Below are 116584 nucleotides of genomic sequence, written 5' to 3' on the forward strand. Positions count from 1 at the left end.
ATGGGGCACTGGACCATCCCTAGTCACTTCCAGCCAATGATATGTGAGAGCAAGCATGGGGGAGGAACAGAGAGCGGAGGGGCGCCTTAGCATTAGGATCAGCCATATTCCCAAGGTCAAGTGAGGGTCAACAGACAACATCAGGGGTCCCAGGGGTTAGCTTGGTGTTTGATCCTCAGTAGACCTTTGCCCCTCTGTTCCTTTCCACCACCTTGGCAAGTTCATCCCCGCGTGGTACCCTGAGCAGGCTCAAGCTCCTGATCCAGTGTCTTCCCATCCACCCACGGCAATCATGTTATCTGTTTAACTATGGCCCCCGTACGCCCTCCGTCCTCACCGGGTGTGGACTCCTAGAGTCTTCCTCAACCTCACTGACACTGGTCTTAGTGCTGGTGGCCCCAACAGCCCCGCTGGCCTGAACGGGCTGCCCCTGCCTTCTGAGACCACCCACTACATGTCCATGCAGTTAAGACTCTTATAGCCCACTCCTTGGACCCCAGAGCCCTTGGGGTGGCAGTAGGACATCATGGGGGTTGGGAGCACAGGCTGCTCAGCTACACAGACCCAGGTTTGTTCCCAGTTCTGCCCCTCCCTGGCCATGGGTCCTTGGGGACCCACAGTGCCAGTTCAGCAGCATCATGCTGAAAGCAGTTTGTTGGTGGCTCTGGGGACAGCCAGCAAAGAGTTAAGGTGGTTCCAGCCCCTCCAAAGTCCACGTGACTCTGAGTTGTTGAGCCTGCAGGTCTGCGGTGGACGCTCTTCTTCAGATTCATTTTTTGCTAGTGGCTCATGGAAAGTTTGGCTCCTTGAGCTCCAGGCCACTCCCTCTGGGGCCAAGGCTGACGCTAGTCCTGCCCTGGAAAGGCGTCCAGGGCCACCCGCCCACCGTCCCTCGGATCCTCGGCCAGCATCTCCTTGCTCGTCTCCGCCTGACTTCCTGTTGCCTGACCTTCTCCCCAGGACGGATCAGCAGCCGGCCCCCTCTGGCCACATGGAGGCCCCCCAGCACCCCATCCAGGATCACTTTTTATTTCAGGGAAAGAAGCCTTTTCCCACTAAAGTCCACAGCATCTGGAGCTGCATCCCTTCAAAAATCGCAGAGGGCAGGCACCAAGGCAGACGTGGACACCACAGGTCAGAGCCCAGTCTTGGCTCCACCGCTCAAGGCTGTGACCCAGCTGAATTTCTACTTCACCTCTCTAAACCCAGTGTCTTCAGATGCAAAGTGGAGAGAATAGCTTTCCCCTGGCAGGGGATCAGATGAGATAATATAGATGCTCAATGCATATTTTTTTTAAAAAATGATGAGTGCTTAGTGTGAAACATAACATGTAGAAACCTTCACGAGCCTGCAGTCTCTTGTACGGGTAAAGAAACTGGGGCCCAGCTCCTGCCTCCAACCACCCAGGGAGAAGGAGGGCAGAGGTGGTGTGCCTGGAGCCCAAACCCGGCCAAGATGGAGGCCCAGGGCTTGTAGGCACCTTTCTGTTCCACGGCAAGGTGCGTGGGAGGCTGGGCCTCAGTGTACCCATCCGTAAAATGAGTGGATTGGACAGAAGCTGTGTGTCCCACGGAGGTGCCTCGGGGGAAAGCCGTGGGCAGGAGAGAGCTCTGTGCCTCCACCTGGGCAAGTCAACCTTCTGCTAGAGATCGTGCCATGGACAGCTGCAGGGAGGAGCAGAGCCCACCTCTTTGAAGCAGGATTCGGGGATTGGTTTTTCTTGCAGGATGGAGTTAATAATTAGGAGCACTGTGGTTTCTCCACGGAGCCCGGATGCCCTGCCAGACCAGTGGGAGGTGGGGGATGCGGGAGGTCGTGGGACAGCAATAAAACTCTCCGGGTCGCAAGCCTTGTTTTGACCTTGACTCAACGGACCCAAGGTCAGGGCCTCAGCCGCGGGGCTTGGAGGGTGGGGGGCATTAGGTGGCTCAGGAGTCAGAGGCGGCAGGGGAGGGGCCGATGGTCAATATTGACCTAGCTGAGTCAGGAGAGCGGGATGGGGAAAGGGGAAGCAGGAAGGCTGGGGCGGGGCTCGCCAACAACTGGACCTTCCAGCTCCCAGTGTGTCTGTGGGAACTAGGGAAGGGGGTGCTCGATGCAGTATTCCCAAACTGGGTGCTTACTAAAACTACAGCTGCCTGGACCCCTGCCCAGCCCTGATGTATCCTATCCTCTGAGGGTGGGGCCAGAAACATCTGTATTTTTAGCAGACTCCCTAGGTGCCTCTGCGGCAGCTAGCCCAGTTCCCACATTTGGAGACCACAGGTTCAAACCCGCCATGGTAATTAGGAAACTGAGGTCCAGAAAGGGAAAATAACTCACCCGAGGTCACATGGTGGGAGGAGAATGATGATAATCCCCCCTTTTTCTTGGGGGAAGAAATAGTCTACCTCTAGATAGTTCTGTCCACCCCTCGCTGTGGCCCAGGGTCCAGGAAGGGATGACGGGGCCAGTCTGCCCAGAGGGAAGTGGCCTCTGAGACCATGGCAGGCCCAGATGGAGAAGTGAGGGTGGGGCTCTTCTGGGATGAAGGATAAGGACAGGCGGCCATTCCCACAGGACCGGACCTGCCCAGCCTTGCCCTGTGCAAACACTCCCAGCACCTGCTGAGGATGTTTCTAAAAGAGTTATCACGGCCCCTGTCTGGGAACGGCCGTCTCCACTGCTGGGGACCCAGCCTGGAAAGGCACGCCCACGGCACAGGACATGCGGGCACACTTGGCCTTCCGACACTTCTGGGCTGCCTCAGCCTCCTCCCCACCCCCTTCCCCCCCACCCCTACCTGACTCACTGTTCTGGGCCTCAGACTTTGCCTCCTCTCTCCACCCATATCTCAACCTGTTGAGCGTCTGCACAAATCCTCCCCAGAACCCCCAGCTCCTACCATGCTCTTCCCGTTCCTTCTTCTGGATCCCTCACACTTTGCACCTCCAGGTCCAGCCCCCATCCCAGTCTGCCCTGAACTCTGGTTCTCTGCGTGGCTCTCACTGTCTGGGGAGGTGTCAGGGGTTCCTAGGAGCAGCAGACAGGTCTCGCTCATCTCTGGGTGCTCCTTGGAGCCTGGCGGCCGCAGCATATCCTGATCGGTGTACAGAGCAGCTACGACTCTGAATCTCACCTTCCCTCATGCCATGGGCCATCTTGGGCAGGTTCCTTTACCCTCTGCACTACAGGCTCCTGTTCACGGAACGAAGAGATAAGTCGCGCCCAGTGGAGGGGTGAGAGCACACATAAGGGAGGTGGGACATGCCTGGCACTCGGCGTTCCTGCAGAGGCGGGCGCATGGCTCAAGTCCCTGCAGCATCCGGTCCTTCATTCTGGCAGCACATCTGCCAGGGGTCTACCCCATGCTAGAGCGACAACACCTGCCGCGTATGGCCTGAGCACGGACAAGATGCTGTCCCGCCTCCAGGGAGCACCTAGGTGTGCAGATGCTTGCTTAGGTGACCTCAACCAGAGGGCTATGTGAGGTGGGTAGAGAGGCTGTGGAAGACCACGGAAGGACTGAAGCCAGAGTGTGTTGGGAGGGAGGGGGAGACGCCCCAGAGAAGACACCAGAGCTGTGCCCCGAGAGTCAGGAGGTGTTGAGCTGAACAAAAGAATGAGGGGGAAACCAGCCCTCGGCAGGGGGTTTTGAAGTAAATGGCCAGTGAGGAGGTGGAGAGTACGGGTGTAGACAACCGAAACACGAGGCAACAGCTGGAAGGGACGGAGGGCCAAAGACAGAAGGGTTCCTGAGAATCCGTCACTATTTGTTGGCCGTCCAGAGACAGAGAAACACAGGCCAGAGCACAGGAGGCCCTGGAGAGAACGCTCCAAAGCCCTGGCTATGTTGCAAGAAGCCTCTTTGCCTCTGAGTCTCATTTTCACTTTCAGAATAGAACTGGGACAAGAGATGTGGTGGAAGATTTGTGAACTATAAAGAATCATGCTCCTTCATAGTTAGGTGGAGTTGGTGCTGTTTGAGAGTTAAAGGTTACCTCTTGAGGTCAACGGGGAGCTCCCAGAGCACAGCAACCCTGCAGGGCCCAGGACCTTCTGTAACCTGCTCCTGTGCTGCCACCTGCTGGCAAGAGTCTGCAATGGCAGCCCAAGCCTCAAGCCCTTCCTGCCACCCAGGAGGGAGACCCAGGACCTGAAGGTGGAACTGGGAGTTCTGTCACTAAGGTTGCAGGCTCTGGGGCAAGAGTGTAAACAGAAGCACCCAGGTCTCTCTGCAACCCACGCACTTTCCCTTTTAAACGTTGGCCGCTGCTCTCACTGCGAAGGTCCTTATGTGTGTGCAAGGAGCAAATGCCCCAAAGACGCGCCTGTGGACATTCCACACCACAGCAGCGAGGATAGTTCCAGAAAGTGGCTGGTGTAGGAATTCAGGAACCCCAGGACACCATGGTCAAGGGGCATGAGGGCTCCAGAAGGCACATCCCTCCTGGTCCTGTGGAATCCAGGCCTCTTAGGGGGCATAGCTTAGAGCAACCAACTCATCTGGTTTGCTTAGGACTGTTCCAGGTTTAGCATTGAAAGTTCTATGCCAGAAAACAGGGATGGTTGGTCACCCTGTTGTGGTCTGAGGAGGGCCAAATCCTCTGCATCCCCACCCCGGCTCGGCCTGAGCAGCCTCTAATTGGCCGGTGGAGCCTCCATGCCATCCTTCTCTCCTGCCCCACGCACTTGGTCCACAGATAGTTTGTGGGTAAAAACACCCTCCTCTCCTTACCCCATTTTCCAAATCAGTCTCTAGGGGCTCTGGGGCCTAGGAGCTTATCTGTGAGGTTGGGCTGAGGGAAGAAAAATGCGTGGGGAAGGACCTCTTCTGGAACAACCTTCTCCTTATACAAGGAAACCGAGGCCTGGAGATGAGCCTTGCCCCAGGCCTCTGCGGGAGACTTTGCTGTTGGCTATTTGTGGCAACCCCTTTGCTCTTGTTAAGGGCCCCCCATGTGCCTGAGAAGCCAGCTCCATCCGTGGCTTTAAGGTTGGGGTATGTGGTCCAGGCATAATCCCACAGTGATTGGCTCAGCCTTGAGCATGTGACCAAGTTGGTCCAATTAGAATGAAGACCTAACTAGGCTTTGATTTTTTGCAACTGGGAAAATCTGGAACAGAAAACAAAAACCTCTCAGTGTGTGCTTGACCAAGACAGAGAGACAGGGAGTGCACAGAAGTTTGTAGCTATTTATTGCACTGAAAACACCAGGAATAAAACAGACGCCCCTTCTTCCCCCCTCCCCCCGAATAGCAGAAAGTTTGAGCAGTGGTCATTCATGTTCACAGCCACATATTTTTTAAAAAAGAAAAGAAAGAAAAGAAAGAACTGAAACAAAACCCCGAACAAATAGTAACGAAGAAACCAGCACGGGGAGTCTGGCGAACACATCCCCCCAGAGGGTCTCCCTTGAAGGGAGACAGGAGGCCACGGTCAGGGTTAATGCCTCAGTGGGCATGAACCCAGGAGAATACTTTCCTGTAAACGTGTTTGCATGCTGGAGCCTAGGTCTTGTCTTAGGTCTGGTTTTTTTTTGTTTTTGTTTTTTTTTAACATCTATAGGATGTTTTGAGGGAGCACAGAGTTTGACTGTCTGGTGGGGGTGGGCTCTGGGCTGCTTTGTTTGCCAGTCTCCCCTGCTTGATGCCTCAGGAGCGTGTCTGTGCCCTGTGGTCCACACCAGCTGTGCCCACCTGCAGGCATGGCCTTGGCAGTGGGGCCATCTCAGCCTGGGGTAAGGCCCTGTCTCCACTTCCCTGGCACTTAGAGAGGGACACAGTGGACAGGACATGTGTCAGCAAACGAAAGGCAAGGCTTCAGTGTCCTCCAGCTCAGTTTCCTCTGGCGAGAAACCAAGGGCCAGAGCGGGGACAGGTCTTGACTGGGGTCACACAGGAAGTCTGATCGGAGCTGGGAATGGAATCCCACTAACCCTCAAAGCACAGCTCTTGCCCCTGCACTCCACTGCTCATAAGCAGTTGACAGGCACCAAAGAGGAGAATGAGGGTCAGGCAGGAGAGGGGAGGGGACTGGCCAGGCCCAGAATGGAACAGGAGTCCAGCCAGTGACTCAGTGACTAACTCTGTCATTTCTCACAGGTATATTTGGCTTCACCTCACCATCCCATTTGACACCCCCATCAGCCCTGCAACGTAAGCTAGGCAGTAATAGTTAACCCCTTTAGCTGATGGGGAAATCAAGGCTAAAGAAGGGACCGGAGTTGGCCTTGGTAATCGCAGCATCCCCTGGTGAAGGCCACGCCCTCACTTTTGGCTCGGGGATGGCTGTGGGAGCTGACAGCTCACCGAGAGGCAGGCGGCTTTGCTGCTGGGACCCGGGGATCACTGGACCTTACTGGGAAGCCCTCTGAGCTTGGGGCAGGCCAAGTGCCCACCCCTGGGCCTCGGCAGCAGAGTCTCTGCCAAGGTTAGAGGCCAGTGATCGACCAGTTTGGAGACCAGGGGGCCTTGGCAGCCTCTTTCCTGGCCCGTAGTCCCCGGCCTGCCTACCTCACCTGTCCCCAGGGACAGAAGCAGCTGAGAGAAGAGCCCAGCGGACAGCTCATGATCAGGGAAAACTCAGAACGATCTGAATCAAACATTCACATCAGTCCTGCTCCACGCACCACCCAGGACTCCCCGGAGGGGGTTCAGGGGAACCAGTGCCTCCTCCAAATCCCTGGGGAGTGGCTCTTCCTCCCCTAAAATCCTCCAGAGGGGACAGTATTTCATGCTGGCGAAACACGGCCACACAGAGGCCAAAAGCACAGAGAGGCAGCAACATATTTCCGAGTCGGACACTGAGAATACAACCTCTATTTTTTTTTTTTTGTCCAAAACATGTAGATTGGTTTTGCTGAGTGTTTTTTCTTCTTTTCTTTTTTTTTCAACATACTTACTGCATATAAAGTCATGCAAAGAAAACAGTGCAGACAGTAGGTCCTAGTGGACGTGCCAAGGCGTTCCACGTCAGAGTCGATCCCGGGGGAAAGGGCAAGAGAGAGGAGAAAAAAGAGGGAAGGAACGATGCGAGCCCACAGCCGCAGGACGAGGCGTGAAGAGTCGACATTCCAGCACTCTGCTTGGACCAGCAGACACTGAGGGGGTGGGCGATGAAGACACATGCTCATGAACACCCCCGCCCAGAGATGGGTGGGGGTCTTGGGGGTGGCACACAGATGGGGTGGGATGAAATCCTGGAAAATGTGGTAGTAAGGGCCCCATTTGGGAGGCAAGCTAAGAAAAATCCAGATTTTTCCATCCCGACAACCTCCCCTCCTCTCTCTGCCTTGATTTACTATTTCTTATCAGCATTAGCATCTGATTCAGTCCTGAAAGGAACCTTGGGACCAGAATGACAGAGAGGCTCTTCCTTCTGGGCCTGAGTCCACCTCAGTCCCAGGTAACCACAGGTGACTAAGTCCATCTCAGAGATGGCATTAAAAAAAAAAAAAAAAATGTAGAACAGAAAAAAATATCCCTCACCCCTCTTCCCACCTCCCTTTCCAACCCAACCCAACCCTCCTCACAATAATCGAGAGGTCTAGTTATTACATAAATATCCATTAACGCGAAATCCATTTACGAAACACACAGAAGTTTGGCTATAAAAAGGCATGCGGTCCAAGTAGAAGGAATACCTAAACATTGCTTTCTTTTGTCCCCAAAAAGCAATCAGATTCTCTCCCTCAGATGTGACGAAGCTGGAATTCTCTGGGCCTGATGGAAGGGTGGAATGGGCAGTTAGTGTTGGAGGTAAACATCGGAGAAGGAAGAAGGAAAAACGTGGGGGCACCCTGAGAGGATCTTGCTCCCCACACTGAGGGAGGAGGGTCAGGCGGAGACCCAGGGGGCAGGACAGGATGGGAGAAGAGTTAGGGAGGCAGTCTGCGGCCGGAGGCTCCTGGCGTTGGCTCCTCTCTCTCCTGCAGGGGAGGTTGGCTCAGGGGACTGAGGGTTCATCTGCTCTTCCCTGGGGGACCCCCAGAAGAGGAGCGATCAGGGAGAGAGTTGGGTGATGACACATTCCTTCTGACTCCACCCCACCTTCTCCCCAGCCCCTGGTGAACACACGGCCGGGCAAACGGCCAGGGCACCCAGGCCCGAGGAAGCCCCACTTTGGCAGGGGAGAGAGAGAGTGACAGGTGGCAGGCGGGGAGATGTGGTCGTTTGCTCTGAAGACGTGATGGCTTTTGTGAACGGGCGGGTTTTCTTGATGCAGGTATGAAGGTGATGGTGATGGTGGTGGTAGTGGGGTGGCGTGATTGAGGGAATTCCAGCAAAATCCAAGTGGGAGAACCAGCAGCCACATTCCACGGACGGAGAGTAGATCTCTGCGGTACAGCGCCCCCAGCTGGACCTTCAACTGTAAGACAGGGCGTGTGTGGTAGGTAAGGAGGGCACCCCGTTTTCCTTGGGCAACCACTCTGCCCCACCTCCTTAGATGGAGTTCAGGCTGCCGCCTAGGAGTCCCCCGGGACCTTCAGGCCTGGTCCCCTGCCTGTGGGCCTCCTGCCCCTGCTCCAAAGCCTTCCAGCATCCAGGTTCCCCAACGTGTCCCCGCTCCAGACCGACACCACCCCATTCATTTAGACTGTCTTAATGATGGCAGGAAGGAGGGGCTCTTACTGGGGCAGGACGGAGGGCGCCCCAGATCTGTGGAAGTGGACAATCTGCCATTTGCCGTCCCGGCGGTGCCAGACGCGGGTCTCCTCCGACTGGGCGGTGCGGGGGATGCCGCCGGCGTCCAGGTACTGCGTGATGCGGATGTAGGCTATGCAGGCCGACTCGTCGCCCATCAGGTGGATGTGGGGGTTCAGGATGGTGGTGTGCACAGGTTTGCTGTTCCGGGACCACACTGCAGGCGGGAACGGGAAGGGGAAGAGGAGATGCAACCTAGTGGCCTCCTGCCTCACTGCCTTCACTTCCCCAGCTCCCAGCGACCCTCCCAGCGGACACCCCTCCGCCTGCCTCATTTCCGGAGGCGGGGTCTCTGAGACGGGGTTCAGCTACCTGGGAGTCAAGGCAGAACTTCCAGATGACTAGATCATATCCCAGCTCGGATACAATGGATTTCGGACATACCGAATTCTTCAAGTGCAGAGGAATAGAACTTTAGAATCAATGTTCAGACACATGGAAACATAGGACTAAGATGATTATAGAATCAGATGACTTTATACCAGAGTCGCAAACCCAGATCGCTAGAGGCCAGGCAAGAACATAAACGAGGGCTGACCTGAGTGTAAGACGCTAAATGACAACTGACCTTTTGCCTCTGGGTCAAGGAGACATAGAGAGTGGTAGAGATGGTGAAGAGCACACTGTGTCTCATCTACAGAGGGCGCTCTATACACCTTCCCGGGTGGTTGTTGTGAGTAAAGTGGGACCCATGTTGCCACACCTTCTAATTTTTCAAGAAAATCTAGAAATTTGGAAATGCCTCATTTTTAATTATTGGCATCTAGTTCAAATTTAAAACATCATGCAGGCCACATGAAACATATGTGTAGTAAAGATATGGCCTGTGGGCCCCTCATTTGCTACATCTACTCTCAACATGTTAGAATTCTGAGAACTTGGGGAGTATTAACATGGTAGAATCTTAGAATCCTGGAATGTGAGGATGGTATTGGTGATGCGGGAGGTCATAGAGTTTTCCGGCGTTGGGGAGAAATGCATTGCTCTTGTCATCAGGACAGAATCGACAAAAATGCCTGAAACCAGCTCTCTCTGTGTGAAATATAGCCACTATTATTATTATTATCAATTATTAATTATTTTGATTGTAAAAACTCAACTTTTTCAGCAAGATAAAAAATAAAAGCACAGAAAGACAACCCAGGGAGGAATGGGACCTTGGGCTCCAAGCATCCTTTCTGCCTTTCCTTGGTGGAGCCCAGATGTAGGTCCGAATCCCTCAGAGAAACTCATCTCCACCCTTAGTGACGCTAGTTCAAGAGTCTGTAATATTAAAAAGCCCCATCCCTTCCCCACCCTCTAATCCTGATGCCAGTCAAGTTTGTGAGCCACTGATTTCCTGAACAAATCTAAAATAGCTTCCCTTCCCCTAAGACTGCAGAAAACTTTCAGTAGTATCCACCCCCTAATATTATAATCACACTGTACTCAGGCCTTGAATAAAGGACTCAAAATCATTGCGTCTTAGATATGGAGACTAATAGACTTTTACAATTCTGGGCTCTCAGAGAGAATGCAGACTCAGAGGTCTGAGGTCACCCAATGGCCTTCCTACAAAATGCAAGGAGGCTTCAGTACGCATCCTCGTAGCATCGGGGCTGGAGGTCTTCAAGACCATCTAGTTCAAGGTATCCATTTAGCAGATTTGGAAAATGAGGTCCAGAGAAGCAGTGTGACTGTCTCAAGTTGGGCCAGTTTCTGAAAGAAATGCAGTAGAACCTAAAAGAAGTCCGTCTCCGGATGGGACCGAATTCGAATGATCTAGAATAATCCCAGAAGGGACAAAGAGTTTAGCATCATTGAGGGCACTGGGCCATACTGTTGTTGCTGAAAGCTGGGGTCCCGAAGGGTTTTCATAAAGAAATGACCACACTAGCATGGTGTCCCTTGAACAGACTGCAGGCTTCCAACATCCACCCTCCTGGGTAGCATGGGAGAAAGGGGCAGGTCCTCCAGCAGGAAAAAGCAGGCAGGAGAGTGGAACTTTGCCCAGGGCAGGCAGTTACTCTAGGTCTTACTCTCATGGGTCCTTTGATGTGACCAGATGTTCAAACCTAGAGTCTAGGGGGCCGGTGCTATGATAGGGTGACCTGCCCGGACACAGGCTAAGGGCTAGCATGTCCTTTTCTCTGTGTTCTTTTCCCTTTTGCCATCCCTGAGCCCTTAGAGCCAGCTCAGCCCGGTCTCTGCCCTGCTCTGACCAGTGGAGAGATGGCCGCAGTGATCAGCCAGGGAGCTCTAGGGTGATGGAGACTGTCGCGCATCCAACCACCTCACATGAGAATTTAACCTCCGTTGCTAGCCTTGGAGAATCAGTTTGATTTATCAAGGAAAAACACAATTTCCTTCTTCACAGCTTTTTGGGGGTGCTCTTGAGCCCCTGTACTCTATAAGATTCAGTTAGACTGGGCGCAGGCAGGAGAGGAATGTCCAGCTGGGGGCCACTAACACGCAGATGAAAGGGGGTGCACAGGGAAGGACAGGGCTGGGGTCTGTCACCGACTTTCTGGGTTCCACTGGGCAAATCATTTCCCCACTCTGGGCCTCAGTTTCCCCTTGTGTGTGATGAAGAATTAGACTAGATTCTACTTCGGTCACCTAAATACCACCTTTACTTTAATCATCTACAAGAGCTACCTGTATTTACTTCATTAAAATATTTCCTTATGTCAATTCACTTTATTAATTTATACAAATTTATTTTTTAAAACTTTCTAGCACCATCATTAATGAACAGAATAAAATTTTAATAGTGAGTCCAGTGAAATGAATCCGAGCTCCACACTCTTGCGTGCGTGGGTTCTGGGCCCGAGACTGCTCTGCCTTTGATAAAGAGAGAAATTAGAAAGTGTTCAGAGCTGTTCAAGACAGACTGGCCTCTGACTGAGCCTTTCCCCTTGTTAGGCCAGACAGATTGCAAGAGAACTTAGAAAGGGACCAACTTTCTCACTGTGAAAACCAATGCAGTTTTGAGAGGTGCTTCCATGCACTGGCAATCATTTAGTGCAGCCTTCCCTTTGGGGGACCCTGGATATGCCACCTCTCAGGGCCTTCCTCCAAGTCCTGAGCCGATGATCCTAAATTGCGTGTGCTTTGGTTCGTCCCTGTCTGACCCCTGGCCAAGGTGAGACACAGACACAGGCAGAAAGCAGCCTAGGTCAGGCCCAGCTTCAGCCTCCAACAGCCCCCAGTTGCAAAGCTGCCAAGTCTCCCCTGCAAAGGAGAGGCCCAGAAAGGACAGACACACGGACAGAGACCTAGACAAACAGGCAGGGCACAGCAGTGTGAGCTCGGGGCCTTTCCTCTTCCCTAGACAGCCTGCCCACAGAGGGCACTTATGTAACAACCCATGAGCCAGCTTGTGACCAGCTGGGCAGCTGGGGGGGCCCCAGGTGTGCAGATGAAAGTAACCTGGGCTTGTGCCCCTCTGGGAAGGCTCCCTTATCTGTAAAGTGGAGATAAATGCCCTCCCCAGCCCTCCCAGGGTCATGGGCAGGAGACAGCTGAGACGGCTCATCGCGCTTATCCCAAGTCCCCATCTCGGCCACGTAGGGGCAGGGGTGGTGGGCAGCTGGCAGTCTAACAGGCCAGAATTAGGAGAGGGAATCGAGATGGTACCAACCCCTGTCCACACAGAATCTTCCTCTTCGCTGGCTCCTGAGCTGCCCCGGGGGTGCTGCCTGTCACCCTGCTGTGCCATCCGGCAGGACACTAAACGAGAGCAGACAACAGGCCCCCCAGACAGATGGAATTGCTCACGGTTTTCAAAATAGAATCGATGGAAGTCCAGGCCCTCGACCAGGTTCCCCAGGGCCTCAGGTTCAAAGGCCGTCATCCCGGGGTCACACATCTTCCTGGGGGGAGGAAGTCAGAGGAAAGAGGGGCTGGGGTGGCCTCTTGGAACCACCCTTTAATCCAGGGGCCTGGACCCGAGGAGGGTGAGCCTGTGAAACTAAATGATTGCACCCGTCTCAGGATCAGCGAGGTTGCTGAATGGGGAGCAGCTTGCAAACTGCACAGTGTGTGGCATCGCTGCCTGGTTGGTGCCATTTAGAACTGGGACAGCCGGGTCCAGGTCCTGGTTCTGCCATTTACCCAGCAGGTGGCTTGACCTCTCCCAGCAAGGGCACCACAAATGTACTGCGGCCTCGTGCACTGCATGAGGCGCCAGCGGGGACAGTCCAGCCTGGATACCGACTACTCTCCAAATTGCATACCATCCCCGCCTCCAGTCCAGGGCAGCACAACCCCGGGGTCTTTTTCTAATTTGTCTTCCTAGAGAAGAGACCTTTTCCTTCACATTAAAGTGACTTCTCTTCACCAAGTAGCTATGTCCCTAGAGGGGGTGCATTTTGCTCCTTCAAACAAAGGTGCCCTATTGTTAGCAGCAGCCCTCACTGGGAGCCTCGGTTTCCTCTTCTGCAAGATGAAGAAAACAGCATTCCACAAAGCAATGCCTGGGGAAAGGTGCGCAGGGCAACTGTGTGTTTTCAACGCAGTGCTCTCGTCCAGATCTCAGTCTTCTGAGAGACCCTGACAGCCAGGTGGGGAAGGGAAAAACAATCTCTGGGGTCTTTTGTAGCACAACGTGGACCCCCATGACAATGACAATGAAGCCAGGGACAGGAAGTACCCTAGGACAAGCAAAGATTCCAACCTGGAGAGGAACTAGAGACACTGGAAGAAGTGTCAGGTCCAGCATTTTCTGAGCTGGACATCATGGTGAGTGCAGGGTGCTCTGTCCCTGTTCTGCCCTGACTGTCCTGTCATTGTGACCCCAGACAACTCACTTCTTCACTCAGGACCTCAAATTCTCCAGATGAGTCAACCAGGGCCTGCGGAGCTGTGCTCAGACCATACAAGATGCTCAAGACCCTTCCAGCAGCAGAATCTTCTAAGGCTGGGAGTATGAGCTCCGAGTATCTGGGAGACTGGGGAAGTGTCTCTCTAGGAGGTCTCTGAGCGTCCCTGCCTCCGAAGGGACTCCAAGACCATCTGCTCCTACTCCATTGTACATGGAGTAGGGAAACCAAATCTCATGAGACAAAGGGGCTTATCCATGGTTACACAGGGCCAGACTCAGGTCACCACGGGCCCCGGAGGTCCTTGCAAAGGGTTAGGACCTAGAGTAGGCTACAAATGCCAGAAGAAGTGACATCCTGAGGTGGGGGGCGGGCAGGGAAGTCCCCAGAAATGGCACTGGAATCCACAGGAGCCACCTCTCTTTTCCTTTTCCCTGGCCATGTCTTACCAGAGCCACTCTCAGGCTCTCCCATGGCTGACTTAACTCTTCTGGGGCCAGCTGCACAACCCATTTAACAACATATTTCCATGCTTTTATGCAACACCCAGTGCACACCCCTGGTGCACACAGTCACAAATGTGCATGCGTGGACAAGTGCATGCACACACATGTACATGCGGCCTCAGTCTCATACCTACGCCTTCCAAGGTCCTTGTTCCTCCAGAGATAACCAGTAGATTTCTGGAGATTTACACCTGCTGCTGCTAAACCCTCCCACAGTGGCCTGCCAAGCCTTTGGGAGACAAACTTCAGCTCCTGGACACAGTAGAGACCAGGAACAGGCTGCCCAAAAAGCAAACCCCAGCCAGGCTGTCCCTACCTCACCTGAACCCAACAGGCAAGAGTCATTCTGCCTTTGTTGGCAGTTTTGGTCCACCAAAAAGCATATGTGGGGGCTCAGGCCCAGGCCTTGTCAGCCATGGCAGAGAGATTGAGGCTTTGGCCCAGAACCCTTCATCAGCCAGCTGAGAACAGGTTGAGGGCCAGACCAGGAAGGGTGTGGGTGACCACCAGGGGGCGCTCCAGCTCAGCCTTTGCACACAACCGCCCCTCCAATGGCTGGTCCAGGTGTGCTGGGGATGTTGCGTGTGACCTGCTTCATTTTGTTATTTTTGTGCACTCTGCCTTATTCCCCAGAGGATGTCAGATTCCATTTGGGAGTTCTTTTGCTCACTCCAGCTCACTGGAGGTGCATATCCTCTGGATTCCTTCCCTTTCCTGCCCAGCTGAGGTCAGAGGTCTGAGCAGGTCCAGGGCAAGGACCCAGGCCCATGTGGCAAGACTGTTGAGGGGCCTGCCTCCCTTCCCTCCTTTCCAGCTCCTCTCATGAGGACGCCCGTGCTGTGCTGGAAAGCACCCCCTTTCCTTGGGGAAGCAAAAGAGTCTTGTTGGAGTTCCTTCTGGGGAATGAGAAATGAGAAGGATGGGGAGGAGCAGGACTGAGATATAGAGCAGCATCGCAAACGGAAAGCTCAATAAAGGCAAAAGGTCTGAATGCAAATCAGAAATATGAGTTCATTCTGACTCACGGCACATGCAGAGTGACTGAGGGCCAGAGACGGGCATCCCCAAAGTCAGCCATCAGTTCCCCCCGAACAACAATCCAGTCAGGACATGCAGGATGGACCCAGCTGACTCACGTGTAGGACTCAAAATCTCCATTGCTTATGGCTTCAATCAGCTGCTCTGTCACTTTTATAATTTCCTGTTTCCGCACTGTAAGGCAGGAGGGGGACACAGAAATAGTAGCAGTCGTGATAGTAACGAAGAACCAACGACCTTTTCCTGAGTCCTCGTCATGGGCCAGACCCTGTCCCGAGACCTGAGGGCCTCGTGTAGATTTGCCCTCACAGTGCCCCTGGAAGGTAGGTATTGTTACTCCCGTTTCACAGAAGAAACTGAGACCCCGGAAGATTTTTTAAAAAGTATGAAACCTCCCTCAAAAGACAGAACCAGTGTCTTAGTTGGCAGCCTTTGCGTCCGAAAGCATTCGGATTCTAGGCCTGATTTAAAACCAGGTCTTGACTCCAAAATAAGCTTCCCTATCACCTTGCTCTGCCCCCTGAATCGAAACGAAGTTAACTGTGGTGGCTGTCACTAGCAGCCACAAACTAGGGCCTCCCCACGGCCCAAACTGGGGCTGCTAAGGAAGGTCTTAGGGCTTCTTTCCCATAAGTCTGAATGAGCTTTTTGCTCCATTTGCGCGTCTGTAGGAATCAGGCACCAAGATTTTCAGAACTTTCTAGGCCTAATGAATCTCAGTTGTTGAGACCTGGCTTCTCCTGCTGCCACTGAAACATCACGAACTTCTGCTATCTTTCTGGCAAAGGGTCAGATGTCGCTTTTCTTATTCGATGTATGATGTTCTGAGCCCCAGTTTTCCCATCTGTAAAATGCAGACACCATCACCTCTCTTTCATTCAGGGCCAAATATACCGTGTAAAGAACCCAGGCTTCTGTACCAGACAGGTTTCCTCTAAATTCTAGCCCAGGTCCTCATAGGCTGGGCAACTGTGGGCCACAAAGTTGCCTCCTGGTCTGTCAGATGAGATGACAGTGCCCCTCCGGGGGTTGGTATGAGTGTAGAATGAGATGATGTGCACGAAGCACTTGGACCAAAGCCTGGCGAACAGTGGGTACCATATCCTGCATCCTCTCACACAGTCTCACAGACACCCTGGGAGGTGGACAGAGCCAGTTTCCCCCACCTGACACCTGAGGAGACTAAGCCTCGGTGATGAAGGAATTTGAAGCCAGGTGTCCTGGCTCCCAGCAGGACAGTCCTACAAGAAGCCTCACTCGGCTTCCCAGGAGCAGGCCCTCCTCATCTCCGCCCAAGGCTCAAGCTTAGCTCCAAATCTGGTCAGTTCACTGGCCTCCAGAGAAGCCTCAGGTGAGACGGATGGACACAAAGCCCATTTCTGAGTCTGAGAACATGGGAGAAAGACCATGCTTGGCTGAGGCCCTGTCCCTGCCCCTTTCCTCAGCACTGCCCATGCCATCCCACCCCATCTCACATAGAGCGGCTCACCTGAGGACACAGAGGACACAGAGTCACCGAACATTCAGGTTGGCAGAACTCCTGGAGACCAGGGACTCAGCCTCCTTATCAAACTATTGGGGGCCCAGTAAGGGGTTGTGACTTGCCCAAGGACACAGAGCGCATAGGGTGCAGAGATTGGCTCCCAACCCAGGGCTTTTCTCAGAGGACCCCAGCGCCCCAACATGCTCCCTGATGTTTTGGGTCCTGAGCTTATCTATTTCCCACGTCAAATACAAGCTTCATGGAGGCTAGGCCAGGACGCCCCTTGGCCCTCTGGATCCCCGGAGCCTGGAACAGGCCTGCCCAACAGGCACTCAATATTGAACGAATGAGTGTGCCAGGCATCATGCTATGTGCTCAGCCTCTGGAACCTCAAAGCCTCACAGCACAACTTCATGAGCAAACCAGAGGTGAAGGAAGTTAAACAGTCTGCACCGGACCAACCGCCCAATCAGCGTTTGCAGCTCCAAAGTCCACCACACTCTCCCCAACATCGCATGCCCCTCAGGGCAAGGGCCCTGCCCAACACGGCTCTTAGCACATGGTGGGCACTCAGCAAACATAACAATTATCCTCTTCAATGTCAGTCACCACAGTGAGTGATGAATTCTTTGTCTCTTAATTCTGCTAAGGGAATGAGTCTATCTGAGACCATGAGCTCTGCCAGGTCACTCTGGGAGCTTGCCTGGGGCTAGAGATGAGGTGCCATGAGTGAATGAATGAATGAACGAGTGGATGGCATCAATCCAGGGTCTGGGGCTGCTGTCTTTGCCCTGTTCCCTGGAATTTCCCAGTCACCTGGTAGCCTCTTTCCCTAGGAGCCCAGAGCCCAGCCTCCTGGTCAGTTCTTGTCTCCTTCATGGAAACTGGAGACTGAGGATGGGAAGAAACCCATCCCTGCCAGGACACACCTCATTCCAGCCTCTCCTACAAGGAGTCAAGGGGACGAACCAGAGCAAGTCCATGGGCTTATGGCGAGCCATGGGACCCGTGCCACCTCTCTTGCCTTCTCAGCTGGGACTTTAAGAATTCTTCCAGCGTGACATTTTATGAGCCTGTGCTTAACGCCCTGTCTCCTGTGGCTACTTCTCAGAGAGGCCAGCAAAGTAGTCCAGGATGTGGATCCTTAGCCACTCTCCCTGAGTGTGGGTCCTGGCTCTGCTACTTAATAACTGTGTGACCTTGGGCAAGGGACTTCCCCATGCCTCAGTTTCCCCATATGTATAATGGAGCTTACTAATAGTACTTATCTCATAGGGTGGTTCTGAAGATTAAGTGAGTTAAGAATATATTGATAGAAATGGCTAATACATATATAGTCCTCACAAAAAACTGGTTACTGTTCCAAGCCCTTTATATCAACTCATTTATGTAAACAATGACATATTATGTAAAGCACTTAGACCAGTGCCTGACACTCCGTAAGTGAGAGCTGTGATTACTATCAACTGCAAGTCTCTGAGTTGGAGGTTCCTCCTGAGGACGGCCTCTAACCTTAGCTAAGGATGCTTCCCAGCAGCCTAATATGTGATGGTTTGGTCTTAGTTTAAACTTTGGGGCTTGCAGCCTGCCGGACAACCCGCTGCACTATTGGACAGCTCTCACCATGGGCATCTGCCTCCTTCTTCTTTCAAGTTGAGATCTGTCCCCCTGAAAGTCCCTAGTTATAGTTCTAGTCCCTTTCCGCCTTCTGGAGGCCCGCAATGAGTGCCTGCTCCCTGACTGGTCTTCTCTTCTCAGGGCTGAAGGCCTCCAGGATGTTGTTTGCGGGATCTGACTCAAGCTGGCCATCTACTCGTCAAGGGTCTCTGAGCTATCTGGATGCCTCTCTGAGTATAAGCACACAATTCTAGATATGGCTTGGATATTACAGAATATCAGGTCTGGGCTACCCCCTCCCCATTCTGAACACTATACTTCTATTAATGCAGCCTGAGACAGTGAGTAACTTGGCTGTGACTCCAGCCACTCCATTCACCAAGTACGCTAATAGTAGAAGCTTAGTGGGCAGGAATCTCTACAAGCTTCATTCTCTGAGACAGAATCTTAATCTCCTTAAATTTGAAGAAATTCACTCTAGTTCTGGGCCCCTCAGCAATCTCATTGCTGTGTGAGGGATTCATCTAGCAGCTTCTCAGTAGCAACCTGTGGCATTTCTCATTTTCCAGGTGTTCACCCAGACAGTCCAGGAGAGCTCCCTACAGATGGGCAAGCTGAGGCCCCAGAGAGGTTAAGTCACTCTCTCAAGGTCACACAGCATGCTGAGGCTGAGATGGGATCAGCGTTTCTGACCAATATTTCCCAGAATGTCTCTGCTGAGATCCTGAGGCAGCCCTTTGGGTTGGAGAGGAAATTACTTTTCATGGAGCTGACCAGGAGGAGGTAGGGGCATGCGGAAGAAGCCTGGCAGAGCTCAGTGATGCTCAGAGGGTGAGAGGCCTGTGCATGAAGCCTGAGGGCTCTGAAATATTAATGTCCTTTCTTTGCTCAGGGGAAAATGTTCCCCGGAGGATGACATTTCTAATTAACTTTAATGTTAGGTCAGAACCCACCCCACCAGCTGCTATTCTCACTTAGGAAGAAGACTTAACAAATTAACACCAGAAAATGGTTTTCTAAAAATCTTCTCTGAGGCCTGAAGAAGCTGAGGGAGGCACAGGGTTCCTCTTTTCTGACAAACAGGGGAAAAGCTCCGGGCTGAGCCAGCATCCTTTCCATCAGACATGGCCTTTGAAAGGTAGGGAAACTGAGGCAGGGAACAGGGTCCCAGTTCTGCCATTGGTAACCTGGAAGTGCCCTTTCTCCTCTCTGGGCCTCAGCTTCCCTATATATATAAAAGGGGCCTAGGTGAACCAAAATTGAAGACTTCACAAATGTTCCCATTCTATTCTCTCTAAAGCAGAGAACTATGATTGAAAATGTAGGGCCTCAGGGAAGCAACCCCGAGCCATCACCCCAGGTGGAAAATGTCTTTGGCAGCTCACATTTTATATTAATAGCGCGTACAAATTTTGCATTCTCTTCCAAATATTTCTGTCTGTTTAATATATAAATATTTGCCTTAAAATAATCTTTGAGTATGATTGATGTTCCAAAAATGTCATGTGGCTTCCTGTCAACCACAAGCTCTAGCTGAAAAAAAAATTAAGATTTATTAAACGATTACTATGTGCCAAACACTGTATAAGTACTTTATAAGCAGCCTCTCATTTCATCTGCACGGCAATCCTCTGAGGTGGGAACTACTATCATCACCTCTTCACTGTTAAGGAAACCGAAGCTCAGAGAGGTTGCGTAAGTTGTCCAAGGTCACCCAGCAAATGGACCCCAGTGAAAAAGCACAGAGCCAGCTCACCTCCACATCCCCGTCTGCTCTGAGACCAGGATTATGAGGTCACAAAGAGTCTCCTCAAAATTCAAATCTTACCATCAGAACAGCGAGCCTCAAATTTGGGGATTGTCTTAGAAACGCCGTGTCTCAGCCCAAGATAGACTTATAGAATCAGAATTCACAGGGCCCGCCAGGAAATCAGTTAGAAAATCATACTTGAGGGACTTAGAATGCTGACTAGACCCTAACAGGGGCTTCTTCTTCAAGACAATGTATTTTTAAAAGTTGTCACTACTGCAGTCGTAGAAGACTAGTTTGCTCTAGTGCCAGGCTGTGACGATAGTGGCCACGCCCCCTTTTCCCAGCTGGGAAATGACCAGAAAGCAACATACACAGGGTGGGGCTGATTTTCCAGGGCAATCTAGCCGTCAAGAGGCGGTCATGGCGCTTAGCATGTCAAAACTGCCTTAAAATCTGATGCAATTGAGCAAAAATATCAACACCATATAAAATGCTCTTTTCCCCATCATTGTATTCTTTTAGAGGCAAATTAAACTCCTGAAAAATCTCTAAACTGGTACAGCTGTGATCTCTCCAGGTCAAGTGTTTTTCTAGATTTCAGAGACTCTCAGGTGTCTCTGACAACGCTCGAGTCTGAGCACCCCTATATTCTCTGGTCTCCCAGTCCTAGCAGGATGAGGAGGACCAGGTACAGGAAGAACTGCAGGATGTCACCAACTCATCTAAGGATTTGGTGTCCTCTGAGCAGAAGTCAGCACTCCATTGTCCTTCTTCCAAGCTCCATACCTGGAGACCCCCAGAGCCAGAACCTGGACTGCCTGGGTTCAAATCCTGATTCCACCCTTACAAGCTATGGGACTTGGAGCCAATTGACTCAACTACTTTATTTCCTGGGCTGTAGAATGGGGTTAATCACAGGGCCTACCCCCTAGGGTAATCGTGATGTTCAGGCTACTACAAAGCACTTATAGTGTACCACACAGCGAGCATCCCATAAAAGATCCCATAAAAGCCATTATCCCTATTACTGTCCTCACTCTTTCCTCTCTTACTATCCAATCACACTTATCTGGGTTTTTGCTCCCTCGTCCGTCTGAGGGCTTTGGGGGACTGTTGGCCACTGGCCACAGTCACCCTTGCTTTGGGGGCTGCTCTCAAGCAGAGTTTCTGTACTCCAGTCAACTGTACTTTACTGCTTTCATACTTTCTTTTTCTTACTATTATTACTTCATGTTTCAAAAATCAACTCACTTAGAAAAATTGAAAAACACTTACTTCAAAAGGAAAATGTATACCACAACGATACATACATGACTCGATATGTTAGATTGTTTTTTTCTAACACATAGTAAATACATAACCCCTACGAGAGAAGGAAGGAACCAAAGCGAGGCTCTCTGTGGACGAGCAAGACACAGGGTTGGTGCTGGGGCCCTTCCAGGCCCGGGGATGTCAGTGATGGGGGCCTGCCAGGAGGTCCGGGGACGCAGACGCCGAAGGCAAGACCGCCCCTACCTTTGGTGTCTTCGTCCTCAATGGTGGTGTTGGTGCTCTCCGAAGATTCCTGCCAGAGAGAACACGGGAGGTGGTGAGGCCGGCCCGGCCAGCAGGAGAGGCACGGCCAGTGAGGGGCTGCCCCGGCTGCCTGATGCTGCGGCCCGGTTTCTGTAAGCCTCACCAGCTCTGCCATCCGGTTGCTACCCCGAAAACCCTGTCAGACTTCCAAGCCTAAGGAAGGGAAGGACCCAGCTAAGCAGGTGGCTGGTGGAGGGTGGGGAGTGGGCGTGGATGGAGGGATGGATGCGGAGAACCCTGGCCTTTCTGGAAGGGCTGGGAGGGGCTCCTGGGCTCTGTCTGCTTGAGGGAGGAAAGAGGGGGTGTGGAGGAGCAGAGAGACACATGGTGGCCACAGAATGGGGGAAGGAATACACACGTTGGCAGGAGAGGAAAAGAGAGAGAGAGAGAGAGAGAGGTCTGATATGAGAAATGCTGGGCTTTTCAGGGGAAGAAGAACCACACAACTGAGGGAGATAACGATGGAATCAGAAGAAAAGGGACGTGGGCCACCATACCACCATGGAACCTCTAGACAGAAGTAGGGGCTGGTGGTTCCTCTGCCACCGGCGGGCCCTGAGTAGCCTTGCTCAAGAAGGGCCTCTATGGCACCCACTGCTTTAGCCAAACAAACCCCCCCACCCCTCGCCGCACCTGGCACAAACCAAGCCCTGAGATGAGCTCCAGAGCAGAGGGCGGGAGAAGCGAGAAGCCGAGGGCTGGATGTGCAATAAGGTTCAAATCAACCTTCGTACCCAAGGGAGTTCTCAGGTCTACTGTCAGCTGCCGGTCTGGGCCGTGGGGTTGGAGGTGTCAACAGAAACACGCCAACAACACGCACACACAACACACATGTTGTCACACGAGGCACACGTACCAAGCACGCCCTGAGCACCCTCTCCCCGCCCCAGGTTCCCAGTGCAGCCTGCAGGAGGGAGGCAGGAGCGGGGGTCCGAGGCCCAGCATTTACCGGCGTTTGGGAGACGGCAGACACTCACCATTAACTGAACGCTGGAACTGGACTTTCTTTTCTGGAAAAACAAGGAGAAGAGATGGGACAGGAAAAGACACAGCGTGAAAACGGCAGGGAGCAGAGGAACGAACAACAGGGAGGTTTGCGGGGAGGATGGGCCTCAGGGACCTCCTGTGGTCCCGTGCCAGCATGGCGTCAGGGCAAGGAGTCGGGGCCACCGGCAACAGCTGACCTGGTGGGGCCAGTCCTCTCTCAGCCTGAAGTTCTGGGCATCGTGCACAGCTGCCTGGGTCTCACAATCCAACCACCGAGCTCCAGGCCAAGCCTCCCTTGGACCAGGGCTCCCTCTATGCCGAGCTCTGATGGGGAAGCCAGCCCTGGGTCTCGGATGCCAGTCACCTAAGGCCTCCAGAATCTAAAGCTCTAGAAGGACAAAAGGGCGCTCAGGTCTGGGGATGAGCCCCAGTCTCTCCTCCTAGACGCCACAGGCCGAAAGGATCCCACTCCTTGGTCGAGTGTCATCGTCACTTAGGAAACTTGTGTCAAACATACATAACCAGGCCCCTCTGTGGAGTTTAGTAACTCACTCCATGATGGGGCCTGGGGATCTCTATTTTAAACAATATCTCCAAGGTATTTCAGAGCAAGACCACGTGTGGGAACCAGTCCTCTAAGTGGCCTTTGAAATCCTGCTTGCATCCACAGCTTCCCAGTGACTGGCCTATTCAGTTCCTTTATGCTGATAGAGAAACTGAGGCACAGCCAGACACACAGCAGAGCCCAGAATTTGAGTCTTTGGTTCCTGCCATTTTTGCCTTTCTAGCTTTTGGGAGATTTGTAGCTTCCCCTGTATTACCGGCTGTGACCAAGGGAAAGAGAGAGGACAAGTGCAGATTATCTTCTCCTTCTCTCAGCTCTAAGCCAGGAGTCTTCGAGACTCACATTCACAGAAGGTTGCAGGTCAAGACTGACACTTGCATTACACAGATGAGAAACTGGGGCCCAGCGGTGGGCAGTGATCTGCCCAAGGTCTCTCAGCTGGCCGCTAGCAGAGCGGAGGCTGGACCCCCTGAGTGCAGGCTCTCTCCTCTGCCCGGGCCTCCAGGTACCCAGGGCCTAACCGCTATTCAAAGGCTCCTACTTCCTGGACGCACTTACATCTAGGAGGCCAGGAGGATGCTCTCCTTGCTGCACTGTAGGGGCAGCAGACGAGGGACTTGAGATGCCCTCAGGGTAGTCTCTGAGGGCCTTTAGGTCTAATCCTGGGCTTTCTGACTGCAAGATCCAGAAGCCTCTGAGTGCCAGGAGCCTGAGACTCTGTGCTCTCCATCCACAAACATGGCAGGAGTGGCTTACTGGGCATTTCCAGGATAAATGCTCAGGCCTTGCATCTGTTCCAGGAGGGCTGGACAGTGTGCCTTCCAAAGCCAGCAGCCTACAGTCCTCTCTCCTCTCCTCTCCTCTCCCCTCTTCCGTTCTCCTCTTAGGGTCATTCTCATTCCTGGATGGAGCCAAGCCAGGCACAGCGTGTGTGAGAGGGACAGGCCCTCTCAGCTCAGCTATCAGCAGAAACCTGAGGAGTGGCCTGGGGGCCAGGAGGTTCCAGGCAGGACACAAGGAGGGAACACAGAGCAGAGACTATCAGATTCGGACATACAGTGACAGGATGGGACATGGGGGAGAGAGGTCACAACAGCACGAATGGGACACCAACAGGGGCAGTGAGTGGGGTTGAGGGGTGGGAGCAGTCAGCCCCTCTTCATAGAAGTAGAGGCCTCGGGGTGGCTGGGAGGGATGCATTGCTTCTTGGTAATAGAAAGACTCGATTTCCCTGAGTCATGAATGATAATAATACTAATAATAACCCCACACTGACCAACTTTGAGTTTAACTTACAAAGGGCTCTCACCGAAAGGAGAGTCACCTCTCTCAGAACTACACGGAGAGAAGCATCGTTCTAAGATTAGCAAGGGCGGTAGAAATGGAGTACGGTCAAAATTAGCCTCGAAAAGCCCTTAGAAGCCCATAAAGCACAGGGAACGTGTCGTATCTCCAACTCCAACCAGCCAGCTTTTCCTCCAGCGCTGGAACCAATCACCGCTTCTTCGGTTACGCCCCAGATGGAACCGCTGGCTTGTCTCTAGGGACCAAGCTGGGGGAAGAATCTGCGTTTCCCCACTCTGGCTGAATGTGTGTCTGTGAGAGGAGCACACGATGACTTCACCCGCAAACAACTCTGTTCTCCCATTGCACAGATGACAAAAGTGATGACCCAGGTCTCCCAGGGAGAAAACAGTGGGACCCAGACTCAAATCCACGGCTTCTTGACTTGAGGTCCAGTTTCTTTCATAGTGAAAACATGGCTGGACTCCCTGAGGGACATACTGCAGTCCAGGTGCCCCAAAGGCTGGGCAAGTCCCCTGGGTTACTCTTGTCTTCCAGCCGGACTTCCCGTTCTCCACCCCAAGGACAGGAAGGAGGCTAAGCTACAGAGAGACGATCGGGCCAGGAAACGTTCTTGAGCTTATGCTCATCTCCACCCAGACCGCCCTGAGAAGTCATTAGGATCTGTCCTGTGCTGTAGGAAGGAGCAGCACTTTCTTCAGCTGCGCCCACTGGAAAGCCCTGCCGTGGCCAGTGAGAGCCCCACCACGGGATATCCTCGCCCTCAGACAGTATCCGCCTGCTGGCCTTGCCCGGAGAAGAACCAGACTAGAGCTTTGTCCCAGGACCCCACCTGAGGGAGGCCCTGACCTCACACCGAGTGGCTCTGAGTCAGCCTCTGCCAGGGCCACACCCGAGAGCCAAGCAGACCAGGACAGCCCTCCCTCTGTCCCCTCCTCCTCCGCTGACCTGGGCCACAGCCCACCAGCACCTGTGGCCTCTGCTCCACATCCCCAAATACGATTTTCTCCAGGGAGCCCAGCACCCCATTGTCTACACACTAGGGCCAGAGATTGCCCCAGCTGCTCCACACCAGGCCGATCCCGCATTGCACGTCCCCCCATTACCCTTTAAAATTGGGGAGGGGATCTACTCATGGATAACCCAAAACAGCAGGTGAGCCAAAACTCAATTCTGAATTCCATTATAGGATTTGGGACATGTGTGTGTGTTAACTTTAGAAATTGGGTTAGCTTTAGATCTGTGGATTACCAAATATTTCCTTGCACAAACTTCGTTTTCAAGAGAAATCTCACCCAAAAGTTCAATACATAAAACAGAAAAGATAACACTGACCAGTACCTCATGCGCATGTGCCATGTACAGTCCTAAGCCCTCAACATACATGACCTTGGCTTATCCTCACAAACTGCCTTGTGAGGCGGGAACACCTTTACCCCCATTTCTTGAAGGAGGAAACACAGGCCCAGGGGATTCTAATAACCAGCCAAAGTCTGCTGCTGCTAAGCCCACCCAGGGTTTCTTAACCACGGGGCTGGCCGTTCATGGAGATGTTCTGATTGAAGCGAGCACGAGAAGCCCAGAGCTTTTCTGCTTGATCCCCACTCACCCTAGGTGCTGCCAGAACCTTTGGGCTCCAAGGAATTCACTTTGAAAACCACTGACTGTGGCTGATAACCAAATAATTATGCATTCCAGCATGAGAAGGGAAAATGATTATATAGGGCTTTGTTGCCTTTTTTTTTTTTTTTGCTTGTCTGTTTTTAAAGTGAAATCTTGGCCTAGACACCCAGCCCAGATCTTCTCCCATGTAACCCCCCGAAAGACCAAAGCCAGTGGCCTGAGACCGTAAATGCCGCTACAAACAAAGCCATGAAGCCACCAGCCCACCTGTGTTTGGACACTGGCCCACATCTTCCAATGTCCTGGGCACAGCCCAGCCCTGGGGCCCTGGGCAGACAGGGCTCTGAGCCCAGAGAAAGGCAGGATCTCAAGAGAGAACCCACAAGGCGAGCCAGTGGCAGGGAGAAGGGGGTTGCAGAAAGCGGGGATCAGGCCCCAGAGAGCAGAGGGAGAAGAGAGAGGAGGGGAGGAGGGGTCAGCGTGGTGTGGAGGGAAGTAGCTCGGGCATCGGGCATGGGGCTGGGAGCAGAGGGCAGGCCTGGTTCAGGGGGAGGAGGGGATGCTTGGCACTGACCCAACAGACCTTGGTAGGAAGGGGGTACCTCTGGACCCCAAAGCCGAGAGGAATGGCTGTTCATCCTCCACAGGCTTTGTGGATTGGACAGGGGTGTACTTAGGGCAGGGGCTCATTCCAGCCAGCCCACACTCTCTAAAGGGGAGGTCACCCCTCAGGATCATCTCTGTCCCACCCTGGTACCCTCTTGCCCACCAGTCCTCCAGCCCCAGAGAACCCGAGGAGCAGCCTTCAGATCTGCCCCTTTCCCTGTGCCCACCCAAACCCCAGACCACCTGCCTCTCTCACCCACTTCCAACTTCCCCACCCCCTGCCTCGCCTGCTTCCACCAGTCCTGGCAAGAAGGTGGCCACCGAAGCCCAGGTCTCCGGGTCTGGGGCCGGCGGGCTGCAGGAGTGGCCACGTCTGCCCCAGCCCTGAAAGCCAGGCCCACTGGCAGAAATGCTGCCGGAGGCCGGCCCTGGTGGGCCCCAGGGGGCTTACCTTCACACCATCATTCTTCTTGTTCCCGCCACTCTTCCCTCCTACGGAGGAGAGAAAGTAGAGGGTTAGCAACACCAAGCAGGGCACCAGGGCCCACAGGGCAAGGAAGAGCAGCATCCACGGGCAGCCGCACGGTGGGGATCCGGCTCAGCGATCTGGGGGACACCTCCGCCTCTCCTCCCTCCGCGGGAGCCGGGCTGCCGGCAGCCCACTAGGTGGCCTGGGCTCCCCAGTTCTCGGCGATCTCCAGTGGGTCGAGGGACGTATTCAGTGTGTCCTAAGACCGTGGGGTTGCTGTTTCAGCCTGGGGATTCCCTCTGGATCCTGGTCACCACCCGTGCTGGTGGTGGCCAACCCGGAGGCCCAGCTGCCCGGCCCAGGGCTGGATGCTCCCTCCCCAGCAGGGCCGCTCTAATTTTAGCCCCATGCTGCTGTGGAGGTCATGTGTCAGCCCTGCCTACTCACTCTGGACAGCTGCGAGTCGAGTTTTGCCAGTGACAAGAAGCAGATGCCCCGCTCTGGGGCTCACCCACCCATGCCAGAGCACCCATTCCCAGCAGAGGCCTTCCCACTCTCAAACTACGGAGCCCCAGGCTGGGGCTGGCTGAGTTCCTGGTGGCCAGAAAAAGCAGAGTGACAGCTCTCAGGGAGGCCCCACCTCTGCCCTGCCCAGCTTGGTATCCAGGTGCTCAGATCTCAAGCAAATGCTTTTAGTTAAACGAGACAGGGTATCTATAAAGTGCTTGGCATAGCACTTGACCTCTATGCGATAGATGCTCAGTAAATGGTAGCCACTACCAGTCTTCCTCCTGGTGGCCTGAAGAGGGTGAGCTGAAGACGAGGGGCGGTACAGGACATTGTAGCTCCTGAGGCTCTGAAGAACAGGACTCATGGCCGGTCCAACCTCCCAGTCACCCTCACATTTCCAATGACCCCTTCCTGGCTCTCGCCCAAAGTTTCCTTCTTGCAAAGCAAGTGTAGGGGTGGGCATCTCTGGATCCAAAGCCAGGGGAGGGCTGTCCATCCTCCACAGGCTCTGTGGGATGGACTAGGATGTACAGTAGAGTGGGGGGGGGGAATACTTGCCCCTCAAGTCTCAAGGGGACCCCTCTCAGCTCCAGCCCACTATTGCAGGACTGTGGGTCCCATGAGGCCACATAGTCTGATTTTCAAAAGAAGACAGAAATCGGCGCTTTTTCATGCAATCTCATGATGTTTAAGTGCTGGAAACGCTTTTCAAAAAAAGTTTTTAAAACAGCACCGCCCCCCACCCCCACCCCAAGCACATCTAGAGACTGGAACTGACCCACGGGCACCATTTTGGAAGTTTCAGACTAGAGTTCTCCAGGGGCACTTCAGTTGTTAAAAAAAGACTCTGACTATCTGGGTGGCTCATGTTTCAGTGTAAGGAGCTGCGGGATCCTTGTCTGAGGAGAGAGCAGGAAGGCAGTTCAAGGTGGTGGCAAAAGCCCAGATCTGAGGTTCCAGAGTTTTGCCACCCCGGCTCTCATTCTCTCAGCTGGTTAGATGGGCAGGCGGACCCTCTCAGACAAGCCAGGGCTGTAGCTTCCCAGAGCCAACCCCTTGCTGCGGAGCCGGCTCCATGTCCACAGCAGCCCTCTCTGGCTGGCACCAAGCCCAGGCAGAGGGCCCCTCGGGTGAGTTTTGCTATATCTGCTCAGCTGCCCTGTCCAGGCTCCCCAGAGAGAAGCCTCTGGCAGCGCTGGCCCCAGCACTGTCCAGCGTGCCAGGGGACCTTCTTGCTAAGCCCTGACACTAATTCCTTCCCCTTCCCTCTTTGGGGCCACCTGCCACAAGTCATTGGGCACTCCCTGCCCAAACCAGCCTGGCTTTGGCCAAGGCCAAAAACTCCTGCCCTGGACTCTCTGGTGACCCACCCTGGTTAAGGGTGACTGCGCCAGGGTTGATCAAACCTGAGCTGAACACAGGCTCTGCCTCCCCTGGCCGTGAGACTTCAGTTTCCTCCTTTTAGAAACAGAGATGGCAATGGCCTCCACTGCCTTGTCACAAGAGTCACCTGAGCGAAGGCACAGGAACTGCTTAGCGCAGGGGTCCAGTGATGGTGGGGAACAGGAATATTGCTACTCCCTGGGCCTGGCTCAGTCCCTCCTGGACCTGTACTCCAACATTCAAGAGGCCTTTCCCTCTGCCTGGCACAGCCTGAGACCCCCAGCACTGCTGTGAGGTTGGGGAGACAAACTAAACCTCTGACCCTTCCTGGTGGGTCCTTGGCTTGATGACCTTTGACCTTTTCCAGTCCTGGATGAAGGTTTGCATCAGGTGAGCTAAGCCCCCAGTTATGGGGTCCCCTATAGCCTCCGCTCTCCCTAAGCCCCCTGGCCTGAGGGTATCCAGGTAGCCGACATGGCAATGTCCTCACGTCCTGCAGGATGTATGTGGGACTTTGAGGTCCTGTCACCTACCAGAGAAGTTCCTGGTGGCTAACATCGTGGTGAGGATGGCTCCCTGCAACAGATAAGAGGAGGGGGTATGGGGGAGAAGGAGGTGAGGGGGGAGAAGAGAGACAGAGAGCCGGGAGGGGAGAGGGGATGGAGAGGCAGGTGCTCCATTCAGGCACAAAGCCAAAGCCTTCTGCCCCTTCATTTGTCCCCAACCCCGCAGCCCTGAGACAAACCCCCACCTCTCTGGAGGAATCAGGGTGAGCTAGACCTTAGCTGGCACTGCTCCGGGGACAGGGCCATCCTAGGAGCAGATATTAATAGGTCCCACTGGCAGGCCGGAGCTGGTGATGGGCTCAGGGACACCTGTCAGTGGGGGCTCCTAAAGGCCAAGGAAGTTTCCTGCCTGGGCAAGGACAGTAGGCTCTGCACCCTTGGGTTCCTCCCCTGTCCACCCTTTACCCAGGGCACTCAGCACCTCACCCAGTACCACTTTATCCCTCTGTGACCCCTGGGCTTGGAACCCCGAGGATTAATATGGAAAAACTCTCTTCTGTCAATGAGAGGGCTGAGGACAATGGCCCTTCTGGTTCTGACACTGTCTGATTTGGACACTCTGTGTCTGACAGTTCGTAATTTTAAGAATTTCTTATTTTGACATTTTGAGACTTCTTCTCTGACAGCTTCCACTGGAGGCTGGAGGTGAGACTCAGTTTTCTTGACATCATGTTGGCTTCTACCCCCTTGGCTCACGTTCCCATTCTGAGCCACCAAGCTATCATTGGTGAGGAGGTTCCCAATGAGCTGGGGCCTCAGCATCCGGCACCCAGCATACTGATGGCTTCTGTGTTCTGACCAGCTGGGGACTCCTTGGTCACTCTTTGTACTTGGTCAAGGGGTCCCCGGCAAGATCTAGGTGAGGAGCTATCGGGGTCCTAAGGACACATAGGACCTGCAGAGAGGCTGGCAGCTCAGGGCCACCTGGGTCCCACTGTAGCTTCATCAGGGCCACGACCCCTGTCCAAGTCTCGCGGCCATTCCTCTCCAGGGTTCAGCAGCTGGGGCTTCACTTCCATCACGGCCTCCTGCCCAGTCACAAGTCATCTCCAAAACCTCTCTCCAGCCATACTGAAGCACCGCAGTCCCCCTAAGGGGTCAAGGTCATGCTTCCAAACTTCCACACAAGCTTTTCTCCGTTTGGAACATCTGCCCGCTCTGACTCTACAATGCTAAAGCCTGCTTATCTTTCGAGGTCTCAGCTTAAATGTCACTTGCCCAGGAAAGCGTCCTTGGTCTTCTCAGACCTGATTCGTAGCCCTGCCGTGTATGCTTACAGCCTCGGGGCAGGCAGTCCCAGCACTCACCACTGTCCCATAATGTCCCCTTACGAGTCTGTCCTCTCCACTGCTCACTGCCAGACAGCAAGTGTTCAACAAATGCTTGTTGACTCAGTGAAGGAAAGAATTAGTGAGTGGGTCTCTTGGCCGCTGTGGAGACCTAGGTCAAGCTACTCCCATGTCCGGGGGCATGGAGGGTGAGGACCTGTTACCTTCAGTTTTCTCCTGGCATTGAACTTCTTCAGGCAGTCCACGGTCTCCTGTCTGTGCATGCAGGAGGCCACAGTGGACCGGTGCTGGAGGAGGTGGGAGAGAGGTCTGTGAGTGGAAGGTAGGCCAAACCAAGGGCCCCTTAGCAGGGTGTCTTATGGATATGGTTGGCATCTTGGGGGAACAATTCTTTGTTCTAGGGGATGTTGTAAACATTTCAGGTGCTTAGCATCCTGGGCACCAGACATGCAATGCCGGTAGCATCCCCAGTCCTGATGCCCACCTCCCATTTCCACTTTCCCTCTAAGAACCACGGCAGGGTGAGTGTCTCTCGGATTAAGCTTTCTTGTGCCTAGGTTGGGCCTGAGAGGACAGGGATAGGAACAGGACTGTGTGAGAGCCTTAACCCTGAGGTCTGGAGGGGTTCCTAGGGAGGGGCTTGCTGAGGAAAGCTCACCGAGATCCAGGGATGCTTGAGGGCCTCAGCGGCCGTGATGCGTTTGGATGGGTTGATGGTCAGCATCTTATTGATCAGATCCTTGGCTTCCGGGGTGACAGTGTCCCACTCTGGTGACGGGAACTGAAAGGGGCAGAGGGGCCAGGTTTGCCCAGCCTACCCCAGGCCACCCCTGCGATCCCCCAGCCCCTGACTGGCAGGGGATCAGGCAGGGGTCCTACTGCCCATCTACTCGGGCATCCACAACCAGGAAGAGTTGGGGCAGGGTCTCCTGACCTCCAGAAAAACCAGAACGATGGCCAGAGGGAAGGAGGCCTTCCTCTGCTATTCTGAGAGCAGCCTGCCAGTGGTTATAGCCCAGACTTCAAAATCGGAAGGCTGGGTTTAAGTCCTGGGTCGGCTTCCTGGACTGTGTGACCTTGGGTGAGTCACATAACCCCTCAGACTGTTCCTAGAGGTGTTATAAAGATTAAATATGATATAAAACACATGACACATAGCTTGACAGAAGTTAGCCATGTAGAAAAGCAGTATATCTTGGTAGTTAGAAACATATACACTAGAGCCAGACCACCTGGGTTCAAATCCCAGCTCTACCATTTCTTAATTTTGTGATCTGGGCAGTTAAATTTAATCTCCTTGTGCCTCAGCTTCCCCATCTATAAAACAGGAATAATAATAGTATCTATGTCATAGATTGGTGTGAAAATTAACTGTAGTAATACATAGAAAGCATTTAGAAGAGTGCTTCTAAATATAAGTGTTAGCTATTATTTGTGTGTATATGTATAGAGGTGGAGCCTGCTCCCCCACCTCTCACCCCACTTTGCTGCTACTTCTGCCCTCTGGGGCCCCATGACTTAAACTCCATCACTTAGAGTCCCCAATCATTAGGCAAAGCAAGCTCATCTCCTGGCCCCAGTCAGTCCTCAAGCTCCACCTGCCATTCACCCCCTAGAGAGTGGCAGGGATGCTAAATGGGCTGGGAGGGCAGGAGGGTGATGTCCTCATGTCCCAGCCTCCCTGGGCGTTGGCTTTTACTGGGAGAGGCCCGGGGGATGGCAGGGAGGCTGGAGAGAGGAGAGACACTCACATCATAGGCGCCGGCTTTGATCTGCTGGTACAGGCGGTGCTGGTCTTCGTCCCAGAATGGGGGATACCCAACTAGCAGGATGTACAGGATGACCCCTGCGGAGAGCACCAGGAGAAACTTCGGCCCCTTGTGAGGAGCAATGGTGGGGGCGGGGTGATGAGAAAGGAGAGAGAGCACCGGAGGTGCAGCAGCCAGGGGGACATAGGGGCCTTTGGACGGACTCACCACAGGCCCACAGGTCCACAGGCTTCCCATACGGGTCCTTCCGCAGCACTTCTGGGGAGAGGTATCCAGGTGTCCCTGCGAACCCTGCTCCCCAGACACACAGACAGGCAGACACACACACAGAGGGTGGCACGTAAGTAACAAGGAGCAAGATCCTGCTGGAAGAAGGATACGGGTTTCCCTGGAGACGGCCAAAACACCCTCTGCCCCCAGAGCCGGCCAAGGGCAGGCAGCCCTGCCCTGGCAAGCCAGCAACACCTCTCGACTAGGATGGATTAAGTAAATAGTACACTTGTCACCACCCCCACTCCAGAGCATACGGCAGAAGTCATTGATCAATCTCAGAGCCCTTCCCACGGGGTCCTGACTCAGCATCATAAACTTCTAGCACAATCCTCCCAGCAGCTACTACCAGTCAATGGCTACTGGCACTCGAGATGAAATGTCCTTGCCATGTCAACTCCAAGCTGACTGAACCCTTGCCCACTCTCCTGCTTCTTCTAGGAGCTGGTCCTGGGATGGCAGGAGACCTATCCCTGGCTCTCGCTTTGCCCTAAGTCCCTTGGGTCGGTCTCTTTTCCTTCTAGGCCTCAGTTCCCTCATCTGTTAAATGAGGGATTAGAGATTTCATGTTAAACACCTCCCAGCATTGTTGGGAGGATCAATGGAAATAATAGACACTCAAAAATACCTTAGCAAGAATAGTTCCTATTCATCGATTGTGTGTGCTAAGCAGGGATGAGCACTTTCTCCGCCTGATCTCCTTTAAGTCTCACACATCCCTGAGAAACATCCTATTATTATCCCCATTTGACAGATGAGAATCCGAAGGCTCAGAGGTGAAATGACGCCCAGTCACACACCTCCTAAGTAGCAGAGGCAGCATTTGAACCCAGAGCTCGGTCTCTTAACCACGGATGAGTATTGCCCACTAAAAAGTATCCTTAGATAGTTGAAAGGACTCAATCAGGCCAAAATCTCAGAGCGCACTGGATCATCTGAGTTTAAATCCTAGCTCCACCCCTTTTACTCTCCCTTGGCCTTTTCCAGGTTTCTTAGCCTCCGTTCCTCATCTATAAAATCAGGATAGCAACCTCCAGCACTCGGCAGTTGAGGGAACTCATGGAAGCCTCTAGCCAACAGTGATGGTGTATGCACACGTGAAGAAGCCATGTACGGTTTTAATTGTTTTAATGATAACCATGCCTCTGCACCTGACCCCCAGGGAGATGAGCAATACCCACGGACCCAGCGGCTGGGTGGGAAGGAACCTCTGCTCCCTGAGCCCTGGCTGGTGTAATATCATCTCCAACCTGCCCCTGTTTGGGCAGAGGAGAAGGCTTCTAGAGGCCAGCGCGTCAACACAAGCCTAGCCCCCAACATCTCTGCCCCCACTCACCGAACCATGCCTGCTGCTCCCCCTCCACCTCTATGGCCAGGCCAAAGTCTGCCAGCTTCACTGCAGCGCCCTTGAGCTTGGAGGCCAGCAGCAGATTCTCCGGCTTCCCGGGACCAGAAAGAAGAAGGGAAAGCGGGGAGGAAAGGACCAGAGGACGGTGAGCAAATTCAGAACCTCACCTCCAGGGGCTGGGCTTGTAAGTGGAAGAGCTGGACAATCCAGAGGTGCCCTGTCCCCACCTCCAGCTCCAACCACAGGACCCTGAGCTTCAGTGCCCAGAGAGGGGACGACCCCACTGCAAGTCCTCTGTCTTCTGCAATAGGAAGACCCTTCTTCCACCAGCCATTCCCTTCTTTCCCTCCCCTCAGGGCGGGTGGAGTGGGGGATAGCCACCACACAGTAAGGAAGAAAAAGCAATATTTACCGTGTCCCCACTATGTGCTAGCCACTAGGCTAAGGGTTTTGCATATATCACCTCATTTGTCATCTCAACAACTCTTCAAATGGGTATTATTATCCCCATTCTCTACCGTGGCTTTCTTATAGCCCCTGAAATAGTCACGCTTATTCCCACCACGGGGCCTTTGCACTTCCTGTCCTCCCTGCCTAATTTGCTCTTCCTCTGAGCTTCACAGGGCTGGCTCCTTCTCTTTATCTGGTCCTCACCTTCATGTCACTCCCTCCAAGAAGCCCTCCATGCCTACTCTATATAAGGAGAAGTCCTTAGGTATCCTTTATCTTAGCTCCTTGTTTTTACCTTCATAGATCTCATCACGACTTTTAATGTTTTCCCCCATCTATGGGCTCGTTCATTATCTGTCATCCCTGTAGAATGTTTCTAATCTGTTCTGTCTACCACTATATCACCAGCACCTAAGAGAGTGGGTCGTATATAGCAGGCACTTAATAAGTATTTATCATATGTAGAAAGAGGAGGAAACCGAGGCTCAGATAGTTAAGTGACCAGACAAAGATCACAGAACTGGTAACAGAGCCAGAATCGAGGCAAAGTCTGGCTTCTGAGCCATGCTCTTAACCACTCTAGGCTGAGCGACAGGGGGCCTCAGACATGCCACCTGGCTTCTGGGGCTTGGAAGATGCTGTCTTCTGCTGGGTCTGGAGGACAGGAAGTGCCTCTCCACAGGGCAGAGGGGAGTTAAGAGTATGGACTCCCCAGTGAGACAGCCCCAGCTTCCGATCCGTGCTGCCACTTCTACACTGTGGAATTTGGATAAATTATTTCACCTCTCTGAGCTTCAGTTTCCTCCCAGAAAAATGGGGATAATGCCTACTCCATGGGGTGGCAGACGGATTAATTGCAATAATCCATGTAAAGCATTTCAAGTGGCCTACAGCAAGTGCCTGATAAGTATCGGCACTCATATTTTCTGCTCGGGAAGGAGGTGGGGCTCCAGTCTGGCTTCCTCTGACCCCCTTCCCCACTTGGACTTCCAAGAGGGTCCCACATCTGATCCTTCACCTCCTAAACAAATATAGCTCATTAAGGCCTCTTTTGTCCTCTGGGGACTGTGTTCCCAACATGTCCCGGGTCTCCGTAGCCGTCCTGCCCTGATTTGATGAATGTGCCCCTAATTATTCTATCCAGAGTGGCCTAAATTTGTGCCGCCTCTCCTCCCCCCTCCTCCAGTGCAGGGGCTGTGGCTATAATGGGAACAAACCCTCCGGGAGAGCCGACCTGCTGTCTGGCCAGAGACCTTCTTGCCTGCAGGTCTAGACTGAGCTACAGGGAGCTCACATGGGCTCAGATGAGGAGCCACAGACTGTTTGTGACAGTCAGAGGTGGGCAGGGGTTCTGGTCAGAGCGTTTCACCCCAAAGAGGGCCCTGGATCCACTGGAGGGTGCCTAGGGAAGGTGAGGAGGGTCTGAAAGTACTATCTCAGGTGAGAATGGGGGAGAAGAGCCTGCAGAAAACTTAAGAGCTACCACAAAGTCAACCAAGTGCCTCTAGGACTTCTCTGAGCTAGAGGCTTGGTCCGTGTGTCCCCAAAGGTTAGAAATGGGCTCATGGGAAAACCCCATAGCAAAGAAGATTGAAGGAGCATTTCCTAGCGGTGCAGGGGGCTACCCCGTAAGAAGTGAGTTCATAGTCGCTGAAGACCAAAAAGTAGAGGTTTGATGCACACCCAGCAGAGTGACCTAGAAGGGGCTACTGCAGAAGCAGGCTTTTTTGACGCCAGACCAGGGGCTGGGATCTGGGGTCAGATGCCAGGGTTCTAGTTTTAGCTCAGACACGGCCGAGCTGCATGTTCTAGGGCAAATCTCTCAGACTCTTTAGGCCTTAGTTTCCTGCTCTGCAAAAGAGGGTGATGTTATGAGCTACGAGCCGCTGAGGCCATGAGGCCCAGCAGAGGAAAGCCACAAAGTTTGTGCTGACTGGGAAAGGCTGTGCCGCTGGTGCCAACCCTATGCTCCACATCTGCTTGTCCTGTCCATCTCCTTCTTCGGGTGGGAGGAGGGGGCACTCCGAGGGCCCCAAGGCCTGTTTTTCTTCTTCCCCTGCCCCCCACCGGCCAGAGATTTGGAAACAAAAATAACAGCGTGCCTATGTACCAGGTACTATGCTATCCTTTGACATCCTCATCAACCTGTGCAGGGGTTGCCATGGCGACCTCACAGTAAAGAAGCTGCCACTGTGCAGCTAGAAAGTGGCCCAGCTGGGTTCTGGACTCCATCATAGCCAGTCTTGGCAGTCTAACTGCATCTCACCTCGCCTGGCACAAAGCATATGGGCTGGGAGTTGGGAGGCCTGGGTCCCGAGCCCAGATGCTCAACCTCCCTGTGCCTAGTTTCCTTATCTGAACAGTGGGAGAAATATTCCCTGCGCAGCTCAATGAGGGGAAGTGAAAGGGATTCCCGTAATGCCCCTGGCTCCGCAGGTGGAGGGAAGGGCAGGGGCCGAAGGGCAGGCTCCCTTGGTGAGCCGTACCCTCAGGCTGGTCGCTCACCTTAAGGTCCCGGTGCACCACCCCCATCTGGTGGCAATGCAGCACGGCCTCCAGGATCTGCTGGATGCAGTGACTGGGGAGAGAAAGGAAATGGTCACTGTGTGAGGATGGGCCTTCCCTGGGAAGCTGGCAGGAGAGAGGCCCTGCCCCTGGGCACCATGGCCAGGCCACACCTGAAACTCACCTGGCATCGGCCTCACTGTAATACTCCCGGGCCACGATGTCTTCAAATAGCTCCCCACCGGTGACCCTGGGGAGACAGGCACCACCGAGTCACTTTTCTACAGAGGCCCTAGGAGCCACCTTTTCTGGAGGAGTCTCCAGGAAGCTAAGAGTGGGGCTCAGGGACCTCAGAACCTCAGGCCCAAAGGGAGGGGCCCCAGGGCTCACAGGGGTACCCACTGCTACAGCCCCCTTCCTGGTTTCCAACCTCATTTTTCCACTAAGTCCTCACCCCTCCATCCCAGCCCTTCTCTCCCCACCGGCCCAGGCTGGAGTTAAGACGTGGGGCGCGGGACCCTCAGAACACATCACTAAGATTCATTAGGCTCCTGGAAGCCCAAGGGCTGGATTTTGTTTTTGTTTTTTAATAGACTTTCTTTTTTGGAGTAGCTTAGGTTCACAGCAAAATCGAACAGAAGGCGCGGAGATTTCCCACATGCCCCTTGCCCGGCACACATGCATTGTCATCCCATTATCAGCATCTTAAGGGCTGTCCTTTCCAGATGAGACCAGTGCCGTCACTGAGCTCCTCTGCCAAAACTGGAGCCACCGAGGCCTATCATTTCATTATTGTTTTTCATTCAATCATCTGGCTTTAAAAACTTCAAAATTATTCTAAAAGGAAACTTTATCTCACCAGTGGCCTCAAATAGAAACTAAACTAAATAGATGAAGACTGTGTGTTGGCATTTCAGGAACACTGCTCTGCTTGGGTGGCAAGCCTACCACGTCTGGGAGACTGTGTCACAAGAGGGAGTTCAGCTCAGCCTGGCGGCATTTGGGATCCCTCAGGCCAAGTGGCCCAGTGAGGTCATCCCTGCTCAGGCTGCCCCAATACCCTCTGTATGTCCCAGGGAGGGCCCAAACTCACAGGTCGAAGATCAGGTAATGGTGTCCCTCTTCAGAGATGCTGTCGTGGAGTCGGACTGTGGGAGGGGCCGAGACAGCCAGTTACACCAGGATGTACTGCTCCCCAGCACACCCTCCTTCTCAACCCCCAATAGCCAACATTGCAATTTCTCATACAGTCAAGTGAGCACAAGCTAGGTGCCAGGTGCTTTGACAAATGCAGGTGAGCAGGGCCTCTCAGACTTCGAGCGTCGCCAAAAGAGGACTGGATTTAAAGACACTCATTCTGGTCAAAGTTTGATCCCCTCCCCTCTCCAACCCTCGGTTTCCTGGCTGAGCAGGCTAGCATCATAGAATGAGCCTGTGGCTCAAATCTCTGCCCCTTGCTAGCTGCGTGACTTTGGGCAAGTTACTACACCTTTCTGAGCCTCTCTTTCCGTGTTTGGACAATGAGAATGAGACTCTTGGACTTGCAGGAAGCACACAATCGGAGCTCACTCAGTGCTGGCCCTGAGGGAATGTCCCTGCTCTGCTTCCAGGTCTGGGGAGATAATAACGCCAGAAGAGGTGGCAGTGACAGCAGTCCCAGAGTTCTGGTATGCTGAGAAACTGTCATCTCTTCATACCTCATTCACTGAGAACAGAAGCAAGGCTCCCGGGGGCCCAGAGCTCCCAAAATTACCTCCTGAGCTTCTGAAAGGAAGGGCCTGAGGCGCGGGGCTGACTCCAGGCCCGCAACCTGCAAGCCAAGGGCAAGTTCTCCCAGGACAGGTTCATATTCTCCCCTGCGCCACAACCTAAAAATGTCTGCGGAGGGGAGTGTGGGCCTGGAGGATTATGATGCATCACACAATAGAAAGTTACACAGCTGTGAAAATAATGCGGCAGTTATGTGTCCACTGGTTGAGAATCATCTCTAAATTATGCTGTTTGGCAAAAAAGCAAAATGCAAAACAGTGTGTACAGTCCTTTTTAAAAGGATCTATTTAAGCTTGTATATGTCATAAGTCTCTCTGGAAAGATACAGAGATGTGGGCATTGGGAACGCCTTGGGAAGGGGAATTGGATGAGCAGGGGTCGTGGGTAGGTGAGACTTACTTTTCGTTGTAAACCCTAGTGCTATTGGAATTCTTGCCACGTGCATGTATCTCGGACTCAATACTGAGTCCCCTAAATTGCTTATGGCTCTCATATCTGCACATAAAGTTTGGAGAAGCAGGCATCAAACACCCCAGAGTGGGTGCCCAATACGAGAGAGGGGAGATGAGGGCCAGAGATGGAAGAAGAAGGGAAAAGAAATTTAAATAAATTTAAAAAAAATTTTTAAATGATGATATATACTTATAAATAACGACTGTAAAACTAAAAAGCAGGTTGCCTAAGAGTGCATATAATATAATCACGCTTTAATTTTTTTTTTTTATCAACATTATAAAAAATTCAACACACGATCAAGTGAACACCTTTGTGCCTGACACCTGGGTTCCACCATCAATGTTTTCTCATACTTCCCTTGCTACATTTCTATCCACTCGTCCATCCATTCATCGATTTTCATTTTTTAATGTGTTTCAAAGCAAATGCAGGCTTAATTTTCAAAAAGTATATGTGTATTAAACTGGGCATCCTGTATTTTTCGTGTGCAGAATCTGGTAACCCTATATCGGGGCTCTGCCCAGATCCCCTTTAGTAAGTTGATGCAGCCATCTTGCAGCTGCTGGGAAGGTTAGCTGCTCACAGTGCATAGCTACCCACCTTTTCTGAAGAAATGCTCACTGCTGATAGAGCCACCTTGCCCACCAGGTTACCTGCGACCTTCAGTCAATGGCTGACAAACTTGGGGAGGCAGGGTCATTGCAAAGGGCCAGTCTCCTTGCCTTAAAGAGGGACAACTCCCAGATGGGACTTATGCTCCAGAGGCCATCCCCCAACCTGGGATCAGGTTAAAATTAGACTTGACCTGAGGCCACATTCCTTCCCCTTCTCCATCCTGTTCCTCCCATCCCTTACAGGTCTCCACTGGGAGCACAAGCACCTGAATCCCTGCCTCAGGCTCTGCTTTTAGGTAAGAAGTATAGGTGTGTTTGAGAAGGCACAAAATCAAATATCAGATGGAAGCACATGTTATACAACGTTAACGTTAGATGCTGAGGTTATAGGAAGCACTTTAAAAATTATTTGTCTTCTCATCTACAATAAACTTGCATCATTAGTGTATCAAGATGAAGTTTTGAAAAAGACCCTTTCCTCTCCCCACCTTCCTCCAGGTAGACTCTTGGCCAGAGGCTCCTTTCCGTCTACTCTGCCCCAGCGGGCGTGTTGAGTTTTTAATTTCCCTTTCCTGAGAATGAGAAGCTCTAAGAAGCCAAGTTGTAGCCAGAACCATCTCAGAAGGGACTTTCAGACCTGGCCAATAGCCATTCGTGGGGAGCTCTAAAGATACTTGGGTTCCAGGTCCACCCTAAAACCAGGAGCCTCAGGAAAACGAACAGAATTGGGATGGGGGTTTTTCTCTAGAGCTGACTCTAGCTCAGATGGTGCCTTTGGACTGATTGTAAAAGGTTGCCCCTCTGGGTAGCCAGGCGAGGGGGACAGAGGCTAAATTCCAGCCCCCATCCGCAGGAGGATATTGAAGGCAGCTTTCATCCCTGAGAGGTGTCCAAATCACAGCTAGGAGTGCAGGAAACAGGATTTCTTTCTCTGCTGTTTTCACATACAAAACATCCCTTCCCATCATCAGCGGAGGCCTCCCTGAGGAAAAACTCAGCCCAGAGCCCAAGAGGAAAGGCAGGATTCAAGGGCCTTGGGCTATGTAAGGTCCCGCCCACAGTGGAGAGACTGGCATGTCTGTGCCTATTGAATTATGTTGTCACTTTTTTGACTTTTAAAAATATTGTCATAGAACAAAACAGAATCTGTAACCTAGTTTTCATTTATGTAGCTGGACTCATGAATTTTTGACATCCCTGTCCTATTTCTAAGAGTTATTATTTTTTTCTTAAAAGCTAAAGGGTGGTATTACTCCCCTAACCACATATCCTATGACAACACACTCTTGATGTCCACTTGGGAAGCTAAATAGAATGACCGAGAACATGGGCTCTAGAGTCAGACTTGTTGGGTTCACCACCCAAAACACCTCTTACAAGCTGTGTATCTTTGGGCACATTCCCTAACCTCTCTGAGCCTCCTCTTCTAGCAGTGGAGCTCCTACCACTGGCTTGCCGCAGGGGGTTCATGCAATCACACTCCTAAAGCACTCGGCATAGTGCCTGGAACCTGGAAGAACTTAATAAATAAAGACATTGCCATCTTCGTCATCGACCAAGCTTAATTCCCTTCCCTACTCCAAATCACCTGCTAAACTCTCAGGTTGTCCCCTGCTCCCTGGGGTAGCTTTCCGGGGTCTGCCTCATCAGCAGGTGGTACAGAGAGCTATGGTCTGTCAGCCTTAGAGCCCATAACTTACTGCTCCCCATTATGGTAGGGAAGGAAAGGGAGAAGGGGCGCAAATGGGAGGAGGCAGCGTTGACCTGAGACAACTGCAATTGTGCTTATGCACATGCACACACACACACACACACACACACACACACACACTACCATCTCCCTTCTCTAGAGCTGACAAGAACCATGGGATTCTGTAGTCAGAGATCAGTCACAAACCCCTCCATCATATAGTGGGGGAATTGGAGGCCCAGAGAGGGCAGGAGCCACCCAGGGCCACACAGTAAGGCCATAAGCATATCAGGGACCAACCAAGGTTGCTCCCCCCGCAGCTGCCCTGCTGCCCCTTATCTGATTCGGGCTCTGGAGCCTCTGCTGCTGTTTGTGCATCTCGGCTCCCCTTCCCAGGCACAGGGAAAGGGAGGCGCCTTCCGGGTATAAATAGCAGATGGAGATGCTTCTCTCCAGCAGGAGAGTTAACCCTTGGGGTCCTGGGCACAGAGAGATGCTTCCCTGGGAGGGAGAAGGTGTGGTAGGTGTCAGAATTGCAGTATTCCTTAGAGGGCACATAGACCTTGCTCTTCAAAGTGTGGTCTGTGAACCAGCAGCCTTGGCATCACCTCAGACCATGCTACATATCCAAAATCTTGGGCCCCTTCCCAGACTTGCTGAACCAGAATCTACCTGTTAACAAGAGACCCAGGTGGTCCAGACCGGCCTCTCCTTGTGAAGATGGGGGAAATGGATCAGAGACGACAGGGCTCCCACCCAAGGTCACACAGCCATTCTCTGACAGAACTATATCTAGAATCTGTACTTCTTCCCCCCATGACTTATAACCCTGACAGGCAGGGGCACAGCCCTCCAACTGTGCAGGAGAGGGACAAAGGGAGGTCAGGCCTGCCCTGGTCTCAGCCTCTCCATCCACCCTGCACTCAGTCTGCCTCTGAGGGGCAGGCCTGCGCAGGTATGAGCAGGGGGGCATGACCATGGTGTCAGGCTGACTCAGTATCGGGGTGGGTTAGGAGAGTGGGCTGCACTGGTCAAGGCCAAGCTTGGCCTAATTTTGTCTCTCTCAGAGCTTCGAGAGTTTTCCTGAAGTGGCTTTTCCGAAGGAGGCTGCCAGCAGTGCAGGCTGCGAGGAAGGTCCCCTTCTTTACCTTCCCCTCAACCAAGCTGTTCTCTGAGGAATGTGGAAACCATCAAAGACACCCCCTTTTCCCATCTCTATTGCTGCCATCCCCAGAGGAGAGAGCAGCTTCCTCCTCTGCCCACCACCCAGCAGCAAACACTCACTAGCGCGGGGAGGGGAGTAGGGCCCAGTCCCATTTCACACCCCTCACTTGTCCCCTAGAACTCACCAATGTTGGGGTGCTTCAGCAGACGGCAGATGCGGGCTTCACGCTCCAACTTCTGATGATCTGAAACACAGATGCCCAGGTGAGTCCCGGATGAGGGAAGAACCTCCACCCACTCCTTGTCTCCCTTCTGCAGCCTCTTATGATCTCCACCTCCCAGGGCAGCTGCTGGGTGCTGGACGAGGTTGCCTCTGGGTTCTCTAGGCAGGCACTGGGGTACAGTGGAAGAAGGAAAGGCTGGGGTTGCAATGACTCAGAAGCCCCTTCTCTTCTCTGGGCCTCAGTTTTCAGGGCTCTCAAATGAAGAGCATCCCTGAACCCCTTCTTGTATAAGAACCAAATTCCTTGCAGCCTGGAATGCATCCCTCCACCCCCACACACCGTTTACCCCACCTTAGGATCCTGCTGGCCCTCCCCAGCCCTGCCGCACTCCCCACTCCACTCCAGCTGGACTGAAGTGCTGACTTTCACTTCTCCAGGCACATCCTGTTCAGCCCTCTCACTCTGGGGCCTTTGCACATGTGGTCCCCTCAGCTTGGAACACTCCCCGTCAACCTTCCACTGGTCTTTCGCTGGCCATCACTCACTCCTACCCATCCTTAGATGTCACCCTCTCCTGGCAGACTGTCCTGACTGCCAGGCCGGCAGAGGCCCCTTCTCTGTGCTCTCAGAGCTGGACAGCTGTCCCACTCTGTCTCATGGATATCTCTATCCTTGAGGGCAAGGACTTGGTCTCTGTCGTACCCCTGGCAGCTATCCAAACACCTGGCACATAGTAGGTGCTCAAGAATAACTGAATGAAAGAATAAACGATTGAATGAAAGAACCTTGCTAAGGGAGTGGTTCTCTGCAGAAGAGCTGTATTAATTCGCAGAAGCCACCTCCCTTGCAGAAGACACAGAGAGCCCCAAAGAATCTGTAGGGGAGCACTCCCAAGTGACTTACCCGGAGCTCTCACACCTGACTTCCAGGACTTTTGTCCAAATCCACTGTTCTCCCCACCCACCTGGGAGAGAGGCCTGGTTCAGGATCTGCCCCTTTTGTTCTCTGACTCTGAGGCTACTGGAAATAGTCATACCTGTGACCCCATTTAGTCCTCTCAATCACCCTGGCTGTGTGTGGCACTGTCCCCATTTTACAGATAAGGAAATTGCAGCCTACTACAATGCTGAGGCCTCATCAGTGGCAGAGTTGGGACTGAAAATGCCTTTCTCAATTCCCTTTTCGGTGCTTTTCTCACAATTCGGTAGTTAATGCTTTAATTTAAAAAGCAAAACAATAAAATAGGAACCATTAACAAACACAATATTTACTATATGCTAGGCACTGTGCAGAGCACTCTATGCATTTCCCATTTTGAGCCCTCGGCAACCCTTTGAGGAAGGTGTAATTACTATTCTGGCTTTACAGAGGAGGAAACAGAGGTTCAGAGAAGTTAAGTACGTGGCCCAAAGTCACACCCATGGTGAGCAGAGGGGCCATGCTTTGTACCCAGGCAGTCAGACTTCAGGGGCGAGTTTTAAAACCCTATGCGCTGACAAATTGCCCTCACCTCTACCTGCCCCCAATTCCCAAATGGGAAAATCAAGTCCCACAGGAGGAAACTCACACAGACACTCAGAGGCAGGGCCAAGACTGGAACCCCGTTCTCCCAATGTCCACTCTAGAGCAGGCAAGTATCAGGGAGGGTGATGAGGAAGGAGAAAGTCCCAGCCCTTTGTCCCCTGGCAGAGACAGCTTCCCTTTCCCCCGCCCCCTCCATTAGAGCAATCACTGGCCATCCTCCCAGGACTGTCGAAGCCTAGATCAATACTGAAATGTGGCTCTCCCATCAGCAAAGCAATTAACTCCGATAAAGTTTTCATAGAGCGTAAGCTCAACTCCCCAGCTGAAGACCTGCTGCAGGCCAAGGGAAGGGAGATGGACCCAGGGGAATCCCTCTCATTCCCCTTCCCTCTCTTCCTCCTTCCGTGTCTTTTAGGGTGGGGAAGGCCAAATCCGGGGTGAAAGAAGGGGGTACTCATCCACAGCTGGTCAAGGGCCCTCAGTGGGCTAAGGAAGGATGGACCCTCCCCGTGCTCCATATCGTGTCCCCCACCCCCATCCCCAGCAAGTCAAAGTTGGGCCTCCTGGGCCAAGCTACACACTGGTGGGGGCGAGGGACCAAATCCAGAATATCCGGGTGTTTTCTCTACATGAGGTTGCTCAGGAGCAGTTAAACTGATAGGACCGGAAGAAGAAAACGTTGGTCATACAGCTTCACACTGGTGCTTGGTTATCAGACTTCACTGCTGGAAATGCTAGGAACTAATTGTTTTTATAAATCTTATAATCATCTTGTGCATAGGACAATTACAGGGCCTTGCAACTTTCAATGCTAAAAACATTAATTTGTTGAATATAAACATACACATTATACGATAGTTTTTGTAACTCGGAAATGTTTTCATTTTCTAATACTATGCAGGAAACCTCCAGAAATGTAGGGAGAGGGTTGCTCTCAGGTCTCAGTGGCCTTGCTCTGTTATGTAAATCACTCATCAAGGTGGTCAAGCCCTGTTAGAACCACCCAGGGCTCTGCGAATCCACTCCTGGACACATTCTGAAAACCCCACCCCAGTCGAAAGTCCTCAGCAGCCTAAGAGCTCCTATTAAAATGTAAATTAGAGCCTGTCACTCTCTGGCTTTAAACTCTCCAACAGCTTCTGTATTCACGTACGATACAGTCGAAATTCCTCGCTACAGCCAACGAGACCCTGCTGGGCCCTGACCTGTCTTGGCCTTGGAGCTGCAGCCACGCCGGCCTCCTTTCCGGCCTCAGGCACCACAAGCGCCTTCCCACCTCCGAGCCTTTGCACTCGCTGTACCCTCTGTCTGGAATGCTCTCATCCCGGGTCTTCTCATGGCTACCTCTCTCCTCGGGAAGGTTCCGGCTGCCTTTCCTGAGCGTCTCTCCTGCCCCATCACTTCCCCGTTACCTGGTTTTATTTTCTTCATAACGCTCATTGCTTCCTGAAATTACCCAGCTCATCTGTGTGTTTAATGCTCTTGTCAGTCTCTCTTCCTAGAAAACATGTTCAATGAGAGCAAAACCTTGTTTTTCGGTCACTGCTGTGCTCCCAGGGCCTAGAGCCCAGCTTGTCGAAGGTCCTACAGCTAAGAAGTGGCAGAGCTGGGATTTCAATCCATGTTCATAATTACTATATTATATTGTCTCCCATTCTAATAATTAATTAATTGATAACTCAATCTATCCAGCTCAGCAGAGTCCCTCGATGGCGAGGGGTCTGAGGGAAGCAAGCCTGCAGACTCCTGCCCATGTACTGGGGAGTGTTCTCCCCAATGCCCACAGTCATACCTTGCGAACCTTCTTCCTCCCTGGGGCAGGCCTCCACGGTGTTGGGGTTATGGAGGCCAGCCCTGCCAGATCTCAACGGGCAGGGGTGGGTGGAAACTCTAAAGTTAGGTTTCTGGGGCCCGACAGTGCCAGCAGGGCAGGTGGGTCGGAGCAGAGTGGGAGGGGCGGAGAGTGTAATCAGGCAGCCTGAAGGGTTCTCTGCCTGCAGACGGGCTGGGGCCCAGCAGGCAGCTTGGTTCGAGGGGACAGATGGGCTCCAGCAGGTGGGTGGGCAGTGGGATTCTGACCAGAGGCACAGGAATCAGGAGAGAAAATAGAGCTCCAGGCGTCAGAATAGGAAATGCCCCACCCTCCACTGAACCTCAACAGGGTCCCCCATCCCGGGAGGCTGGAGAAATAATCAGAGAAATAATCATGAGGACCAAGAGTGCCAGAAAGGGCTGGGGAGGAAGATGAAGAGGACAGGAAAGATGTCATACTGCCTCCTCACAGGCTCCCAGGGGTGCACCAGAAACTCAGAGGCAGCCTGAATAGCTCACACTCACGCCATTTTCCCCCATGCCCGGCCCCACCTCCATCCCGGCACCTTGGGACTGGTCACCACGGTGAACAGTGGGGCCTGTGGAGGTCACCATACCCATGCCAGTCTCCTCTGGCTGCACCAGCCGCATCCACATGCCCAGTGTGTTCTAAAATGTTAACGAACTCTTGCCGTGTGTGCCTGGTGAGCTGGGGCTAGAAAGCATACAGAGTCAGCACCAGTGGATAACCCCTGACGGGACTTTGTCGATGCAGGAGCTCTGGCCCCACAGCACTGAATCCTTCTGGGGGTGGAACTGCCTGGGGCAGCTGCATTTTCATAAAGGCTCCTGGGGGGATTTGGCAGAGATTGGGACAGGCAAAATCTTTACTTTTCATGTCTTTATGATTTCTCAAAATTGTTTATATTATGAGCATTTCATTTAAAAGACTAGTTTAAAAAGTACACAAAAAATACTTCCCAGGTTTGGGAACCACAGGATAGATAGAAGAGGCTGGCAGGGTGGGGAAGGGGAGGTCACAGCTCCCTGGGGGGGGTGGACAGCCCCCCACCGAGAGCTGCCTAAGTCACCCTGGAGTGCCAGCAGGAGAAGCTTAGAGTGTGTTGCCAAATATTCAGCCTCAAACCACTCCCCACCCAGGCACCTTGAGTGGCAAACAAAGAAACCTGCTAAAAGGAGCTCTGCTCTCCTCCTCCACTGGGAAGAAAGCGTTGGCAGTTGGCAGGCTGCTTTGGGAAGGTTCCCTGAGAACATCCCCACTCCCACCCTCCACGCTCACTAGGCCTGGGCCACCTTCCTCCCAGGAGGTCAAAGGCTCAACAGATGGCCGAAGAGATGGGGCATGGCAGTCACTGCCTGGCACAGCCCAGAGTCTACACTGGCCAGGAATTCTTAGCCACCTCCCAGGAAGGAGGTAATGCTCCTCCATCCTCCCCCACTCACGTGTGTGTGTGTGTGTGTGTGTGTGTGTGTGTGTGTGTGCGCGCGCGCGCACGCGCGCTCGCGCATTCTCCCCCATTCAACCTGTTATCCAAAGTCATGGCCCTAGTCCTGGCCCCACCGTATTTCAGAGACTGAGACACATTGACTGCTAGACACAAAGCGCAGAAAGGGCATCAGACTGCCACTGGTCACATAGCAACGGCCAGGCCAGTCGCGGCGTCTGCTGTGGCCAGCCTTCCTGCCCGTCCTGGCTCCCCGTCCCTGGTTCTGCCTCTGGACATGCCACGGGTCTCTTTCTTCCTTACTACCTTTCACGCTGACCGTGTGCCAGTTGGGGGCTCTGGGCCTTCAGAGAGCGCCCCTACTCCAGCTTCTTCTCCCTGCAGGACACTGGTCTGCTTACGAGGGAATTGGGGGAATTCAGTAACTCCGAGGAAGTGCTGGGCTCCCGACAACACTGAGCCAGAGAGATGAAAAGCAGCAGCACAAGGTCTAACACGGGGCCTGCTGGGAGGCCTGTGGGGGACAGCGTGAACATCCTGTACCAGACTCCGTGAACCCCATACCTGCTGGGCCCTGGCCCAGACACAGCTGCTGCCTGTGCCAGGCAAACACCTGGACACTATGCCAGACCTGCACATGATGCCTCCCAACTTCACGAGCCATGGGTTGCCCAGCCTGCACCTGCACCCACCCCACCCACCTGAGTTCCCTCCACCACACAGTGGTCCCCGAGGCAGCTTAGCCACTGCTCAGACAGGGGATTGGATCTTCGAAGATAACCCTCCCCAACACAGCTGACCGTGGTCGCCACCGTGACTACCCTAACCACTAAAAGTAAAAAAGCAAGACTCCTGGGCAGAGATCCCAAGATTTAATGTCCACATGAATCACCCAGGTGTCTTATTAAATGTAGACTCTGATTCCTTAAGTCTGGAATCAAGAATTTGCATTTTTTACAGTCTCCTGATGCTGCTGCTGCTGGTCTAGGAACACTTCCAAATTAGAATTACCTGGGGATCTTTTCCAAAACCCAGGTCACACCCCAGGCTAATTAAATCACAACCTCTGGGGATGGGAGCCAGGCATCAGGAATGTTTGAAGCTCTCCAGGGAATTTCGATGTGAGGACAGGCTTGGGAGCCACTGTCTTAGGGAGTATTTAGGGACCAGAGATCAGACAGGTGTCTTGATTGGGCACGGCTTGAGCACCTCAAATGTGTAGGCTGCTGTCCTAGGTACTGGGCGTATTACAGGGAATGAGACTCATTCTTACCCTCTAGGAACTTAAAGTCAAGTTGTTAAACAAGGAGCCAAGCCAGTAAACAGGTTAAATTCAGGTTGGGGGAAAACCACAAGAAAGTAAACAGTAATGAGAGATATAAAATGGGGGAGACACTCTCAGATTTTGGGGTCAGGGATGTCTCTCAAAGGATATGACATTAAGCTGAGGCCTGACAGTTGAGAAAGAGCCAGCCTTGTAAGGAGCCAGGTAAGGGCATCCAGGCAGAGGAACAGCAGATGCAGAGGTCTGGAGGTGAGAATGGAGGCAAGGGGTGGAAGAGAGGGAAATAAAGCCCCACCTGGCACCTTAGCCTTCATCTGGGTGGGGGGCAGCGAACTTGGCCTATCAGAAAGGCTGTGGCCTCCAGCCTAGATGCCCTAAAGAATGAAAACAGAGGGGTCTGTTCTCACAATACCCACAAGAAGAAGAACACTCCAGCTGGCAGCATCACTCAGGAGGACAGACCCAGGTCCTGGTTCTAAGCCAAGGGGTAGAGGGAGGGGTGGAGGGAGAGCCCCGGAGGGTAGGAGGGCATGGCTCTGCCACCTACCTCTGGCTGAGAGCTTCTTAGTGTTGATGATCTTGGCAGCATACTCCTGGCCAGCCAGCACCTTCACGCACCTGCGCACCACGGAGAAGGCTCCCCTAGGAGGACAGAGAAGGTGAAGAGGGTGAGAGTGGCCCTGAGGGCTGCATCCCAGGAGACACCAGAGTTCATGCAACTGCACCGTGCTCGGCAGGAAGCCCTCCTTCAGGGCTGCTTGAGCTTTATAGGCTCTACTGTGGCCCAACTCAGGGACAGAGGAGGGCCGGAGACTCAAGAAACCACGGATGGTGGTTTAGGAGGGGCTCAGCCTCATGAGAGATGAGCTTTCCAGAGCCATGATAAGTTAGGCTCCCCAAATTATAAAACATTAGAATCATGTAGTGTTAGGATCATAGAATCTAGGTCCCCGAGAGTTCTTAGTTTTTTATTCTTTGAGTAGTTAACACATTGACATGGTTCAAAGTTCAAAAGATGCAAAAGTATAGCTAGTTAAAAGACTTTTTCCTGCCTCTGTACCCCAGTCTCAGAGGTTCCCTCCCCACAGACAACCAATGTTCCAATGTTATCAGAGCATCTTTCCACAGATACTCTCCCACACACAAATGCTACTTGACCTTGCAACCTGTTCTGCATCCTCCATTTTTCGGTAAATATTTTGGAGAGCCTCCTTCTATTACATAAAGAGCTGTCCCTGGTATCGTATTTAATCACATGTCTGTCTACCATTTACCTAGCCAGCTCACTATCCATGGGCAGCTGGCTTAGTTCCAATCTATAGCTATTGCAAACAATGCTGCAGTGACTAACCTCATATGTGTTCATTAGAATTACATTTCCCGTGTGTGCAAGCTTCTGTGAATAAACTCTTCAGAATCGGTGTTATTTGGTCAAAGGGTAGGTGTTGTTTGGTCATTCTGACAAATGACGAGAGACTTTCCATCATAGAGTTTGTACTAACTTAACTTCTTCACATACTAATCTGAGGGGACCATTTTCTTCTGCCCTTATCCACAAAGATAAGAAATTATCAAAATTATCAAAATTTCTTATCTTTGCTAGTGAGACAGGTGGCAAATAGCAACTCAGTGTAGATCTGATTTGTAATTCTCGGACTAAGAGTGAGGCTGAGCATTTTTTTTTTTCATATATTTTAAGAAGTTCCTGAGATTTTGTTGGTGGTTGGAAGAGAATTTGAAGCAAGTATTTATGTGAAATTTCCCAATTTTTAAATACTAGAAACGTATTCCAAAAAAATGTAAACATAATATTGGGCCAAACAAAACTAGTTTGAGGGCTAGATTTGCCATGTCATACCTTCCACAACAAAGGCCATCTGCTCCAACCCTTTCATGTCACAAAGGAGGCCCCTGAGGGGCCAGACACTGACCGCGGTCACCACAAGTTAATGACAAGAAGCAAGTCTACGGGTCAGGCTTCCCAGATTTTAATGTCCAGATGAATCACCCGGGTGTCTTGCTAAAATGCAGATCCCGATTCCTTAAATCTGGAGTGGGGCTCATGACTTTTTGAGCTTTAGAGTGGCTCAGAATGACTGCTCAAGGTCACACAGCCAGTCACAGGCAGGCCCACAACGAGAACGCGGGTATTTGTATGCCCACGTTTTTGGCTTCTCCCCCACCGATGAGCCTGCCGCTTCCTGGCCTGCATGTCCCGGTTCCCACCATGGGCCCACCCCATCATATCCTCCAAACCGTGAGCCCCTTCCTAAGCATATGAACAGATCCAAGCTACCAAGATGAGGCTGATAGGAACAGGGGAGGATGCTGGCAGACGCTGAGGAAGCCTGCAGGCTGGCACGGACGCCTGCTCCGCACACACCTCTGGGTCTCGCGTCACTGGCTTCATGTCTGCATAGCATGAAGAGAGCGGTGGGAAATTGTGGAGAAGGATGAGGAATAAAGAGCTGGGAGAGGCTGGAGACCGGGAAACACGACCTTGTAGGAAAGCTGGAGAAGGCCAGAATTCATGGACAAATGGAGAGCCTTGCACAGCGATGGGCCCCCCTTGGGGGTGCACAGCCCCTGCCTGCTCTTCGCTTGGAGGAAAGCAGCAAGTCGGGGGTACCCTTCCATGCTTGGTCCTGAGATGGAGTTTGGTTAATACGGTAGGGAAGTGGGGAGGGATATAATTTCCTCTCTAGAAAAACAAAACTCCATTCTAGGTAAAGATTTTAAAATTAATGGTTATCAGATCAGCTGCTTCAGTATCTCTTGGGGATCTTTAAAAAATACATACTCCAAGGCCCTGTCCAGATCCACCAAATCCGACCCGCTGGGCGTGGGCCCAAGGAATCTGTACTTTCATTGAACGCACTGTTCCAGCCAGCTTGTCGCTCTCTTGTGCCCCTCTGGAAAAGTCCTTCCTGTGCCCTCCGCCCTCCATCACACCAGCACTGACATGGGGCGCTGAGCAGAGACATCCCCAGGCCCCACGACCCTGGCTCTGCCCCAGGAGCCAAGCTAGGAGCCCCGCCTGTAAAACAGAAGTGCTGAACTTCCTCCTCAGATCACAGCCCCAAGCTGCTGTGTCAATTCCGGGTTTTAACTAGAGGTACAGGCCATGTATGGGGCAGCCACAGGGGTCCTGTAACCCCCAAGGACATCTTGTGCCTCTGAGTAGAGGGGTGTGTGTGTTTTTCTGGACAAGGGTGCATGGCTTTAGCAGATGCTCAGAGGGAGAGTTTATCAAAACCAGTTCAGAGTTCCTGATTTAGAGGACACTAGCCTCTCACACAACCAGAAGGTGTCCTTCCTACAAATGCAGCTCCTTCTGGGCCCTCACAGCAACCCTGTGACATTGGAACTATGATCCCCCACTTAACAAACAGATCAGGAGCAGGCATGTTCCAAGTGGGGTTGTGAAGAGAACCCACGTCACCTGAATGTGTTCTTTTAACTCTACCAGAGGCAGGAGACCGTGACCCTCAAGAGCAGGGGCTCTGGGCTCACAAAGCCCTGTGGTCTGATCATGACTCACCCCCAACTGACTATAATATTGAACTTGGCATTACACTTCTCTGTCTCCTATAAAATGGGGGCTATAATAGCATCTACCTCCTCGGTGTGTTGGGGAGATTAAAGGAGGCAAAGTGCGCAAGACTGGGCACAGTGCCAGGCACATGGAGTCCCAAATGGGGTGAGGAAGGACCGGGGCCAAGGAGCCCCTCTTTCTACTTGTGCATCCTCAGGTCTCCATCCTTAGTGGGAGGGCTCCTCCCTGCCTGCTGCAGAGCTGGGATCAAGGAGATGAGGGACAGAGGAGACTCTGTAGCAAAAATGAGAGCGGAGGCAGCAAGCCTGCTGCCCTAACTTCCTCTCTTTTATATCTTCTGTTTAAAAAGGGCATATTTCTGCATTCTCGTCCTGAGTGAGCAAGTGGCCACAGTCCAGCTGCCTTGGCAAACAGAAGAGCCAGCCCACTCCTCCCCCAGCCCTGAGCTGAGCAGGTGGCCAGCAAGTGGGTGGGCAGGAGCTTGGAAACAGGATAGAGTGGGCGAGGGGAGGAGGCCCAGGTGGGGAGAGCAGGGTGGAAGAAGTGACCCGGAGTCTGAGAGGAAAGGATGAGGCCTGCATACCAGGGTCCTGTGTGAATGTAGGGTGTCATGTGCGGGTCCCGGGGGTGCCTGCGAAAGCGTGCCTGGGTACAAAGGTTGAGGAAATGTGTCTGCTCATAGGTATGTGTTGGCAGCTCGGTCAGTGCCCTGGTGTACATGATGCCATGTGGCTCCAGGTGTGACAAAGCACATGCGTCACCCTGGGTAGGAAGTGCATATCCACGTTAGCGAGAAGGTCACAGAATGTGGGTGAGGACAGGTGTGTGCGTGAGGCAGACGGACACTGGAGAGACAGAATCTCAGGTCTCAGTCGTGCTGGGAGGTCTTGGACAGAGGTCTGCACCAACATGGCCTCAATTTCTTCGTCTTCAACATGGGGTTGGGGTGGGGATGAGACTAAATAACAGAGGCCTTTCCATCTTTAATATTCTATACCATCCAGCTGAACTTTCTGTGATGCAGGAATTCATTTGTGTTGTCCAGTGTGGCAGCCACTAGGCTCACATGACTACAGCACTTGAAATGTGACTAGTAGGACTAAAGAACTAAAATCTTTATATTATTTTATTTAAATCACTATATGTGGCTAGTGACCCCCATATTAAATAGTAGAGTTCTATGTGGATAAGAACAGGGTCTCCTGAACCAGACAAATCAAGTTCAAATCATGGTTCGACCGCTTACTAGCAAGTTATTTAACCTTGGTAAGCCCGTTTCTTCCCCTGTAAAATTAGATAAGAATAGTGCCCACCCTGTACAGCCTTTTCAAGGATTCGATGAGACAGTAAGGTATGCAATGGGTAGCACAGTCCCTGAGTGCACTTAATGCTCAGGAAGCATTGCCTTTTATAGGCATCATTACCTACGAAGTGATGAGAACAGCTGGCATCATCAGAAGCAAAATGGACCTTGTTTGCCAAGCTCAGGGAAAAAGCAAGCTAGGAGAGGGGGTGGGGGTCCCGTTGAAGAGGGGAAAGGGCTGCTCCCTCGGACGGAGCGGCCTGCCCCTGGGTGTGTGCAGGCATGAGTATGAGCAGAAAGGAAGCCATGCCCTGCTCTCCAAAAGACAGATGGAGAGGGCCGGGGGAGAGTGGGTCCAGCATGGCCGAGAATGTGGGAACGTGCTAATGGGCTGTGAAAAGCAAGATTCACACTGGGAAATTGCTTTCTGGATGCCAGGCAGGCACGATGTCCTGGGAGTTGCTGGCTGCCAGCCCACAGGGGGTTCACCATCCTCTCTGGCCAGAAACACCCCAAAATGCTGACATGGCAGCCGGGTGCAACACCAGGAGCATTTAATGAGGAGTAGAAAGACCTGAGTTTTCACCCAGCTTGGCTACCAGCTCGCTTATCCTTCTAAACCTCCATTTTCCCACTTGAAAGATGGAGATGAGGGTCCCTAGCTCACTTCCTCCTAGGCCATTCGTGAGAAGTTCTGCTATGTAGAGATGGGGAGAGGTTCCTGCTACTCAAGACTGGTTTCTGCCAACATCCTTTAAGAGAAACTGCCCCCTACCTTTACCCCGAGCACCCAGACCCCTGGGGGTGCCTGTGGGTCGCAGCAGACAGCAACACTTTGTGGGGGCCCGACGGAGATGGCACAGTGCTGGAACCCTCCCTCCACTCTGTACTCCGTATTCCTTGGGGGTCTGGTTGTCAGGGGTCCTGACAGTCTTTAAGGTTTTCCCTTCCTTGGCTGCTTCCTCAAACACACCCAGGTTTCCCCTATTCTAGAAAAATAAATAACCACCTTGCCCAAAAAAATTTTTTTTTAAATTTAAACCAAGAACCTTTCTCTCGACCCAGCAGCCTGGGCCACTTCCTTCCTCCGTTCTTTGCTGCCAAACTTCCAGAACAAGTGTCCGACATCCGCCGCCTCCTCTTCCCACCTCCCACGCTCATGAACCCACCACAATCTGGTTCCCACCCTCGGGCTCCCTGGAAGAAAAGCTGTGCCAGGCCTTCCCACCCAATGTCCTCCCCTCCCCCCCCAGTCCCGGCCCCACTGGGCCTGATCCACCTCACCGGCCCCATATCAGGTGGCGTTTGGCCCCACTGACCACCCGGCTGTGAAGCTCAGTCTCCCTTTGGTTTCTGGGTCACTGCACTCTCCCTGCACCCCACCCTAGTCCTTTCCCTTTCTCATCTTCCCCCCAACTTTGCTATTTCCTGTTCTCCCTTCATCTCGCCTCCCCAGGCCATTAGCTGGAATCTCTGGGGTGACTCTGGACATTCCCGAACACACCTACAACTTCCATAAAAAATATTAACAGAGCTTAGAGACAGCAGGCAACGCAGGGGAGAGGAGAGGCTGCTGTCTCCCCAGCCCGTGTTTGTGTATCGTGCTGGGCCGAGGATGCATATTTTTTTTCATCAGCTTCACAAAGGATACTTTGATACTCCCCCCAAATGGTGAAAGCCACTGACCATCATTCGAGATTGAGATCCGCGTCTAGAAAGCAGCTCTCTCGAGAATTCCAGCCCAGATATCTAGCTTCTCACCATCTTGCCTGGATGCTATGTGATAGGCACCTCCTAATCAAAATCCAGTCTCCTCACCAAAGGCCTCCTCACTCTCAGGTAAGATACCTGAGCATTCGACCTCTCTGAGATGAGCTGGGTGATTTCAGAAGTGCCTGTCTGTCAAATGCAGACAGATCTAGTATCTGTGGGAGGATTAGCATCCAAGATCTCTTGGTGGTCAGTAACTCACAGCTCAGTTTAGCCGATCTGATCACTTAGCACAGAGCAACACCTGGGAGCGTGGAACCCAGAGCAGACAGGACGAGAATGTCTGAGGAAGGGACAGAGCGGCGGGAAGCCACTGGAACAGCTCCACCCAAGGGGCCACGGTATAGGCCACATGTGGCCTCATCAGAAGCCAGTATGTCCAGTAATATCTTACCATGGAGATCCACCCTCTCCCCATTCCACAGATAAAGAAACTGAGGATAAAACCTTGAACCCAGGACTCCTGACTCATCGTCCATTGCTCTTTCCAATACCCAGTACTCTCAGATCAGAGGAAGCCCTAACTTGGGGTCCACAGGAACGCTTTAGAGTAGGAGGGAATCTGTGGGAAATAATATACAACATTCTGTGAGTTGGAGAGAGTGTGCATTTTTCTGGGGAGACTGGCTGTGGCTCATGTGAGATTCTGTGAGAATTCCTAGAATCCCCCAAACGGTTAAAAAGCTGGAGTCAGATTCGTTCAGAAACAAAAACACTATCTTGTTTCCACAACACCCACCTCTGTGTCCTTTAAGAAAATCCTTCAGACTTTTTGGGGCCTCAGTTTACCCATCTGTGAAACTACCTGTCGATCGGACCTTTTAAAGCCTTCTCTTTTCATTAATTTCTTTTTAAGCACTAGCGCCCTTTCTTAATAACGGACAGACAAAACACAGCGCTGCAGGTCCCTACATGGCAAACAGAGCAAAGGAGATAGGGGCTGGGGGCTCAGGACCCCTCTGCTTGGTTTTCTCTCTCTTCTCCCCAGCTCACCATAGCAGCTCTGCCGAGAACTCCACAAACGACAGCATTTTACAGCCAGAAAATCCTAGGCTCTGTTATCGAAACCGCACAGCATCCCTCCTCCCAGCCCCGGCTGCAGCCGCCCACTGCCAGACTCCAGAAGATGCCGCAGGGACACAGTGTGTTCGAGCTGTCCTGCATCCCCCAGGCCTGCCCCACGCCAACCCAGCAGAAGTCTCGTGGGGGACACAGAAGGCCCGGGGACCGGAAGATTCTGTTTGCTGCAGGGAACATTGAACCAACAGAAGTTCCTTGTTTTGGCTGTGCATGGGTTTTCTTGAATGGGTTACAAAAAGGAAAATGAAAAAAATATTCACAGAGCTTAGAGACAGCACCAGCGCAGGCAAAGCAGGGGAGATGCTGAGGGGCTGCTGTCTCCCCAGCCTGCAATGGCCTCCTGGCTGGTTCCATCCACCTGCACATCCCCAAGGCCCTCAGAGGTTCAGAGAGAGATGCTCCAAGGGCTTAGTAAGAGAGCCAAACATCAGACCAGAGAGAGGCTGCAGTGCCCAATGCTCGTGTGTCACTGGCTTCTGTGACCCTGGGCAAGGCCCTGGCCCTCTCTGGGCCTTGGTTTACCATTCGTAAGACAAGGAAGCACTTCTCACTCTGATGTTCTGAATGGGACTGAGGATATTCTGGCCCCTAAACCATCCTCCACTTCATGCTCGCAGCAAAGCATCTCAGCGGGCGAGAGCAGAGATGTGGGGCAGGAGGGAAACCGAGGCACAGGAGTGAGACAGGGCTGTGAACGCGCATACCTCAGCTCCCAGAGCACTCACTACCTCCTGAGGACATGTCCTTCTAGAGGGCAGAGGACCAGTTCTGACTATTAGAAGGTTCTGCCTTATATTGGCCTGAAATCTACCTCCCTGTCACTCTACACGTTTGGCCTTGCTCTGCCATACGGGCCACGCAGAGCAGGCTGCTCTATGCCCTGGGGCCCCAGGATATCCCTGCAGAGATGAGGAGAGAGGAGATTCTCAACCCAGAGGTCTCCCCTTCCTGCTAAAGTCCCCCAGCTCCTCAGCAATTTTTCTCACTTGATTTGGCTTCCAGACCTTCACCACGCTGCCTGCCACCACCCTACCTCCTCGACATTCTATAGGTTTTTAATATTCCTTCTAGGCCCTAGGCATCCAAAGGTTGGGGGCAGGCTAAGCAGGCCTGAGAAGAGTTGGACCCCCTCAATCCCCCCAGGGATGATATGCTCCACTCAATACATACTTCAGAGCCTTTGCCTGCGCTGTGCCCACTCTGAGGAGCATTCTTCCACTCTCTTCCCTCTGATCAACTCTTATTCAGCCTCTACCTCCCCAGTGTCATCTCCTCAGGGAAGCCTTCCCTGATCCCTCACCCCAACTAGTTGAGGCCTCTTTGCAGTTCATAGCTCTGTGTTTGTGCTCAGAGTCCTTATCCAGTTGCATTTACATAATAATTTCTGAAGTGATTTAATTAATGCCAGCTTCCCTTTAGACCGTGAGCCCCAGAGGGCAGAGACTACATAAGTCTTGCATGTGTCACCTGCTGGGCTCAGCCCCGGGCCGGGAACAGAGTATGTGCTCAGGAAATACTTGTCGAATGTTTGCGAGATGCCAAGGCCCTCAACCTTCTCCAGCACAGGAAGTCCCACTGGCCTTGTAGTCCCATCTGACGCCTTGGTGGGCAGCCGTGCCCCACGAGGACCCAGAGTGACTGGGCTGTGCCTCAGCAGGTTGTCACATGCTCTGGGGGATGCACCAGGCTGGCCCAGGATGTCCAGAAGAGAACATGACATGGGCAACATGCATACAGGAAAGGGTGACTGTGGCAAAGGGATCCACACAGCGAGGGGAAAGGGGAGAGAGAGATGTAGAGAGACAGACAGACAGACAGACACAGAGACAGAGACAGAGACAGAGACAGCCCAGAAGCCCAGCCAGCATCATCTTGCTCTTTCTGCACTGGGAGGTAGACATATGCCGATGCCCAATTGGAGCCTGTGTGTGTGTGTGTGTGTGTGTGTGTGTGTGTGTCTGTGCATTAGCAATGAGATAAGGGTGTCGCATTCCAAGCCTCTGCCCTCATCCCACTGAGAGGGCTGGGGCCCCAGACTGCAGGGGTGCTGGCAGCAGCGTCACTGTGTATTTGCACAAGAAGGCAGGCGGGCAGGCAGGAGGCTCAGCAGAGTGTCAGTGCATCTCAGCCTCTGTGGGGGCAGCCGCACGGGGGCGGAGGGCTGCTGCATGCACCAGAACATGTGCGTGCCCGCCGCTCTGATGGCTTGCAGGGGGAGCGAGAAGGCTATCCCCTCTTCTGTCCCCGCTACCTCTTCCTTAAAGACCTGCCCCCCGACTTCCCATCCTTGACCTCTGGCCCCTACACATCATCTGGTCCCCTCCTGGCTTTGCCACTGCCTCTCCCTGTGCCCTTGGGCAAACCATTGCTCTCTGGATATTGGCTCCACTATCTGTGCTGTGAGTGGACAGTGTCCGTGGTCCTTCCAGTTCTGAGGTCCTGGGAGTCTGACATTTCCCATGTGTGTCTCCCACAGAGAGAATCTAAAGAGGGCAGCATCTGCGGAGGTCTTCCCATCCCATTTTACAGATGTAAAGTTGAGGTACGCAGAGGACAAAGGATTCACCCAAGGTGGCCCAGTAAATGAGAGGCAGAATCGTGATCGGAAAATAAGCAACTTTGCTGGCCCCTGGAACTCCTCTCCCAGCTCAGAGTTCCCTTACCCACCAGGCCACTTCCCCCCTTCCTAGTAGTGTTCCCCAGCCACAGCGCCAGGAGGGGTCCCTCTCATCAGCCATCCCCTACATGCAGGGTGCTGGAGACCAACATGCAAGTCTAAGCGCTGCCACCAATCCCCTGAGCCAGCCATTCCGCCTGATCAAGCCTCAGCCTGCTCATCTGTGAGATAGGTGAGTAAGCCCTCTGCCTCAGGCAGAGATGAGCTCACGGATGGAGAAGGGCCTCACTGGCCGCAAAGTGCTGTGAATGTGAGAGGTTATTAGAAGCAAAAAAAAAAAAAAGTACGACACCCGCCTTTGGGTGGAACGTCCACGAGCAGGTGTCCTGCCTCTCCAGTGTGAGATCATCAATCCTCCTAACAGTGCTGTCAGGGAAGGGCCGGGTTCCTAAATACATTTTGCAGATGGTAGTGTTTTCAGCCCCAGAGGGAAACTAAGCACCCCGGACCCTAGACATCCCCGGTGCAGCGAGCTGCCTCTGGGCCCCAGTGTGGCGCCCCCTGCTCAGCCCAGCGCAGCCCAAGCCCAGTTCACGCTCAGCCCAGCGCAGCCCAAGCCTAGTTCACGATGGGCAGGGGCTCCAGAGGCAGCTCTCCGCCCCGCTTTGCCAGCCTTGCTGGCCCCTGGAACCCCTCTCCCAGCTCCAACAACATCCTTGAGTCAATTTCAGGTCTCTGTTTCTAGAGAGAAAAGAGTAGGTTGCGCTAGCTTTCCAGTCTCCTTTGCTCCTTCCCTCCCTCCCTCCCTCTCTCTCCTCTCAAGTAATATCTCCTTCAGAGGCTCTTTCTGTTCAGCCTCGTAATTACACAGGCTGCAGGGCATTTCTCGGCCTCCCTAACCTCTCCTGGGAGTGGGATCTAAAGCCCAGAGAATGTCGGAGGCTGGAGGAGGTCTTCCTCCTCCACTGCCTAGCACCTGACCCCTTTCCCCAATCCTGGTCTTCCTAGGAGAAGGCCCATCCGCCGGGCTCACCCTGACCGTGAGTTGGCATCGTAGCTGCAGCCCAACAAGCTTCTGTATTCCTAAGGTCTGGGTTTTCATTGCTCTCATCCCCTGGGAGGAAGGAGGATTGGGGTCAAGGCTCTGGATCCTAAGAGACAGCCCCACGTCAATCCTCTAGGGGACCTGGAATCAATTCCTGGCTTATCTGAATCATATGCTGCAGTGGGACCTTTTTCCAGGAGCATCAAGAAGTCCCAGAAGTCCCTGCCTAGGGCTCTGACTCCAGCCCACACAGCCCCAGTGGCCTGCCCACCAGGCAGGAGAGGGGCAGCTTCTCTTATATCCACAGCCAGCCTTACTCCTGGAAGGAAGGCCTGCATTCATGAGCTAGGCCTTACTGGGCAGAACACCAGGAAGCCCTCAAGAGGCACGTGTCCTCCTCTACAGCTGGGCAACCCAGGGCCCTGTAGAAAGAGGTCCAAAGTCTCCCATGTTCCCCTTGCTTCAGGGTGTGACTGCCGTGTTCTAGCTAGCAGGGACTGTGGGTCACCAATTGAAGGATGGGCTCTGCAGGCATCTTCTGTGCTTCTCCAGACAGAAGAGGAGCTGTTGCCTCCCCACCAGCCCCTCCCTCAAACCGGGCAAATTCCTGCCCTGGGAAGCGATCCTTTCTGGAAGGTCCACTGTGTGCCAGGCTTGTCACTGCATCTTCATCTCATCCTCACAGCCCTTTTTCATCTCCAGATTACAGGTATGGGGTGGGGAGAGGTGCCGTAGCCTGCCCAGTATCACAGAGCTGAGTGGTGAGGTCCAGAGCCTGTGCCCTATTCTGGGCACTGCCCTTACCTGCTTCACCGGGCATTTGGACTAAAGCTGCCATGCAGAGTGGAAGACCATCCCCACCCCTCCCTCAGTAGTACCCTGGCCGTTTTAACCCAGGCATCAGTGGCATGCGGCCTTATCTCCTTTATTCCAATACAAGCATCCTTAACCTGAGGCCTGTCCACAGCCTTCCTGATGTCCTGCAACCCCCTGACATTACATGCATCATTTCGTAGGTTTGCACATTTTCCGGAGGAATGTAGACTTAGCCTTTCATCAGATTCCTGGAGGAATATGTGACCTAAAAAAGGTTAAGAGCACTGATGGTTCTGGAAGGAAGAGGTCTGAAATTGATTAGACAAGGTCTGGCCATGCCTGCCACCCTCCTGTCCCCTGGAGTGCTGCCGTGGTCCCTATCCCTCCAAGTATCCTGGCAGGCTCTCCGCCAAGTCACCCCCACAGCACCCAGCCTTCATGCTCTCCATTTCCTCTTGGGGCAAAACATCACTTTTATTTTCACTTTGAGCACCTGAGTCACATCTCAACTCCATTTCACTGCACTCTGTGACGCAGTCCTCCCAGACTGAGCCTTGCTCGCACCCTGAAAGGCAGCTCCCAGCTACTCGGGGAATCCTTGAATTCCAGTGGACACAGGAAACCAGCTGAGAAGGGGTCCCTGCACAAGTTTGGCAGCAGCCTCGGTCCTCCGGGACAGCGCTAAACATTTTTTCCCTGCTGCCCCTCCTCTGCCCCCAGCACAAAAATACATTCAGAAAGACAGAAAGTCTGCCGACAGGAGGGAGCGCACATCTGCACCTGGGTGTGTGTCTGTATGATGGAGCTGGGGTGTGCCTGTAGGTGTCAGGATTGCCTAGTGTGCAAGTGTGTGTGTGTGCAGGCAGCCTACTTGTACACTGCCACAGGCCCACCTCCCACACATATGCAGACACCAGCATGAGCTCACACATGCCTACAACACCCACACTCCCACCCAAGCCTGGGGACCCAGGCCTCACACGCACACACATAAACCTTCCCGTGTGCATGCCCCTAAGTCCTCATAGATGTGCATGTCCAGACCTCATATGGACAGCATTGTGCCCAAGTCTCAGATGTGCATCCTTACACAGACATATGTTTGCACATGCCCAGATCTCACACACATTTGCCTGCTGATGTGTACACAGCTCTGACCTGCCGTACATGTCCACACAATGACATATGTTCACACCTTCGCTCCCATGCAAACCAGCCAACGGCAGCCCTTGTGCCACTTGCACACATCCACGCTTGCAGGGCACATTTGTATTTTCAGGTCTTACACATGAAGCATACCCCAGTACTTCCTCTTGGTGCACACGCATGAACACTTGCACACACTTCCAGGACGCACAGGTGTACCCCAGTGTCAGTTCTTATACAACACACACCAAAATGCACACTGTGTGTTCACATCCAGACCTCACACCACCACACACTTGCTTCCAGGTCTCCTCTCCCCTGCAGTCCTGCTACAGCAGGAACCACCCAGGGCATTAGAGTTGCTTTGCCCACAGGGCAAATTCTGCCTCCAGGCTGTACCCTTCCCCTGGATCCATCCCCGGTTCCTCCACAAACCCTGCTGGGGGCATCCAGCAATGCTTCCGACACTCCACAGCCTACTGGGCTACCCCAAGGGGCTCTCCTCTCCCCTCACCCTCCCACCCTTCTCTCCACATCAGTCATCGGAAGCAGAAAATGAGCTCTGGAGCTGGACAACTTTGCCAAGGGACCAGAGCTGGTGCACCATCACACCGCGAGCCCCTGAAACAGCAGTGCCCCCCCATTTGCCTGATTGCCCTTCCCCTCCTCCCAACACCCAGAAAGCCTCACCAATCGCTCAGTTATTAACCCCTCCTGTACCGATGCCCTCAGTCCTGGAGGAGCCGGGAGAAAGGGAAGTGCTTACAGGGGGAAGTTGGCCTCTCTGCACAGTTGCTGCAGGTGTCTAAAGTCAGGAAGGACTACCTGGGAAGTGAGGAACTCTCTGTCACCAGAGGTATCTAAGTTGAGGCCAGATGGCCACCTCAAGGGAAACTCGACAGGGAATTCCAGCCTTCGACTCAGCTGACGGGAAAATCCCTTTTTAACCCTGAGTTTCTAAGAAGCTGTGTGTGCCCAGATCGTGTGCATTTGTGTGTGTGTGCGCACGCGTGTGCACGTGCACTCACTGGCATTCACCATCAACCCTTAACCGCTACACACACACTCGTCCAGCTGGCCTTGGAACATCTGTGCACCCACAAATACGGCCATGGCCAGCTCTGGGTACTCTGCACATGCGAGTGCCCCAAACACATACAGCCTTCCTCCCTGTGAGAGCACAGTAGCACTGCAGGTCCACACCCCTGCCCGTGACACCGACCCCCTGCGCCCTCCAGGACTCTGTGAGGTGCAACTCACTTTCCCAATTCCTCGAAGAGCTGGTACTCTTCCGTGAAGCGGGTGCAGGTGATGGTGGCCATCCTGGTGCTGGGCAGGCAGGCGAGGGTCGGGGCTGGAGGACCAGGGCTGGGGCACTGCTTTTCTGCTCCCGGAACTAGGAGCCACTCGCCTGCCTGTGCTGCCGAGTGAGAACCTAGAACCGGCTTGACTGACGAGCCTAGGGCTTCTGAGCAGGGCACTGTGGCTGCACACAGCCTCGCGAGCCTTCGTCAGCATCCAGGTCCCCATGGCAACCACCTCAGAAACGCCCTGTTCCCGTTGCCCCGGTAACTGCCTCCCCAACACCTGCCTGCCTTTCACTGCAAGACCTGCTCCAGGAAGCCCTGGCCCGACCCGCACACAATACTGCAGGACTGTGTAGGCCAGGGGGCGGGTGGATCCAGCACCCCCAGTGATGGACTGGGGGAGGGGCTGCAGGAGGGGGAGAACAAACTTAGTCCAAGAGCGAGCGATCTCTCTTCCCACCTCCCCCATCTTCAACTGTGGGGCCGTGGTAGCAGACAGGATGGGATTAAGTGGGGCAAAAAGGTAGTTGCCATGGTAACAGTGGGTGCCACATTCCAGGATAGTCCTCAGGAAAGACAGGATGCAGTTACCCTGGCAACTTCATCTCTTCTGGAGAGACAGGTATTGCCCCGTTGTCCTGGCAACAGCCGGGTTCTAAGGTTTACAGGGAAACGATGGCTAATTCATTGGGATCTCTCTCTCGGTGGATCACTATAGTCTTTCGTAACTGTCTCTCTGCTCCCCTCTGCATTTTTTTTTTTTTTTTTTGCTTCTGCCTCTGTCTTTCTTATTTTGCTCTTGCTCTCTCTGCTCTTTGCCACCTTGTCCATCCCACTGGCACTCGAGCTTGGAAAGGAAGTGCAGAGGAGACAGGAGGACTCTGGGGGGATCCCACTCACCCCCACTCCTGGCTACTCGTTCACCCCCACTCCTCACAGCTGTAACACTTGGTCCTCTCCTGACTCTCTTGAGGCCTCTTCCACAACCTCTCCCTCGTGGGGCCATGGAGATCTGGTCTCCTGGGGCTTATGTCCCAGTTTCTGCTGCTTCAAGTCAAGGTGAACAAAGTGGCGGAGGCAGTGGGGAGGGGAACGTGGCCTGGCATGGAGGGGAGTGGCCGTGCACCTGCCCTGAAACCCTCATTCTCAAATTTTATGGGCAATTTTCCTGCCAGCTCTTCAGGGCTGTAGACAAATCTGCGGCCCCAAAATCTCACCCCAAGGCCCAGGGGGTCAAGAAAGAAGAAGACTGGAGTTAAAGGATCCGAGTTCAATTCCAGCTCTGACATGTATTAGCTGTGTGACTCTGAGAAAGTCACAGCCCCTCTCTGAGCCTCCAGCTCCTTTTCTACGAAGCAGAATCAAGCTCCCACTGCAGAGGAAAAGGCTGTGGAGATGGAATGGGCCGATGGCTACAGAGGCCTCTTTTTAGTTTCTGAAAGAGGAAAGGTCTAAAGCGGGACCACGACCACCTGCATCACTCCTCCAGCTTAGGCATCTCAGACCCTTCACACCCTCCCCATCCACTCAAGCGCTTCTCACCGCCGACCAGGCTGAGGTCTCACGCCAGCACTTGCCCACAATGAACACGGGTTGGATCACAGGATCCAAACCCTCTGGGTTTCTAGCCTGCCTCCTCTGAACCTCCAAATTGCCTTACTGGTCATCTCCCTTGCTGGACACAGTGTCTGCATGTTGGTAATCTTCAAACCCAGCAGGTCCCCGACCCACTACCCTAAGGCCAGGGGTGCTTGGAGACATCGGGCTCCTCCTCCCTCTTGTATCCCCCTCTTTCCGGGAGTCAGGGGTGGGAATGATGCAGTTGGCTCTCCGATGCAGCCACTTCTTCCCAGGAGAGAAATGGGAGGGAGGCAGAGGGGAAGGAGAGGCGAGCAATAGAGGGGAGGGTAATGGCTTAGCCACTAATTGCACCATTACCACCTTCAGAAAAAGGAAAAACCACTCAGTTTTGTTTCTGCGCACAATATGCTTCCTGCTTCTGCCGCCAACGTTGCAATTCAGAGGCAAAGGAGAGAGGCCTGTGCTTGGGCTCACAGCCGGTGGGCAGCAGGCAAGGAGGAACACCACAGAGGCTAGGGGCATAAGTGGGGACATGGGGGAAGGGCTGCACCACCACCTCCCTGCCCTCTAGCCTGGCCCCTGGAGGGGATGGCTTCCTCACACGAAAGCACCGGAACAGCCCTTAGGAACCAGTCGTCGCCCAGGACAGAGGGATAGGCAGTGTGTGCAATGGTTAGAGCGACTTCATGACCTACAGGCTACATGATTTTGGATGAGTATTCGAACTTCTCTGTGCCTCAGTTCCTTCATCTGCAAAGTAGAGTTAATAATATCCCCTACCTACAGGGCCGTTCTATGGATTGAAAGAGATGAACACAGTGGCTGACACACTGTAAATGCTCAATAGATAGGAAATTATTATTGAGGGATTCAAAAAGCCTCCCCCCTTTATACTGTTCTCTCTGCACCAGGAAGGCACGCACCACCATCTTCAAGTCCCAGCACTTTGGGGTGTTGTTCTCTGGGTCCCCACTGGAGTTGAGTTCGTGATTTGAATATCACCTTGCCCAGGCCCAGTTTGAAGCAATTCCTGTAGAACAAAAGACTGGGGCTAGAGCGGGAGGGGTCACAAGGCTATATTAATGGGAATCTAATGTTCTGAACAAAGGAGGTGATAGTCCTACTTGGCTTGGCACTGGCCTGACCAGCTGTTTCCTCCCCATCACCGTCCCCCGTGAAATGGAGCACATTCAGAAGAGAACAGAGCACATGGGGGAAGGTCCCGCCGTCATCGCAGGAAGAGCCAACAGTGACTCGGAGGAGGACGGGAAAGGACAGAGACATAGATGGCCAGCTTTCTCCTTGACTCTGACAGGGACCGTGGAGGGTTCGGGGGGGGCGGGGCCAACCCAGCCGCACTCCACCCCGTCACCCTTGTCACCTCGTCTGTCCATTCTTCCTTACTTCCATCTCTTTTCAGTTTTCCTTTTCTCTCTTTCTCACCTTCCCCCCATTCTCTTCCTTCCCCCGTTGAGCCCGTCCTTCTCAGCGCTCCCCGTCCTTCCCCTGCCTTCCGCCTCCCTTTGTGCTTCTATCTCCCTTCCTTTCCGTCTCAGTCTCCATCGCTCGTCTCTCCTTCCAGGCACTGGCCCAGACCCTATGCCCATGGTACCTGGAGATGAGCAGGACCCGGGCTGCAGAATCTTGATGGTAGAGAGAAGGCTGGAGAGAAGGGGAGGGAGGAAAAGGTCTCCTTGGCAACTCTTTCTACACACACACACACACACACACACACACACACACACACACCCCTTAGAGAGTCTAGTGCAGGAGTATGGACACTGCCTTGGACAGGTACCCCCTCCCAAGTGCAACTGCCACTCTGCCGAGGGGCCACAGCTAATTCGCTGCCTCTCTTGTGCCTGAAAGCCTGGCAGCCACAGCCACGGGTGGCAGGCAGAGAGGAGCCAGGCCCGCCTCTGTGGTGCTGAGAGAATGAGCCGATGATTGCATCAAGGGGACTGTTCCTCCCAGGCTCTCCACTCCCCAGGGCCATGGCAGGCATGCGAGCCAGCACATGTGCCCCCATCTGGAACATGCGTGCGGTGCTCAACAGCAGGCCTCCATGCCACGGGCTGGTGGCCAGGAGCGGGAGCCCTCCAGCTCGCTAAACACAGCTCTGACACACTGGGGTAGGGAACATGAACGTAAATATAGGCTATACCCCATGTCAATGAGGAGGGACAAATGGAGACCAGGGCCAAGTTCCTGGGCCATGGCAGGGGGTGGGGGGCAGAGCCCTATTAGCATTGTGACAGCCGACTCGAATTCCGCCTTCCACAGCCCACACACGTGCTCGTGTGCACATGCCCGAGTGCCTCAGTGCTTCTAGAAAGGCACCACAGAAAACGTGCCATCCAAAGGGTTCCCACGAGGCCTGTCCCACTAAGGGCAGTGAGCAGAAGGGGCAGAATGGGTGGAAAGTGGGCCATGGGAGAAATAATCCTGCAGAAGGTCTGGGCAGAGGGTGATTTGATTAATTCATCATAGTAAATAATGCCAGGCTTATACTCAGAAGGAGAGAAGTCGGGGTCAGGATGCAGCACTGTCCCCTGAGGTATCCCACAAAAGAGGTTTTCCTTATAGGGGAGAGGAAAGCAGGGAACCAAGGGGCAGAGAAATGGCCGCTCGGCCAACGTCTGCACAGCTTAACCTGCAGTTAGAAGACCCAAGATCAAGGCCTGTCATTGGCGCCTCCACTTCCTCCTTAGAAATATGGGGACAAGATGTTCCTTCACAGACTCCAAGGACAGGAAAAATAGTTATTTCCACTCTAGAGCCAGGCCCTGTGCTAAGCACTTGACATATTGCACTATTTATACTTCACGACAAATGTAATGTACATGAGACAATCGTTGCCCATTTTGCAGAGACGTGACGTGATTTACCCATCTAGGGTTTGTGTGACTTCAGCACCCTTCCCTGTGTTCTTTGGCTTCCACTAGGGCTGGAAGGGCCCTGAGGGAGCCCATGCCCCTTACAGATGGGGGACCAAAGGCCAGAGAGAGGGAGCTGCCTTCCCACTGTCACAGAAGTCGGGCAGAGTCGGGAGGACAGTTCGGAACCCTGACTCCCAGAACAGTGCTCCTTCCCTAACCCTGCTCTACCCTCCCTTTTTCTGACACCACAGAACTCTGCCTAAGTCCCAGGGTAGCCAGTAGGTACCAAATGAGCAGAGGGAAGGGTGCCAAGGCCCAGCGTGGGGCTCAGAGTTCTGTCCCTTCAGTCAGGTCTGGGGCTCTCTCCTGGCTCTTAGGCGACTGGTCATTTCTGCCCAGGATTCCATAGGCAGAGCCCAGTTCAGACAGAGCTGCCCTTGGCTCAAACTCATCAGGCCGGCAGATCTGTTGCCATCTGGGCCAGCCAAGGGAGATACAGGGGGCTTGTCTGGCATCTCTGGGCTCCACTCCTTCAGATCTGTGACCCAAGGGACCAGAGCTGCCGCTGGTCTGCCCTCCCTGTTATCCCTCCCTTACAGAGGTGGTATAAGCATCTGGTTGGTGATGCCAGCCAGAGGCCTGACGCAGAGTTCAGATCCAGATGCCCTCGCTTGGAGGAAAGCAGAGACCACGAGAGGCGGGAGGAGGTGGGCAGGCACCATGGTGATTGTTGGGCAAAGCAGAAGCCACAGCAAGTAGGCTGAGCCTTTTGCCACAATGCCCTGTGTCTTGGTCACTCCACCAACCTCAGGCCTGGCCAGCTGCCAGCCCCCCAGTTAGATAGCCTTGGAGACTACTGGGCTGTGGACCAGGTCACGAGCTGAAGCTTAGTGGGGCTGCTCAGCTGTTTGCTGGGCTCTGGGTTAGGTGAGAGGACTCAGCCAGGTGAGCTCTAGGCCGGGTTAGGGACTAAACCAAGCCTCTTTCTCAGGGAACCAGAAGCAGGAGCCAGACACCATCCCCAGCTGGGCTCTCTCTTTTTGGGGCCAGGTTGGCCACAGGAGATGGGCCTTGGTGCCATCCAAGTGGCGAGTGGAAAGGGCCTTTTATGGTCCTGCACTTGTGGCCCCAAAGGACAGGGGCTGAGGAAGAGAGGCAGGATTGGACCTGAAGGCTGGACCACCTGGATCATTGCTAGCTCGGCAGGTGCAGACAAGGCCTCCACTCAGCTAATGCAACTTGGAGCCGCAGGGGAACCCTGGCTCCATGCCATTCTGGAAGGGCCCAGTCCACACAGCTGGGACAAGTCCCTGGCAGAGCTGCAGTATCCTCGGTAATGCGCAGACTGTGGACAACCCCTCCCTGGGGTATGCTGGGCCTGGGATACCGTCCCAGTGGGTGACTTCTTCCCAGTCTCCCTCCTGAGCAGGCAAAAGTACCAAAGCTGGTTAGAATCCAGAGACCTGAGCGAGTCCTGGCCCACGCCTACTATGACCCTGGCATCAACAACCTGGAGAAAGAGAAAGGGCTCAGTTTGGTGGGGGAGGGCATAAGAGGTAAAGAGAACAGGGTCAGGAAGATGGAGCCCAGGACATGGACAGTCACCTCCTCTCTGCAGCCCCGGTCCAGACCCTCCTCAATCCTGGGCTGAACCACCTCTGCAGTGGGGGTGCACCTCTGTAACTCATACCCGACCCCCCTCCACTGCACCGCACCCACCCCACCCCACCCCGCCCGTCCTGCTCATCCACAAGCTGACGAGTCCTAACAGGCCTCCTTTGCCAGCGACAAAAATAACTATTTTCAAAATTCACAGCAGGGCTTTCGCCTACACACGCTGCGCCGACTGGAACCTGAAGGGGGATATGCAGAACGCAGTGTGCGGATGGAGGCACGCCATGCAGCAAGCAGGCTCTGCAAGCCCTGGGCCCCTCCTCCTACCACTCGGCCTGCGCCCCCCGACACACACACACGCACGCACGCACGCATGCATGCGCACACACGAGGGCACCCAGAATGGCCAAGCAGGGAGGGCTATTAGATCATCCACTATACACAGGGAGCACTGAGGCCCAGAAAGGGTCTGGGATTTGCCTGAGGTCACATAGTGAATCTGTGCCAGGACAGGACCAGAACCCACATGTTCTACCTCCCGGCCAGGCTGCCCACCTCCTCTCCCATTTACTCGGCCAGCGGTGAGCTCATACCTGCCCTCAGGACGGACGTGCACACACCCACATGTGCTCATAGACAGCACTACAGCCTTTGCTTTTGTGTCACTGCATTTTAATCAACTTCGTGGGCTCCTCCACAACCACTAGCCTGGCCAGTCCTCCACAGCCCTGTGAGGTAGGCAAAGCCAGGGCCAGCATCCCCGTTTGCAGGTAGGAAAATCGAAGCCCAGAGGGAAGGGACTGAGCCCAAGGTTGATGCAGAACCCAGGTGTCCTGATTGTTGGTTCAGGGGTTCTTTTCACAGCTGTTTCCACCACCTTGATCCTGTAGCACCAAGAGCTGGGCCAATTTCTCTGGGGGTTGGGGGGGACAGGAAGGAGAGCTTTCCACCACAGCCCCTCCCAGCAGTCTAGCCCCAGGACTGACCCAGGCTATGTGAGGACTCAGGAAGGTCACCCTCCCCGATCCCTGCACCTCCACCCTCAACACTCAGGAATCCCTTCGAAGAACAGCCAGATCGCCATGTCTCGGCTGAGGTTCAAAGTTGCCTCTGTGTGGTCCCTCACCCAAGCAGTATCAGAGGTCAGGGCTCAAGGGGGGGCCTTAAGTGAGCTGGGAGGTGGTGAGGTTGGTAGGTACTCCACCATGGCTCTAGGCGCCTGGTCCACACCACAGAGCTACAAAGTCATTAGAGCTCATTTCACAGATAAGGAAACTGAGGCCCAGCAAACTCATGCAGGTCACTCAAGGTCACAGAACAAATTGATGGAGAAGCAGGACTGGGATCCAGGCATCCAGTCTAGTTCTTTCTCCCCCAAACCCCAAACCAAGCTCCCCACCCTTCAACTGAAGGGCTTTACCCCCTCTATTTCCCTATAGATGGGGACGTGACCACAGGCCCCTCCCTGGGGAGGGGCAGGACCAGGCTTGAGTGGGGAAGTACATCAAGGGGGACAGAGAGCCTCACCTCCCCCCTCCATCAGATCCTGTGGGACATCAGTCTGGTGTTGAGTTTACGAAAAAAGGATCGAAGCTTGCAAATCTTGCATTTTTTCTTGCGGCGCCCCCGGGAGAAACTTCGAGCCCTGGCTTCCTCCTCCTCCTCTTCTTCTTCATCACTGGCCCAGGGCCCCCAAGCACCCCCATTAAAGTCAGGATGGGCCCGGGGATTCTCAGCTGGGTAGCGCACAGGGATGGCTGTGCGGTTATAGTCCGCCAGGCGGGCCAGCAGGGCACGGACCACGTCAGGCCGCTGGCCAGCTAGGTCCTCCCGTTCGTAGGGGTCAGCACTGATGTTGAAGAGCCACACAGCCTGGCGGGCACTGGCCATCCGCTCGAGGTTCCACCAGCTGCCTGGGAAGGCAGCCAGTGTCTGCGGCGGGATCCAGTCACCATAGCCAGGGTCGCCCGTCAGCAGCTTCCACTCGCCCACGCGGATGGCGGCCTGCACAGCGGTGTTCCAGATGCCAAAGCCGCCCTCGAGGGAGCCGTGCCTGGCGTGGTTGTAGAGCGGGTCAATGTTGTGCAGGATCTCAGTGCGGGGCGAGGCACGGCCTTCACTGATGGCTGGCCACACGTCATAGCCGTCTAGCCCATCAGCTGCCGAGGCGGTGCCACCCGCCAGACCCACCAGGGTCGGGTACCAGTCAGTGATGTGCACCAGTGCCCGGCTGGTCCGTCGCTTTCGCTTGAGGAGGGGGCTATGGACGAAGCCCAGGCCCCGCACGCCGCCTTCCCAATATGTACCCTTACGTCCTCGCAGTGGCCAGTTGCTGCCTCCTGAGAAGGTCTGGCCACCATTGTCACTGGAGAAGATGATGACACTGTTGTTGTAGAAACCATAGCGCTTGAGGGCCCAGGTGATATTGCGCACGGCCTCATCCATGCAGGTCACCATGGCTGCGTACTTCCGCCGGGCCACGTTGCCCATGGTGCGGTAGCGGTACAGGTACTCGCGAGGGGATTGGAGGGGCGTGTGTACTGCCTGGAAGGCCACATAGAGAAAGAGGGGCTGCCGGGGGCTGTGGCTGGCTAGGATGTGGCTGACGCGCTGGGCATAGAGCATGGTGGAGTACTGACCGCTGAGCCCCCAGGCTACACTCTCACCCTCGTGCAGGTCAAAGCCGCACACTCCAGGGCCATCGCAGTTGTCATAGGTGTAGTAGTCCACATTGCCTGTGAGTGAGCCCAGGAAGGTGTCAAAGCCTCGGCGGGTGGGCAGGCACTCCTTCCGATAGAAGCCCAGGTGCCACTTGCCCACCATGTGGGTAGAGTAACCTGCCTCCTGCAGCTTCTGGGGCAGAGTCACCTGGTCCAAGGGCAGGCAGTTGGGCTGCCGAGGGCGGATGATGGAATGCTGAAGTCCTGTGTGAATCTGGTACCTAGTGGGAAGAGGGGACATCACAGAAGGCACAAGTGAGCTACAAACCACTGCTCTGGCCACCCAACCCCCCATACTCATCCTGAGGTGGGCTCTGGTCCCAGCACTGCCAGCAAACACAGTAAGAGTAACCAACAAGTATTATCACATGAGCTAAGCACTTTAAACACATTAGCTCATTGAATCCTCAAAATCAACTGAAGCAGATATTATTGTCATTTTATAGATGAGGAATCAAAACTCAGAATGGTTAAGCCACTCACCCAGAATCACACAGCCAGAAAGTTAAGGAGTTAAGAGTAGAACTCAGGTTAATCATGACAAAATAATAATAGCTAACACCAAGCACTCATTATGTGCTCAGGACTGCACTAAGCCCTCGTACGAATTACCTAAATCCTCACGGCAACCTAGGGGGTGCATATCATTATTATTCCTGTTTCCCAAATAAGAACACCGAGGCTCAGTAAAATAAATCACTTGCCCAGTGATTCATACAATTAGTAACTAGAGTTGGAATTTGTATCCACAGCAGATTTCAGAGACTACAAAGGCCCTAAGTTCTAAGCCACTAACTTGCTATGGGGCCTAGAGCAAGTCCTGCTCTCCCAGGCAAACTCCTACTCACTCTTCAAAGCCCAGCCCAAATGTTAACCCCACTGTAAAGTCCCTCACAACTCTCTCAAAAAATGGATCACTTTTGCTTCTGGGTTCCAGCATTTAGCACCCATGATCATTGATTGACCTACTTAGCCATGAGGTTCTACTCAGTGTAGATGCCTTTGGGCCCGAGGATATGTAATGGGACTGTCCCTTACTCAACTTTGTACTCCTAGCACTCAGGTGGGATTTAAAGGACACTCAATTACTTATGGAATGAATGAGTGAATAAATGAATGATACTCAAGAGGATTTGAGAGCCAGAAGGGACCCAAGTCATCTTCTAGCTTATTCACCTTGTCTTAAAAAGGAACTAAGGTCCAGAGGAAGGGAAGGGACTTGCCCCAGATCATGCAATGGTCAAGGGCAGAGCCAAGACCTGCACATAAATGCAAGCAAAGTCCAAGCATACACCCTTTTTGGGCAAACGAGGATACCAGTTCCCTTCCCCACACGACTTCAGTTTGCTCATGTGTAGGAGTCACTTGGTTGAAATGGGAAATCTTTAAAAAGCTTCTAGTACCAAATTTTATGAGACCAGTTCTTATGTGCCTGCCTATAAGTTCATGTGGCCCCTGGATCTGGGCCACTCACGTAGGCTAACACACCCTAAGGCAGGAGCAAATGGTTAGCAGAATCCTGCATTCCTCATTTATTCATTCAAATCCCATTCCCCTTGCTGTGGTCCAGGCCCCCGTGAGATCTGCTTACGGGGTCTTGCCTTTACTCAAGTCTTTAAAGTCCAGAGTTAAGAAGAAGGCTGGAACTTTACATGTGTATTAGAAGCCCAGTCCTTTTTTCTCCACTAGAGAATCCAAGTAAAGCCAAGACCTAAATACCTGACACCTTTAACCTGGGCACTGCAGTGGGTTTTTCTGTCTTGGTTTCCTTGTTTTAAAGCTGTTATTGCTGTTAGCTATCATTAGCTACTACTGCCATTTTTAGTGTTATATGCCACTTACATTATTTCATTTAACCCTCATGAAAAAACTATTATTACCTCCATTCTACGGATGATGAAACTGAGGCTCCCAAAAGTGCAGCAACAGGCCCAGGATCAAACAGCTGGTAAGCAGTGGAGCTGAGCTTTGAATCAAGGTCTTCTGCAACTCAAGCTCAAAATCTCTCAGTGCTATGGCCTCTGCAGACCTCAGTTAAGCTAATGAACAATTACATTTGATACAAGAGGTGCCTTAGGGCCCTGAGTCAGAGCCAGCCTCTTTCTAGGGGCTGGGCACCATGGAGCACTGCTTTGTAAAGTGGGTGGGCCGGCTCAGAGTCACTGATGCCCATGTGCAAATAACATGAGAAACTGTGGCTCTCTCCAAACACGACTGGATGCATTAACGAACACTAATGAGAGTAGTCAGCATCAGTCAGATGGAGCCAGCTGCAGGGGGCGGAGGGCAGATGCTGCCCAGCCACGCTCAGCTAACTTTGTTCGGCTAACTTCGCAGATCCGGGGCTGGAATGCTGCCCTGTGGCTGCTCATTCCGCTGCTTAAACCAAAAGTCACCTCTCGGGACAGAAATGCTAACTTGTGCACAACTCCCGGGAATGCAGATTCCTCCTCCCTCTTTTAGAGGTTAGTCATCATTTGGTCTTCACCACCACTGCCACCCACAACACATACACTGGTTCCTCTTCCTTTCTCTGGTTCTCTCTCTGTTCCTGGATCTAAATGCTGAGCACCAGATTGGAGGAAGAAAAGGCAGCTATTTGACTCCCAGCTCTAGGACCCCTGCCAAGCACCTGGCCTCTCAGCAAGCCCCACTTTCTACAGACCCTGAAGTTGGGTACGGGCATGAGTTGGGCCCTCCCTGACTCCATGTCTCTGTTTCTCCCATCCAGGAAACAGGGAGACTAAGGCTCTTGTTCCTGAGATCACACTAGTGGCTTTTGGGTGGAACTTGGGAGAAAGCAGGCCTTGGACCTCATCCAAGGAGGATTAGGTTCAGCCTTGCCAAAGGATTTTCTTCTAAGTGGCCAGAGTTTGCTTTACACGCACCCATCTCCAGTTTCCCTGCTCTTTTAATCCCGTAATCCTGCCGCCTTGCCTGTGGACAACTCCTTACGGAGAAAGTAGCACGTCTCCTTGGGGCTTCCAGCCAATTTGGGAGGATTTTGCAGATGGAAAAACAGAGGCTTGGAGAAATGAAGTAACTAATCTAAGCCACATAGGTCACGGCAGGCTGTGTGTGTCTTTCATGCCACCTATCAATTCCTTGGTTTCCTCTCAATGTAGTCTTCAGTCTGAGGACCCTAAATCCTACAGTGACATAGAGGCTGCCATTCATTGACAGTCATGCAGGTTACACATAACTCATTCCATTCTTATCAATACTTTTCAAGATAAAACTGTTCTTCACCCTATTTTATGGACAAGAAAACTGAGGTTTAGAGATGCTAAGTAATTTGCTCAGGGTCTCAGGGTGTGTAAATACAACCTAAGTGCCAGAGGCTGCCATGTTCCCCTAACGAAGGGATGACCAGATGTCTCCTTCTCATGGTGTATAGTGTGAGTGTCCTAGAATAGCAGAGGGAGATCTCAAAGATGATCCAACCCATTCAGTGTACTGGCAGGGAAACTGAGGCCCAGAGAGGGCAAAGGACTTACTCGTGATCACACAGCCAGTTGGAGACAGAATTGGCCCACAGTCCGGGTTTCCCAGGTCCCGGAGTAATGACTGTAAATCTGGTAAAATCTACAACTGGGTTTGTTTGGGGCTTGGACAGCCAGCCCCAGCGGCCCGGGCCATGCCTACCTGCCGGTGAGAAGTTGGCTCCGCGAAGGTGTGCAGATGGGCTGGATATAATAATTCTCCAATTTGACACCCTCGGCGGCCAGCCGGTCCAGCGTAGGGGTCTCGATATCTGAGCCATGGTAGCCCACATCGTGGTAGCCCTGGTCGTCCGTGAGGATGAAAATGATGTGGGGAGGCTGAGGTGGAGCGGCAGAAGGCTGCTCGCTGGCATCGCTGGGCCCATCGGCCACCAGGCTTGGCTTGGCCCAGTCCCAGGACAGGTACCCAAAGCTGAGCAGGCTGACCAGCGAGAAGCCGGTGAGGGCGTGCATCGCCATGCCGGCCCGCGCGTCCCAGCGCGCAGGGATCCCCAGGCCTCACCGCTGCGCGCGCCCAGGGCGCACGGCCCGCACGCCCGCCGAGCGGGCGGCCTGGACGCTGCGAAAGCGCTCAGCGCCCCCGGGGGCAGCCCAGGGAACGCTCGGGGACTGGCGTCCAGGTGCCGAGGCCAGACCTGCGCGGCCGCAGCGGGGTGCTCTGGGGAGGTCAGGCCCGTGCCGAGCGACCTCTTGCAGCCTTCTCGCCCGCCCTCCGCCGCCCTCGCTCCCTCTTCCCCAGCTCAGCCGGGCCAGCCTGAGACGCGATGTGGTGACTTCCAGAAAGTGCTCTCCACCATCCTCGGACTCTCCTCTTCTTTCTAGCCCTTGATTTCTCCCGCCTCCTAATTTCTCTCGCCTCTGCTTTCCCTTTCTCCTCCTTCCGACCCTCCAGCCCCTGGCCCGGCCTCTCGCCCCGCCCGGAGTCCTGAGAACAGTCGGGCTTCCCGCAGGGAGGTGGGCAGGACCCCAGCTGGAAAGTAGAGGGAGGCACGGGTTGGGCGGGTCTAGGGGTGACACCGCGGGAGAGAATGCGAAAAAGTTGTAACATCTGCCGTGGCGGAGCCCCAGGTGGAGGGGTGGGACGCCGAGCGGCGGCTCCGCCCACGGGCGGGAAGCCCAGGCCCGCTGGGCCCTCTGGCTCCAGCCCCCGCCCTGGCCGGGACTGGGAAAAGGAGGGAGGGGGCTGCTTGGAATTCGATGGAACGGCTCTGGAATGGCCCGGTCAGACATTCCTCGATCGTGGAGTCTTAGCATCTCTGAGTGCCAGCCCTGGAAGGGACGCACATAATTGTCTATTCTAACCGGGTCATCCATCTACAGTGAGAGAAACTGAGGCCCTGAGATGGGCGGGAACTCGTCTAATTCCCTGAACAAGTTAGTGGCTTCTTCCCCGGGGCTCGCAGTGGCTGTTTGAGAGGCAGTAGTGAGAGCAGTGGAGAATAGGGGATGACTCTGGCAAGCTCCAGGAGCTGGAAATCAGAAAACTAGATTCTGGGCTTGCCAGCTTCCCCCTTCCCTCCCCCGCCCCCTCCTCATTCTGCAATTCGCAACTGAAATCTTAGGATGCCAGCGCTAAAATCCAGAGGGCAGGAACTGTTGTATACATCTTGTATCCACAGGCTCTAGAAGCTCAATCAGTATATGGCACATGAATGAATGGATGAATGGGCCTCAAGGTTTTCCAGGCCAGCGCCTACCCAAGGAAATCTCCACGCTGGAGAAAGCAAGCTTGGGGGCCAGGCAAGTAACCATAAATGAGTAAAGCAGGGGGCTGCTGTATTGCTAGAGGAAGGCAGGGGGACAATGTGGATCGGTGTGTCTGGATCCTCTCATTTTTTTTTTAAGAACAAACAAATGCAGATTATTATGAGAAATATTCCAATTGTTAAGTGCTAGTAACTAATTTAAAGCAAAATTTAAGCACTGTGCAGGCCAAATCAAACCTATCGGAAGAATATTTTAGGCCATCACATGACCTTGTGCAACTTCTGTTTTGCATCATTGTTTTCCAAATTTTTACTAGGCCACATTTGTACATGGAAGATCTGAGTTAAACAAAACCGATTAGGTTTCTTTACTACCGGGACTTCTAATGTTTAGCATGCTAATCTCCAGGAGGGAGATTGATAAACCAAATTATTTTGTGATCAAGGACCAACCCTCTTTTTTCCAGAGCTTCTCGAAAGGCCAGTGTTTTGTGAACTTTGGGAAAGACTGCCAGGTGTGTCTTCTCTCCTAGGGTCTTTCCCCTGCCAGTATGCTGTTGTGATCTCTTCCCTCTTAAAACCACTGTGTGTGAGGAAAGAAACCAGACCTTCAAAATAGCAGCCCGAGTCAATCTGCATTTCGAAATGAGGGCTGCGTGGGGCCGCAGCTCCTGTTTGCACAAAGCCCCATATTTAGGGTGACCAGATTTATCAGAAGGGAAAACTGAGCCTATTCTGGCAGAAGAAATGTTGAGGACAAATGGAAAAATACAGCCTCCTGAGGGGAAGGCTGCTAAAATGGTGCTTGCACCTGAGGTTGTCGTGGGGGTCAAAGTAGGACAAGTCACAGGGGGGTCAGATGGACTTGAGTTTTGCATCCTTTGCATTGTCCCTTTGTATAGACCTTTGCATTGTCCTTTGCATAGACCTTTGTCAGGAGGAACTGGAGAAAGGGCGGGAGGAGAAATGAGTAGGGGGCAGGGGTGGGGATTCAGCCTAGAAGAACGAAGGTCTAAGAGGCAAGCTCGCACTCTGCAGATCTCTGAGAGGCTGTCACAGGGGTAAGACAAGCAGAATTTCTGAGAGTTCATGACCCTAGGCTCTGACATCAGACTGCTTTAGTTCAAATCCTGCCACATATTTGGGGTCAGGCCTTGAGCAAATTATTTTGCCTCCCTCCGTCTCAATTTCTCCATCTGTAAAATGGGATAATAATATAAATGAGATACAATACGGTACTCAGTAAAGTGCCCAGCACATAATACTTAATGCTTTTCACTGCAGTTCTGAGAGAAAAGACTACGACCTGTGGGTGAAAATGACTGGGAGACAGATTTCAGCTCAATTTAAGGGATTAATTTTGTAGGAAACCTGGCAGCTTGCTTAATCAAAGGATGGCAGTGATGGGTGAATCACCACGTGAAGAAAAGTGGATGGACCTCTCAGGCCTAACTCTTATTCCCCAATCTTCATATTTCCTTTAAGAGTCCCTCAGTAATCGCCGAAACCCACAGTGGCCTCAGAGGACACCATTCCTCTTCTAATGTTCTCAGGAAATAAACAGTGACCCTCAGCTCTCTTTTAATGTCATTACACAATGAGGCCAGGCTGGAACATTTAAACCAGACATTTACAGAGACTCAGGGTTGACAAGGGGGAAATAATCACAAAGAGTAATGTGAATTCAGGTCATATCACTTTCAAGATATAACGCACTCATCTTCCCTTTGTGTCCTCTACGAGATGCTACCTGCCTTCCTCCCTGGGACAATATCCAGGTAGACTCTCAAGAATTCCAAGATGTCTCAAGGTCAAGTCCAAGAAGTAAGTCTCAGAGAAACAGAAGCTAGCCTTTGCTGTTTCTATCTTAGGACCTGCCTGCTTCCAAGATGATTGACAGCGGGAATATCCATGCCAGACAGGTAAGATCTCTACCCCCATTCACATAGGTGCATACTCACCCCAAAATCCCAAAGGACAAACATATTAAAACACTGGGAGGAATCTAACATCTGCACATGAAATGAGGATCAGATGTGGCAGGGATACCATGTAGTTACTTCCTGTCAGAGATTTCCGTTGATGAAGTCATACTTCAAAAAGCACTGATCTCCGCCTTACTGGAATTATGCAAGAAGGGGATAAAGTGCCCATTTGTCCGGGAACTAATGGGAGAAATTCCTGAACTAAAATGGGGAGGAAAACTAAAGGCCTTTAAAAGTTCTTTTCAACTTGAAAATGTTGTGATTCTAATTATTTATCCTACCAAAATTTTTTAGGAATATAAAATTGAAAAACTGGGTGAGTCTGTTTTGTGGCTTTGTCTTTCATTGTTACCCGTGTGTGTGTGTATTTGGCTGCATTTGAACTAAAATTATCTTCATACGGGTATTATTTTCTGAATTCATTGACCTTGGCAAAGATCTTATGCCCAGACTATGCATGCTGTCATTCTTTAGGGGTCAATTTGTCTAAGCTGGACAAAATCATGGACCTAAAAGAAAACATAAAAGACCTCTGAACAGTCCAAAATATCATAGAGTTCAATCCCTTGACTCAGGGGAGAACTCTTCAGGCCTTCTTCACTCAAAGCCTATGAACTCTTACTTCACACATAATACTTAACGAGGCTAATGATTTCATTTCCCAGCCCCAAAATATTGGAAGCACCTCAGAAAGAATACATAAGAAAGTGGCTTGAGGCAACTACCTGTTTTATACTAATACAGTTTCAAAGTGAAAACATCAAGGAGAAAAAATAATAAACATAAAAATAAACATAAAAATCAGACTGATGAATTCCAAAAGGCTGGGAGTTTGGAGCCATTTGGTACAGGAGCAAAGAGCCATATCTACCTAATCACAGCCCAAGGCCATCACCAAATCACAGCCCAGCACAGAACTGAATGATGGATTGTCTTCCAGGGTTTAAATTCAGTTCAGGATCCTCTTTCTAAGAAAGCTGAGGAAGGCATCAGCTATTTTTTAAGGTTTCCATTCAAAATGGTTACTACGACAAGTTCATGATAACAGCTCGGCTTCAGTTCTAGAACATCCTCCCTGGAGATGCAGGTTCAGGTGGCAGTAACCTCTGCAGCGGGTTCTGTAGTGATGAGGATGCTGGAGGTCAGGCTCAGCAACCCGGAAGTGCACTCTTCGGTGGCAGGCCCGGCTCATCTACCTCCTGCCTCTTCTTTGCAGCCCATAGATGTTCTCTGTCCTTCAAGTCCCATAAGCTTGAAATGGCAAGTGGCCTCAGCAATGAAGCACAGTGAGTGGAGCACAGAATTCCACCTCCGGTGCCCCTTCCAGCATAAGCCATATCCTCCTAATGAGCAACTTCTCTCTTTAAAGAAACCTCCAGAAGAGAGAATTCTACAGGTTCCCTTGGTCACCTAGTCTAGTGACCACTGATTCTCACTTTAACTCCCATGCTCTCGGACTAGAGCATCATTAATTATAATTAATTAATGATTAACAGAAAGGTTGGAGGTTTTTAAGAAAGCCACGCTGCCTGCATTATGGAGAATGAATTGCAAAGGCCCCAGTTGAGGATCCGCATAAGAAGGCCAGATCGAGACACGCCTGTCCAGATGAGCTATTGTCCCCAGTGAACAGGCTACAGAGCATCTGAGGCCCAGCTCTTGCTGGATATTACTTGGGCAAAATGGTCCTAGGAGGGAAAATGTTTTCTTCTTTGATGCTGGGATACCTCCTTTAGCATTTCCGGGAGAGACACACATCCCTCCTCACTCCTGCTTCTGGCCCTCTTGGTGGTCTTGCTAAGTGCCCCTTGTCTCAGTGTCAGGATCTCCATATCAGACATCAGAGCCAGGAGTAGCAAGAGCCTGGGCACCCGTAGCCCCTCGCCTTTAACCCTTCGTGGGACCCTGGCCCGAGCATTTCAATGGCTCCTTTCTCTGGCGCTCAATGAAACATTCTTCCAAGTAGATTATTGAAAGCAGAGCTCTGGGTACACAATGGGTGCTCTGTGTTCACAGCCACTGCCCAATCTGTTTGCCCAGCCCGACTGCGGCCTCGCCTCTCCGCACACTCCCCACCCTCCACCCACCGACCCCAACCCCACCTCAAGGCCAGCTCAAAGGAAGGCCGTATGAAAGGACTTGTTCTCCCCCTTCTCAGAAGTTCCCGCCGTGGCCTCTGCCAGCCTTGGGAGGAATTAGCCTAACGGGACCCAGGGTGCCTCCAGCCCATCCATCCGGGGCTCTGCCCACTTTGATGTCCAGAGGCATCTGTCCTCACTGGTTAGCTGACGTTCCTCGCTCTCTTATATACGCACATTCATGCACGTACACACACACACCAGATGAGATTTTTTTAAAAAAGAGGTGAAGTCCCAGAGAATCAGACAGAGAGTGGGAATGCTGAGATCCAGATAAATGGAGGGGCTCCTAAAAGTAAGAATGACAGGCTGCCCACCAATATCCTCGTCCAGGGCTCCAAGTTCCTTTTAGATTTGGGGAAAGCAAAAGAGTATCCTGGTTAAATGTGAGACCCCTGGAACCTGATTGCCTGTGCTCTGGGCCAGCTCTGCCATTTGCTAGCTGCGTGACTTAGCTACCCTAGTTAACCTCTTAGTGCCCCAGTTTTCTTCTTTGTAAAATGGGGATAATAATAATACCTACCTCGCGAGGTTGTCGTGAGCATTACAACAGAAAGGCATATGAAGCTCTTAGCACAAATGCCTGATGTATCATAAGCCCTCGCGAAATGATAGCTATTGTTATTATGGTTACTAAACTTAGATTCTATTGTCATTATCCTTAGAGTCTGTTCCTACAAGTGTATAGCCTCAGGGACAAAGATCTATATTCCCCTGATCAAATCAGTCCTCTCCTCTAAAATTTTCAATGGCTACCAACTGCCTGCAGTAAAAAAGCTCTAGTTCCTTGGCTTGGCACTCAGGGGTAGAACTCTGGCTTCCTTCATCTTAGTCACTAGCAAAATGGAAGGTAAATGGTCCCATCACTACTGTTAATGTTGTCATTGTCATGTACTTAGAGAAACTGCCTTTTAGCATAAACTCTAAGGAGATGCCGCCTGGGGGGAAAAAAAAAACCCTGAATCAATACCAAATTGAAATTTGGAAGCAATAATCATAACGAAATAGCTTGCACTGATTGAACATCTACTATGTGCCAGGTACCATGCAGGACTCTAGATCCATGATCTCACTTAATTCTCTCACAATCCAATGACGCAGATAAAATTATTATCATCTGCATCTTACAGACGGAGAAACCAAAAAGCAAAGAAAGGGTAAGTAATTTGTCCAAGGTCGCACAGCTAGAAAGTGTCAGAGTCATGATTTGAACCTAGATCTCTAATCTAATGCCCACTGTATTAAATGCCCCACCTTTCACTCTCCCGTTAAAGACGGCCAGCCTGTCAATGGGGTTGTCATTTATAGTTTCCCCTCTGCACTTGAGTGGTTAAATACCAACTCTGCCAGTGCGCTGGAATAGCCTGGTAGTCCCCAGGGAACCTGGGAGGTCTGAGCTGTCCTGGAAATGACATTGATACGGGGTTTAGGATGCCCCCTCCCCCTCTGGCCTCCTGCACTGCTGCAGCCCTTCGACATCAAGGGGGAATGGAGCTGCCTTGCAAACCTGCTGTTAGGCCTGATCCTTGCCCTGCACATCTCCTCTCTGAGGCCTCAGTGCCTGCTTCCAGTAGCTTCTGTAAGTCCCAAAGCCCTTCAAGGCAGAGGCTTCCCCTAGCTGTCCATCTTCTCAGACCCAGATGTCACCTGTCGTCAGTTCTGCCTCCCTGTGAAAGAAAAGTCAGCCTCTCAGGGCAGCAATCTTGCTGGGCTTTTCTTCTAAGGGATGGCATAACCCAGCCTGCTCTCCACCTTCCACTCTGCCTCCTGGCCTTGGCTAGACAGCTTGAAGCCAGGGAGACTCACTAATGACAGGGACTGAGGCTTGCTTCTGTTCCCATGGCAACTGCTGTGCTCCAGTTAGTCAATCACTTTTTGAAGCTCCTGCTGGTGTGAAAGTTATTTTGCATATAAGTGCTTAACTCTTATCCAGGAACTCTGCTCTGAGTCTTTAGATCCTTTCAGGTTCCTTCCGAAGTTGATTTTCTCTTTCCTCCCGTTGCGGAAGTCCTTTCATCTTTAAAACTCAGTTCAAGTCCCACCTCTTCTAAGAGACCTTTCCAGACCACCCCCGCCTCCTCTTCCTTCCCCACGTGGAGTCAATCTCTTGCTCCCCACACTCCCCTCCCCCGGGGTGTGTTTATGGCTCTATTAGATCACAGTCTGCCTGTTTCGCAGTTATTTATGTGTCTCCTTCTGAGCCCCTGGTGAGTGATCAGCCCATAGTAGGTGCTAAACAAACATTTGTTTGAATTTATTTGAATTTCCCTTTCAGAGTTTTTAAAAATTACTATTATTAACAGTACAGACCATTACTAATAATCCCTAACGCTTGTAAAATTATTTACAGTTTATATATAGCTTCATGCTTGAGGGCACTGCTTTAAACCCCAGCTCCACCCTTGCTAGCTGCGTGACAGTGTACAAGCCTTGTAACCGCTCATAACCTGCTTCTCATCAGTAAAGGGATTGCTGTAAATATAAAAATAAATGTGTAAAGGGTTTACTTAGCCCAGGGCCAGATGCCTAGTGATGCCTCAATAAATGTTAGCTATTATTATAACTCATGGTTATAACTCATGGTTTTCCCCTAGCAGAGGGGAAAGCAGAGTGCAGAGGTGGAGACAAATAGATTCATGCTATCAACTGAGCACATGAGTCTGAAGCTAGAACTACCCCTACATTAGCGATGTGAACCAATACAGTCTTTCCTTTTCAGGCCAATTTGCATTGGTATCTGTCACTTGCCACTGAACAAGTATCAACTATTGCAAGTATACTGTCTCCTCTGCACGGAAGTCAAGGATCTCTTTATTCCATTCTTTCACTCGACAAACCCTTACTGAGCTACAACATGCCATCCACTCACCTGGGCTGAACTAGAGGGGTGAACAAGACAAAGTGCCTGGCCCTCTTGGAGCTGATAGTTCAATGTCATTCCACTTGATATATGAAGAGACTGAGGCTCAGAGAGGGGAATCTTCCAAAGTCTGTGTCTTTCAAATTATTTAGAGTGCCACAGTCCTGAATGAGACTGGGCAGGAGCTGAGATGGGCAGCTAGGACTAGCTACTACTGGCAGAAAGGACTGGTTTAGGCATTCAGGACTTTCTGCTTATTCCGGGTCAAAGCAGGAAGATTCTGTGCCAAGGTCAGAGGTTGACCTAGAGGCTGAGTTTCCCATCACGCGGATTTAGGACTTTGGGCAAGGGAAGGTTTCTGGGAAAAGCATGGCTGTGAGGTCTGAGTTTGGGAATTTGACTCCCAGGCTCCTGGCTTATCGGACTGCCTCTCGCTTTGGCCTGGAACTCCGATTATTCAAGGCTCATTGGGAGTATCCTGGGAGGAGCCTTTTTTTCCCAGGAGCTTTCACTACACTTCTCGAGGGTAAAGGCCCCACTTTCCAGCCTAAGCTGAATCTAGCTTTTCTCCTTCGTTGGATGACTCACCCCTGGGAAAGCTTAGTCTCTCTGGGGCTGGGCCCCTTAGGGAGACTATGATGTCTAGAAGTTGGATTTGCACTCAGCTTACTTTGTATTTGCCTCATCTTTATCTAGCACAGCATCTGGCATACAGGAGATGAATTAGCTTTTCTCAAAGGAATGGTTGTGAGGTTTTTTTTAAGACAGAGAGAGGCACCATCCCGAGGCAGACTGACCATGAAACTAGGATAGCGTAAGTTTCAGGATCCCTCTAAGCCTCAGGAGGGGCCCTAACAAAGTGTTCACGTGGTCATGTGCTTCTGTGAAGTTTATACAAGTCATTTTAATTAGAATCAGTTGAGATCACTGACTCTTCTCGCTCTGACCTTTCTCGCTGTCATTTTTTCCTGGTGTCAGATGGTTTTAGAATCGCTGCAGCATTTTTAGGGTCTGGCTAATGGGAAGTTGAATTCGGGATACATTTAGTTTGTATTTGGTGGCTGTCTAGTTTCCACACGTAGTTTAAGTTGGTGTCTTGGTATAGAATTGTCTTACAGGACCCTCTTGCTGTCCACTGTGCTGACTCACCTAGCATAATGACACAAAGGCGCAGGCTCAGAGCTTGCGTGGTGATGTGAACGTGCCCTCTGGTACCTGGCAACAGAACTATGTGTGTTGGAGAGAAGAGACAGTTTCAAGTCCAAAGAGCCGGAAGCTAGGCTGTGGAAAATTTTTCTAATTATCAGCCCTGTACAATTGTAGGCAGAGGGTTTGGTGCTCAGAGATGCCTAGATAAAATGGAAGTTATTTCTTGTCAGGAAGAGTCTCTGTAATACAATGGATGCAGTTATAAATATACTGTAAACTTTTTTATTTTTTGATGGTTATCATGTTGTTATGAGTCGAATTGTAATACTCCAAAAAATATGTTGAAGCCATGACCCCCAGTGCCTCAGAATGTGATCTTATTGGGAGATAGAGCCTTTACAGAGGTGATCAAGTTAAAACAAGGCCATTAGGGTGGGCCCTAATCCAATAGGACTGATGTCTTTATAAGAAGGGCAAGCTTGGGCACAGGTACACACACCCAGGGGAAAACCCCATGTAGGGGTGAGAGCAGAGATCAAGGTGATGCATCTGTAAGCCGAGGAACACTAAAGATTATCGGCAAAGCATGAGAAGCTAGGAGACAGGCCTGGGACAGATTCTCCCTCACAGCCCTCAGAAGGAACCAACCCTGCCAGTGCTGATTTCAGACTTCCAGCCTCCAAAGATGGGAGGCAATACACTTCTTTTATTTAAGCCACCCAGTCTGTAGCACTTGGTCATGGTGGCCCTAGTGAACTAATACACATGTGAAATAGTTTGTCAGAGACCTGTGTCTTTAGGTCACAAACTAGAGCAGCACCATAAACGGTTAGCATATCCAGGTATGAAGTCTCGTATTTTATGCATTCTAACTATCAGAAATTCAGAAAAATTAGATTAACCATGTAAGAGGGAAAAGTGACTTATCTTTCCAAATTCCATATGGAAAATGATTACCAAATCATTTTCCTTCCAAGAGTATACCTAAGATGGCACCCATGGCCTGCCCTGGTTCTCCAAATACCACACCGCTCCTACCATCCAGAACTTTCTCTCACTGTCCCTAGCTAGGACTGCCCTACCTCCACCGCCAGGGCCTTCATCCTGGTGCCTCAGTGTGTTCCCCAGATCCTATTTAGAAAAACAACTGGCTGGGCTCTGCTCCCCAGGACCCAGATCCCAGATTTGAGATCCCAGAGTCTTAAGGGATCAGAGTGATGATCTCCAAAACTGCCCTTCCCCATCACTTTCCATTTCTTTCCCCCACCCAGAAAACGAAATTGGAGTTATTTCCTCTCCGAACCTGAAGGAACATTGCCTTCGCGTTTGGCCCCGAACGAGCTTTCTCAATTACCCTGGAAAGGCCATCTAAACATTGGCGGTCCTGCCTGGTTTTTCTTTCCACCTTTTTCTCCTCCTCCCCCTAGCCTGGCCTCCAGCCTCCCTTCCATTTTCCCTGCTCCAGTGTCCTCAGGGGAACCCCGGCCCTCTTCTCTCCCCCAACCCACCTCCCACCTGCCCTTCCCACCCATCTCCTTAGCTGACTCTTTCATTAGATGACCAGCCAGAGTCAAGGCTTTCTTAAGGATCTGTCTGGGGCCCTTGGCTAAGTACCCGGGAGGAGCAGCGGGAACTAAAGAGTGGTTCGGCTGCAGGTCCTGGCGGAGATTTAGTGGCTTACAACACAGGGGGTTCTACCTAGAGCACCCTCAGACACAACTTGAGCTATCGAGATTCTGAACTCAGCACTGAGAAGAGGGTATTGGTCAGGACTCGTGGAGTAACAGAAACCCAAGTTGCCAGCTTAGGCAAGAAGCGGGAGTTTTCTGACTCGTGTAACCATGAGGAAGGAGATGGGATAGAGCAGGGCTGCTCTATCTGAACTCTTCCTGTCTTTTGCCTTTTCCCCTCTTTGGGTGTCATTTTCTTTCTTCCAGACAAGTGGCATCTGGGGTCACCAGGAAGAGACTCAGAGCCTCTCTTTTTTGCTCTAAGTTAAAAAGTCCCGGAATGCTCATACTTTGCTGATGGTACAGCCACTGTGGAAAACAAAATGTTAAACGTAGAATTACAATATGACCCAGGAATTCCGCTCCTAGCTATATACCCCAAAGAACTGAAAACAGGGACTCAAACATATACCTGTACACAAATGTACATAGCCACGCTATTCACAATAACTCAAGGGCAGAAACAGCCCAAATGTCCTTTAATAGATAAATGAATAAACAAATTGTAGTAAATACGTGCTATGGAATATTACTGCTACATGCTACAATGTGATGAACAACCTCTACTAAACCATTATGCTAAGTGAAAGAAACTATTATGCTAAGTGAAAGAAGACAGAAGTTCATATAGTGTATGATTCCATCAATGTGAACTATCTAGAACGGCTAAATCCATAAAGACAGAATGCAGACTGGTGGTTGCCAGGGAAATCGGAAAGGAGAAATGGGGAGTGACTCTTTAATTGGTGTGCGGTTTCTTTTGGAGGTGATGAAAAGGTTTTGGAACTATATAGTGGTGGTAGCTGCACAACATTGAATTGAATTGCTCATTTACTTTTAAAAGATTAATTTTAGGTTATGTGAATTTCACCACAATAAATTTAGAAGTCCCAGAAAAGAGCTCCGATTGGCCTCCCCTGGGTCAGGTGCCCGCCCTGGCCAATCAACAGGGACTAGGGGTGGGATCCGCCAAGAGATGGCAGCTCCCACTGGGGTTGCATGGTTGCAGGCAGGAGGAGTTACATTTCTTAAATAGGTGGGAGACGAGGTGCCCTTTTGAGAAAATGAAACTTTAATAAAAAAAAAAAATCAAACATCAGACCTAAAAGTGAATTTAGAACTACACCGTCAATTTGGTGGCCACTAGTTAAGTACAGTTATTTACATTTAAATTAGTTCTGTTTTTAAATAGCACTAGCACCTTTCAAGAGCTAGTGGCTCCCACATCGAACGACATAGGTATAGAACTTCCATCACTGGAGAAAGTTCTATTGAAGAGCACTAATTCAGAGATTGTAGAGTCCAGCCCCTTCATTTTATAGAGAGAGGAAGGGACTTACATAAGCACTCAGAAGAATTTAGGGCCACAGCCAGAACCAGCACTCAAGCACCTTGTCTCTTATTTCGACACTCTTTTCCTGTGTTAGCATAATCTGTAGGGTGCTGTCTCTCTTCAGGGAGCTCTCAGTTTCACTGGAGAGGAGACACACCCACAAGAATGACAAGGCAGCCCCTTCGATTCTTTTCACAAATATTATTGAGAGCCTGTGGAGGGCCCAGCACTCGATCATACTGAGAAAAGCCATGTATGCCACAGGGCGACTAGCAAAAGGCCATATAAATATAGGAGAAGTAAGAGATGAAGTTTTTAATTGGAAAGAAGCTCTAATGCTTTTCTGTTTATAAAAGCAACATGCTTATTGCATGCATGTTAGAAAACCTAAAAAAAATATTTAGAAAAATCAATATCACCATAATTTTCATGACTCAGAGATTGTCACAGCGAACATTTTTATATATATCCTACTAGGCTTTTTTTTTTCTATGCATTTCCAATTACAGGCACAGATATATGGATAGAAATATATTTTATGCATTTTATTCTGTCTCTTGCTTTTTTTTGCTTAATATATCTTGGAAATTTTTTATATCATTGAATGTAGATTCGTGCCATCATTTTAATATCTGTGAGAGATGAGTTTTGAACTGAAGGTTCTAAAAAGCTCCTTTGATGAAGCGGCATTTGCACAGGCTGGATCAGGAGGCAGAGACAGTGGTCACGGCATTCTCAGCAGAGGGAACAGTATGGACAAATGCAGTCAGTGACAGTCCACTCTACCCACTAGAAACCAGTCTTTGATAAAAAAGGGAACTGGGACCCAAAGAGGGGAGGTAGTTTTACCAGGGTCATACAGCAAATTGGTGTTAAGGGTGCGACTTGAACTGGTGTTAAGGGTACGACTCTCAACTCCCAGTCCAGGGCTTTGGCCTCCACAAAGTCCAGTGCACGGTCTTCACGTTGGCATTGAGGCCTGGTTCTCATCCACTTTCATTATCTTAATTGCAGATGACAGCCCATCGTGGATCATGCTCTGCCTTGGCTTCATAGATAGACAGGGAAATCGAGGCCCATTGAAAGAAGGGCTGTTTGAGGTCACTGAGCCAGAGGTTAATGATAGCTTGTGTGGAGCGAGCTGGGGCTGGCCTGTGTTCCACCTCAAGACCCTCTCTTCCTCTCCCACGGAATGTGCCTACATCAACCCTGAGTCACAGTCTACCCGCCTTTCTGCTGTGAGTCAGCAGCATTCTTTGGGGCTGAGAGCACCATGGTGCAGCCACAAGGCCCTCCCCTGTGAGCCTGGTGCATCCTCAGCAAGGCTGGATGTTAGAGAGTCAGCCAGATGAGTGGCCTCAGGTCATGGCCTGATAGCCTGGGAGCTGACCTGTGGGGGCCTCGGGGATTTGGATGACTCAAAGAAACCCCAGCTGGGTCTGTGCTACATGGAAGCTGGATGCTGACCCCACGTGCTCTCTGAGAAGGAGCCCGAGCAGAAGGAACTAGCAGACTGGCTGGGAGAGGATGGGAAGAGGCAGTGAGAAGGTTCTCTGACACTCCCCCCACCCCTCTTTGGGCAAGTCACCCCCCAACTCTGCATGCAGGAGTTATGTTCAGAGCACAGGCTTTGCCACATGATAAACCTGGGTTGGGGGTTGGAGTCACAATTCTGCCCCTTACTCACAAGTGACCTTAGCAAGTTACTTAACCTCTCTGGGTCTATGAAATGAGAAAACCAGTGTCTACCTCCCAGGGCTGTGGCAGGATGTATAAATGAGATAATGTATGCAATGCACTTAGCCCAGGGAACAGAGAATTATCTAGGGTCTCTTCTGGCATTCTCTTTTTATTCTCTCACGCAATCACTCATTCATTCAGTCAACCAGTATTTACTGAGTGCCTACCCAGTGGGGTCAGAGCTGAGAGCAGGGCTTCGAAGGGCTTAGAGGTCACCTAACTGCTGATGTTTGTGCTTAAGACCTTAGCTGAGCAGAGAAAACACAGATGTTGACAGTCATGGTCTCTGCATCATGGGACTTATATTCTAATGGAGAAAAGTGAAACCGGGAAAGGTAAATGGATAATAAGCAAGAAAATTACAGATATAGTTGAGAGTGATCAGGGAGGCCACTTAGATGGAGTGGCCAGAGGTGGCCTCTCTAAGGGGGTGATGTTTACACTGAAATGTGACGGCTGAACCACGAGGAGAAGCCAGCCTTCTGAAGAGGCAGGAGGAGAAGTACTTCCGCCAGGGCAAGAGCAAGGGCAAATATCAGTGCCAGGAGAAGGTCAGATATGAAAGACATGGCAAGGAGGTGGGTGAGGTCGCCATGAACACAGTGGCTGTAGTGAGAAAGGGAGCAACTCAGGATGAGGACAGGGAATGTCCTGTTAAAACGAGTCCATGTCTCTCTAAATGCAATTCATACTTCTGGAGGCTGGGGTTCCAGGGCAAGACCACTGCCACGCCCCCCAACCCCCCATACACACACATACATACCGGATCCTAGGAAGAGCTTGACCATTTTCTCAAGAGGGCAGCCTGTGTCCTGTCCAGACTGCTATGACCCTCAGCCCTCACAGCACCAGCAGGGCCCTTGGAGGTGAGCCCCTCCCCGGAGCAGGAAGACCACAGCAAAGCCACCCCACCGCTATTTCTGGCAGGGGCCCTGGCCCTCCAGCTGCATTCCAGGAGCAAACCTGCCCAAATGGTTGGACCTGAGGAATGCAGAGCCTACTCCTATCCCAGACACAAGGAGCCCTTTCTCACCCAGGCCCCAGAGGTGAGGCTTTACGGGGGCTGGAGGTCACCCGATTTCTGTTGTTTATGGTGAAGGGCTTTGCTGAGCAGGGGAAACACAGCTGTCAGCCAGAGGCCCGGCACAGCACCTGCAGGGAGGGACCAGACGGGGGGCTGCCAGACTCGCTGGGGTCCTCTCTTTGCCTACCAAATTCAATCATACCGGCATTCAAGGTCCTGCATCTTGACTTTCCTAAGTAGGGATGACAGCTTGCCATAGATCATCCCCTGAACCCACTTCAGACACAGGGAAACTGAGGTCAGTGAGGGGAGGGGGCCACCCAGCTAGATAATAATTGCTAACATCGAGAACTTACTATGTGTCAGGCAGTGAGGTGAGAGCGTGACCAACATTTCCCAACAACCCTGTGATGTGGTAACTCATGTTGCTGCTACCTTACAGATGGGGAAACTGAGGCTTAGAGAAGGTTCAATTACACGCCCAAGGTCAAGGAACTACTAACTGGAGGAATTCGGGTTTGAACCCAGGCCTTCTGACTCTAAAGCTCACTTTTTTTTCCCATTGTGTTTTATTTACTTAAATTAATTCTTTTCTGAAAGGAAACTTGTTATTACTACTATTAATAAAAAGCCCATATTGAGCAAAGGTAAAAATAAATGCAACGAAAACCAAACAACATTACTAAAGTCTAACTAAATACTGTTGCCCTTCAAAGACCTGAGCCTGTGAAGTGTTCTTGCTTGCTCAAAAAGAGAAATTAACACATGTTGGAAAAGTATCAAAGATTCACTTATACTGAACTGAGGCTTTCTCCTTGGAAGAATCTGAAAGCTAAAATGAGATTGAAAGGGAACTCGGTTTTTCGTTGTATGCTTCTCTGTCATGTAATGCGGCTCAGCTATGCAGCCCTCGTTAGTGCTGTCGGCCAAGCGTTTCGGTGTTTTGCCTCCTGTGCCCGAGGAGGGATGATGACACCACCTGATGATCCCTTTGTGGTTGACAGGGGCCACATGACCAGATCTGGTTCTGAACTGTACCTTATCATGGGCTGGAGCATTTAATCGCTGGTGTGAGACCCTCCAACAGTTTTCCAGAGAGCGGCTTCCTCCTAGCCTGGGTCCCAGAGTAAGGACAGTGCAGAGGAGACAGCGGCCCCAACGGAGCCATGGGGAATATGTGACATGAGCAAGAAATAAGCCTTGATGTAATAAGCCATTAAGACTTTTAGGTTGTTTATTTAGGTTGTTTACATCCTAACTATTCCAACTAATCCCGTATGCCATCCAGAATCATACTGAAGATACAGCTCCGTCTTCAGAGCCCATAGCCTTAATTACTGGGCTGTGCTGACACTGGCCAAGCCCAAGCCTTCTTGTCTCTTACCTTTACCAAGTCTCCTTCCCTGAGTTCTTTATCTTGGAAAATTAATTATCTTCCCAAAGTACCCCCTCCTGGGATTTGCTTATGCATTTCCCTCTTCCAAGAATGATACACATTTCCATCTCTGCCCCCGACCAGTGCCGTGGTGAAGAGACAGCTGCCTGCGTTTGGATCTGAGCTCTGTTTTATGAGCTGTGTGATCTTAGGCTGTTCACTTTGCCCCTCTGAGAATCAGTTTTTTCATCTATAAAATGGAGACAGCACTAGGATTATTAAATGGAATACTAAAATGGATACAGCACGGAGCCGTTGTGAGGACTCAATGTGTTAATATCTGTAAGGCACATAGAACAATGTAAGATGTGTATAAGCATTAAACTATCAGAATTATCCCTGCTTGCTGAAATCCTGTGTTGGCCTTGCCTCTGGCCTATGCACTGAAGGCCTGGGACCCTCCCCCTTATTTCTGAGGGTCACTTTTGATATAGGTAGAAAGACTGGATACCTAGTATATTAGTTTGCCAGGGCTGCCAGAACAAAGTATCACAAATTGGGTTGTTTAAAATAACAGAAATGTATTCTCTCACAGTTCTGGAATCTAGACGTCCAAAATCAAGGTGTTGGTAGGGCCATGCTCCCTCTAAGACTCTGGGTAAAATCCTTCTTTACATCTTCCTGGCTCCTAGTGGTGGCCGTCAATCCTTGGCATTCCGTGGCTTACAGAGGCATCACTCCAATATCTGCCTCCATCGTGTCACATGACATTCTCCTTATGTGCCTGTGTCGTCACATGGTGTTCTCTGTGTGTGTCTCTTCTCTTCTTATAAGGATACTAGTCATACTGGATTAGCCCCCCACCTCAACCCACTGTGACCTCATTTTATCTTGATTTCATCTGCAAGGCTCTATTTCCAAATAAGGTCACATCCACAGGAACTGGGGTCAGGACTTCAACAGATCTTTTGAGGGACACAGTTCAACCCAAAACACCAGGAGTCAGGAAGTATGGCCCCTTGACCTCTGGCTTTACCCATGGGGACCATGGACGCTGAGAGAGAGAAGGGGATCGGGAAGGTCTGGCCTGGGTACCAGGACACCTGGACCCTAGGACACCCGGCCCCTGCCTTCAGCTCCCAGCGTGACCTTGGGTACTCCCCTTTTCTCTAGGCCTTATTCTTCTTCATGGTAAGATGAGAAAAAGAGCCCCCACCCCTAACCAGGTTCTCGTGAGACCCAAATGAGGCAGGGGATGCGAAGGGGCTTTGCAGCCTGAAAACCTGTGCACGGATGTGAAGACTTGCCCTCAGGCCTTGGCATCTCTCTCGTGCCTCTCACGTGAGCTGGACAGAGAGTTACTGCAACAGTAGTTTCTCTACCAACCCTGCTGATTAGACACGCCGAGGCTGGGCCCTCAGCCCCCTACCCTCTCCATCCCGGGGTCCTCTCTGTGAAGCCATCCTTTCTCCTGGCTTCCTTAGCTCAGCTACTTGGCTCTGCAAGTCTCAGTTTCTTTCTCTGTAAAGTTGGAAGAGTGGTGGCTACTCTGCAGGGTTATTGCAAAGCAGTTAAGTAAGTACCGTGCCTGACACACGGTAAACACGAATAAATGTTCATCGATATTGATTTGATCATCACCATAGTGAATAACGATACACCAAACAGTGTATTGTGACCACCGCATCTCCCCTTAGCCTGTGGGCCCACATTCACAAATTCATTCATTAAGTACCCTATTCAGTGCCTGGCCAGGCTTCGAAGAGGAAGGACCTAGTTCTCTTAAAAATCCTGCTGCTCAGGCTTGCTGTGTGCTTGGGCCCTCTCTCTCTGGTCCTTGGATTTCTCGTCTGCACAATGGAGCATTAGGCTGGGCAATCTCTGAGAGGCCCTGTAGACTTTCCTGTTAAGGATTCCAGCCTGCAGTGGTCCTTTAGGATGCTCTGGCCCTAGACCAGGAATGACAGAGGATAGGCATAGTGGCAGGAATGCAGACGAAGGCCGGGACTCCTGGTTTTGCTCCTGCTCTGCCACCGACATGCCTGGGCACTTTCTTCTACTCTTTGGGGCTTTTTCCTCCTTCATCACAGAAGAGGCAGGCCAACGTCTAAGCCCTTCCAGTCTGCTTTTCTATAGTTCAACAAACAACTCCCTCTGGAACACGCCAAGGGTGCCCTCCCCACATCCACGTGGTGCACTTCCTCATTTCACTCAGGTCTTTGGCATTCACCAAAGCCTTCTCTTTCCACCGTGCCTAAAACCACATGCATATACCCAGCCATGACACTGTTTTTCCCTAAAACATTTATCATTACCTGATATCAGACTACACATTTATCTGTAGCTTGCTTCTTCCCAGGCTCCCCCACTAGAATATAAGCCCTATAATGGCAAAGATTGTCTCTGTCTTGTTCAACACAGCACTCCCATGCCTAACATAGGACAGGGCACGTAGTAGGTGCTTGATATATAATAGAAGAAAGAGAAGGAAGGAGAGAAGAGGTAGGGAAGGAAGAATAGAAGGAAGGAAGGAAGAATAGAAGGAAGGAAGGAAGAATAGAAAGAAAAAGAAAAGGAAGGAAAAAAGGAAGAAAAGAAGAAAAGGAAGAAGAAGGAAGAAGGAAGAAGGAAAAGGAAAAAGAAGGAAGGAAAAGGAAGGAAAAAGAAGAAGAAAAAAAAAAAGAGGAAGAAAAAATGTTATCTACATCCATGAATTTAGCCTGAGATCACCTAAAATCCTTTTCTTTCTCACCATTGCTAAGCTATATCTTTTTAGCTTGTATTCATCTGTTTAACCAATGTTTCCTGCCAGCTAGCTCTGTCCCAGGCATGGAGCTGAGCCCAGGGGAGAGGGAGGTGAACCGGATGCCCCGACCATCTCCTTCTGGATCTGACATCTTCTGAGGAAGAGACAAGTTATCATTTAACTCAAACAATAAACTAGGCTTGCAGTCGGTGCAGTGAAGAATAGGGCACGATGCAACTGTGGGATTGAGGACAGGCTGGGGATGGGGAGGAGTTAGGGGAAGGCTTCTCAGAGGAAGTGACAGGGGACCTGGGGGTCGGTCAGGGGATGGGTGGGGGGAGGCTGGATGGAAGAGGACAGGGCCCAGGTGTCCCTATCTGGGCCTCCTGTGCCTGTCTCCCTGAGCACACGCTCTCCCTAGCTGCCTAGTTGGACACCCTACTCCAACCAACCAGGTCTTCTCTTCACTGCACACCGAGGTGGCCAGCTCCTTTCTCTCTGAGCTGTCCCGTGGACTTCTGGCTGCCTGACCCCCCACACGGAGCACTCCCCGCTCTCCCCTTTGACACACACTGGGGTCAGGCTCTCGACCCCCTCCCTCACCTCTGCTCTGCTGCAGCGTCCAGACCAGGCGCCTTTCTCTTCAGCTTTACCTCTGGGGTGCCGTTCCTCAGACTCCTTCCATGCTTTTCTTGCCTTACTCATCTTTTGCCTTCCCTGAGGCTCAGGTGCAACCCCACGTTTCTCCCCGGAGTCAGGACCTGGCCAACCCCAGGTGATATTGGAGGACATCCAAAGAGGCCATTTTCAAGCAGGCTCCACATAATGGTGATGATGATGACGATGATGACGATAAGTGCTTCCCACATCACACCCTTTGCAAACATCATCTCATTACATCCTCTTGTTAGTCCCGTCCTACAGATGAAGATCTATAACGCTTGCCTTAGTAAGTGGTTAAGCAGGGGCTCCGAGGCAGGGCCCCAGCACCAAAGCCCTCTGTGCCACCTCTCTCTCCACGCCTGCCGGAAGAGCAGGCCATCTGCTCTACACTCCTGTGGCAGGGCTCGCGAGGGGCCACCAAGTGAGCCAAGGGCCGACTCTTTTCCCAGGGAGTCCAGCTGTTTCCTGTAATGAGAGAGTGGGATGGGGTCGGGAGGCGTCAGAATCATAGAACTTTTCAAGTTCAGACAAAACCTCAGCGAAGGGAATTAGATAGCCATCCTGCCCACCGGACATGTTTATATAACAATAATTACAACAGCCAGCATGTATCTAGTGCTTACTCTGTACAGGCATTGTTCTAAGCCATTACACAAGCATTAACTGGCTGGATCCTCACAAAAACTATTATCCCCACTTTACAGATGAGGAAATCGAGGCAAGGAACAGTTACATCCACACAGCTGCAACCGAAGCCAGTAGGCTCCAGAGTCGGGCTCTTAATCTCTACCGATCGTGCATTTCTCAGTCGTTAGCAGCCCTTGTACACAGAATCATCACAGCAACTTGAGACACACTAGGACAAAGAGACTGGTCACCATAGCCCACATCCACCCCCAGCCCTTGTCTTCAACCTCCGGAACGTTTGTCCTCCAGACCAGAGGCCGTTTTTATGGCGATGGGTCCGAATGTCATTTAGAAGAAAAATACAATTTTCTTTTCCACTCAGCGAGCCCATGTTTCTCTCTCCTACTTCCAGCCCCAATGTTTATTTCGGCAAGGGAATGGCCTTTGAAGTCCTCACTTCTTGAAAGCTGAGAGGGAGAGGGAGGCACTGCAAACATTTAAAAGCATGCCCACATTTTGGTTGGAACACAGAATTTTTTTTAAAGATTAATAACAGTTTTTGGAATCCACAGACCCTACTGCTCTTTCAAGGTGAAAAAAAATAACAACCCCTTGAATATCATGGCTGGGCAGGAAGAAGGAAGTGTCAAGGGGTCTCCTTAAGGCAAAACGAGGCAGAGTCCACAGGATCAGCCAGAAATGCTGTTCCAAGAGGAAGTTTGCATAGATCGATAGCAAAGTAAGAACAATGTAGTTTTATCTAGAGTTCCACTCATTCCATGTAAAGGATTGTCTTTCGCTCAGTGGTTATGGCCTTCCTGCTTTGTTTGATGTCGAAAGTCCTTTCTTTAAGGAGATTATGGCTATATTAAACAATAGTCTTTTAAACATGTCTTTAGCAAAAGAAAATAGTTGGCAATCCTATCTCAGTCTCCCAGGTTTTAATTTTTAAAAACTTTTTGGAATGTCCGGTCTATGAAATCCCAGAACTGAGAGTACAGTTGAGGAGAAAGAAAGAGCTAGACAGTTATCACAATCCGGAGTAGAAACAGGGGCTTCGTAAGACACCGCCAAAGTCCCTCAGAGTTTCAGGGGAGGTCTCTCCAGGTACGGATCCTGGGGAAGGCTTCTTGGAAGAAGGGGTGCTGACCTAGGCAAGAAAGACAGGGACCATCGCGCACCCAGGGCCAAAGGACTACTCTAGGGAGAGGGCAGGAAATGAGCAAAACCGCGGTGGGGGGAGAAGCAAAACCACTCTGAGGGTCACCCGCGTGCCCTCAGGCTCAACAAGAAGCCTATCTCATTAATTTCTCATGACAACTCTGCGAGGAACATACTCCAACCTTCCCCTTCTCACATCTCTTGCAGGCCCAGCGAAAGGTGGCAATAGGCGATCCCTGGTTCAAACATTGTTAAGAATTTAAAAATGGTGACCACAAAACATCAACCTCCCCTAAGTGCAGGGCCCTGTGCAACTGCCCAAGTCACACATCCATGACACCAGCCCTGCCACCTGGCCGCAAAGTGCAGCCTTTTCTTTTATACGACACTGCTTTCCATCAGATGGTGGACCGAAGTTAAACAGAGAAAGCAGAACCAAATTCCACAACATACTGGACGGTTCATCGGGGGCTGTGTTTGGGGTGAGACTATAGGTGGTTTTTTTAAATAGAAAAGAAGTGGGTGACTTGCTTTATTGCGTTTTGGTAATTTTACCTGCACAACAGGAAAGAACCATGGTGTTTCCTGGCCATTTTCTGAGCTTTCCTTTCAGGGCCCCTTGGTTCCTCTTTGTCATTTCCTCCGAGTCTGGAGCCCAACCCAACCCCACCTTGGGACCCCCCTGGCCTGGCTCTGGCCTATGGCTAATTTTCAGGACCAGAGTGTGTGTGATAAAGCGGAGCATGTGGACCAGCGGAGAGACCACGGGCCTGGGAGAGAAACTAGGTCTACTTCCTGCTGTGCCATGAATATGCTGTGTGGCCTTGGGCAAACCCCTTTCCCTCTTTGGGCTCGAAGTTACAGTAGGGCCCTTGCATGCAGAGTGGGCTACAGCTCACTGGCTACAATGGTCAAGGAGGCAACCCCACCCACCAAGGTCCTTCCTTGTGTTTCCTCCTTTTCTGCCGAGAGCAGGGAGGGAGCGAGCAGGACAGCCTGGGGAGAGGCCGTGTGGTATAGTGGGAAGCGCGTTGGGCCTGCCATCAGGAATTCTAAGTTGGAGATTCTCTAGGTGGACAGTATCTGCCTGCCTTGGGACCTCTGTCCTGTCTCCTCCGAACTCTTCATGCCTTCCAACTGCGCCAAGAATGAACCCCAAACTCCTTACCGTGGCCCTACACGATCCATCTCACCGGCCTCATCTGCTCCCCTCTCTGCCTCTTGCTCATGGCCCTCCTGCCACACTAGCCCCTGCCTTCCCTCCAAGCCCGTTTGCCTCAGGGCCTTTGTACTGGCTGTTCCTTCTGCCTGGAACTCTCTTCTCTAGACCTTCACATTGCTGGCTCCTTCTTGAGTTTGGAGCCCCAGCTGAAATGCCACTCTTCAGGGCAGTTTCCCCAACCACCTAGCCCCATGCCATGTCAGCATCTTCACAGCCCTCATCATCATCCGAACATTTCCTATACATTTGTTCTCATGTTTATTGTCTGTGTGTGCCCCACCCCCCTCCACCTCCCTCTCTGTGACAATCAGCGTCCTGACAGTAGGGACCTTCTCTCTGGTTCCCCACTATGCCAGTGCTTAGATATTCAAAAATATTTGGTGAACGAGTGGATGAGTGACCAGAGTGAGCCTCAATTTGCTTATTAACACAACGAGAGGGTAAGTGAAACCCAGTGATTCTGGTCACAGACGTCTTTTCAAATATGATACAATTTAGAGATCCTCTCCCCCAGAAAAGACAGAGAAGCAGCATTTTGCACCCAGTGTGGAGAGGAGGTCCCCACCCCTTCGAAGCCCACCCTAGATTCCCGGATGCTGCTCTGAGGTTTTCAGATTCGAGAATAGAAAATGATGAACATCAAATGGCGGTTCCTTTGGTTGCAAGAGGTGCTCAGGATCGGACGCTCCCCTTCCATGGAGTTTGTATTTGGAGGCAAAACTGTCCCTAACTCTGCAGACCCCTCGGCGGTCTGGCTCTTTCTTCTCGCTCCTGGGTTGGCCTCCCTGGTTCCTCTGGCCCTTTCCCCTCCTCTTCCTGCCATTAGGATCTTAAGACAGAGACTCGGGCCCCCCAGAGACATGGTTCCCCCTCTATAAACACTTTCAACTTCATAAACTCGTAACTGCAGAGATCTGTCCAAACATTCCAGGGCAGTCGTGACTATTGGTGTTGGCTCACAGACCTGAGCCGAGCTGCCAGGGCTTTAATGAGGAAATACTTAACAGCCCCAGCCCAGGGTAACGGGCGAGGGTGGGAGTCCACCGGTGGGTGCCGAGGAGCCGTGAGCTGGCCTCCACGGCATGGTGGACAAGACAGGCTATCGAGCATTTTCTCTGAAAAATGAAATTGACTTAATCCTGTTATCCTTTTCGGGCGTGCGTTGAAGAGGCTGAGATGGGTCGGAGATGGCAGGACAGCTGTCGAGAACGAGAGCTTGGCCAGGACTGAACTTTTGTGTTGAGACTCATGCAGCCAGACAGATGAAAAAGGCGCTTTCTCCCTCCCAGGCCGGGGCATGCTGTCTTTTCCATGATTAATGTGGAGAGAATGGCTTAGACGTTTTTGAGGGCCGGCTGCGAGGAGAAGTGGTCCTTTTTTTCCTCCTCCTCAGGCGCCTGTCTGGAGCATAGTGGGCCAGGAAGGGCCAGTCATGTAGGTGGGGGCTGCCGCTGGGCCACCTGGAACTTACATAGGAATCCACATCACTGAACACCTAGGGCCCCTGGCACCCGGGAGGTGGACTGCGGGCCACCTCAGGAAAAGGGGGTTGCTGCAGCCCCAGCCAGGCCGTGGTACTTCCCGTGGTATTTCCCTTCCCACAAGCCACATGAAACAGTCCTTGGGGGAGAGGGAGCGAGAACACACTTCAGAAGTGGGTGTGAAAATTTGAGCCTGGCGGAGAGGTGCTGTCCATGAGAAGGGGGCCACTTATGGCCTTGAATCTCCTGGAGATGGAGTCTGAAGGAGTTCTCTTAGGTCTGGTCATCAGGAGAAAGTGTCCCTTGGCTGTGGTTGGAGGAAACTCCACCCCTGCCAGAGGCCACTTCTCCCTGCCGTGTGAAGAAGGTCTGGGGTCACATTTTGCGTCTGTAGCTACGTGGGCAATTCTAAAAGCTGGGTACCCAGAGGTACCGCATCAGAGCAGCATAGCAGACTTTTGCACATGGTCCAGCCTGTCACCATAACCCGGAGCCCAGTTCTCAGGGCAGTTGGCCCTGGTCCAGGGAGAGCCCATCAATTCCAGGTACAGGGAGACATGTAGGTCACTCTTGAAGAAGCCGGGAGATTGGGGTCTTTCCCAACAGGGCGGTGGATGTCTTCTACCCATCACATCAACAGCTCTCAATACCTTGCGTTGCCTAATGTTCATCCCCACTGAGACTCTCCAAGATGCCCATGGGATGGAGCCCGACTCTCTTTACAGATAAGACCCAGGAATCATGCTTATGGGAATTATGGGGGTCAGGAAAAGCATTGGTTAAGTTCCTGACTATTGGATGGAACAAGAAACTGAGGCCCCAGAATAAAGCTGAGTTAGAATGCTAAAATAGATTCTCCCCTGCAGACTTTCTGGCAACATGCTAGTTTTGCAGGTGGGGACTCTACAGCCTTCCCTTCCTCTGCTCCCATCTCTGGAGGGGGCCAACAGGCTGTCCCTCTGTAGATGTTCCCACAGCTTCCAGCAGAGGCTGGGCCTGGGCCAGAGGAGCCTCAAGGACCTTGTCATAGCGAGGCGGGCCAGAGAGCAACAGATACAGGGACAGGAGTCAAGAAAGCTTATTTCAGTCCCAGTTCTCTGCTAGAAAACCCAGCAGCTTGGGGGCGGCGGGGGACTTTTACAAATATCCCTCATATTTGAAGAACACATTAGGTTTTACAAGGCTCTCTCACATATGTTATTTCATTCTATCCTTAATCTCTTGGGGCCTCAGTTTCCCCATGTCAAAATGAGGGAATTGAACCAACAGATGGCTTCAAGGCTTTCTTTCTCACGTGCTAATATTTTCTGAGAGACTATGTGTTATAGTACCTCATATATTACATTGTTCGTTTTAGGAGTTATGGTACTAAGATTCTGCGTTCTGGGATTCTAGAACCCTGGGCTTCTAAAATGCAATGGTCTCTGATTCTGAGAATATGTGACTTTTTTGTTCCACAGTTCCAGCCGTAACTGGACCACCTTTACCGCCTAGGCTATGTCTGCATACCACCTGTATTATTATTATTCATTTAGTATTTTTCTTTAAATAGACTCTTTTTAACTTAAATAAATGTCTTTAAAATGGAAACTTTATATCACTACGGCAAATGGAAAACCGGTCTCACCTGCCATAAATAGGAGCTAAAAGTAAAAATAAATACAATAAAAACAATGTTATTAAATTCTAACTAGATACTGTTGCCTGCCAAAGGCTCCGAGCCCAAGGCTTGCTTTTAAAAAAAACTTCTTTTTTTAACACACACACACACACACACACACACGCACACACACACATCTAATATCACACATAATGCTAGCGGCTTTAGAGAGGTATTAAAGACATGCAAGCACCAAATTAAAACGGTATAATGAGAAGGACTGAAAATATAACTGAACTTTTCATCTCTTTCTCATTAAGTGATTCCATGTTCAGTGCCATCTCTGGATACCACCTGCGTTCATCAGAGGAGTGTGTCCTTCACTGTGCAGGTCACCTCACTCTGCTACGTGGGTAAAGGAACCTGGAACTCTTGCCTCCCAGCCATACACACGTATCATCCAGAGACAATTGTCTACACTTTGTCCAGTTGGTTTCTTCTCTTCTGAGCTTTGCACCAGGTTCTCTTTGCCTTATTGCAAAAGAAAGCTCTCAGACTCAGGCCTGGGGCTTCCCTCTGCTCCTGTGCCTCTGGCTAAGAAGGGAGAGATTAGAACCCCTTGAAGCGTGCCTCTCGGAGACTGTGGTCTTGGAGTCACTGACAGGACTCAGCCAGGCAGAAATGCACTTGCTTCAGCGCAGGTCCAGTGACAGCCGGGCCTGCGGGTACTGCCTGCGGGACAAAGAGAGCTTGCACAGCCCTGGTAATGCTGCACCCCTAGAGTCAAAAAGCGTAGAGGCCTGCGGGAAGAGCATTGCATGATCTAGCACAAGGCTGGAGGTTCAAGGCTGTGCTCACCCTCCTTGGGGCTGGCCGCAGAGCTAAACGGCATCAGGACAGGCCCTGACCCGTGGGAAAGAGGACCTGAGTCCTAATCCCACTCACTGCCAGCCCACTGTGGGACCTTGAGCAAATCCCTTCTCCTCTGTGGAGCCCCCTCCAAACTGTAAAATCAGGATGGATATACTGGCTCTATCATGTCTGATTGCTTGCTCGTGTACAACTCTATCTTCAGCACATGTTCACACTCAAATAAATGGCTATTCCTATTATTGTTATAACAGTAATAATTGTCATTTGATCCTCATGATTATTTGAGAAAGGGTGACATCAGCAGCAATTTTTTCATTGACAGTCGGTACACATAAATATTTTGGTACACAGGACTTCATAAATTTGAAAACAATTCATCTGTTCTGTCCTATCAGGCCCCTTGGTGCCTGAGGGCAACATCAGTCCCTGGCCTGGGCTTAGTTTCTATTTATCCTTTTATTTATTTTTTTTTTTATTTATGCTTACAGCACTTGATCTTCCTAGGTGGTCTCCCATCCAAGTACTAACCAGGCCCGACCCTGCTTAGCTTCCGAGATCAGACATGGGGCTTGTTCAGGGTGGCATGGCCGTAGACCGTGGACCATGGCTCCACTGGGGAGCGAACCCAGGACCTTCTGTGTGTAAAGCAGATGTGCTAACCACCACACTATGGAACCACGTCCTGGGCTTAGTTTCTAGAGCTGGCCACGTGGCAGCTTCTCTGTGGCAGTGATCTCAGCTTCACTTCCCTGGTAGCTTCTCTTTTTGTCTGACTCCAGAGCAATATAGGAAAAGCCAGGCCAGCCTGTCTCCCTGCTCCCTTCTCCCCATGGGCATTCTTGCTTTCTTCTTCTCCTGGACCGTCTCCATTTCTCCCCCTTGTTTGATCCAGCCCTCAGGACCAACCTCTGAGACCCAAGTAATGGTCCTGGCTGGACCCCCAATTCTCTGGTTGTTTTAGGTAGTTCCGTCATGGCAGCTCTGGGACTCAGTTTCCCCATATGAAATAAAACCTTGAACTGTATCACCTCTAAGTTCCTTGCAGTTGCGACACTGGGAATGGCAGGTGCACTAGTGTCCACTACAAAAGGAAGTGATCCTAGCTACTTGGACTCCCTTGGCTCAATGAACACCTGTCAGACCCGCAGTCGGGAGAGTGGGGCAATCTGTTCTATGGCCTGTGAAGGTGTATAGCCCTCCATTCATAGACTGTAGGCAACCAGTGGGGAGGGCCATGCCCATATTAACTGACCCTCACGTCCTCAGCCCAACACAGTGCTCAACACATGAAAGTTCCTCGATAAATAATTTTCAAATGAATGTATGTAAGCTGGAACAGCGGTATGCTAAATATTATTGTTAGAAACTGAGATTAGAGTCAACAAAGTCAAGTTAGGGCTCCCTAACCTTAAGTTCCAGAGAGAAAAACCCCCTCGGCCACCTCTGTCTTTTTCTCCAGGCTCAAACTGCTACATCAGCCCAGTCTAGGGGTGTGTGTGTGTGTGTGTGTGTGTGTGTGTGTGTGTGTGTGTGTGAGAGAGAGAGAGAGAGAGGAGAGAGAGAGAGAGAGAGAGAGAGGAGAGGAACGCATGGCATTCCCTGTCATTTAGCTAACTAGAGAAAACTTCAAATCTGCAGGCATCTTTACCCTGCCCAATAATCATTGATTTATTTCCAAATATTTCTTAAGAACATCTGTGTGGCTGAAACCACAGAGAGGGTATGCGGGGCAAGCATGGAATTTAGGCAGGGAGAACATTTGGTTCCTAGCCCCACCTCTGACAGACACTCTTTGTATGACCTTAGGCAAGTCACTCCTCTTTTTAGTGACCTTAGTGTCCTCATCTGGAAAATGGGGAAGTCGGACTTGATAATATCTAAGGATCTTTCATTTCTTATTATCTATGATTGAAGTCTCACCTGTGAGCTACAGATTCCTGGAGAGGGGCAGAGTTTATTTTAAGAGGTCTGGGAAGTTGTTGGTGCATCAAGCATTAACCGTAAACTAAATACATGAAATTACAACTCTTCGTGTGTGTTGGGATAAAGAGGCTATTGCAGTTTGCAAAAGGCTCTCATACTTTAAAAGGCAGAACCTCTGATGTGAATGGCATTGTCTTACGTGAAGCCTACGGTTTTGCAAAGAAGATAGAATCTAAGTAACTTGAATACAAGGAGAGAAATAGATGTGGCTCCTGAAAGCTCAGAGGCAGGAAAACCCGTGATCTTTCAGGGGTCACAGACCCCACTGAAAATTACTGACTCTTCCCCATAAAAATGTACATACGCACCAAACTTCACGTACAATTTCTTGGTGATCACAGGCCGCCTCGTTCATCTCACAAACCTCAGGTTAAAAACTCTTGATTTAGGTAAACCCATAAATAGAAGTCAGCGGAGCCTGCGACAAATCCCTCACTTGAATTCTTGAACAAGAGCACCACACAAATTATAAGGAGAGACTAGAGACACACGGGGTCAGTGGCCTAGGAACCTGGGGGGCCTTGACCAGAGAGAGAAGCGGGGATGGGGAAGCTTGGGTGAAATAAACCATGAGCCATCTTCTGTGTTCCTTCTGCTAGATGAAGCAATTCTCTGAGCTGTTTTGAAAGACCAAACTCATAAGCTTCAAAACATAAACAAGCAGAGCCTCTTAAATCATTGGGGAATTGTTTATGAATATAATTATTGGATTTAATTGTCTGTACATAATAAACGAAACTGGGCTGAGAGTCCGCAAGCTCCATGATTGGATGGCGAAGAGCAGAGAACAGGAAGGGCCCCTGCGGGGACCAGGCTCCATCCACGATGATCCTGTTCAGAGGCAAGACTGCCAGCTAGAAAGCTGGTCCATTCTCATGAACATGTTCCTCGGGGTGCTAGAAACCCGATGGACATGCCAGATTTAAAAGGTGAAAATATGCTTTTGATCCTTAAGTGGTAATAATTTTATAAGTCACGATGGCTAAAGCTGCCAGCACTGCAATTATACTCAGCGGTCTCGTGGCAAAGGACAAAAGAACCAAAGGCCAAGTGAATTTTGATTGAGGCTGCTTGTCAGCCAAGGGCATGGACCCCCTGAGTGGCTGTGGAGGTGGACTGGCTGGGGAGGAGAAAGGAAGGGCGCGCCACAGAAAGGCTTCTCACATGTTAAGATACTGTATCTGAATTCCCTGGGCATCTTGTTACAATGCAGATTCTGATTTATTTGCTCTGGGGCGGAGCTGAGAGTCTGCATTTCTAACAAGCTCCCAGGTGATGCTGATGGCAGTGGTTCTCTGGCTAAAGTTTGACAGTGAGCTCCGAGATGATGGCAGCAGAGCATGTGAACTTCGGAGTCAGGCAGGCCTGGGTTCAAATCCTAACTTCCTCATCTCACTGATTGAATAACCCTAGTTACTTAGGCTGTTTGAGTCTCAGATTCTTAGGCAGGATTATTTGTTCATTCAACAAATACGTATTTAGCATCGACTTTGTGTGAGGCTGATTCTGGGCCCTGGGGATGAAATGGTGAGCCAAAACGGGCCCTGTTTCTGTTCTCATGAATCTGACATCCTTGGGATGATGAATGGGAAGTATTCAGCACAGTGCCTAGCACATGATAAAAGCTCAACAAATGATATCTATTTTTATTAGAAAGAGTATTATCAATTTCAAGTGCCCAGGGGAGAGGACTTTTTTTCTAAATGCTGACTGTATGAAAGGATTTGGGATTTATTCTGCCATCCAGGGGACACAGATGTGAAAAGTACATGGTCCCTCTCCTTGAGGAGCTCATGGTTTAGTGGGGAGATACGTATTTAGCCTAAGTGGCCCCTGTGAGCCAGCCGGCTCTCCCTGACAGCACACCTTAGATGCAGGTTCACTCTGCTCACACACTGTCCTGACCACCAGCCTCCACTCACTCCCTGAAGCTGGCTCGGGTTCTCTCTTGATTGTCTCTCCCCCAGCTTTAGTTGTCTTATTCTGCCTCCCATCTAGCTGCCCTTTTCTCACCCTTTTGACTTGAAAGATGCTGTTCTCCACTGTAATGATCCTGATCTCACTTCTGCCACCCAGACAGCCCATAGACCTCTCACCGGGAGCTAGGCACCACTCTTTGGGCTTCCCTACTTTCTTGCCCACCAGGGCCCTACCGATCCATCAGTCTGGATACCAAGTAGATTCCAATGTTGTGAGTTCCAGGGAAAAATCACAAAGACTTGGAATGCTCTTGCAAATCTGCCTACTGTCCTCAGGCAAAGGCCCAGCTGAGCAGGATAGGCCTAAGAGGTTGGAGTTCCCGGATACAGGAATGGCAGCCTGCATCCAGGTAGGCTGGGCTTTGGCGCCTGCATCTGGGCCTCCCTGTGCTTCCTTTCTGGTCCAGGTTTTGCTGCAGCAGGGTTCTGAGTCAAGGCCAGTGAGAAGAAGCAGGGGCAACATCAAGGTACAGCCAATGACAGGAGACCCAGAGGCAGCCTTAACCTTCAAGTGAACTGCAGGTACATGGCAGAGGCTTATTGACAAACTATCACGTGCAGTGCTGGGCCCTGGGGACACAGTGAGGAGCGGGGTGAGTCCCTGCCTCGTGGTGCTTACAGTCTTGCACAGAAAGCCGACAACTCGGCAGGGCATTTCAGTACAGTGCAGTGGGCGCCGCCATGGGGGCCACAGGGAACTGGCGTGAGCAATCAGCAGAGCCTTCCCAGGAAGTGGTCCTTCAGTGGGGACCTAAAGGAAGGGAGGTTAGGGAGGGAAAGAGTGTTCTAAGATGAATAAACAGTATACACAAAGGATGGATTAAGAGGGCTGATCCCTATGGTCGAAGTGACAAGTGTAAAAATGAGCCCAGTGAGGAATGAGGCCAAGGGCAGGCCACAGAAGGTTGGCCATCCTAAGGAACTCGGACACTCTCCTGAGGATGATGGGGAGTCGCAGGGGAGGGTTCTATAGTGCAATTCAGCAGTACAATGATTAGCCCCCTTTTACAGACGGGGAAATTGAGGCATAGAGTGGTAACTGGTCCGAGGTCACACTACCAGAAGGTTGAGAACGGGGTCAGGACTCAATCTTGGCAGTCTGCGGCCAGAGCCTACTCTCTCAAGCATCTACATACATGGATACAAACACACATACGTTAAAGTGAAAAAAAAAAAAAAACCAACTGCACCAGGGTGCACGGCTCAGCCAGAGGCTGTACAGGCAAACTCTATTTAAACCCATTTAACAAGGAGCCTCTTAATGATCTCATTAGCCTGGACAGGGCCCTTAGGAAACTTGAGTTGAGGCCCTGCTTTAAATGGGGCTTCTTTGAAGTGGCCACCACCTGAAGCAGCCACCTGAGAGGGCAGAGAACAGAGCCGGCCTGTGAGCCCCGCGCCCGCCTGGGCAGGTGCCCTGGGCCTTCTCACACAGCACGACTTGGCCTCGGTGTGGCCCAGGGCGCCCGGCGGGTTTCCATTAGCTCGCTCCCAGCTGCCCTCTCTACAGGCTCGTTCAGATGGGTGAGCGGGCTGGCCACAAATGAGGTCATACGTCATGATGGTGGCGGCCAGGAGGAGCCTGTGGCCTTCCCCAGGCTCACCCTCTCAGGTCTGGACTTCCAGGCTCCCCTCAGCCCAGGTCTGACTCATGACCAGAGATGTCCCATGAATGAGGTCTCCTTGACCCCAGCTCAACCTCCATCCTCTCTGCCCCTCAATTTTCTTCGTCAGTCCTATCTCTAGACTAAACCCTGTTCCCTTCCAGCCACCCAACTCTGGTCTCTCTGTGACCCCTGTATGTGCGGGTGCCTATCTTCATTAGTAGCTATGGATACCCCAATCAGACATTCCTCCATCCACATGGATGTCTGCTTCTCTATGCAGCTCTGGGTCCTCTGGGCTCCCTCTCCCTCTGGCTGGGTCCCCATGAAGTGGGAGGGCCAGCATCCCAGCAGGGCCATGCTACACACCTTCCAAACTGTCCCAGCAAAGGCTCAGGGTGACTGACCTTCCGAGAAATAAGCACCCGGCTAATTGTCCCACTACAGGGTGCAAAATTCAGACAGGCAGAAAGAACCAATTCACCTTTCCAGAACTGTATGCTGAGGCCCTCCCTGCAGGCTGCGGCTGAGGCCCCTGCCTATTAATAGTCAAGCAGCTGTTTGCCTCCCTGAATGAGGCTCTTTATTGCAAGCTGCGTTGACAAAACAGATCCCGCTCCTTCCTGCCCGGAATATTTGGGGGTGGAGGGGCCGCAGGGAGATGTTCCTTCCTTCCAGGGAAGTTGAGAAGGTCAGTACTGGCACAGACCTTGGCTGTGACCCCCTCAACACTGGGGAGGCCAAAGCCAAGCGTGTTATCACCACCCGCTCAGCCCCCTCCCTCCCTCTTCCTCCCACATTCCCAGCTTCCTCCAACATCCCACTCTTCTCCCAGTATTTCTTCAACATTCTCACCTCTCCTTTGTTCCAGTCCCAATCTAGAAGCCTCATAGTTGAGGCCTTGGGTGGCTGCCCCCTGTTGATGTCCAGGCCTCATCTCCCATGTCCCCATCCCTTCAATCTACAGTGTATGTGACCCTGTATGCTCTCCTTAGCTCCTGGCCTTTGCACATGCTATTCCTACTGCCTCGGGCTCCCTTTTCCTGCCCTCTTCCCATGTGTAATGCTCCCTTTAAGTCTTGGCTTAAAAGATAGCCTTGTCTTCCCCACCCACCTCCATGTGCTTTCACCCTCTGCTGAATTTACCTCCTTACCTGAAGTTCTGTGGGGTGTGAAACTGGGTGGGTTTTATTTTTTTCATTGTATTTCTTCACCAGCCACCAGGACACTATCTGACACTGAGCTGAATCAAAGAAAGGGCATGTGAACTCTTCTTTCCCCTTCCCCAGCCCCCTACAATCCTATCAGTCACCAAGTTCTGTTAATTCAAACCTGGTTAAGAACAGATCTGGAGACAAGCTGATTGGGTTTGAATCATGGCTCTGCTACTTACCAGTTGAGAGAACTTGGGTTAGTCACTTAACCTGGCAAAGCCTTAGTTTCCTTGCCTGTAAAATGGAGCCAGCCATGGTACTTGCCTTATAAGGTTACTGTAAGAAGTCAGTGAGGGAATGATTAAAAATGCCTAGCCCAGTGCCTGGTACAGTCAGCAAATGTCGGCTGCAAAAATAATTTAACTCATTGTCTCATTCACCACAGCATCTTTCCTCCCCTCATTAGCCACCATCCATGATGGTTCCTGCTCCACAGCACATGCTTTGAGAAAGGCCCATGTAGGCCAACCTTCCTGCTATTGAAATGTGAGGCCAGAAGGAACAGAGGAAAGAGCCATGAACCTAAGGGTTAGGCACTCTCGCGTGGCTGCATCTCTTGTCTTGGCCTGGGCAACTAAGTTCTGGCCACCTGCTGGCCCAGCAGCCTGCAAGGCAGGTCTCCCAGGAAAGGAACAGGCCTCAGGGGGCCAACTAGCTTCACATTAAAGCAGCCTGGGCATTAGTTTTGGTTCCCAAAGCCCCTCAAGGTACCTAAGGCCTGTTTGTGGCAGGAGTTAATGAAATGTGTTTCTTCTCTGCCTGATGGGAGCAGAGAGGTGCCAGGGGGTGGGGGGGCGGGGCGGGGAGGAAGGAGACTTTCCTTCAACCCTTGGGGCTGGTGCTTTCTACTTCCATGAGGTTGGCTGGCTGCTCCTGTTGCCCCAGGCTTCAACGCCTTCTTAAATGGTCATCAAGAAGTGAATACTAATCTTTGCCTGGTACAGGACTTTTCAGTCCCCAAAGCATATTTATTTCCATGATCTCACTTGATCTCTGCTTCCCTCCTGTGAGCAGAGTAAGGTTCTCCCCCAACTTGGCCAATGGTGAAACTGAGGATCGGAAAAGGTAAAATACCTTGCCTAGGCCACAGAATGGGGGTGTGACCATGCTGAGGCTGGAACCCAGGTCTCTGGATCCCCACCAAGTGCTCTTCCCACTTGACCTGGCTGTTATTCAAGGCAGGTAGCAGAGTGATCTCTGTGGTATCAGAGGCCCACATCCTTTAAGCAAATAGCTCAGGCCCATAAACTTATGAAAAGATGTTCACCTTCATTAGGATTCAGAGAAATACAAATTAAGACCACTATGAGATATCATTTTATATTTACTAGATTGGCAGAAAAATAAAAAAGAAGTAACCTGATAATACCAAGCGCTGACAAGGATGTGGATCAACTAGGTACTATTGCTAGAGGTGATGTCTATGGGGATAAGTGATTTGGAAAACAAGCCAGTATACTTTATAAAGTTGATCATTTACTTTCCCTATTGCCTAGCAATTCTACTCCTAGGCATATATAAACCAGTGCTTACCATTTTGACCACACTGGTTGTTAAAATTTGGAAATAATTCAATGCCAGTTGGTAGATACTCTGAGTCTCTCCCTAACCCATCCCTCCCCCATGTGACACCCTGTGCTCTGACTGCCCCAGCTCCTCTCCTGGGGACCCTCCCAACATTCCCCATGATCCAGCAACTATAAGGTTAACACCTGGCCTTTCAAAATACCTGCAGCATCAGGCTCCAGCTCCATAACATCCATTCTGATGGCTTAGTGCCCCGACTCTTCCGGTTGTTTATTATTATTATGTACACCCTAGAAAAACTGTTGCTCACATGCACCAGGGGCAATGCGCAAGTTTATTCATAGCATCGATGTTCTTAGTAGAAACAACCACCACGGCAACAACCACAATAACAAATCAACTATAAATAACTTGATATAAGTAGATGGGAGATGCCCATCCAAGCTGTTCACTCCTGTCAGGTCAGAGAAGCACCCTGGGGCTCAGGGCAGATGGACGAAATGGGCCCATCTTCTAGCAAGGCCTAGTCAGATGGCTATGCCGGATAGCAGTTACTTAAGTGCTTGCTCTAGGCCAGGTGCTAGGTACCATAGGAGTCCGTTTTAACAGCCAAGGAGGCAGTTTTTATTCTCCATCCCATTTTCCAAGAAAGGAAACTGAAACATAGAGGAGTCAAGGGGCTTGCCTAAGATCACACGTCATCGAGCTGGGGTCTGAGTTCACATTAGTCTGATTCCAAAGCCCAAACTCTTCTTCACCACTGTGAGCTCATTACTACAGACTGGAGGCTCCTGGGTGCAGGACTTTCTCCTCTCAGGATCCGCAGCATCTAGCCCAGAGCCTGACATATGGAGGATGCTTGGCCCAGAGACGTGATATAATGAATCAATCAAGCTGTTGCCTCTGACCTCAGCCACTGGATCAGTTCTCATTCCCAGTCTCCTGCCTGGTTCCTGAAATCCAGGATAGAAAGCCATTTATGCCCCGAGTTCCCTTGCTTCCTGACCTCCTGAGTTTGAACCTAGATTTGTGAGACATCTCTGAGAAACCCCTCCAAATCTATAAACGCAAAGAACGTGGCTCTAGTCACTCATTTCTTCATTCTCTCAACATTGATTGAGTACCTATTATGTGAAAGGCCTTGAGCTGACCTTGGAACAAATAGCAGTGACCAGTCATGGTCCCTGCTCTCTAGAGCTCACAGCTACCCTGGTAACCCCAACCCCAAAACAGCATCCCCCAAAGCAGCGGGTGCTGAAATGAAGCCCATGTACCAGGTTTAATGGCCCTTCAACCCAGAAAAGGGGTAAATCAAAGTGTCTGGCACTACAGTCCTTGGCTGGGTATCTTGTCCCCATATGCCTCCTGTCTGACCTAAGGAAGAATTTGTTTTTGCTCTGAGAAGAAGGTATAGCTGTGGGGAGCTCAATGTGTTCATTTATTTGTTTGGTTTCCTTAATTTAATCTCTTTAACAAATAAAAATAAAGATAGTATGTTTGCCTAAATAGTGAGAGGCCCCACCTGAGATGTTGTTATATTTTCCGGAATTAGAATCACACCACCCCTGCTAATGGCCTAGGTGACCCGGACAGTGGAGGAAGTACCAGATGGGGTTAAGAGCTTGAGTTCCAGCCCAGCTCTGCCAATAACTGACGTCACCTCTTCAGGCCTCGTTTTCCTACCTTACAAAATGAGAGGGTGGAACATGCTTATAAAGACAGAACTTTCACATTCACTATCCCATGTTGCCTTCATAACATCCTGAGAGGAAGGCATTTAGGTCCCTATTTTGTTGATGGGGAAATTAAAACAGAAGAGACAGAAGAGTCTAGGTGACCCAGCCAGTGAGAGGCAGAGACACGACCTGAATCCAGGTTCCCAGCCCTGGCCTGGCGCCCTTTTGTCCCCATCAGGGTTTCTCATACTTGACTAATGTACAGATGGCTGTAAAAAATTCTCACTTCTGTGAATCCATCCAGAGATCTTAGGGGTCTGCAGACACAAAGCCTAAGAACATGCTCAGTTTGATCTATGTGAAAATCTTGGTGTGTTTAAGGGGCTGTGGAGTCATTGATTATCTCAGTGCCGTGTGATCATGAAGACACACGCCAATCCAGGCAAAGGTCATGTGGCCATGCAACATTATCAGGCAGACAACCAGATGATCCAAAAACATCATTTTAAATTGTTTTAGATTGTCATTGACATGAACATAAAATAATTAAAGTCTTAAAGAACTCATGGGACCCCTCTCCCCCCAACCAGATTCTGTCAGGCTGCCTCTACATTGCTTGAAGGCCCCTCCTAATTCTAACATTCTTTGAGTTTCCCTGGTAACCATCTACTGGGGAAATGACAATTAAGCTGTTAAGCTGCCTGGTTCTTAGTTCCCCCATTATGGCTCTGTGCCAGGGTCAAGAAGGCCTGAATTTACCCACCTTCAGTGACATGGCAAAGGAAGAGGGACCCTCCCGAGGTCAGGGATGCGTTTCAAAATACAGAGTTGGAAAAAGCCTAAACTTAGATGAACATCATTCATTCACCCACCACCCCATCCACTAATCCATCCATTCGTCAAACATTCACTCCTGCCTGTTACATTCCAGGTCCTAAATTTAGGAGAGAGAAGATGGGGTGAAAAAGAAATAAGCAAGGTTTACCATAGAGGGCATAATGTGCTACTATCACGGCAATATAAATACATATATAGATATACTCTCCAGTAACATTGCTTCCTCTTGAAAGGTGGAGGACTCACTTTTCTCTGCATCATCTTTGTGCCTTTACAATTTTGCATCATGAGTATATGTTGCTTACTCCAGAAATAAGTTTCGATTATAAACAATACTCCTGACTGCCATCCAGTGCTCCAGCCCCTCAAGCAGCCTGACCCCACCGCGGTAGTGGTGGTGGTGGAATGATGTGGGGTCAGTAAGTGGGGTGAATAAGGAGGCATCTTTTGGCTCTGTTGACCATGGGCTCTGTGGCCTTGTCCCAAAGGCGGCTGACCCCAGAGGGCTTTGCCCGCCCTACTCCCAGCTTGATCTTGCCCTGAAAGGTTGCTAAGCCCAGCATAAATTATTTGAGAGTAATAGTGGTCACCCCCCACCCCCCTCTGTGGCCTCAAGAGACCTGTCTGTGTGGGCTGGCATGTGGTCACATACGAGTAAAAGTGACCGGGCACGTGTGCCCTTTTCTTTCCCCAGACAAACATTTGCCTTGGAGCCATCAGAGCTCTCCCAAGCCTGCTGCCATGGGTGAATGGGCAGCTTTCAGCAGCCTGGAGTACATCCTACCTCCGCCCCTGCGAGATCAGGAATGCCACTCCACATATGTCCCTGCCTGTAGAGTCCCCGAACATAGGCTCAGGACCCAGGGCCGTGGAGGAAGGGAAGGAGCAGTAGACCTTGGTTCCACCCGTCCCAGTTCCTCCAGAGACCTAGGCCCACACTGACATGTAATTAGATCTACAGAGGCTGTGTTGAGCCCTTTGGGGGCAAGATTGGGACATCATGCTGGATGGGTCTCAGGTGACAGCTTCTCCAGAGACTTCTCAGTGAGTCCTCTTTCCCCTCAGGTCCTTGGCACTTCTACCATTGTCCTCCTCCTTCTAGCCTCACAGCATCCCTGAGAGCTAGACACTGTCTTTACCTCTATTTTACAAGAGAGGAAGCTTGAGCCCAAAGGTAAAATAACTCACTCCCAAGTTCACCCAACTGTAAATCCCTCAGCCTGAATTTAGCCCAAGTTGGCCTGGCTCGAGAGCCCAAACCCCTCTTACTCTGCCACAAGACCTCATGAGGAGCGTCGTACAGGGCAAAATAGCCTCAACTTACTGCAGACTGCAGAAGCCCAGACCATAAGGAAGAGATTGACGCTGTTGGTTATATTAAAGTATAAAACCCTTGTACCTCGAAAGACTCCATAAATAAAGTGAAAAGACAAGCCACCAACTGGCAGAAGATTGTAGCGACAGACCTTGGATTAGAGCTCCCGCAAATCATTAAGAACGACACAAACAACCCAAGGAAACATGGCCGGGGATACAAAGGCAATTCATAGAAGAGAAAATCCAAACAACCAGTCAAATGATAAAAACATTTCAGCTCCACTGATCAGAGACACACAAATTAAAAACACAAATGAGAGACATTTGGCCCCCACCAGAGTGGCATAAATTCCGACGTCTGACAATTGCCAACGTGAGTCTGGATGTGGAGTGACAGAAATTGGCCAGCCCTTCAGATGCGGTCGGGGAATGGCAGACGAAGCTGAAGAAGCTCCTGCACCCAGCGACCCCCTCCTCCGGGCACACACAGTGAAATGTGCAAGTATTTTCACGGCAGTGTAGTTTGTACTGCGGAAGACTGGAAATAACTCAAATGCCCATCTATGGGAACATAGATTAATAAATTGTGGCACATACTTAGTGAAATAGGTTAGGGTAGTGCTAACATGCACGCAGAGCTCAGCACAGCATGGATAAATTTCAAACAAAATGTTGAACAAAAACAAGCAAGTCGCTTAAACAGGAGGCTATGTACAAAATTCCATCATTTATTAAAAGTTTAAAAATCTGCAAAACAATGCTGTATATGTTTTATAAATATATACATATGCAGCACAAATACGAAAACATGTAGAGGAACAATGCGTGCCTACCTCAGGGAACACGGTGGTGACTCAGGAGGGAGGGAAATGGGCTGAGAAGTTCCTATTTATTTCTGATGTCTTATTTCCCAATCCAGGTCCTGGGAACATGGGAGCTGTAGGTATTTGTCCCCATATTTTTCATATGTTAAATACTTAAAAAAAA

General features: G+C 51.5%; 2 protein-coding genes, 2 long non-coding RNA genes and 1 pseudogene across 4 annotated transcripts; 1 reads left to right on the plus strand and 4 right to left on the minus strand.

Annotated features, from left to right (window-relative positions):
- Positions 1–7533: 7533 nt before the first annotated feature.
- On the minus strand, positions 7534–63823 carry CAMK2A (calcium/calmodulin dependent protein kinase II alpha). Its single transcript, XM_039836539.1, has 19 exons — positions 63704–63823; positions 49658–49752; positions 42985–43044; positions 38199–38253; positions 37290–37355; positions 37106–37178; positions 34139–34241; positions 32740–32823; positions 32515–32609; positions 31422–31544; positions 30967–31050; positions 29442–29484; positions 26998–27038; positions 22438–22470; positions 21401–21449; positions 15131–15206; positions 12446–12540; positions 8615–8843; positions 7534–8351 (listed from the first exon to the last, which is right to left on the minus strand). Exons 1-19 carry the CDS (start codon positions 63763–63765, stop codon positions 8348–8350), a joined length of 1470 nt encoding a protein of 489 aa, XP_039692473.1. The 5' UTR covers positions 63766–63823; the 3' UTR covers positions 7534–8347.
- Positions 55515–57028, plus strand: LOC120581550 (uncharacterized). Its single transcript, XR_005647319.1, has 2 exons — positions 55515–55808; positions 56728–57028. It is a non-coding gene; the product is annotated as an uncharacterized LOC120581550 (long non-coding RNA).
- A 6651-nt stretch (positions 63824–70474) lies between the features above and the next one.
- On the minus strand, positions 70475–77104 carry ARSI (arylsulfatase family member I). The gene is made up of 2 exons (XM_039836540.1): positions 76190–77104; positions 70475–72765 (listed from the first exon to the last, which is right to left on the minus strand). Exons 1-2 carry the CDS (start codon positions 76504–76506, stop codon positions 71364–71366), a joined length of 1719 nt encoding a protein of 572 aa, XP_039692474.1. The 5' UTR covers positions 76507–77104; the 3' UTR covers positions 70475–71363.
- An 8171-nt stretch (positions 77105–85275) lies between these two features.
- On the minus strand, positions 85276–91759 carry LOC120581551 (uncharacterized). Its single transcript, XR_005647320.1, has 3 exons — positions 91452–91759; positions 88956–89088; positions 85276–87924 (listed from the first exon to the last, which is right to left on the minus strand). It is a non-coding gene; the product is annotated as an uncharacterized LOC120581551 (long non-coding RNA).
- A 12180-nt stretch (positions 91760–103939) lies between these two features.
- LOC120581851 (uncharacterized) lies at positions 103940–104055 on the minus strand (annotated as a pseudogene).
- Positions 104056–116584: the final 12529 nt, after the last annotated feature.

This window comes from Pteropus medius, unplaced genomic scaffold, assembly GCF_902729225.1.
Source record: "Pteropus medius unplaced genomic scaffold, Ma_sr-lr_union100, whole genome shotgun sequence".
NCBI classification, from domain to species: domain Eukaryota; kingdom Metazoa; phylum Chordata; class Mammalia; order Chiroptera; family Pteropodidae; genus Pteropus; species Pteropus medius.

What these genes read in the sequence shown, in the direction of transcription:
- CAMK2A (XM_039836539.1), bottom strand. Translation starts at nt 63,765, where the DNA reads ATGGCCACCATCACCTGCACCCGCTTCACGGAAGAGTACCAGCTCTTC. An exon ending in TGGTGCACCGGGACCTTAAG is followed by an intron (nt 34,242 to 37,105) that starts GTGAGCGACCAG and finishes GGTCCCGGGAAG; the next exon opens with CCGGAGAATCTGCTGCTGGC. An exon ending in TCAAGCATCCCTGGATCTCG is followed by an intron (nt 31,051 to 31,421) that starts GTGAGCTTTCCT and finishes CACCTCCTCCAG; the next exon opens with CACCGGTCCACTGTGGCCTC.
- ARSI (XM_039836540.1), bottom strand. Translation starts at nt 76,506, where the DNA reads ATGGCGATGCACGCCCTCACCGGCTTCTCGCTGGTCAGCCTGCTCAGC. An exon ending in AGCCAACTTCTCACCGGCAG is followed by an intron (nt 72,766 to 76,189) that starts GTAGGCATGGCC and finishes TCTTCCCACTAG; the next exon opens with GTACCAGATTCACACAGGAC.